The sequence below is a fragment of the Nelumbo nucifera genome, chromosome 3, assembly GCF_055504915.1.
Source record: "Nelumbo nucifera cultivar China Antique chromosome 3, China Antique-T2T, whole genome shotgun sequence".
Classification (NCBI taxonomy): domain Eukaryota; kingdom Viridiplantae; phylum Streptophyta; class Magnoliopsida; order Proteales; family Nelumbonaceae; genus Nelumbo; species Nelumbo nucifera.
Window position 1 is genome coordinate 102,791,933 of NC_142651.1, and position 144,179 is coordinate 102,936,111.

At 39.9% G+C, this 144,179-nt stretch overlaps 5 protein-coding genes across 34 annotated transcripts; 1 reads left to right on the forward strand and 4 right to left on the reverse strand.

Moving 5' to 3' along the window:
* Positions 1-19,962: 19,962 nt before the first annotated feature.
* On the forward strand, positions 19,963-53,469 carry LOC104598959 (E3 ubiquitin-protein ligase IPI1). 2 transcript variants are annotated; one of them, XM_010261278.3, is made up of 6 exons: positions 19,963-20,474; positions 27,128-27,297; positions 44,845-44,903; positions 51,871-51,896; positions 52,014-52,404; positions 52,731-53,469. In XM_010261278.3, the coding sequence occupies exons 1-6, from the start codon at positions 20,318-20,320 to the stop codon at positions 53,251-53,253; spliced, it is 1,326 nt and encodes a 441-aa protein (XP_010259580.1). In that variant the 5' UTR covers positions 19,963-20,317; the 3' UTR covers positions 53,254-53,469. The 2 variants fall into 2 exon arrangements, with proteins under 2 accessions (XP_010259580.1, XP_088755745.1); XM_088899619.1 differs by lacking the exon at positions 19,963-20,474 and adding an exon at positions 28,923-29,043 and having other exon boundaries at positions 27,183-27,297.
* A 1,930-nt stretch (positions 53,470-55,399) lies between these two features.
* LOC104598958 (beta-glucosidase 11-like) lies at positions 55,400-65,189 on the reverse strand. Of its 3 annotated transcripts, XM_010261276.3 has the most exons (13): positions 64,916-65,187; positions 64,676-64,739; positions 58,535-58,593; positions 58,174-58,249; positions 57,985-58,056; positions 57,517-57,604; positions 57,138-57,393; positions 56,939-57,054; positions 56,638-56,858; positions 56,340-56,368; positions 56,173-56,260; positions 55,901-55,991; positions 55,400-55,825 (listed from the first exon to the last, which is right to left on the reverse strand). In XM_010261276.3, exons 1-13 carry the CDS (start codon positions 65,057-65,059, stop codon positions 55,573-55,575), a joined length of 1,557 nt encoding a protein of 518 aa, XP_010259578.1. In that variant the 5' UTR covers positions 65,060-65,187; the 3' UTR covers positions 55,400-55,572. The 3 variants fall into 3 exon arrangements, with proteins under 3 accessions (XP_010259578.1, XP_088758120.1, XP_088758119.1); XM_088901994.1 differs by lacking the exon at positions 58,535-58,593 and having other exon boundaries at positions 64,916-65,142; XM_088901993.1 differs by lacking the exons at positions 56,173-56,260; positions 56,340-56,368 and having other exon boundaries at positions 64,916-65,189.
* A 6,434-nt stretch (positions 65,190-71,623) lies between these two features.
* LOC104598957 (phytochrome A-associated F-box protein) lies at positions 71,624-78,118 on the reverse strand. 3 transcript variants are annotated; one of them, XM_010261275.3, is made up of 3 exons: positions 77,302-78,116; positions 76,699-77,214; positions 71,624-72,001 (listed from the first exon to the last, which is right to left on the reverse strand). In XM_010261275.3, exons 1-2 carry the CDS (start codon positions 78,019-78,021, stop codon positions 76,726-76,728), a joined length of 1,209 nt encoding a protein of 402 aa, XP_010259577.2. In that variant the 5' UTR covers positions 78,022-78,116; the 3' UTR covers positions 71,624-72,001; positions 76,699-76,725. The 3 variants fall into 3 exon arrangements, with proteins under 3 accessions (XP_010259577.2, XP_010259576.2, XP_088755746.1); XM_010261274.2 differs by having other exon boundaries at positions 76,699-78,114; XM_088899620.1 differs by lacking the exon at positions 71,624-72,001 and adding an exon at positions 72,909-72,932 and having other exon boundaries at positions 76,699-78,118.
* A 1,406-nt stretch (positions 78,119-79,524) lies between these two features.
* Positions 79,525-91,601, reverse strand: LOC104598954 (serine/arginine-rich-splicing factor SR34-like). Of its 14 annotated transcripts, none has more exons than XM_088899626.1 (15): positions 91,474-91,601; positions 90,728-90,830; positions 89,824-89,889; positions 89,641-89,715; positions 89,435-89,543; positions 89,297-89,343; positions 89,139-89,196; positions 85,201-85,250; positions 84,982-85,038; positions 84,681-84,802; positions 84,495-84,599; positions 81,714-81,747; positions 81,541-81,635; positions 81,379-81,426; positions 79,525-79,541 (listed from the first exon to the last, which is right to left on the reverse strand). In XM_088899626.1, the coding sequence occupies exons 2-14, from the start codon at positions 90,827-90,829 to the stop codon at positions 81,423-81,425; spliced, it is 924 nt and encodes a 307-aa protein (XP_088755752.1). In that variant the 5' UTR covers position 90,830; positions 91,474-91,601; the 3' UTR covers positions 79,525-79,541; positions 81,379-81,422. The 14 variants fall into 14 exon arrangements, 8 of the variants coding, with proteins under 8 accessions (XP_088755752.1, XP_088755751.1, XP_010259574.2 ...); XM_088899625.1 differs by lacking the exon at positions 79,525-79,541 and adding an exon at positions 80,998-81,070; XR_735451.3 differs by lacking the exon at positions 79,525-79,541 and adding an exon at positions 82,354-82,442 and having other exon boundaries at positions 81,193-81,426; positions 81,714-82,282.
* A 14,480-nt stretch (positions 91,602-106,081) lies between these two features.
* On the reverse strand, positions 106,082-116,140 carry LOC104598953 (serine/arginine-rich splicing factor SR30-like). Of its 12 annotated transcripts, none has more exons than XR_016083445.1 (16): positions 116,052-116,140; positions 115,310-115,401; positions 114,406-114,471; positions 114,226-114,300; positions 114,016-114,124; positions 113,878-113,924; positions 113,720-113,777; positions 110,084-110,133; positions 109,868-109,924; positions 109,561-109,682; positions 109,362-109,466; positions 107,254-107,341; positions 106,991-107,182; positions 106,606-106,639; positions 106,433-106,527; positions 106,082-106,318 (listed from the first exon to the last, which is right to left on the reverse strand). XR_016083445.1 is itself a non-coding variant. In XM_088899622.1 (14 exons), the coding sequence occupies exons 2-14, from the start codon at positions 115,394-115,396 to the stop codon at positions 106,315-106,317; spliced, it is 909 nt and encodes a 302-aa protein (XP_088755748.1). In that variant the 5' UTR covers positions 115,397-115,401; positions 116,052-116,140; the 3' UTR covers positions 106,082-106,314. The 12 variants fall into 12 exon arrangements, 4 of the variants coding, with proteins under 4 accessions (XP_088755748.1, XP_010259571.1, XP_010259572.1 ...); XR_735450.3 differs by having other exon boundaries at positions 115,310-115,412; positions 116,052-116,133; XR_016083444.1 differs by adding an exon at positions 115,715-115,788 and having other exon boundaries at positions 106,606-107,182; positions 116,052-116,116.
* Between the last annotated feature and the right edge of the window lie 28,039 nt (positions 116,141-144,179).

The window sequence follows — 144,179 nt, forward strand, 5'->3', positions numbered from 1 at the left end:
TGATGAAAGCCACCCTCATGCATTCACTTACTCCAAATACTCAAAAAAAAAAAAAAATTTGTTGCCCTGGTTCATTTCCATTTGCTTCTTATTGTCCAATGTAATCAGTTGACCATAGAAGAGGTCCTAAAATTAGTCTCTAAGACATGGAGTTTATTTTATCATCTATCACCAAACTTGTATTGGCATGATTTCCATTGAAACAAAGCATATAGTTAAAAATCACTCTTTAAATTCAATTTGCAAAGGACTCTTACAGTTAGCAAAAAGCTCAAAACTTCTAACACCATATACAGGACACTTGGTTAGTGCATCCAACTTTGAAAGACACCACTCTTCATTTCATGGTTTCATGCCCCGAAGTCCAACAAACTTGGCTGTATATAGACAATTTGCAACCTAAACACCATTCCTCATATCTAAATATAATCTGTATACATGCATTAACTTATATAATTAGTAAAATGTAACTACATCTTCAAGCATGCCATGTGCCAGTTCACAATTTCACAAGTTCATTATAACTTTTTATAATATTACAATATAAAGAGACAATACATTGGTTAACTCATGTAATTTAAACATAGATGATGTGCTAAGACAATAATGTATTATATTTGCTAATGAAATATTAGCATATCTTACAAATAGGGGGTGTATTTACATTACTTATATATTGTCTCACAAATTAATCCCATGCATCGCATGGGTTTCTCGCCAGCTATACATAAGGCAAAAGCTCACCGCCTAGGGCATATCGATGGATCAGTTTCCATTCACAAAACCCACGTGCATTTTTATGGGTGGTGTCTCCTATTCAAATAACCAATAATTACAGAAAAATGGAAACTCAAAATTTTGGATCGGGTTGTTTCCAGTTCTGTTGGATCACTTTTGGTTCGACATATAAATCGATATGAAGTAAAAAGAAAAACTTGACCAAATAAAATGAATCTGGATATCCTACCCACAAAACACTACCTCCGTGCATTGGGAACATCTTCCCATACAAAATAACATGTAAGAGCATGATATGTTTTCCATGTGCAGCTGCGATCTCATATGGGTAGGCATGAAAAGAGTTCCCGACGCCAGTAAAATCATAGCAAGAAACCATTTGCTTGGATCATCAAGATGTTGAACAATGATTTTTCGATGTTTGTATGAATACAACTACAAATGTCTGTGTTGGACCGAATTGAGGGTGTGGTCGGTGTGCTTATTCAAACTCGAGTTATTAATGGTCTAGGTTGAGCAAAAGCTAACAGAAACGTTTATCAAGCAACTATGCAACAAGTTTTGATCTCTTGCCAATAAAAAGCATTCCAACCTCTTACTAACATGATCAAACACTGGTCTTACTTTTACCGTGGGACTCAGTCTCATGGTGAGATGTGCAATGTCAGATTACGTTGATAAGGTGTTGAAACCTATTTTATATACAAGAGATCTCAACTTGAATTCACATCTGCACCCCACTAAGTGTACCCCAAAAATGTAACATCTCCCATATTTGTCATTGGGATAAACTCCCAATACACGATAGAAATGTGTTGTGGGGCGTTTTTTGGATGCAAATGTGAACTTATCTCAACTCGACAATTAGATTGAGAAAACTCATGTTTCTCGGGTTGGGTCTAATGTGCAACCCATTTTGGTGTAGTGGGAATAAAATGAGCCAAAAAAGCACCACAGCCGTGCATGTGAATATTCGTCTAGAAAATAAATAAGATGTCCCTTTCAAAGGCCCATCACTTAAACAGTGAGAGGTGAGAGAGAATAAAATTACTTTGACTAATGAGTGTCGATATGCTCATTCAAATTAGCTGGATTTGTTTTTAGGGTGCATGTACAACGGGCTTGGTGTGGTTGGAACAACTTGGTTCGGATGATAGAAAGCGTTGGGTGCAACTTCAGAGTGGCCCTAGTTAGCATTTTACACTACTCTGGCAGAAAGCATTGGGTTGGCACCTTATCTGAAATCGGTTTTGGGTTTGGGATTTGTGTTGGGCTTGTTCAATCTTATATGAAATCTGAATTTTAGTTCGCCCTTACACCTTATCTGAAATCGGATTTGGTAAAATGGGTCGTGTTGGGTTGGCACAACATGGCTTGTGCAAAAGTGTGGGCCGCCCACAGGCCGTCTTGGGCCATGTCTCCATCCTATGGGGTATTTTGGGAAGTTGGCCTACTATGACCCACAACCCGAGCCCGCGTGGGCCTGTGCCATGCCACGGGCAGGACTGGTCCGTAGGCTGAGCCTTAGGCTAAGTCGGACCATGAACCAATCCAAAGGTATTTATTTAAAAAAATTTGAAAAAAAAATCTTAAAAATTTTATTTTATATGAATTTTGATGTATATAATTTATATAATATATTATATGTCATATATAAATATATTGCATATAACTATATTAATAAAGTATATAAATATATATGGGCCGTGCCAATATGCGGGCCGTGGGCGGCATGGCCCATACAATCGTGCCATGCCCAATATATCCTGTGAATCATCATATTGGGCTGGCTCAAAATCGTGCCAAGCCACAGACGGCACAGGCCAATTTACACCTCTACATAAGACCGTGTTCACACGGATGTCACATTTCTTTGTAGTCTTGCTTTAAGAATATCATCTTATAAAAAAAAGTATACAAGTACATAAATAATTTCAATATACGGCTGTAAAAGGTTGTGCGATCAGCGGTCTTGTGAGCACATAAGCCCATTTTCCCCTATCCAATGTTATTCAGGTGACCGCCTGTAATGGAGTTCCTCCATGATATTAAAAAGTAGTAACCAATCAATTAGTATCATAAAATGATAACAAATGAAGTGGTATTTATCTATGGTATCATGCGTTTTGGAGCATAGATTTTTTTTTTTTTCATTTCTATTTATTGATATGCACACACACAAAGCAGTGTATAGAAAGTGAGGTAGAAAAAATATGTAGATTGAAAAAAAAAAAGTGAATTTTGAGGAGGTCAACTCGTTTGAAATGAGGCTACTTGTGGATAATGAAACACTAAAGTTTTAATTAGACAAAATATGACAATTAGCCCTTGTTTAAGAACACTTAAAATAAGTACTTATTTGGTGGAACCACACAATAAGTAGAAAATAAATATTTATTCATGTTTGATAAATAAGTGTTGAATAAGTGCTTAAATAAGCACTTAAAAAAGAACTTAAAACATAAGACAGAGTTGAGTGGCTTTTGTTAAGTGCTTATAACCCCGTTGTTTTTTTCCATCAAATGTTAATTTGCAACGACTGAAACTATTACTTTCTATCTATCATGTCAATACAATGCTCTACAATGTTCATAAATATCAAATATATGCCTATGATAAGTCAGGGATATAATTGTTTTGCCACAAACATAAGTATTTATGGGATAAGTAGCTTACTAAAGATTGTAAAACAAATCTATACCATCTATAAAAGTATGGATATATGTGATTGGCTTCTGGAATTTTCACTTGACTAAAATACCTCATCTATAAGGTTTGAATGAGGGGAGCAATGGTAAATATGCCATTTTGTTTTCTCATTTAATGCTTATTACAAAGAAGATGCAAAACTCCATTATTTTTGTTCATAATTGTAAACAAGTCAATGGAAAAACTGCTATTTAACATTCCCACTTAATGCTTGTTAGGGAAATATACAAAAATCCCTCTTTTTGTTCAATAATTGGAAAACAAACCATGGTAATTACTCGTACTTAAAGTTTTTGACTGTTGCCCAAATATCCCTTGAAGTTTGGTAATTACAATCACCTTTTGATACAGTTGTAAGTAGACCCCTTTGTAAAATCCTCAAACAAGAGACATGAAAATGTCCTAAATACCCATGTAATTATTGAGGCTGGTTTATACATAAAAAAAAAACAATATAAATGTTATGAACAATAAAAAAGATCTTATAGTTGTAATTTTACCTTTGAGCAATTGGTATGGAGGGCAAATTTGGAAAATACATCAATTCCGAAAAAGAAGATTATAAGGGATTGGGGGAGTGATTGATACAAAGAAAAAAAATAGAAAATAAAAATTTTGGTCAAAAGTAACTATACGAGTATTTTGGACATTTTTATGCTTTTTGTTAAAAGATTCTAACAAAGGGTCTACTTGCAACTGTCAAAAAAGTTCATGGGAGGTGATTGCATTTACCAAACTTTAGGGGGGTTCAGCAATGAAAGTACATCTTTTATTCAATAGCCAATGTTGAACCACATTAACCACCATGAAGAGATTTCTAATTTGCAGGCAAATGAGCAATTTATTCTTTAAATTATTTTATTGTTTTTAAAAATATTTTTAACCTATTTTCATTGGCTCAGTTCTTGATCATTAAGGTAGCATACGGTTTTCTCTTCTTTATTCCCACCATATGGTGGGTTAATTTTTCATTTCCATTACTTTAAAGTCCACATCATTGGATGACAAGATATCTGCAAGAGTAAGCAATATTTTTTATATCAATTCATTGTAAGGTTTTTAGCAATTGAAGGAGCTGAAGTTGAATCTATCATATATATAGGTTAATTCTTGCAAAGGTAATGAGAATTTAAATAAAATTCTGATTAAGATAACTGCTATAAATTATTAATTTTATCAATGAACCATAATAAATAAGAATAATAAGAATTTTATTAATTCTTGTTACCTTTGTAATAAGAATTTTATTTGGATATATCTTTATATTAATGAATCATAATAATTGTGATAAATAAGAATAATTTTTGTAGATGTAGAAAGATAAAAAAAAAAGCAAAAAATAGAAATATATTAACACAAATACTAGTAAATACTTAAAAATAAGTGTAAGTGGGTTAAGAAAATACCTCCTAAATAGTAATAAGCACTTATTGAATAAGTACTTATTCGAACCAACACTACTTTCCCAAACATAGCCCTAATCTGATTACTTTAATTTAGATGTTAAAACCTACATTTGTTTGTTAACTAGATTGGACGTCGAACTCACCAACCAATATCGTAAAATACAAAATTTGTTTATATGTAATTAAATTCAAATCTAAGCAAATTTATGTAGTTGGACCCAATCCGATAGTAGCCTTATGAGATATTCTACGATTTGCTAAATGGAATGAGATGAGAAAATGATTAGAAATATGAATTGGCAGAACAATAGGGTGGATTGATAAAAAATTAAAAGCAAAAAATAAGGGAATCTTCATTTACCCCCACCTCACAAATTTTTTACTTCACCATACAATTGGGAACAATGTGACATTAAGGGGAAATGATGCCAATACAAAGGGGGTATAGTGTTCTATGTGGGGGTGTTGGAAGTTTTAAATTATTGTGAGCGTATAGGGATGCAAGGTTCAAAACTTTGATACAATATTCCCTACAGGGGTTGTATCGAGGTCTAACCTGGTTTAGGGGGTAGACCAACCTTAAACTAACCCTGCTAAACCAGTTTTAAAGAAGAAAAGGGGGAGAGTGAGCTTCGATACAGGCCGATACACCCCTATTGGCATATCGGCTTGTGTCGATATTTTAAACCTTGTGGGGAAGTAAAAAAATGTGAGGTACGGTGGATTTCTCTTTTTTTTTCTTTACAAATTAAGAAAAACTAACACAATATATGAAAGGAGATTGTGGATTTTTAGGATGCAAATAGGGGTGCAATCAAGTCGAGTCAAGTTGAACTTTGGCATGTCTTGGCTTGGTAGCTTGGCTTGGCTTGACTAAAATACTACTAAGTTCGAGTTTGACTCAAACTATACTTTCTGACTCAAGCTTGGTTTGATTAAATATTCAATGAGGTCGAGTTTGGCTCAAAAGCTCAAAAATAAACATATTTGTATATTGTATATTGTATATTATATAGTATATTCTTATATTATATAGAATATAAAAATGTACTTTTATTATAAAATATATTTTTATATTCTATAATATATACCTACGTGCATATGTATGTATGTTTTTGTGTTTAATTGAGCCAAGCTCACAAACTTTCAAGCCTAACTTTTTTTATTAGTCAAGCTCAAGCTCAATTAGAATCAAACTCAAATCAAGCCTAATCGAAATTTGATCATGAACTATTCAATTATAGCTTGGTTCAATTGCAGCCTTAGCAACAAATAAGCAACTTGGGTTTAGTTATGCCGATAAAGCATCTAGATTGGGATGAGTTGAAATTTGGCTAAGGGTTAGGGTTGAAATTTGTGGCCTTTGATTTAACTTTGGATTGATTTAAGGTTGGGCCTCAGGCATATGCACTTAACTAATGTATAAATATGCATGTATGCAACTAGGCACCCATGAATGTGTGCATCCATAGATTTATGTACATGCATGGGTGTTGTGTGCATGGCATTAAACATAATGGAATGGGAAATAAAGATTTATATAGCTTATCCCATGTTGCTATGATAAAATTTAGGGCCATTTAGTAACAACTAAATATGTTGGTGTGGTAGTTGAAAACAAAAACAATTGCCACATCAGCAAAAACAATATAATTTTGCTAATGTGGTAGTTGTTTTTGTTTTCAAAAACGAAATCAACCATATTGTCAAACACCCCCTTAATTAAATGATAAGGAATTATAATTGTGAGGAAACAAGTATTATCTTGTTGTAATAGAAATTGGAGTGTATACCCAATCGACTCTTATTCTCTCCTTTGGTGAATAACTTGTAAAAATGCATTTAAATAAACATCATCATGTTCAAGCATATTCTCAAACAATTGGTGTGAACTACCAACCAACCAACCCTTCATTGATTACCATAGATGAAATTGGCTAGTGTTGAGTGAAGGCTGACTCTTTCTTATGTTTCTCTTGGAACAAGAGAAAAAATCGTTAAAATATCCAAAGTTCAAGCATTGGGTGACCCAATAGGTTGTTATATGAGAAGAATCAACCACTAGACAAATGCTTGTGGGCGGCTAAACTACATGTGAAACAATCTACAAAAAAATGAGTTATTCTAATAACTCATCACTATAGTCTAGAGGCCCTCTCTCTCTAACACACAAATGCAAACCCACATAAGCATTCTTATGTAGAATAGTTTAATTTGTTGTTCTATGCTCAATGAATCAAATTGGAACATGATTCAATGGATTTTGAGTTGAGTAAATTTGTATAGTCCTTTTTTTTTGTAAATAAGAAAATCAATACAAGTCGTTGAGTATAATTCAATCAAACGGGTTCAATTGGCCACTTGTTTTTTTTTTCGTATTTTAATTACATATTTAGTATTTAAAGTTACTAATCAACTTATGAAAGCTTACAAGTTGAAAGAGACATTTCCCTTGACAATGGAAGAATCACATGTTTCCTTTAAACCCTCCATTAGACTTAATGGTTTGATGCATCTAACTATCTAAGAAGGGAGGTCTTAATCCATTTTCAAATGAGAGGGGAGGTTTTAATGTTTAGGAGAAACATCAAGGGAGGTTCAAATATTTTACACTTAATTTCAGTTTCTATGTTCGTATCAACACAACTTTTTAGGTTGTAACAAACTAAAAATATCCATTAATTGCAAGAGAGGTATTAAAAAGGGAACTAGGAATACCAATGTTCAATGTTTTCTTTTACTCTAGTTCTCGTTCCTTTTATATAGATTATACTTTGTTGCACATTCTAAAAAATGTAAAAAGAAAAACAATATTCATAAATAGTTAGCTCATTTTTAATATTATCCATGTGTTGGTAAATTAATTAAACCTCTTAAGTGTTTTTCAAAAAAATGCTTTAACCTCACCTATACTTTGACCTCTCAAAATTTCTATATGGACGTTTCAAATAAATATACACAAAGTAGTCCAAGTCATGGTGCATTGATGAATATTTATGACATCTTAAATCAATATTTCAACCAATCACACTAAAGATTTTACATGGTCTACTTACTTTTCAATGGTTCATGTTTTGCAATGTATACCGCCTGATTGGTGAACACTTGTTGAATGGTTACAAGTTTTCTGGCCAACATCACACTCGAACTATTTAGATGGAATAAATACTTTGAAGATAGACAGGGTGACTAGGATGTCATGGAGGGTGTAGAAACAAAAGAGCCCAACTAGATACTTAAAGGAATTTGACATTAATTGTATGGGGTAGGACGTGATGCCATTTCAACACAACCACCGGGCCACTATCTAGGGCGAACCTCAAGCCCGCTATTAGACTCTCTTTGTACATGCAAGCTCGTCGGCCCGAGGTGAATTCGCCCTCTCACCTATCCTAGGACACCTCAACTCAAACTCGGTGGGAATGGATCAACATGTCCACGACCACTAGTTTATAAGGAACCATTGTGAAGCACTCCCCAAACCTTACAGGGACACCAGTTTCCTCCTCATCTAATATCTCTACTTTGGTCCCATCAGTTTCCTCATCGACCTCGACCCCTTAGCCTCCTCCTAGGCTTCGATCCCCTTGGCCTCAATCAGAGCAGACTTACCACTAGACTTTGCTCCCTCTTCGACATTGGCCTCATTAGCGTTGGTCTCAGGGAATGGCCTCATGCTAAGGCCTTGGATCCTACTCTTCCCCTGGGCTGGAGCGATTGGAACTTGGAGATGACGGTGAAGTAAAAGAAGAAGGCGAGGACAAAGACATCTTACCAAAGAATTGAAGCGCGGAAGCACCAAACGAAGATGAACACTAGGCGAACTCCTAAAGGTATTCTCACTCAAACAACAAAGTTAAATGGATTGCCCCTCACCTTATATAGAGGCAACCAACGATCAAAGATTAAAACCATCAAAAGGCCTAGATCTACCATCACACTTCGCATGCGTGTGAGCTCAGGAATACGAAACGACGTGGCCCTTGGACCATATGATCAATATTCAAATTTTAGGTTTTCTATTTATGAATCGATGTTGTGGATCCTTGACTTGGTTTGACCACATGTTGACCAGCCCAACTAAAAAGTTTTTCTTTAGTCGAGCACGACAGGAGCTCGTCCACTCCACCTTGGTTGAACACCTCTCTCCTTGACATTGAACTAATGAACTAATGTTAAGGCCATACCCTGGCTGGTCAGGTTGCCACGTGGTCATCGTCGTGTTACGGGGTTGATCAATGTCTTCGACCATGTTAAGGACAACCTGTCACACATCGCAACGGCTTCACGCTGCTAATAAGCATCCATGTCGAAGATCATGCGATCGTCCAAAGACCTTGACACCCAGTCTCCTCATTCAAGCATTGGGAATCCCTTAAAGGAACATGATTATGTGCACCACAACGCTCGACTATTTAAATGCATTTTCATCAAGGTATCTTATCCTCTTCAATCCTTCGACTCTCTAGCCCCCTTTTTGTTCTCCCGCTCCCTCTACATCACTCGGCTTGAAACTAGTTTGCATTCAACAACTCTACCTTGCTAGCCTCTTCACCTCTTACTAACATAAGCGTTGGAGTGTCTTCCACAACGATCTCCTTGGCATCTCTGATTGTGTTTGGTTGCAAGTTCTGCTCAGTTCACCACCTCGTCCTTTCACCTTGGCTCGTTTAAGTTGGCAGGACCATATCTACTACTAATCCACTTCAATTCGGATAGCATCATTGTTAATTATTTAAATAATTATGAGCTAAACAATAATATTTTATTACTTAGTAAATTATCATTAATTAATTATTATTAAAAATTAGTTAATTAACTATTAACATTAATTAATATTTTAATTTTATAATGACTATTCTATTTAAGTTAACAGTTAATTATTAAATTATCTATACTTGATTAGTATTTTTATTAATCATTTTATTAATATGTTATTAAATAAATTGATGCGGCACGATCCTGGCACTCCTACCTGGCTGCTGACTGGCTCCTAGCTGGCAACGGATGGCACCTGAGAAGAAGAAGATGAAGGATTCCCGGGGGATTTGCCCGGCGAGAATACTCTAAAGCTTAAGTTAGAATGCTGGGGGAGAAAGTAAAGAGTCTAAAGAGGCTAAGAGTGTAGGTCGCGCTGGATCACTGATTTCTCAAGATTAGCTTGAGAGCAAGTAAATTTTAGATAAGATATCAGATGTTCGAGAGAGAGCTTCCCTTCAACTAGGGAGCTCTTATATAGGTGTTCTTGTCAAATCGGGCGTAACCACCACTGGGCTTCTGTCGCAGCCGTTACCTGCCAGGGCTGCGCAGGTGACCGCTGCTGGGTACTACCCAATTGGATGGGTGACACGTCCCGGGAGGACAAGCACACCACCATCTGTCGAGGGACGTGGGTACAGTCTACCGAATGGACAGGGACTACGCCATCAGTCAAGAGACGTGGCCCAGTCTGACGGGTACGGTCTTGTCAGATAAAAGCTTCCTTGAGAGCGTCACATTGCTTAGTCGCGAGCTCCCAGGGGTACTTCGAGGTGACCCTCATCGGGATTGCCTTTGGGGAAGTCTTTCTGCCTAAGTGTTGGAGCGAGCTGGTTACCCTAGCTCGTGAGTTGGGATAGTCTTGGATTATTCCCTTTCAGTATCTCGGGGGACCTCGAGCTCGCGCTGTAGCGAGCTGTCCTGCAGGCTCGTTACTTAGTCGCAGTCAGGCTGCAGTGCTGAGCTATTGCTCGTGCTAAGTCAGGTCCACGTGTCATTGTTAAGGGGTCGAGTCAAATCATCCTCCATCAATTGCGCCCCACTCCTCGGGCTAAGAGTGTTACCTTAGCGTGAGGAGTTCATGAAGTGGGACAGGTGGATTTGACCGAAGTTCAAACTTAATTGACTGCTCGCATTAAATGCGTGCATAGAAGTCAGGAGATTTCTGATGTTTCGAATGTCGAGAAACGCGCCAAAGCGGCTCTTAACTCTAGATGTCATGCAGCCATCATTACCTCAATCATGGGAGACGTGCAGCCAGTCACATTTCGGTTTCAGAATACGTGCGGTCAGCTTGACTGTGAACCGTCAGATCTGTCTCAATCTGGGCCGTTGGTCTAGGGGCACAGTGGCTATAAATAGGAAGGCCCCCAGGCCTCATTTTCTTTCACGCTAACTTGTTGTCTTCAGATTCTGAGGTCGCACATCCATCTAGTCTGCCCGAGCTCTTCTGTTCACACCGTTTCATCTTTCCATTGAGTTATTCATTCTGTCAATCATGTCTAGGTATCCGTACCACATTTATCCCCGAGACGGTAACCAGGACGACGACGCCCCCTCAAGCTCAGGGGGAGCTTGAGAGCAGGCTCGGGAGGCCTCCGGCAATGTGGCTTCTACCTCTCGGGGCAGAGAGCCCGACACCTTCTGTCCCTCTTCTATGACGATGGGGAGACTCAGATCTCTAGTCTACCATTTTCACCTTCCCGGGGACCTTATCTACGGTCTCCCCTCTGGTAACTTTCCCTGGGAACATGGTCCCAATGATATAGTAATTTTCCAGGAACAACTCGAGGCTGGCCTGCGTCTTCCCTTGCACCCCCTAATAGTGGAGGTGTTAAATCATTTTAACGTCACCATTGACCAGCTCCATCCCAACGCCATCCGGAATGTAGTTGGGACCATTTCCCTGTGCTATGAGTATTGCCTCCCCCTTGATCTCGATATCTTTTCTTCCATTCTCTGTATTAAGAATGCCATTCCCGGAGCGCCTCTGGAAAGGCGTTCGTATAACTTTTATCCCCGTCGCGGCTTTAAGCTTCTACACAATCTGCCGAACAGGGTTCTCGCCTGGAAGCGGGACTATTTTGTGGTCCATAACCTCAAGGTGTGGCCCTTCCCAACTTCTTGGAGGGGCGCCATCCAGGACCCCGGGGCTGAGTTGGACTCTGAAACTCAGAAAACGCTGTTGTCCTGGGCAACTATAGGCTTCTCTGTTCAGATTACTTGACCGAGGAGAAGCTCGCGCAGGCTGGCCTGAGCCCGGGTAGGTTGCCTTTTAGGTCACGTAGTGCCTTGTAAAAATATATCATATGTGTATACATATATTTTCTTTTTTACTGGACTAATACCTTGTGGTTTTTTGGCAGCCATCATGTCTGGTGTTGACGCGCGCCGCCTCCTTTCCAGCAACCAAAAGCATAAGGCTAAGAGGTCACGTCCTGGCCGAACTCCCACTTCTGGGGGCACTGAGTTCAAGTCTGCTGAGCCAAACTTTGTTTCTCCACCGTCTGAAGTTCCACCGGCCCCATCTGAAGGAGGCGCCAGAGAAGGTTGCCTCGAGGAGGGCGAGCTCCCTAGGCAAGGGGTGATTCCTCCTGGTCCCTCCCGCCCATTCCCCTACCCGTAGTTCCCAATAGGGAACAGTGAGGGTGTCAACGACTACATCATGGCTAGCCGAAAGAGCCGAAGGGAAATCTGCCACAAGGAGGTCGCTAGGTGGGGAGAGACGGAGCCCAAGGCGCTTGCTGCGTTTGCCGCCTCCCACTGTATGGTGGTAAGTGGTCTTTTCTTTTTCTTCTCGTTCTTTCCCTTCTTTTGCTGTTCTCTGACCTTAGTCTCTTGTTGGCAGGTGAACACCGCCATCCACGCCATGGCCATCGTCCAGAAGCTCCAGGGTGAGCTCGACAAGGCCCGAGGCGAGATCCTTCAGACTCGCAAGGGGAGCGAGGCCCAGGAGCTGCTCGCCCGTGACCAGGAGGCGCAGATCGACAGACTTTCTGAGGAGAGCATGCGCTACAGGGAGGAGTCGTCGAGGGTTGCAGCGGAGAGGGAGCTCCTTCACCAACAGGTCCGGGAGTTGGAGTCTACACTTCTGGACCGAACTCGGAACTTCGACACCCTGGTGGAGGCCTAGCGAGCTAAGGCAATCTGGGACTTCAAGGACTCCCAAGAATACCACAACCTCCAAGTGGAGTATGGCTCGAGCTCGTACCGCTCTGGATTCAAGCTCTGCCGCTGGTTAGTCCGGAAGAAGTTCTCTGGGCTCAACCTCGACGGCATCACAAGGAAGGGCCTAGCTCCCGAGACGGCGAACCAAGCGGAGGAGGAGGAGCCTGACTCCCCAGAGGATGAGGATGAGGTGGAGGAGGTGGACCCTTGAGGCTGGCGGCTTTGTTTTTCTGCTTTTCTGACTGACTTCTGATGGTTCCCGGGTGCCAGAACCCGGTTTTCGAAAAATCTTCTTCTTGGGCGGTTGTGCCCCTTTTACTTATTGTTGAACTTTCCCGAGCTATTTAGTTCGGTTTTTTATTTATGAAGTAGTAATAGAATTTTTCTTTTTCTTCTAAGTATGGTGTGCTCTTTTATTTTTTGCCAAAGTGATCTCATCACTCGAGCTATTAGAGCTACATACCCGAAATAGGATGTTTTGGTGATTATTACCCCGAGCTATCCCTTAGTGCTTCGAGGCATAGTATACCGCGAAGTAGTTACCGTGCATGTCTGAACTGTATGTTTGTAGGTTGTACCTTATTCGGTCTAACTGTTGTGTTGAGACGAGCTATGCTTCGTAGGGTTCAGCCCCAAACTGCTTATGCCTCTGATACTTCATACTTTACCTTCGCTGGCGAAGCGGCTAAGAATTTCATCGTGCCGAGGTCTTGGTTAACTCGGTGTTTTAGCCCTTAGGCTGAGGGGGTGACTTATAGTCTGCCCTTAGAGTTTGCCCATGCCATGGAGGCGACTGGGTCTCATTGCACCGAGATCGTGTTAGCTCGGCATTTTGGCCTTTGGGCTCTGAGAGTGACACATGGTCTACTTAGTAGTTCGCCCATGCCATGGAGGTGACTGGATTTTATTGCGCCGAGATCGTGTTAGCTCGGCATTTCGGCCCTTAGGCTTTGGGAGTGACTCGTGGTCTACTCAACAGTTACAGGTAATACTGCCTTAAGTTGACAATATTCCATGCCCGAGGTACTTGTTTCCCTCAAAGGGTTTCGAGCTCGTATGTTCATTCCCCGAGCACCCGTTTCACTCGGTAGGGTCCTTCCCAATTCAGTCCGAGCTTGCCAACGCCGGGCTCAGGTACCATAACTTTACGAAGGACCAGGTCACCAACGCGGATGTTCTGCTTCTTGATCCTGGCGTTATAGTACCAAGCTATTCTTTGCTGGTAAGCTGCGGTCCTGATATATGCGGGGTCCCTTACTTCGTCGAGTAGGTCGAGGTTGGTGCATAGCTCATCTTCGTTTGTCTTGTCAAGTCGTAATGAGGGAACCTCGATCTCAGCTGGGATTAGACTTGTTCATGGGTCGGGTGGCCCGACAGGCCGGCCCGGCCCCCGAACGGGCTTGAACAGGCTTTTTGGCCCGCGGGCTTAACCTCGGACCAAAAAGCCCGACCCGCATAAAATTCAAGCCGGGCTTGGGCTTTGCCAAAATAGCCTGACCCGACCCAATCTATAGTTAAACCTAAGTAAAAACCCTATGTGATGTCCATTTAAATAAATTTTTTTATTTAAGAAGGTTGTTGATTCACTTGTAGGCCCATTGTTCATTTAAATAGGGGAAAAAACATCTGAATTAAAATAGATAATGTTCATTTGAATAGGGAAAAAATCGAATTTCTTTTATTAGGTCGGGCTTCGGGCTTGGGCTCGGGCTTTGGGCTTTTTATCAGGGTCAGGCTCGGGCCTAACATTTTTCTATTAATAAAGAGTAAAAGCCCGGCCCGGCCCGGACCATGAACAGGTCTAGCTGGGATGACTGCCTCGGTGCCGTAGGTGAGGTTGAAGGGAGTTTCTCCTGTGGCGGTCTTCTCGGTGGTTCGGTAAGCCCACAGAACACTGGGTAGCTCGTCTGCCCATAGTCCTTTAGCTCGGTCTAACCGTGCCTTTAGTCCGCGAAGGATAGCTCTGTTTGTAACCTTTGCTTGACCGTTTGCTTAAGGGTGTGCGACCGAAATGAAATTCTATCGGATCCCCATGTCTTGGCACCAGTTCCAGAATTTGATGTCCTCGAACTACTTACTGTTATCAGAGATCAATACCTGAGGTAACTCAAAGCGGCACACTATGTTCCTCCAAAAGAAGTTCTGGACGTTTTGGGTTGTGATCGTTACGAGAGGTTCAACTTCTACCCACTTGGTGAAATAATCCACTACTACCACCAAGAACTTCCTTTGGCCTGTCATTGGTGGAAATGGTCTGAGTATATCGATGCCCCATTGTGCGAAAGGCCACAGGCTGGTGAGATACTTGAGATGGGCAGCAGGCTGGAGATGGATGTTGGCATGTTTCTGGCACTTGTCACACTTTCTGACAAGCTCAATAGCATCTGCTTTCATTGTTGGCCAGTAGTATCCCTGTCGTAGTGCTTTTTGGGCAAGGGCCCTACTCCCCAAGTGTCCGCCGCACAGGCCCTCATAAGTGTCGCGGAGTACGAGCTCGGCTTTAGAAGGTCGCAAGCAGTGTAGGTAGGGGAGTGTGTAGGATCTTCGGTACAGCCATTCGTCTATCATGACGTATTTGGCCGCCTGACACTCTACCCTTCTGGTGGCATTGCGACCTGCAGGGAGGGTCCCGTGTAGCAGGAAGCTCGCGAGCGGGTCAATCCATATCGGCTCTGCTTGAACGACAGGAGCGACCTCCTCTACCCCCCCGAGAATGCTAGGCCGAGGCAGGTTCTCTATGTACACGGTTCTCATGGTGTTATCACTGGTGCTGGCTAACCGGGACAGGGTGTCAGCTTCAGCGTTCTCCGACCTCGGGACTTGCCTGATGAAGTGTGACTAGAAGTTGAGCAGAGCCTCTCTTACTTTGGCTAAGTAGGCAATCATAGTCGGTTTGTGAGCTTCGTATTCTCTTGTGACCTAATTGACCACGAGCTGGGAATCGCTGCAGATGATAATGTGCTTGGCTTTCATTTCTTTGGCTAGAGCTAGCTCGGCTATCAACGCTTCGTACTCTGCTTCTTTGTTGGATGCCGCTAACTCGAAGTGTAGTGCGTACTCCAGTTTCGTGCCACTTGGGCCGTGCATAACTATTCTGGCTCCACTGCCCTACTGGTTCAAGGAGCCATCTACGTGAAGGACCCAGGGCTCCTCATCCCAGTTCGCACTTGGCTAACTAGATGAGATGTCGCGCTGGCTACTACTAGTGCTCAGACTCAACCGGCCTGGGAGCTCCGGGCTCGCCCGAACTGGGGGCCCCGTACCCAATCGGCCTACAGACTTCGGAGCTGAAAGTGCACTCTGCGACGAAGTCTACTAAGGCTTGGGCCTTGATAGCAGTTTGTGAGTTGTATTGGAGGTCGTACTCGTTGAGCTCAATGGCCCACTTCGTCAGTCAACCAGAGACCTCGGGTTTGAGTAGGACTTGCCTCTGAGGTTTGTCAGTGAGGATGATAACAATATGAGCCTGAAAGTACGAACGGAGCTTTTGGGCCACAATAACCAGTGCATAGGCCAGTTTTTCTATTTCCGGATATCTTGTCTCTGCTCCCTGCAATACTTTACTAACATAGTAGATAGGTTGTTGGACCCGATCTACTTCTTTTATTAGTACCGAGTTGACCACTTCATCGCTTGCCGAGAGGTACAACTCTAAAACATCGCCCTCTTCGAGCTGGGTTAAGACCGGTATGCTAGCGAGGTACTTTTTGAACTCGTCAAACGCGAGTTGACAATCTTGGGTCCATTCAAACCCTTTGCTTTTAATTGCTTTAAAGAAAAGGTAGGCAGTGATCTGCCAATTTGGACATGAAGCGGCTCAGAGCGACTATTCGGTCATTCAGCCTCTGAACCTCCTTCATTTTTCGGGGTGGTCTCATATCTAGGATGGCCTTTATTTTGTCTGGGTTGGCTTCAATGCTGCGCCGGTTTACGATATATCCCAGAAATTTACCCGAGGTGACACCAAAGACACACTTATTCGGGTTTAGCTTCATATTGAATCTATGCAGGATTTCAAAAACTAAATTCAAGTCTTGTATTAAATCACATGAGGACTGGGTTTTGACGGCCATGTCGTCTACATAACATTTTACTTTTTGGCCAATCAATGGCTCAAACAGTTTATTTACAAGTCTTTGAAAGGTCATCCCGGCATTTTTTAGCCCAAAGGGCATGACCTTGTAGCAGTACAGGCCAAGCTCGATTATGAAGGCAGTATTTTCTTCATCTGCCGGGTCCATCATAATCTGATTGTAGCTCGAATAAGCGTCTAGAAAGCTCAGCAACTCGTGCCCCGAGGTCGCGTCCACCAGACGGTCGATTCTGGGAGTGGGAAGCAGTCCTTTGGGCAAGCTCGGTTCAGGTCGGTGTAGTCGACGCACATGCGCCATTTATCGTTAGCCTTTTTCACCATAACGGGGTTGGCCACCCAGCTCGGGTAGTGGACTTCCCTGATAAATTCGGCTGCAAGGAGCTTCTCGACCTCCTCGTCGACTGCCCTCCATTGCTCTGGGGTTAGGTTGCGTTTCTTCTGTCTAACGGGCCTAACTACAGGATCAATTTTAAGCTTATGAGTTGTGATGCTAGGGTCTATGCTAGGCATTTATGCCGCATACCATGCAAAAACATCTAAATTTTCAAGTAAAAAGCGTACCAGTTCGGCGAGGGGTAGCTTTCACTTCACCTGAACATACCTCCTCTTTTCGTTTGAGCTCGGGAGAGACTCAGGTAGCAGTTCGGCAAGCTCGTCGACGTCTTCGCTGCTGTTTTGCTGGCTCGGCATTGGTGCTTGATGCTTCAGTGTCGCCTAGCTCGATGGGCTTGGACTGCTGGTGGTGGTTCTAAACCGAAGGGCCCTGCCTATAGCCTACGGCTAGGACCTCGAACGGATTCTCTACGAGCGGGAGCTCGAACTGCGAAGGCCGGGGTGATACAAGCTTGGTTGGCTGGGAGGCCCCCGACCTGCCCACGGGTTGCAAGGCGGGAGTGGCTGGCCTCTCCTTCTGGCTATGGGAAGAGGCTAGGCTCTTGGCGAAATCCTGGGCCTGGGAGGCCTCTCCCCGACGAGGTCGTTCACTTTGACGGGAGGGCTTGGTCTGCTTCGTGGCCGGATGCCGAGAGGGAAGCGACGGCTGGGCCTGAGGCAAAGAAGGAAACTGCTGTTGATACTGGTATTGGGAAACCTGGTGCAACACCTGTTGTTGATAGAGTTGGAATTGTTGAAATTGTTGCATTTGAGCTTGCATGGCTCGCATGCACTGCATCAAATCCTCCAACTGGTTCGGGTTGGCCGCTAGGGGCACAATTGAGGGTTTGACAAAGGTTGCTCCAACTGTGGAAAGAAGTAGAGCGACCGCGGGTGCCACTGTGATAGGCACGTTCAAACTGAGAACTCCATCCACGGAGAGGGGGACGGTGAACTGCCCAATACAGATAGTAGGAAGTTGGGGTTGCTCCCCAGAGGTGTTCTAGCTAGCACCACGTTCGGTGTTGCTAGAGGAAGCCATGAATGCTGAGTTTTCAGAAAAGGAAACTGTAAAAGCTTAGAGGAAGGCTTCTTGAAGCGTTTCCCACAGACGGCACCAAATGATGCGGCACGATTCGGGCACTCCTAGCTGGTTGCTGACTGGCTCCTAGCTGGCAACGAATGGCACCTGAGAAGAAGAAGATGAAGGATTCCTGGGGGATTTACCCGGCAGGAATACTTCGAAGCTTAAGTTAGAATGCTGGGGGAGAAAGTAAAGAGTGTAAAGAGGCTAAGAGTGTAGGTTGCGCTGGATCACTGAGTTCTCAATATTAGCTTGAGAGCAAGTAAATTTCAAATAAGATCTCAGATGTTCGAGAGAGAGCTTCCTTCAACTAGGGAGCTCTTATATAGGCGTTCTTGTCAAATCGAGCATAACCGCCACTGGGCTTCTGTCGTAGCCGTTACCTGCTAGGGCTGCGCAGGTGACCGCTGCTGGGTACTACCCAATTGGATGGGTGACACGTCCCGGGAGGACAGGCACACCACCATCTGTCGAAGGACGTGGGTACAGTCTGCCGAATGGACAGGGACTGCACCGTCAGTCAAGAGACGTGGCACAGTCTGATGGGTACGGTCTTGTCAGATAGAAGCTTCCTTGAGAGCGTCGCATTGCTTAGTCGCGAGCTACCTTGTCACGCAGCGAGCTCCCAGGGGTATTTCGAGGTGACCCTCATCGGGATTGCCTTTGAGGCAGTCTTTCTACCTAAGTGTTGGAGCGAGCTGGTTACCCTAGCTCGCGAGTTGGGATAGTCTTGGAGTATCCCCTTTCGGTAGCTCGGGGGACCTCGAGCTACGCTGTAGCGAGCTCCCCCTATAGCGAGCTACGAAGTAGCGAGCTGTCCTACAAGCTCGTTACTTAGTCGCAATCAGGCTGCGATGCTGAGCTATTGCTCATGCTGAATCAGGTCCACGTTACATTGTCTTAAAAGGTCGAGTCAAATCATCCTCCATCATAAATAATAACTTATTGATGGGTCATTGGTCAAATATTAATTCTTAAGAATATAAAAATGAAGATATTTTTCCCCACTAACAAGTTCCCCCCCCCCCAACCACCTTTTTCCCATTTTATCTAATGACATTGATATCTCATAAACCAAACACTCCTTCCTTATCACATAAACCAAGTGGAGGCTAAGGCTGCATTTGTTTTTGACGTAAATATGATTAGTGTAAAACTCCACTCCCCATTGTATTTGTGTATTTGGATGGAGTAGAAATTTTCATTGAAAATCGATATAAACTCCACTCATAGTATAATTTTATATTAATAATTGATATAAATACAATATTAATAAAATTGATGCAAATATTTAGATTAATAAACACACTTTTCAAAGTTACACTTTATTAGTTAAATTGATTGATATTTCATCATCGATAAATATTTACATCGAAAACAAACGCAGCCTGAGGGATTTCGGTGACATGTTAAAAAGATAAACGTGTGGGGCCCATGGGGTTTGCTACGTGAAAATGCATCAAGACAGGATTCGGATGTCCGGCTTGTCTAGTGTCTACCTGGCGGTCCTAACCGACTAAAAAAAATTAGTGTTCACGTTCACGTGAGCAAAGCAGGGGGGTTGTCTTCTGATCTCTTCTTATCTTCATACGTAATCGTATATTTATTCCAATGCCCCATTCATCCACCATTCAATCCCTACCGTATGCCTGGTCTGGGCTGTATCGTGCGACCAGATTTTTATTTCGACACCGACGATTAAAGGACACCAACTACAACGTTAGAGAGAGAGAGGGGACTAGAGAGGGTTTCAGATTTCCCCTCTTTTTGTGAACGATCTTTCTTCTTATTTTATCTGCGATTCCGCGAAGGCTTCGCTCGATTTTCAGGGCTTTTAGGGTTTCTGGTCTCGATAACCCCCTCGTTGTTAATGCAAAGGAAAAAGATTTACTGACTTTCGAGTCTGTACGAGGAATTTAGCTGAGATTTTTTTTTCTTTCTTTCTTGATTGTTTTCGAGCCCCCCAAATTTAGGGTTTTGATCGGAGGTATGGGCTCGGAAGATGCCGATCTTTTGGATGACGGGGGTGGTGGAGGGCCTTCATTGTCTGCGTCGTCGGTTTCATGCTCGATTTGCCTTGAGGCAGTAACTGACAACGGGGACAGATCGAGGGCGAAGCTGCAATGCGGACATGAGTTTCATCTCGGTGAGTAGGAAAATATCGGATTTTCTTTGTTTAAAAAATTATGGTTTTCATCGGAACTGATGAATTGTTGAGATGCATAAGTGGGGCTCCGGATGCACGTTGAAGCAAAATTGGGTTTTTAGTTTTAAGTTTAACTTTAACCGTGATGGCTATCGAGACTTGAAAAGTCAAAATTTCTATAATTCCACATTTTAAGCCACCAATTTGAATTGGTTGACTGAATTTCTATTAAAAATTTCCTCCAGTGCCATATTGCTTGCTGTTTGGTGCCGTGGCCGAGTTGATATTTTTAGGAGGATTGGTTCCATTAAAAAGTATAAAATTGTGATGCTTGGTGCCGCGGGCTTGTTTATAGAATTTAAGGATAGGTATTTAAATGCAATATTAGCTTCCTTATGTCGAATTTGAAGATATTTTTATATTGGAGGCAAACTAATGATGAATTCTTTAAGAAATATATCTGGGGTTTGGGATATGTTTGAAGCTGATGGTGAAGAATTACTAGCAATCAAAATGACACTGGTGTCATGTTCTATGCTTACACTTTTACTCTATATATCATCATTAATGTTAGGGCATCAAAGTGAATATGGATGTCAGAGTAAATTCTCATGGCAGTATTAGCTAGAGCTGGTGCTGAGCCAAATTGGAAACGGCTTGAATTGTAGCAATCTGATTGGAGAGAAAGATCTTGTCATTAATCCCCAAAAGCCATACAAACCTGTCTTTCTTTTATCATGCCAATGCATTTTAACACCAATAATTGCCAGGAGTTTCTGTGATTTGATACTTCATCCTTGTTCAGTTGTGGGCCGGAAATCCCGCTTTACTTGTGCTCCTTTTAAGCACAAATGTCATATGCCCCTATCTTTCTATTTTGGGGGTGGGGTAGTGTTTTCTGGATCCTTGTTTTGAAAGGAAAGGCAGTAGGATTTCTAGACATATGAAGTGTAGGCCCTGGGTGGTGAGACTTGAGTCTTCTTAACCGGCATATCATGGTGACGGGATTTATTTTTTTTGAAATTTTAAGTGAAAGAATTAAAACGTGGAAGTTTAAAAGGAATTAATTTATTGATTATGTTGATTCTGTTGGCACCGAGGCATTGACCTTTTTCAGGGCTCGAGTATCCTTCTGAATGGGATTTGTGGGGACTTTGCTGAAGAGTGACTTATACATCGTGATTATTTGGATGCCTAAGAAGCCATTACATCAGAGAGATGTGAATATGTGATCTTTGTCTTTGGTTACTGATAGGTTAGACAAGGAAGGATGTGAGTAGACTTCTATATTGCAGCTTGTTTTCTTGCTTAGGGGTTGTGGTTTGTTTCATTATTCATGGGGAAGGAAGGCAACAATTGCTTTAGAAAAAATGATGCACCTTTCCTCTTTTTTTGCCTAAATTAATGCATTCTTTTTTATTATTTACTGTTAAATATTTATTGGCAGGGAAACTCTCACTTAGTGTTCTTTCTCACCACTAGAAATCTTCCCAAAGCTTTGTTTTGTTTTACAATTACATCATACCAGATGTGCTGTAAACAAGCAATACTGAAATGGCCTTTCACAAAGAGGCTAATGTAGCTCCAGGCTTCAGAGACCACCCCTACATCCTACATCCCATGGATGCTCACAATTACATTATGCCACAGCTTGTAAGAATCTAAAGAGAACCTCTGTAACCACTTGCCCAACAAAGCATTGTTCTCCTCTACTAATCTCCCCAAATCACCCTCTCTCTTATTCTTACACGTTGTTGCCTGGTTTATTAATTGATCTCTTTTGGTTTCTCTTGGCTGAGTTGGTTCCCACAAAAAATCCCTCATGATCTTATTTAGACTCTTTGCAACTAGAATTTGGAATTTTGAATGCTGATAGGTAATAAAAGAGTGGTTTTGTCTACAATTTATTAGAATGATTATTTCTACCCTATAATGATATATAGTTCTTCTAAGACACTAGCTTTCTGGAAAACCTATCTTCCATTGAACTCCAAAAGTTTCAAGATCTAGGGTTTCTTCTTAAAGGGAGGGTTGGATATTTTATAAGTCACTGGGGCCAGGGGCCTTGTTCATTTTATAAGTCTCCTAAAGTTGCAGAGATCTTCACCAAATGGCCAAAACTCAGAGGAAGCAAGAAAGCTAGAATTCTTTGGAGCTGTGCTCCCTTTGCAGTATGTTGGTCTATATGGAAAGAGAGAAACAGAAGGGTTTTTGAGGACAAGTCTAAAAGTATTGAATGCCTGATAGCAGCAGTGGGCAACCTGATTTCAGTCTGGGCTCTCAGTTCCCAGATTTTGATCAAGTAACCAAAGCTGATCTGTTGGAGAATTTTTGGAGTACTCTTGATTTGCATCCTTGTATATTGATTCTTTTTCAGTTTGATCTCTAGCGTGTGTTTAGTTTGTCAACTTGATAACCGTTGGCATTGAGATGTACTTCATTTTATTAGTTAAATGAAATTTTTATTTATCCTTCATTTTTTTTCCTGGGGAGCTATTTAGCTGGGTAAATTCACTTACTTGGGTAAATGCATCCTGGGAAACATTTACTCTGGTAAGTGTGCTTACTAGTGATCTCTGTTTCCCAGTAAAGTTAAACAACGACCATTTTATCCATAAAAGTGTCATTATTAAAGGGAAAATGTTGTCCCATCATGTGTAGCAATTTTCCCTTCTGACGGGAAAGTTATTTACCCAAGTAGGCAGAGGGTAATACATACACAGGTAATTGCCACACTTGGGAATCGTTCTTTTTTTTGTGGGACCCACTAATGCCAAAAAATGAACGCCAATAAATTGGTTAACTCTCGTGTTGACCAACTTACCCACCCCCATTTACCGAATAAGAAAAGAGGCCAGAGAGGCATCACACCCCAAGGCCATAAACCATCCTATTATCTCTCCCTCATTGTCTCCTTCCTTCTTACCCTCCATCCTCTTGCTAGGTTAAGATCATCAGCCCTTGAGATTAATCTATTGAATATATTTTAATGTTGTATGGACATAGACATGAGATTCAGAATCCAACGCGTGTTCAGGAGTCTGGCTCAGCAAGACAAAAATAACAAGGGTTCATGGTCATGCCTATGGACAAGTGTAAACTATTCAAATAATCCACATTTTGTTGAACTTTAACATTATAATTTTTTTTAAGAGAAACTTTTAACATTATAATCCTATAAAAAATGTTTTTAAAAGCTTACTTTTTGTTACTTAAAAGTGTTTATAGGAAAAGTGGCATTCACTGTGTACATCAACTGTCCATTTCCATTAAAATGAGTGATAGAAAAATATCATGTAGAAGTGTCCCTCAAGAATCCATGGAGTGTTGGTGTCTAATGTGTGCCTGAGATGGACACTTCATCCATTTAGGAGAGTCCATGCAACATTGATATGTCTACTACAGGAGTGAATAAGAAAGCAGAGGTCTCCTTGCCCCAGCCCCTCTTAACTGGGAAGAAGTCCTTTACCACCTTATTTACTAGGACTGAATATTGGAATGATTGAATATAACCCATGATCCATTATCTCCAATTCACTCCAAATCCACACTTGTTCAAGACCTCACACATGAAAGACCAATCCACATAGTCATAGGCCTTTTTCTAAATCCAATTCATATATACCCACCCTTTCTATTCTAATTTTCTTGTCTCTTGACACATTTATTTGCAAGTAGGATTTGATTGGTGATTTATTTTATCTCCCTTGGATGAATATCCCTTGAGAATTTGAAAATAATTGTGGAAAGGCTTCTTTCAACTGGATAGAACTTTTACTATGATTTTGTAAAGATTTCTAATCAAGCTGGCCTTAAATCCTTAGGGTGGCTTGCCATGTCAATGTATTCTTTTGCTTTGTTATGGATAAAAACTTGGGAAAGAAAAGAAATTACGATAATGAAGGACTTAATGTTTTTTGTAGGAGAGATGTTAATCATCTCACATAAAAAATGACAATATAAGAAGTGTTTCAATTGAAATTTACCTTTCTATTTATCTATGTAGTGGAAAGAAATAATGTTTATCATAAATTCTGTGGTCATATAATAAAAATGAGAATGGTGGCATAATCTCCTCAATAAGGTCAAATAGCCTGACCCTCATCCTCTTTTTTTTTTGTTTTTCATACTATATTCGTATGTTAAGTACTTAGCACAATAGATTCACTTTTTTTTTTTTTCCAGAAAGCAAGACTACTCTTATGATATTCTCAACTAGCCAACCAGTCAATTAATCATACTATATGCAATGGCTTTGTAGAACTGCCAATCCCACATTATTAATTTCGTCAATACCTTTGTTTTGATCTCTCAGGTTACTGTAGAACCTTACAATAAAAGACAAGAATACTATACAACATAGATGGTATAATTGATCCAAAAGAACACATACTATTGTAGCTAACTAAAGAAAACAACATACACTGTCGATATTATAACCCATGAAATAATGGCTCAACCATTCAATATTCAATACCAATTAATTTCAAATATGTTTCTTAATTAAGAATGCTTATGATTTAGAGTTCAAAAAAATTAGCTAAGATAGGATGGCTTTGGAATTTTTTTTTCCCAATTTGAGTGGTGAATTGGACAACATATTCCCTATAAAAGGAGCACACTATCATTAATCATGGCTTTTGAATAATGAAAATGTTTACTGGGAGGAATGCAACACAGTGATTTAAAAGGCGCACGCCTGGGCTGATCCTCAGCCTAGGTGTGCGCCTTTTTGAAAATTTGATGCTTTTTTTGCTTTTTTTGAACGTAGCGGCTGGCCGGGGGCTCCGCCCCCGGACCCTCGTGCCACGCCCCTCGAGGCAAGCCCAAACAAGTTCAGGTTAGGTCTTAAATTCTTAGTTTTTGCACAAAAAATGTCTTCTTAAATTCCGAGAACCCTCAATTTGGTAATGTTGCTCATTCATTCATCCTAATAAAATGTTTTCTTAAAAAGCAATTAAAACTATAAAATCATTATTTTTTTGTGTGAAAACTAAGAATTTAAGACCTAACGTGGACTTGTTTGGGCTTGCCTCGAGAGGCGTGGCACAAAGGCAGCTCGTAGAATCAGGAATGTAATATGCTTTACATTACATTAGCTACTTGAAGTAATGCAATTGAGTGAAAAGAGAGATTAGAGGTTTTGCATGCTTGAAAATGTTTTATATGCTTGATTTTATTTTTAAATTCTCATTTGAATATGCTTTACATCTTATGTTTATGTATTTTAATTTTAGATAATAGGTTTTTTAAAACATTTATTTTAAAATTTAAGTTTATATTTTTTATTAATATTATCTTTAATATATATTTTTTTAATTTTTAGCATTTTTTTTTGTATTTTTGCGCCTTGCTTCAGAAAGGCGCGCGCCTTGCTTCAAAAAGGCACATGCCTCGCCTTGCGCCTCAGGCGCAAATTGGCCCCTGCGCCTTTTTTGCGCCTTGCGCTTTTAAAGACTGATGCAACAGAAGGATCTTTGCGTGCAAAGAATCTTCACTAGAAAGCTAAAAAAACGAATCCTGAACTCCATTCACTCTTGGATGTTAGCAACAGATATTTTACTGGTGTGAGCATGGGGGATTTGCAAAGATGCTGGTTAGAAGTGATGCAGTCTTTCTCAAAAAAAAAAAAGTGATTCAGTCTTCTCTGACAGGCCTGTCACTGGCTCCCCCTTCCTCCAGAGGCCAGAGAGAAGAAACCAAGATGATCTTGCTGCTGTAGGTATGGGGGCATCATTAGTAAAGGTGATGGGGGCCTGGTTTGAGCATTCAGTGGTCCTACAAGTGCCTCAGATACAGCTACTGCTGACACCTGTGCCCTTTTAGAGGGGCCCCACATTGATAATCAGCAGCAGTTCAGTGACTTGGTGATTAAAGGAGACTCAATGCTATAAAATGGGCCAAGTATAGGGACTCCACCCCTTGGAAGCTATCTCACCTTCTTAAAATCCACGATATCTCCTCCGCTTCGAATTGCAGCTTCAGATGGATTCCAAGAGAGCTGAATCAGTTAGCCAGATAGTTTAGCTAAATCTGGTTCGGGAAGGGATATTTTGCATAGTGCAATTTTGTGTTGCTGATAAAAAAAGGATATTTTGCATAGTGCAAATATAATGCCATTTTAATTTTTTGAGCTTTTAGCTTTTTGTTTACATGGCCCTTTCTTGTATATCTTGTCATGTACATTCTTCCCTTTTTTGAAATGTGAATGCAAGTTACCTTTTCTCGAAAAAAAGTAGACTGTAAAAGCAAAATAGTAATGATGTGAGGTTATGGCCACCAAGGAAGGGTGAAGGGTCTTCCATCTTCTGTCTGATGGGAAAGATTCACCACACAATTAATCTAGGATGTCCAATTGATCTGGGCCATTAAACTGGTATTCTAAATCTAATTATTGATTTGGATTGGAGAAGTGATTCAAGTATTGTTCATAGATGTAACTATTGATCTGGACCATCCAGATGATGCATCAAGATCAACCAATGTGATCCAGCCAAATTTGGTGATGATTTAAATGGTGTTCTGCATGTAGTACACAAACAATTAATAGTGGTAGTCACCAAATTTAAAGTTGTTACTTCATATTCTTTTGGAGAATGAATATCTTCCATGATATCATGTTTCTCACTTATCCATGTCATGATTTGATTCAGATTGCATTGGTTCTGCATTCAATGCAAAGGGAGTTATGCAGTGCCCTAATTGCAGAAAAATTGAGAAAGGTCAATGGCTTTATGCAAATGGTTCTCGTTCATTTCCCGAATTTAGCATGGATGACTGGGTGCATGATGAGGATCTATATGACTTAGGTTATTCTGAAATGGTAAACACAATTCCTTTTGTTGGTTTATTTTTTTTCATTTCATTGTCTTTTAATGGTGGTTGTAAATGTTATTTAATCATATCTATCATTTTTGTTGTCAATTGCATTTTTTTTTCTCAAGCATTAATCAAAGGTTTTTTCCCCATCATAATATTCCTTATTTTTGGTACTAATGTTGAAGGCGAATTATATTAATCCTTAAGCATTCTTGGTCTATGTTGGAATAATTTAGTCAATTTAGTTTCTTTATTCTGTCTGGTTTATTTCTGCTTTGTTCTGTTAGAAAACTTAGTCTTTTTATTCTGTTTATAAGCTGTAAGTGTTACAAGGGCATAAGGGTCTTTTCCCTTATTTTTAAGTGTCGCCCTATATATAATAACATATTCTGGCGCCGCCAGAACTGATTCTTCTCCCAAACTCTTTCTCTTTTCTTCTCCCCTCTCTCCTCTCTATCTTCTCTCTTCTTCCTCCTTGGTTCTTCTATTTCTTCTCTGCTAATAATTTATTTTTATAATAGTTGAAGTTCCATAAAGAAAGGGAAAAGGAATGCTTAACTAAAAACAAGTATAAAGTGTTTTCTCATAATACTTCCTAAAAAAAAAAATCATTATCTTTTGAGGAATGCTAGCAAGTCTATGCAATTGTTTGTTTAAGGAGGAACTCATGAAAAGATATTTCCAATTTTGGTCTCTACAGAGTTCAACAAGTGGTGTTTAGGTGTGGACAGGATAAATTTGTTTGGAGGTTAGGGGTGTGAGGTTGGTGATTCACTGATTTTAAGTGCTTTCATCTACAGAGTGAAAATTTCATTGTATTTTTTAAATGAAGTTGGTAAGGGAGGCTTTACAGATGTCTTTCTGGTATAGTGATGGCCTGTTCATAAGGTTTTGGAGTGGGGGAATTTGTATGTGGGTTGGGTGATGCATCATCACCTCTATTTGTATTTCCTTTTTCAATGAACTTGCCTTTTTGTTTACCATAAAAAGCATATAATTAGGTGTTTACCTTTCCCTTTCCTTGCCTAAGAAGGTTACGAAAGTTTGTGCAAAAGGGGTATCATCTTTATTACTGTTGGATTAATGTTTGGCAACAGGTTTTTTACACGCAGTACCGCACATGAGATAGTTGGGTAGTAGTAAGAGACATGTGGCAGAGGTAGTTTTTTTCCTCCCTCTAGTAAATAAAAAAACTTTTAAAATAGAGAAAGTGTGAATTACACCATTAGATACCCAGATATCACTGAGAAAATAAGATCCACACACACCTAACAGAACCCCCTTCTCTTAATAGTCTGTTGGATGACGCTTTTCTTCCTCGGCGCATCAAAAACTTGATTGCAGATTGCAACTACTTCTGGCAGGATTCCCTTACAGCTCAGTTTGTTGGGTTCCTAGTTCGGGTAACAAAGCAGTCCATTCTGTGGTTAAACATGCTCTTTTGATTTCTCATACAGTTACTTGGTCGATGACTCTAGCTTTCGTAGATGTAATTATTCATTTGATTATAATGTTAGCTGATTGCTGAATGATTTGGGCTTGTTGGCACACTGCCACAGCCCTTCAAAAAAAAAAAAAAACCAGAACCCCCTTCCCTAAGCTCTCTATGTTCTTCCCAATATGAAACAGCAATAAACCACCACCAGTGTTGCATGGACATGGACACAAGAATCAGTATCCGATGCATGTCCAGGAGTCCAACTTCTGGCAAGATTTTCTTACGGCTCAGTTCACTGGGTTCCTAGATCAGGTAACAAAGCAGCCCATGCTGTGGCTAAACATGCTCTTTTGATTTCTCATACAGTTACTTGGTCGATGACTACAGATTTCGTAGATGTTTATTCATTCTGATTATAATGCTGAACTGATTGATAAATGATTTGGGCTTGTTGGAACACTGCCATAGCTCTTAAAAAAACAGAACCCCCTTCCCTAAGCTCTCTATGTCCTCCCAATATGAAACAACAACAAACCACTACCAGTGTTGGATTGACATGGACACAAGAATCAGTATCCGATGCATGTCCAAGAGTCCAACTTGGCAATATGAAGAAACAAGGACTCACATACATGTTTATAGGAAAGCATAAACTATTAAAATAGTGCTGAAATTTACATTATTAGCCTTTACAAAAAGACCTAATAGATTATTCTTGTTACATTTATAAAAAAATAGATTATTCTTGTTACTTAATATCATTTTATAGGAAAACATTCATTGTGTTTATTAGCTGTTCATTTATGTTGGTTAAGCAAGGAGAAAAAGAAAAATGCTGCATAAAAGTGTCCTTAAAGTGTGGATGGAGCTTCAGGGTCTAACATGGACACTTCATCCTGCAAGGCAGTGGTGATGATGGTCTAGGCTCTAAAGTTGAGATGGAGAAGGAAATAAGGATTAGGGTTTGGTCAGAGGAAGGCTTCAACAAGGGGAAGGATGAAATTATCAAAAAAAAAACAAGGGGAAGGATGAAAGCTAATGGTGAAGGGAATGAAGGAATGAATGAGTCTCTTCTCCATCAAAAGAGCTGCTATTTATAGAAGTGGAGAAGGGCTCATTCATGCATGGTGTTTGTAAAGAGACTGGGCTGAATGGGCCCTAGTATCTTTTCTTATAATATGTTTTATTTATTTGTTAACTAATGGGCCTGTTATTTCTTTTGCTAGTTCTTTTTATGTTACTGCCTAGCTGGCCGCCCACTTAAGGGTATACTTGTAATTATGTTCAGATTGAAGTTTAGTAAAAGGATTAGAGAAGGGAGGGAAGAGATATTTGAACTCTTCTTCTTCTTCCTCCTCTTTTCTCCATCTTCCTTCTCTTGCACTGCTGTTCTATTCTTTCCTTCCTCCTTTCCCTCTATTTTTCCCAAGTTTACATCAGATTTTAGAGGACTGATTTACATCTTGGTATCAGAGCAGGTTTCTTTCTTCCTTCTTTTATTCTTTCTCTTTTCCCATACACCCTTCGATTAAGAGAGTGTATGGAGAGATAGGTTCTCTATAGTTCAGAGGATCTTTGGCCTAGTTGGTAGAGGGTTTGGAGAGTGTAAATCTGGTTGGATATTGCCAAGAAGTGGTGCTGTACTGTTTCTACCCAAAACCCTAGCCAATTTGAGATTTTCAAAGTTACAAGTAAAAATGAAGCTTTGGGTGTGGTGCTCTATGCTTGGGAGGTGTCTTTTGACTTCTAAAAGAGGGCGGTTAAGGTTTGGAAGAGATTGGAAAGCTCTGGTAGGAGCGGTTGCATCTTCTCTTTCTCCCCAATAGTCGAACACAGTGAAACCCTAGTTTTCAAGCATCTGGGTACTAGTTTGACTTCAAGTAAGTTTATAAGGACCAAATTTCTGGTTTTTTGATTTTCATTTGATTAATGGAGCAATACAGAAGTGAGTTCAAGCAGGTGCCGGTTTCTGGGCTTGGCTCGGTAGATTCCGTTTTGATTGGTATGACCACAATCAAGCTAGATGGGACAAATTATCTTGCTTGGGCACAGTCTATAAGGATTTATGTCTGTAGTAGATGAAAATTAGGGTACCTCACAGGCAGTAAAGTGAAACCTGAAGAGACAGACCCTGAATATGAGAAATGGATGCAGGAAAACTATATTGTTATAGGATGGTTAGTCAATTCTATGCAGCCTCATATAAGTCAGCACTATCTTTGGATGTCCTCTGCCAAGGAGATTTGGGATAGTGTTATTGAAACTTATTCACAGAAGTTGAATGTGGCTAGAGTCTACAAGCTGAAAAGTGATGTGAAGAACCTAAGACAGGGGGAGAGGAGTGTGGGAATCTACTATTCTATAATGAAATCCTTATGGTAGGAAATTGATGTTATGGAGACAGTTGCATGGGAGACTAAGAATGATTCAAAAATGTTTAGGAAGTTGGTGGAAAAAAACAGGGTGCTTGAATTTCTTACTGGACTCAACCCTGAGTTTGACATCATTAGGCAGAATATTCTAGCCAAAGATGATGTTACTCTTGCCCAGGCATATGCTATGGTGAGAGTAGGCGGCAAGTTCAGTTATAGAGTCCACCTACGGAACACTTTGCACACGCAGGAATAAAGCCGAAGGGTCCAACTGAGAAGAAGGAGCAGGTATGTGAATATTGTAAGAAACCGAGACATACGAAGGACACTTACTGGAAGCTTCATCCTGATCTTCTTCCTAACCGATTTAAGAATAACAAGAATTTTAAGAAGGGTAGTCAGACAGGAAAGCCAAAGACAACTAATGTTGCCACGGTACCGGAAGGAGGAAGGAGAGTGAAGAGAAGTCCATCATTGAATAGTTGACAACAATGAAGGCATATTTTGAAAAGTATGGTACTGTTAAGTCACTTGGAGGCTATTTCTACATCTCACTCTTCAGGCAACACATCATCATCATCAGCATTTGCTCACTCAGGTATTCGTGCTTCTGCAAACCATGCTTTAGTTTCGGGTAATCATAAAATACCTTGGATCATTGATTCTGGTGCATCAGACCATATGACCAGCTTGTCTAACCTTTTCTATTCATACCACATTCTCTCTGGTAAAGAGAAAATATCCTTTGCTGATGGGTCCCTTGCTCCCATTTTTGGCAAAGGGGATATAAAATCCTTTGACACCCTTTATTTATCCTTTGTCCTTCATGTCCCTAAATTTAATACAAATCTTTTATCTGTTAGTAGCTTGACTAAATCCATGAATTGTAGCATAACCTTCTTTCCCACTCATTGTGTTTTTCAGGACCTACAGTCTCAGAGGATGATTGGGAGTGGCCATGGGGCGAACGGAATATACTTGCTGGACACACCTGATTGTGCTCTTGGACCACCTCATGGAGTTGCCTTGAAATCAGTCTTGTTAGAGTCTGTTGACAAAGTCATGTTATGTCACTTTCGGTTTGGTCATTTGTCTTATTCTGCTTTGAGTCATTTATTTCCAGATATGTTTAAGGGAGTGTCTTTATCAAGTCTTCATTGTAAGTTGTGTGAACTGGCAAAGCGTTGTAGACAATCTTATTCAGTAAGCAATAAAAGATCTATTTCTCCTTTTCATATTGTTCACTCTGATGTGTAGGGGCTATATCATTTGCCTATTATGGGGGGTTGCAGGTACTTTATTCTTTTTATTGATGATTACTCTCGTTACACTTGGATTTATCTCATGAAATCCTGGGATGAAGTACCAACTATTGTGCAAAAATTTCATGAACTCATTTTTACCCAGTCTAACACCCGAATCAAAATATTCCGTTCCGATAATGCTAAGGAGCATTTTGAGAAAACCACTCAACCTATCTTGAAGCTTTTGGGGTTCTTCATCAAAGTTCTTATTCCTACACTCCACAAAAGAATGGAGTGGCGGAAAGGAAGAACCGATATGTGGTTGAAGTTGCTAGATCCCTCCTTTTTGCATCCTGTGTTCCTATAAAATTTTGGGGAGATGTTGTCCTTACTGCTACCTTTTTGATTAATTGTATGCTTTCCCGGGTTCTTGACTTCAAAACCCCCTTTAGCCTTCTCTTTCCGAATGATCTATTCTCTCTTCCTCTCCGTGTTTTTGGGTGCACTTGCTATGTGCATGTTCACAGCCATCAAAGGCACAAATTTGAACCTAAGGCTCGTAAATGTTTTTTTTTTTTTTGGGATATGCCCCCATGCAGAAGGGATATTGCTGTTTTGATCCAGTTAATGACACTCGTTTTGTATCTCGTGATGTCACATTTGCTAAGTCTACTCCTTTCTTTAGTATTGCTCTTGAGGGGGAGAAATATGAGGAACTCATTGCTATGTCTCCAACAATTCATCTTCCTGTTCTTTTTGAGTCATCTCATGAGGTGTCCACTTCTCCCACTGGGCCTATCTCCAATATTCCTGTTCCTCCTCCTCCACCTCATCCTCCTGTAGTTCCTCCTCATCTTGTTATTCAAAGGTGGTACCAAAGGTACAGATTCAGACATGGGCAAGTTGTTTCCACTCCTACAGAAGAGCCTCTTGGTCCTCCCTTCATTACTGAGGTAATAGGTCAGCCTTCCTCTGACCCATCTACATCTTTCTCAGACCTTGATCTTCCTATTGCTCTCTGCGAGGGCAAGCGGAAGTGTACAACCCATTGTATCTCCAAACACCTATCTTATAGTCTTTTATCTCCTACCTACTACTCTTTTCTTGTTTCTGTTTCTTCCCATGTGATACCTAGGTCTGTACCAGAGGGATGCTACAATGGCTGAACTGGATGCTTTCCATAAGAACCATACTTGGGATATTGTTGACTTGCTTGAAGGGAAGGAACCGGTGGATTGTAAATGGGTATTTGCCATTAAATATCACTTTGATGGCTCTGTTGAGAGGTTTAAGGCCAGGTTGGTTGCTAAAGGCTATACTCAGATGTATGGTATTGACTATCTTGAGACATTTGCTCCTGTGGCTAAGATGACCTTAGTCCGGGTTTTGTTATCTCTAGCTGCTACTTTTGATTGGCCTCTCCACCAGTTTGATGTTAAAAATGCCTTCTTGAATGGCGATCTACATGAAGAGGTCTATATGTCTTTGCTTTTGGGGGTGTATGGAAAGGAAATGCAGGGGAAGGTGTGAAAACTACAGAAATTTCTTTACGGTTTCAAACAGTCTCCTCGGGCTTGGTTTGAGAGGTTCAGGGCTGCTCTTGTCTCATTTGGTTACACACAAACTCAATCGGATCATACCTTGTTCTTGAAAAGAAGTGGCTCTCTGGTGACCTTTTTGATAGTCTATGTTGATGATATGGTCACGGGTAATGACACCCAAGAGGTTAGTAAACTCACGATTTCTTAACTCTAAATTTGAGATCAAGGATTTAGGAGATCTCTGATATTTTTTGGGCATTGAAGTTGCTAGATCTAAAGATGGTATCTTCATTTCTCAGCGCAAATATGTTCTTGACCTCCTTGCTGAGACTGGAAAACTTGGTGTTAAACCAGCCTTCACTCCTGTTGATCCCAATCACAAGCTTTTTGCTACAGATGGTGAACTTTTATCTGATAAGGGAGTGTTTCAGAGATTGCTTGGGAAGTTGTTATACCTTTGCATGACTCGGTCGAACATTTCCTATGTAGTGAGTGTTATTAGTCAATTTATGCATTCTCCTAGAGATACTCATTTAGTTACTGCAGAAAGAGTTCTATGTTACTTGAAAGGTACTCCAGGGAAATGTATTCTATTTGCCAAACATGGACACATGAAGCTGGAAGCATACACTGATGTTGATTGGGCAGGATGTAGTTGCTAGATCCTCTACCGAAGGCGAATATAGGGCTATGGCACATGGTGTGTCAGAATTACTATGGCTACGATCCCTTTTAGAAGAATTGGGATCAACAGGATAGTGTGAGTTGGCTACGATCCTTATCGAAAGTTGGTCAACTCACACATCTAGGCTGATTCGATAGGGACACATGCTAGATTCTATGGTGGGACCAGTTACCAGCCTGCACAGATTGTAACTGCCTTCACCTCTATTATCCTACCACGTGTTGCGTTCGATGAGCTTTTGCATTACTTGCACACTCGTATGACACTTTTGTCGTTTGCAGGCCATACTTTTGTACCACATTTTGGTAATTTGCTTGTCTCATGGCCTGGTGTCTCTTTAAGTCTTGCGTGTGAGGGGCATGGTCTGCAATGCGTGAGCAGGACGCCTGCGGTTCTCTGTTTATGCAAGAGGTATTTGTGGTCAACCACTGGTTTGCAACCACAGTTATTTTATATGCCATAATAGTCCATGGCTATAACGCACATTGTAATATGTCCACGATTATTCTTACTACTATGACTGCAGTATATTAAATCCATCCCCTTAGATTGCTCAATAACGGACCTGCTTGTTATTGAGCAATAAATTGGGCCTAGTATTATTACCTTTGTATAAACATATTAACCCCCAAAATTCCGAGGAAAACACAGCAGGTGACTCATTTATACTTGAAGATTTATGAGTTGTCCTGTGAGCAACTCATGAATTTTTGTTTAGTAATGCTGAAGTATCCCTCATATGCTGGCTCTCTACACACATGGGCTGTGGAGACTAGTAGATTGTATGGTTTCTTTTAGTAGTAATAGGTATCTTGATTTTGTAAGTGTCCTCTGTTCCCAGTGGTGTCCTTCTCATGTATTTGTCATTACTAGGGGAGAATTTATATTACTTTTGGAGGATGTGGTCACTTTGTTGGATCTTTCTATTTTTGGAGTTGGGAAGATTTCAGTCATCATCAGCACCACCTTCAATGTAGGTGAAAGAAGTTTACAAAGAGCTGCTGGCTGAGGATGAGAGGTTGCAGCAGATACTTTCTCAAGCTCAAAAGGGGAAACAATCATCACTAATGAACTGGTCAGAGCAATGGCGCAACAATCACTAAACACTCTCTGGCTCTACTACTTTTTCTATCACCCTATCAAAATGTCAAATTTCTTATCAATCCTGTTGACCTTGTCCATAACTATTTTTCTTTTTTTTTTTGATAAATAACAAAGAAATTTCATTCAGCAAGAACCACCAAACTTCTCACCAAGGTGAACAGCAGCCCGAATAATTCAATTACAGCTCCAAAAGATCCCAATACAAGACACAATTGAAGTTACAAATTATCACCAGGTCCTGGACACACTCAAACAAAGTGATCCCTTGTTACACCCACCCTTGGAAGAGAATCAGCCAAGGTGGCCTCCCTAGGAATCCAACTGAATTAGTTGCAAGTTGGAACTTGGAACCTGTGCCAGCCTTACTATCGGCTTAAACTTCCAAGGGATCTCACCATGGGAGCTCATTGAACAGATTATGGTTTTACAATCTCCTTCTACCTCCACGTTCCTCATTCCCTGCATATTAGCCTTGAATTGAAGCTTGCAGTTCAGGCCTCAAGGAATTACTGTACCCAATTTAACCACACAAACTGAAAACTATTATTGCCATGGTGGACTCTAACAACATCCCAAGTACCAGACTCCCCTGGGTGATCAAGGTAACATCTGTCAAAGTTGAGCTTCAACCTGCCTGGGGCTGGAGCAATCCAATCAACTGTCCTTTGTTGTCATGTGGTCTGAAAATCAGACATAGCTTGCCACCTCCTTAGCATGTTCTTAGCTTAAATATCCTTGATGGCTTGAACTCATTGCAAATCAAAGCCCAATGAGCTATTCTTATTTTTATCATCTCAGCCAGTTCCTCAGTCATCCTTGCCTTTTTTAAGGACTCTTGCATTTCTTTTGCTCCACAGGCCCTATAGGACAGCTCCATGCACACATTGCCAAAGTTTTTTTTTTGATTTTTTTCTTTGGGTTATACAACTTGTCATGCTTGAAGTAAACAAGTCTGATACATCATTTTGAGCCACCCAATTACTTTCAACCGAGGATTTATTTTATTTTGTTTTATTTTTTATCAGTAATGGAAATCAATCAGGGAAAAATGATCCAGCACCTGAACAGCATAAGAGCAATGCAACAAAAGATTGTTGGAGATTACCCCACTTCTCTGGCAGAGAATGCTCACATGATGGGAGAGACCGGTTTTCCACTTCCCTGGAGCCAATCATCTTGTCAAGAGTCTCAAGACCCTCATCCAACTTGCCCATTGTATCTTCAATCTCTAACTGTCACATCCATAAAACTCATCAGTTGGTTTAGTCCTATACTTCAGTACTTGAAAGACATCTCCCTCTTGCTCTTTGAGAGTGAATCTCTTGGAGTCTTTAGTTGCTCCACCCTCCTCTTCGTTACTAGAATCTGTTTCTTTTTTTCTTTTTTTTGATAAATGAGTAAAATTTTATTAAACCAGCAAATATGAGTTACATGCAACCCATAGAAAGGCACGAGATGCGACATTTCCTTTAAAGTTAGTTACAGAGTTATAAGTATAAAAGAAATTACACAGAAGCCCAAAATAAAGTATCCTGGATAACCCCTTGTTTTGCAAGTGAACCAGCCATTGAGTTTGCTGATCTGCCTACGCACTGAACTCTGATTGTTATATTCCTTGTTAACTATTTAACCTTTTTGAGAAGATCTCTAAAACCCCAAATACAGTGTTCAGATCCTTCAGCCAACCCACTATCACCTGGGAATCCCCTTCAATGATTAGATGCTCTATGCTTAGCTGATTTGCAAGCTGGATTCCTTGTACAGCAGCAAGTTACTAGAATCTGTTTCCTTGTACAGCCAACCCACTATCACCTGGGGATCAGCAAGTTACTGATCCCCAACTGTATCCCGTTCAACCTGATGCATGAATCTCCCTTTCTAACACCATTCTTCTCATTTCCCATCTTCTATGACATTCTGAGATTGCTAGAATTTGAAATATAATTTTTGAAGCAGCTATCAATTTCTTCAAGTTATGATCTGAACTTTTAGAGCCCATGGATATATTGTCCTTCACCTGCCTTTTGTCTTGACTAATTACTTTTATAGAACTACAAAGTTGACTTTATTTTCTTATTGTTGACTATTTATTATAGAAGGGCGATATATGTCATATAAAGTTTCAGTTTGGCTTCATATACAGACCTGCCCCATAAAGTGAGATATCTGCACTTGTCATAGGTAAATCTAATTATGCCTGATGTTTCCTTAGGACCAAGGCATTACCGACATATATAAGAAAAGCAAGTTTCATTGGGCATTCAAGAACAAGTTTGTCTCTTACCTTAGGGTCGGTGCTTAGCAAACAGGCTAGCTGATGAGCTAGCACAGAGTACAAAAGGAATGGTTACATGGGGAGCATACCCAGGACTATCATGATATGGACATGTAAAAAGCTTTCTAAGTGATGAATTAATGGGATTGGCCACAGGGTCTGGCCTAAACTTCATGGGGTGCTAGGCACATGCTTTTGTGTTTCATTTTTTTTTTTTCTGAAATTAGTAAAAGTCAACAGTTTTCCATATAAAAATTGAAAGTTTGGCTGAGTTAGGTCTAAGCATTGTTTAGGATGTAATTATCCTTTTATTTTACTAAAAGTTTTTCTTTCTTTTACTACCAGGAAACTCAGGTATTGGTGTCTTTAGAAATTTTGCAGGTGAAATTCTTATTGTTAGAGTCGGCTGTTGAGGGGTTGTATAGTCAATTTACATTGTTGTATATGCTGATGTAGTTACAAGTAGATCATAAGTTAAGTGATGTGTCCCACACTTAAGTGAGGACACAATAGACATTGTGCAATGTTTTTAGAAAGCTATAAATAGAACTGGCTGACTAGAGAGAACTCTCTTGTTCGAACCAGACTTTGTTTTATCTTCTCCAGTATTTATTTCTATTCATTATTTCGAACCTAAGAATATTACAGGTCTGAACTTTATTATGGTATCAGAGCCAATATAATCCAGTTCAGACCAACCCAGTTTTCTCCTTTTCAATGCCTATCCTCCTAGGTTTTTGCTGGTTTCTCACTAACCGATAGGAGATTCACAGAGAGGCTAAAAAGGATTGATCGTTTCTTTGTTATGGAGGTTTCCATGCCTCCAGTGGGTGGTGTTGGGCTGTTTTTGTGTGGTTGGTAGAAAACCCTCCATTTGATTCGAAGAGGGCTGGTTTCAGTGGTGTAGTCGAATGACAACACAAGTCTGATTTTGTGGGGGGTTCAAATAGGTAGGTTGCATGAGTGTTATAGGGAGGAATAGATTTCGATGTGTTGCAGAACCTAATACTATGTATATGAGGTGTATTTTGGTGGTTTATGGTGCTGAAAGTGGGAGACAGCAGTGGTGTTGTTGCTGAAACTTGTGACAGTAGATACTCTAACAATAATAAGCTGTTGAGGTGTAGGGTTGTGACTCTTTAGTGAAGTGGAGTGACAGGCTAGTGTTTTTTTTTTGCAGCCATGGGAGATAGCAGTGAAGGCAAGTCTAGTGTAATGGTTCCCTCTGATTATCTGAATGCGCAGGTGACATCTATCAAACTAAATGGTGAGAATTATGTGCCTTGGGCTAAATCTGTTGAAGTTTTTCTGAAAGCTTAGAAGAAAGTGAAGCATATGAAGGAAGGTAAACCCTCAGATGACTCTTAGGGGTACGATGAGTGGGAGCAAGAGGATGCATAGATTATGACATGGTTATGGAATAGTATGGAACCCAAGATTAGAGTGAACTTTATGTTCTTAGATTCAACCAAGGAGGTTTGAAATCATGCAAAGAAGCTTTATTTTGGACAAGACAACACAACTAGGGTTTACCAACTGTACAAAGAGTATTTTAATGTACAACAAGGTAGTCAAAAATATTATGCTAGTATGAGAAATCTTTGGAATGAGTTGAATGTGTATCACCCCCTTATATTTGATATCAAGATCCAACAACAACAGAGAGAGCAGTTGGATGTCACTAGATTCTTAGTAGGGTTAAAGTTTGAATATGAACCGGTGAAAGCACAAATACTAGGTTGGTCTACTCTTCCCTCTCTTGAAGTGGTGTTTGCCCGTCTCCGGGGGATCTCGGTTGGACCTACGGAGAACTCCACTATATCAGATAGGTTTACGTTTGCAGTCACAAGAGGGGGAGGCCGTTGAGGTAGAGGAGGAGCCCAAGAGGTTCATCCTGGCCGTGGCGGTGGTCGTATTGGAGGTCGAGATTCAGGGGGAGCCCGGCGTAGTAATGGTTCGAGGAGGTGTACACATTGTGGTATGGAGGGACATACTCAACTATTGTTATGATCTACATTGCCCACCTTCAACTTGGGCAAATCATGCAGTGACTACTGGTGGTGATTTGAGATAGGAAACCTAACAAATTGATCAGATACCCCCTACATCTATGGATGCCTCCAGAAAGGAGATGTTGAGTGTCCCACGTGATGAGTATGAGCGGTTCATTCAAGCTATATCTCAACAAAACACGACTACCCTTGCACACTCAGGTATGACTTGTTTGGCATCTAAACCTTTCCATTGGATTATCGATTATGGAGCCTCTGATCATATGACTAGGACTCCAAATGTGTTTTCCTCCCTTTCTCAGTCCTCTACATCACATTCTGTTACTCTTGCTAATGGTTCCACATCTTCCATGTGGTGTTGGTAATGTTGACATAGATTCATTATCCCTATCATCAATTTGTATGTTCTCAAGTTTTCTTTTAGTCTTATGTTTGTTAGTAAATTGACCAAGTCTCTTAATTACTCCATCATTTTTTACCCTTCATCTTGTGTTTTTCAAGTTCTCAAGACGGGGATGAAGATTGTTGGGGGGCATGGAGCTGCTGGACTGTATTATCTTGATGGAGGTGGTTCGACAACAACCCTTTGGCATTATAGACTTGGTCATCTATCCCTCAAAGCACTTAAGTTACTTGTTCTGTCGTTGAGTCGTCTTTCTACTTTGGATTGTGAGTCTTGTCAGTTCGGGAAACATCATCATGTTCCCTTTAGTCCTAGGGTTAATAGTCGTGTGTTGAGTGCTTTTTCTTTAGTCCATTTGGACATCCGGGGTCCGAATAGAGTAGTGTCATATAATGGTTACAAGTACTTTGTAATTTTTGTTGATGATTATTCAAGGATGACATGGCTTTACCTTATGAAAGAAAAGGGTGGATTGTTTACCATTTTTCAAAAATTTTATGGTGATATTTGCAATCAATTTGGTTTACACATTAAGATTCTTTGTTCTAATAATGGTTGAGAATACTTTTATACACCGTTTCAGGAATATTTGGAACAACATGGCATTATCCATCAAATCTCGTGTACCTACACCCCTCAACAAAATGGGGTGGTTGAAAGAAAGAACCACCACCTTTTGGAAACTGCTCGGTCCCTTTTGCACCATATGAATGTTCCCAAACACTTGGAGTGATGCTGTACTTACATCTTGTTTCCTTATTAACCGCATGCCCATGTCTATCCTTGAAGGTCATTCTCCATTTTCTATTTAGTTTCCTGCTTTGTCCCCTTTCTTTCTTACCCCCAGGGTTTTTGGGTGTGTGTGTTTTGTCCATAATCTTGGGGCCTGCGATGAATAAATTAGATGCTCGATCCACTCAGTGCATCTAGGGCTGCAAGTCAGGCTGGGTTAGGTCGGGTTGAGGCCAACCCTAACCCTAACCCTAACCCAACCCTAACTAAATTCCTTCAACCCTAACCGAACCCAACCCAACCCAACCTTCTTCCCATCCCTTAAAATCTTGTAGAACTTCTTAATCTTATTTCTTAACTTTCATTACATATATTAATCCTATGTTTTATTAGTATTTGTTTGTTGATGTTTTTATTGGTTCTTTAAGTACAAATTTCAGGAAAAAGTGTTTGAAATGACTATAGTTTATTATGATGACTTATAATAGATCTTTTATGGGCATGAAGCTATGGGTGGCAAACAACAGAGAGGAGATAAAGAATAAAATATTCAGAAAACATAAAAATATGTTATCAAGGTTTTAGTATTTCCAATTAGATTAAGTGAAGTGATTCTCTTAAATGAAATAAATGATAGTATGTGGTAGTGGCTATACAATTATCATGCATCTAAACAAATCAATGCATGATCGTATATGTAACATATCTTTATATATTGGGAAAATCTATGGTGTGGGAAAGACATGGTATGGAAAGAGTTTTGACCAATCAAAACCCATGCATGAATTTTGATAAATAACACTTGATTGGCTACCATGTTTATAATTCTAGTTGAATGGTCAAAGGCTATTTAGATATCATATCTTTTCCATATTATAGTTGAACCCTTATATATAATATGTACTATAGAGTTGGGTTCAGGCTGGGTCGGGTTGCCCAAGGGGTCAACCTTAACCCAACCCAAAGTAAAGTCGGGTTCATAAATTTCAACCCTAACCCGAGCATCAACTCAACCCAACCCAACCCGGCTTTTTTGGGTTGGGTTCGGGCTAACCCGACCCAAGTTGTAGCCTTAAGTGCATCTTTCTTGCCTATTCTAGGACTCTCAGAAAGGGTACAACACAACCCCAATTCCCGATGTTCTTTTGTGTGTCCCAATGTTATGTTCTTTGAGTCCGTTCCTTTTTTTTTGGGCTAGACGCCTCTATTCTTCCTCCACCTCCACTTCCGGTTCCTGTGGACCCCATTCCTCTTGTTCCAGTTGTGGCCAAGTCTTCGCATCCAGTGCCACTTCCTGTTGAATGACCACCAATCCGACAAGTGTATACGCATCGTCATGTATCCTCCTACAACTTCATTGTCATCGATAGATCCGCCAACCTCAACCCTGTTTCTGACCTTGATCTCCCTATCCCTTTGCGGAAAGGTAAACATAGTTGCACTCTTCACCCCATTTCTAATTATGTTTTTGTATCTCACCTTTCTGCTTCCCATCGCCAATTTGTTTCCCTATCATCCTCTATTTTTGTTTAAATGTCTAGGAAGCACTTACTTCTCTTGGGTGGCACCAAGCAATGAAGGAAGAACTCTTGGCCCTAGCTCATAATCATACGTGGGAACTTACCACCATTCTGCCTAGTAAGCATGTTGTGGTTGTAAGTGGGTGTACACTATTAAGCTTTTACTTGATGGGAGTGTTGAGTGGTTGAAAGCCCGATTTGTTGCTAAAGGTTATTCACATGTGTATGGTGTAGATTATACAAACACCTTCTCCCCAGTTGTCAAGATTGACTCTGTACGTGTTTTGATCTCCCTTGTTGCTATGTATGATTGGCCTTTGTTTCATCTTGGCATCAAGAATGTATTTTTACATTGACTCTGTATGTTTAGATTCAAGAAGGTTATTTATGGGCTTAAACAGTCTCCTTGTGCATGGTTTGGCAGATTTAGTGAGGTGGTGAAGAAATTTGCATGAAACAGTGTCAGTGACAGGTTGGAAAGATTTTATTGGTGGTATATGTAGATGATATTGTTATCATTGGTAGCAACAGGTTGGGGATTGATAGGTAAAGACCTTGTTGCATGATCACTTCCAAATAAATGACCTTGGAAAATTAAGATACTTCTTAGGGATAGAGGTAGCAAGATCCAAACATGGTATTAATCTGTGTCAGAGGAAATATGTTCTTGATCTGCTAGAGGAAACTGAGCTGTTGGGTGCCAGACCAGCTGAAACACCCATGGATCCGAATGTCAAGTTGAGTAGTGATGGGGTACTCGATTAACACACCTATAAAGCTGTATTGTGATAACCAAGCTGCAGTTCATATTTCTTCCAATCCTGTGTTTCATGAAAGAACGAAGCATATATAAGTTGATTGTCACTTTGTAAGAGAGAAGGTGCTTAGTGGAGTGATGAGCACAACATATGTAAATTCAGGAAATCAATGGGCAGACTTGTTTACTAAAGGGTTGAGTCGGGGAAGAGTGGATTACATATGTAATAAGCTGGGACTATATGACATTTACTCACCAGCTTGAGGGGGAGTGTTAGAGTCAGCTGTTGAGGGGTAGTATAGTCAATTTTCATTGTTTTATATGCTGATGTAGTTACCAGTAGATCATACGTTAAGTGATGTGTCCCAAACTTATGTGAGGGCACAATAGACTTTGTGCAATGTTTTTAGAAAGCTATAAGTAGAACTGGCTGACTAGAGGGAACTCTCTTGTTCGAACCAGACTTTGTTTTCTCTTCTCTTCTCTTTCTCCTGTATTTATTTCAAACCTAAGAATATCACAAGTCTGAACTTTATCACTTATGATTTACACTAGTCCAATTGGAATTGGTAGTTCTGTTCATGCTGAATTAGACGTTGTCTTACAAGTACTAAGATTGGCTGTGTTTGGGTTATATAGAGATTCAGGTAGAAGGGAATTTAACCATTTTAATTAGGAGGTTAAGGGGTGAAAGCCAACTCCTTGGATCTATAACTGTAATATGAGGGAGGTTCCTTTTGGTATCCAGCTTGAAGATCTTGTTTAAATGGATATCTCGTGCCAACTTTTCTGCTCTTTCTAATGCCAAGGAAGTAGCTATCAGGAGAAATTTGAATTGGGGACCCGTTTTGAAGGGGGGGGGGCACCTGTAATACAATTATATGGATTGTTGTATAAACTCTCAATTTGCTAGCTGATTTTAAGATTTGCTTGTCAACTTTTTCATTTTGCAATAAAATTTTTATCAGTTACCATCACAAATTCACAATAAATATAACAAGTTCAGAATCTTACACTATAAGCTTGATCAAATAGAAAAGCCATCCAATCAGGAAAATTATACTTATAGAGAAGAAAGAGCTCCAAATTGATTGTATTGTTCTGTTTCTTGATTTTTCCAACTATATGTTAATTATTGTGTTTGTGTAAGCAGAAAAATAAAGGTTGCTATTTATGGTGAGGCATGGTGCTAGAACTGCTTCCCATTTTCATCTTTGAGCTGTAATATGCTCCATGCAGCCAATTTTGGGGTGTATTTATACTTGCAAAAATTTACAAGAAATGGAATCATAGTTTCTTCTCTATTCAGTTGTGCATCTGGTTGTCTGATCAGTACATGTCTACTAAATTGGGCTTGTTTTACTGTATTTGTCTATTACAGATTATTTGTGCATAAATGCATTCATTATTGCTATGGTTTTACCATCTTCCTGATATCTTTCCTTGGTTAATGAGTGTCCGTTTGCAGCCATTTGGAGTTCATTGGTGTCCATTCGGTGGATTGGCTCGAGTTACTTCATCTTTTGAGTAAGCATGATCTGCGAATTATAAGCTTACATAAGCTATTCTTCTGCTAGAATTCTTAATATGAGCCTTTGCTAATAACCCTAACTGCCTGCTTCATGATCAATTTCTTGTGTTATTTTCCCTTCACCTCCACCAAATGCTTCTCCAGATCTCATGTTATATGTCTGTTCTCTTCATGATGGCCTGACCATGATTCTGCCAATACTGCCAATATTCAGCTTGAGTATTTGCTTTAATATTCTATTTTCTCCACTAACATTTGATGCCTTATTTCTTCCACATTTGGGGCTCGAGGCTTTTCCGATAATCCTGATGTCTTTCAAAACTAAAAACGTACATAGCTTCTGCATATGCAAATTGAACATCTTTCTCAGCTTTCTTGTATTCTCTGCGCAGAGTATGTTTCTAAACCGATTATTGATGATGCTTAGCTTTGGGAACTGTGGATGAATATAAAAATTGAGAACTTCTCCATCATTTTAGAAAGGGTCATTTTGAACAGTCAAAAGTTTCTAATATGGTTAGACTTTTAACATACTTGGGCCAGTTTGGTTCACCTTCAGAAGGTTTAATGCCATCTATTATCCTACTACAAAGTTGAATGTCTTCAATTTTATTCTTCCATTTAAAAGTAATACCACTTGGTTAAGTTAGTGCTGTTATCATAGTTGACATTTGGTATGTCATATTGAACCATTTGACTTGTGATGGCATGACTTAAAAAATAAGGTGCCAATTGACTTACACCTTGGTTATACTGGAAATTTAAAACAAAAAGGCGGGTAATTTTTCACTTTAAAGTTGAGCAACCTTTTTGAGGCAAATTAAAAAAAAATGTCTTGCATCTTGGTGTTTGTCAAAATTGTTGAGAGGTTCCAGGATTCCATCATAATTTTAATGTTAGGGAAGCTGATTATTACCTTTTTTGCTTCATTGTCTCCACAAGGCACTAAAATTGTGGTTGAATCTGAGGATAGGAGGGTTTGATGTCATTTCTCATTGGAAGTTGGAAGTATCTTTTGTCTCTGCATATTCCTTATAAGATGTGCTTTGTGGACTGTTTATCTGAGCAGAATATTGGCAATTGAAATATACTGATTAAAATCAATGACAATTGATAATCTTGTCTTTAGGAGCAAAATGTTGGATAAACAGTGTGTATTGTCTACCTCACTTTATAAAAGCGGAACTGCCAGCTGCTCTACAGGGCCTAAGAATGACCAGAGCATTGAACTATTTGAGCCTGGTTGTGGAAGGGAATTCTAGGGTGTCTATAGGCTGGATGAAGAATGAGCATCCAGGAATATGGGATGGGCAATTCAGGAATATTGAGAGGGAGATAAAATATTTGGTGAATGCAATAGATGCCACCTTCTCTTGCACTCAATGTCAGCAAAGGGAATAGCTGATGCATTGACAAAGCAAGGGGTGAATAGGGGATAGTTATTTTGGGGTAATCTATCAAAAAAAAGTTATTTTGGGGTAACTTAATAATGCAACTTCTAAAAATAGGCTAGGTGGCTTTATTCTGGTCTAGTACTTTGGGTTGGTCAGCATTTCATTCTCTATTCTTTTCTATGATCAATAAAATTTTACTGTTAACATTAAAAAAAGAATCTGCTGATAAAAAAATGATAAAAAAGAACCTTAGTCTCTTTGGTGTCCATTTTGAAAGTGTTGGAAAGGCTCCGATCTTCTAATTTCTGTAATGGATGGGTATCTATCATTTTTTATTGCAACGAGGTGATAGATATGTAATCTGATTCGCTGTTCAGCCATCTGCCTTTTTTTTTTGATAAAATATTTTAATTAGTTAAAAAATGGATCGGAATGTTTGAGATTTGAACTTTTTACTTAGCTTTCTTTTAAAAGGTAACTTTTCAAAAAATATTTTGCTGGACTGGCGGTTTCTTCTGGCTTTTCATTACCAAATTGATGTTATAATTCATAATATCCCCCATATATTACTCTTCTTATCAAGTTGCAAGAATGTTAACTGGTTGATTGAATTATTTTTACTGTGTAAATATCTTGTTATAGCTTGCCTATTCACCTTTTTGGAAATATTATATTGACATTGTCTCTCCATTTATCAAAACAAAAAGGAATGTTAATTGACTGGTTTTCCTATTTCTTGTGCTATCATCATACAAATTGCTAGTACTGTCAGATCAGTTCAATTGTATGGTTTTGGGGTTTTTGTATGACATTCCTTGCAGTACACCTAAATTGATGTAAAGTCCTGATTGACAGGATTTTTAATGCCATATCAAAGGTATTTGATTGTATCTCAACTGCAGGTTGAATATGATGGCTTAAGAGAAGAGGAAATTTTGTTGGCTGGATGGAGGGTTTTAAAGTCTTTGAATCTGATGGATTTACAATGACCTTTTATACGTTATGGGAAATTATGATGGTATATGTGAGGACAGCAGATCCCCCACCCAATGATTTTCAATGTAGAGCAGCCTTAGTGTACAAACTACATATAGTGCTAGCTAAAGTTCTTGCCTCCAGGCTAAAGAAGGTGATGGGCTTGAAATTACAGTCATTCCAAGGTGCATTTGTAAATGATAGTAGAGGAAGCACTGATTGCAATGAATCCACCAACTCTAGGTCTTGTGATGGGAATTAAGGAATTGTTTGTAAGGTACAAGTACAAAGAATGGTTGTGAGAGTAGTAGGTATCTGAAACATCTGGTGTATAACTGTATATTGGCGGGTGTTGATGTCAAATGGAGAAATTGGATTGAAGTAATTGTTTGCACAGACTCACCTTTTGCCTTGGTTGATGGGAGAAGTTGACCAATAGGATTTCACAAAGGTAAGTAGGCATTTGTGAAGGAAATGCTCTTATCTTATTATTAGTTATCTTGGTTACTGAACCTTTCAGTACGATGAAAGGTAGGGTTAAGATGATTTAAGGCTTTTTGGAGGTTACAAATTCCACTTTATTTCAGCTCTCGTTTGCTTTGTGTAGTCTACACGAAGTGTTTAGATACCAAAAATGTACCCATTCTGAGTTTGGGACCTTGGGTTCTGTTTCAGGACTAAGTATAGGTGAGCATGCAAATCAGCTATTGCTCTTAGGCTAGGCCCCTTCAAACTTTATCAAATGCTCAACCCAGCCTGCTAGGTTGTATCCCTATCTAAAGACAGCAAAGCTGAAGTTTTCCTTTTCTGAGGTCTGGCATGGGAATGTATTAGAAGAGTTGATTTGCTCATTATGCTGCATCACAAGAAAATCAGCATAATTGCCTGTTAGAATGTGGAAAGTTTACTTTAATCTCGGAACTCTCTGAATTGCTGGTGTATTTCTTGCACCAATTGCAAATTTGTGATATCTATGACCATTTCTACAAAGAGCAAATGACTTCAAAAGGGCAATGGGGATTTAATAAATTGTGTAAGGAGTGGTTTTCAATAAGATTGTGAGCTTATTTCAGTTCAAGGCTGTTAAAGTAATAAATCAATCTGCCATTGGATAGTGGCTTGGTAGCAGATGGAGGGAGTGTGAAGGCCATGGGAATTGGTTTACCATACTATGGTTATTGACCTTAGGACTATGATCCTTCAGAGGTTGTGGGCTCTTTTGGCATGAGAATTTGGAAGAGTATTGCAGATCTTCTTTTTGATTTCTCTAAATTTGTGGTTTTGAGCTGATTGGAGGGGACGAACAAATTTCAAGAGGAAGATAACATAGCATGGGATTTCCCTTTATATTACCACTATCCTTTTATCTAATGGATGGCTTCTCAGAAAGGAGTGCTGTTACAAGTGGGAAAATGCATTCTAATTGACACCCAAGTAGTTTGGTTTTGAAGTTTTGAAGAAGGCTCAATGACTTGGAAATGTATACTTTCATTTTACATTCTTGCTATTTGAGATCATATTCTCAAGAACTAAGGTATAAACACTTACAAAGGGGTACATCATATCACATGTATCAATTGCACCAGGTGCTTGCCTAGATGCACCAGGCGTGTTTCTTTTCTAAGGGGCTGTGCCTGTGTTCAGGCATGGCAGATGCCTTGAAACGTGCCTTGCCTCTGGCATGCCTTTTAAAACACTGTTACTATTCAAAGTCATCAGAATTAAGATTCCTAAATGCACTCTTATTGACAGGACACTCTGGAGATAACTTGACTTCTGTCTGGAGCATCTTTGGATATCATTGTAGAAGCCTACTGCACTAGCTTCCTCACTTCACAAGTTGTCTGTTTCCAAGAACTCTTAATAAGAGATCATTCCTTCTTAAGTTAGGATCTGGTTCAAACCTTGATTCAATCTGGAATTCTTAGTCACTTGATCATAAATCAATCGCAAGAAACACTAAATTAAAACATTTCAGTTAGAGGGGTAAATTGGGTACAAGTGAAAACTCTATATGAACTTTATCTGTGGATGATAATAATTAGGGGATGACAGACACGGCAGACATTGCTTCTTCAGCCTCATCAAGTAGCAGAATATCATGTTCTTGGTGCCTACCACCTTTATGTCACATAAAACTAAGTGTCCATTTGGGAGGGATTTCACGCAGCAGCTTTTGGCTTTGTGAGATGGGCCCCACCTGGACAGCCTATAATCTGTTTGGTCAAAACCCAGAAAGCCCAAATTTACTGTCCTTAGCCCCCTTCCCAACAAAAAAATACAGCTATTTGTTCAAGCTTCTTTTAACGATTTCTCCAAAGAAGTTCAGTGAAAGTAAGTAGCCCAGCCAAAGCTTCAACCCTACCAAGCAGGCCCTAAATTGTGATGGGTGTAGCATGAATAATTCAGGGATGTCAGGAGTGGGATAGTATTCACTGTTCAGAAATTATGAAGGGCATGTGTGAGATGGAGCAAGGGAGATGAGAGCCACTTTACATGGATTGTTTGATCTGCAAACAGGCAGATACACTAGCAGGACTAGCAAGATAAGGGATAAACAGGGAGTGGGTTGAGAACAATTTTTCTGGGCACAATTGTAAGAAATATGTCACGTAAGAATATATGGGGGTGATGATTTTTCATTCTCTCTGACCTATGATTATATAATATGTATATTTCTTTTCTATCTAATGAAGTAAAGTGTTATTGATCAGAAGAAGACGAGGGGTAAACAGGACTCAATGCGGGTTTCCACCTAGAGGGAAGCATAACATTTTAAATATACATAAATATACCAAGTTAATGAATTCTCTGTAAGTTACTAATCCAAAAAAAAGGAAGAAAGAAAGAAAAAAAAAACTGAAACCAGCATATATCTCTTTTTCTTCGCCAATTGATGTGACTGGGCACAAGAAGTCTTCACTTAACTACTTGGCCTTTGGATGCACATGACAATCTTATTCAACCTTCTCTTGAGCACCTCATGAGCTTGCCACTAGGTTCCTATAATGCATTATTTTCATATGTGGTATTTTCTTGTTCCACTTCCTGGTTTATCTTATCCTATGGGGATATTGTTTCTTATTTTCTTGACACTCTTTTTCATAAAGTTGCCCATATTTGCACTCGTCTTCTTTCATGTTGTTTTTTTGTCTGGTATGCAACATTCCAAAGCATTCTTCTATTTTCTGCTTTAGTTTTATGATCAAAATCTTTGTTTAGTCCATCTCATTCAAACTTAGAAATGGTTGCTTCTTGGTGTTTTTTGTTAACCACTTTTGACTATCCCTAATTTCCAGTGTTTCATGGATTCTCCGAATCTCCTAAATGGTTGACTGTCTGTATTGGAGTGCCACACTCCACAGATTCTTGAGGGTACTCTGTATGTATTTTTATCTCCTAGCTTTTTTGACCTAAATGAATAGCTTATGTAAAAGATGAATGCCATCTTTGTAATAAAGACAACATTCTAAACCCCCAGTTTGCATGTGTTTTTATGTTAGAATATAAAAATACATGAATTATTCTGATATACTTTTTTGATAGAGGTATCCATGAATATGTGTTTTTCTCATCTTTTCCAGTCAAGACTCTTGGGCAGACATCTGATTCCAACTTGTGTCCATGTCCATGCAACATTGCTAATCTAAATCTGCTCATGTTTTCTCTTAAAATTATATTTTTATGTCTCTTAGTTCAGCTAAAATTTTAACCTAATACATGAGGTGACCAGTTACTTGGTTCTCTTTCATGTTCTCAATTTGACCGATATATACAGGCACTTGTGCCGATGATGCAATGCCATTTTGTTACGATCATTCCATTCCCTGTTCTGTCATGCAATAAGAGTACTTGCTCTAAAAAAGGAACCTAAAGTTATCAGCAACCCTTTCTTGAGAACCTGATTTGATGAAGATGGGTGGGGGTTGACATTGCAAACTGACTGGCTGCCACTTTCCACAAGTTGTTCTGAGTTGGACTACTGGACATTAAAAAGGAAGCCTCTCACTTAGTAAATGGGACCTTATTTAGATGCTTAGGGAAGTACCCTTGGCTGATGAAGTCATCATTCTCCGGCAGTTGGAGTCCCTGCGGTTGAAAAATCTAGGAGGCTTAAGGATTAAATTCTATATTATATAATCCATGGCAGTGAGATTGGAACTTAGAAAATGTAAAATTAAGAACATCAAGATGCACTTTGAGAAAGAAGGAAATATTCCCTCAAAATAAACTTTGGGGATTGATGCACTATAGATTTTTTTTGGACTCGCCCCTAGTTTAATTGGAAAATAATAGTTCAGCAATTTTGGGGGTAATTTATAAACTTCGCTGTTGAATGTACCATAAGACTCGCCCCTATTGGTAGGAATATTGATTTAAACTCCTGGTATCATACAAAGTGTTAATGTCTTTTAGCTAGTCACTTTCTTCTTGGTAATTTGTGGACATCCAAAGATAATAAACCTTATTCTTAATTTTAACATTCTGGTTTGGAGGAAGCTTGAGCTGGAAACAACTTTGCAAAAAATTCATGAATTAAATATTTCTCCTTGTGTTTTTTCTGACATTTTGATGTGTATTTTAAACTTTGCAGGGAGGGGGAATCTCCATCCACAGCATGTAAGTTATTTGATCTTTTCTTGGAGCAGTACTTCAGTTATTTATTTTTATTTTTACAACCTCACTGGAGGCCTCCTGACCGAGTACTATGATGTGTTTGAATACCTTTTGATGCAGATCATGACCTATTGGGACACCATGCTATATTTGCTGAACATACAGCTGCATCATCTGCTGCCCATTCTTGCCCATATGTTGCATACTTCCAACCACTTCAGCCCTCTGCCTCAAGCTCCAATGAAGGTATGGCTGAGGGTCCTAACTTCAGTCATCATTGGAATAGTCTCTCTGGACCAAGCGACATATCTACTTCTCATGGTTTTCCCGGTTTGGATCTCCATTATCACAGTTGGGATCACCATTCCCCTCCATTCTCTCCAACTGGCAGTCGCATAGCTGGAGCTGATCAAGCTACGATTCCTTCTTCAACCCTGAGATCGACAAGGGGTGACACTGAACCTCTTCCAAGATCAGGATCTTTTGTGCACCCATACCTTCTTGGTCATGGGTAAGTCTTGATAATCAAGAAAGTTATCTTTGGATATAAAGCTTTTGCCCTTTTGGAAGTAGAAGCACAATAACCAGATGGTGGAAGAAAGCTTTCTTTAGTGATGCAAATTTATATTAATAACAACGAATAGCACAAAATTTGCCTTTTTCTTTTCTAAAAGCAATATTTTGTTTCACAAAGAAGGGGCAAAAACAAGTGGCTATTATGACTTGTGGCATGAAATTTCTTTCCAAGCGCTTATTCATGCACCCCCTCCCCCTCTTGGATTAATTATTGTCCACTTTATGCATTAAAATTGACAGTTTAGACATCCATCATTGCAGGTCAGGTCCCAGGGCTGGAAGTTCGGTTGTTTCCTCGATGGTCCCTCCTTATCCCAGCAGCAGTGCAAGAACCCATGACAGGATACAGGGTCTTCATGCTTATCATCAACAGCAGCCAGGCAATTCGCCAGGCATGCGTGCACCCATTTTTTCGGGCATCAGGAGATCCAGCGCTCTGCGGCCTGTGGGTCCTGTGGCCTCATCCTCTGATCATACGGGTACCTTTTATATGTTTCCATCTTCAGGTTCATCTGGCCGGAACCTCCAAGATGCAGATAATCCATTACGGAATCGTTTTTATGCATGGGAAAGAGATCGCTTTGCTCCCTTCCCATTGATCCCAGTGGACAGAGAGTCGAGTTGGTGGGGGCCATTCCATCAAGCTGCTGGTGGGTCAGATTCCGGCGGCAGGACTAGTAGCTTTTGGCAGAGGCATGGATCTGAGAGGTCGTCACAAGGTCGGGCAGAGAATTCTTCCTATCAGCCGGTTCATCCTTCTGGTCGGATGTTTCCTTTCATATGAAAAGCACATCACTCCAATGACTGAGGACCAAAATCTATATGAGAAATGATATAATGGCTTGCTCCCGAGTCTGTAAATCGCAACAGACTTAACTTTGCCGTGTGGTCCCTAAAACAGAAAACAATCTTTTGGTTGTCACACGGCTGTGTGATGACTTTTCGGCTTCAAACTTCTGCCCGGAGGATATGAAATAAAATATCTTTGTGGAGTGGCAAATGAATGGCCCCGTCCTTTACTGACTGTATTTGCTGTCTTACAAGAGTTTATTATCCCCCATAAGCTGTTCTTAAGTTGGTTATCTGGAAAAGCATTATTGCCACGGAGAGCTACCCTGTTCCCGACTGGTCATAGCTAAGCTCGCCCACGGTTTTAGTGCTAACTGCTAGCCTCAATAGAGGCAATAGCAGCTGGACTTGAAGTATATGGGCAGTGTGCTTAAGGCGTATAGAGGGCTATTTGGGGGAATTTCAATATAGTGTGGTGAACTGACGGGTAATCCTTAGCTGACGACGTAGTCCTTTTGTTTGATGACCTGCCAATTAGATCATGCCATCTTGATTAAATTGGGTATTTGGTTTTAAAGGGAAAAACATGAATTATTCTACCGAAAAAAAGGAAGAAAATGAACTATTGATGTGGATAAGAATATGCATAAGAATATGAATTATTCTGCCAATTAGATCATGCCATGGGTTATCGGGTATTTATCTACTTGACTTTTATATTGGCTCATAATATGCATAAGAATATGAAAAGGTAAGGTTCGTGGAGATGGTAGCGGGTCTGACGAGTGGCGACCGAGGAAAAACTGCATTTCCTCGTTCATTCTTATGTCCACAATTTTCTAAATATTTTTATTTGGACGGCAGGTCGACTGCTTTACAATTCCAGTTTCTAAATTTTGATTCAATATAATTTAGCAAATTTGAAATTATCGGGTAAAAAAATTACTTCAACAAAAAAAATCAAGGGGTTTTTGTAGATTTCTCTACAGGAGGTTTTAAGTTGGGAAAAGTGATAGGTGGGGAAATCTATCACAAAAACATGGGGTAATCTAGCATAGGTATGGGATTTGAAATAATACGTTCAGAAAATCAATAAAAATTTTTTAGGGGGGTAAATCATAAATTTTTCGAAAATATTTCAATGACATTTATTTATTGTAAAATTTTAGAATAAGTTATTTATATTTTTGCTAGCAAAATTAATACCATGGAGGTACTAGATTAAAATTATGATGGTGGGTTAACAATTTTTTTGGCAGCAACTATTACTTCTAAATCCTATCAAGGAGAAATTTGGATCAAAGAATCTGGTTGTTATTGCTTATCCACTTCAACCGAATGGAGTAAAACATAACTAGTTGTATTAGCAGAAAGTAATGCCAAAACAGGATCTCTCTAAAAGAATGGCTGATTTCAGGATGGGAAGTTGAATGAGTGGGATCACAAGAAAAAAACGCAGGATAAGATGTGTCCATTTGGGCAAAAATTTAGGCTGTTGGGGGCCAACAGCCTATGCTATTGAGAACATTCTTAGGAATGTCAGATACATGAGAGTGGGGTAAAATAGTAATTGCCTCATATTTTCTTTTGACCAAAAAGATGAATTCACATCTGCACCCCACAGCACATCTCCGCCATGTATCGGGAACATCTCCCGATGATGACATCATCGATTCTGATACTATCATCGGGAGATGTTCCCAGTACATGGCGGGGATGTGATGTGGGACATTGTGGTGCACCCCCTTGTGGGGTGCAGATGTAAACTCCAAAAAGATAGACATGGGCATGAATGGGTTAACGTGTCCAGCCCCAAAACACTCTCAACAGTATAAGCTCTTGGCTCCCAACAGCCAAGGTTATCTCCCGTTTGGGAGGGCTCAGTTAACGTAGTTCCCCCAAACGCTGAAACTGTCGCAAACAGAGCCTTACAGGAGTGTTTCCTCAGCAGGAAATTGAAAAAAAAAAGTTTACTAGAGGGGAAACCGGGGAAACATGATCTCAAACTTAACTCCAAATTGGAATCATTGACAAAATAGACACTTAAAAGAAGCCCCAAATAAACGCCTAGGTACATTGGGAAAGCACTTGAAAGTGTGTAAACTTCATTTTGTTTCTTCCCCACAAACGAGAGAGAGAGAGATCCTCATAATCGTCAGAATTAAAATTTGAAAAGGTGTTGCTGATGAGCTTGTTCAAATAATCAAACCGTATAACTTATTTGGCTTTGCACTATTGCCCTAACAAATAGGCCACATAAAACTCCCTAGTTTCTTTTCTTTTCAGTTACCTACCCCAAGAATTAAGAGCCTAATTACTGAGAAATATGGGGAGTTGGAGATTGAGAAGAGGAGTAATTGCCATCTAGCTCAACAATCCTATTAGTATTGATGCTTCTTCCCTTGAGAAAATTGGAGTACCAGTGTGCAGAGAGCTTAGGATATCTCTTCAAATCTTGATCTTTCAGATTCACATAATAGAGGCCATAGCTCGACTCATAGCCGTCCATCAGTTCAAATAAGTCCAAGAAAGACCACACAAAGTATCCCCTGGTATTTGATCCATCTCTGTCAAAAAGTTGAGAGAGAAAGATAACCACGTCAGAGTTGAAATTATATTGAGCTAATAATAAGACTACATACCTCACTGCCTGTAGCAAACAGCCAAGGAAACTGTCCAAGTATTTCACCCTTGATGTATCATTCAATGATGCATTATGAAACGTCCTTTGACCTGGGAACACAGTGTGATCGCATGTCATGTCATCAATCACATGAGGGTCAGTACTCAGTATGGTCTGTAATTTTCAGAAATAGTATTAGAGATTGCAATTGCTTCAATTTTCAGTTAATGAAAGTTCCATATGACCCTTCTCTGATATAATTGAATAAAAGGGGAGGAAGATATCATGCACCATTTTCATGAATGTAGATAGGAGGGTTGTCATAAACTTGCTTGAAATACTCCAGCACACCTTGTAGACCGGATGGATCAATGGGGAACTAAGCTCACCAATATCAGATAACAAGGTTTAGTTCAGATAGAATGTCTGTGAAGTCATATAAATTTTATAGTAATTACCTCGCCCGGGGGAACTCCATCAAAGTTAGCTGCAGAATATGCAAGGTTTCAGTAAGTTCCATGGTTTCAATTAGAACCCACTAAACAAACACCACAGTTTGAATAGTCAGGTGACTACTACACCCAAGGATAGCCAACAAAAGGATGACGGTCAAAGCAGTCAATCTGTTTTAATCGAGTTTCAGTTAAAAGTCAAGTTTTGTGTTTAAATTGCACTCAAATTGAAGTTTACTTGAATGAGTTTGAGTCGACTCTGACATGTATTTGCACCATGTTCATCTGAATTAAGTCAGCTTACCTTTAAGCTTCACGGCCATGTCTTTTATAACATCTCTTTGATCAACATTGAAGCTTTCTGAGTCATCCTTGACATACAATGTGTTGTAGTGATTCAGTCCAATGAAGTCATATGATCCCTTAATTTGTTTCGATTGATTTGGAGTGAAAGAAGGGATCCTCGAGCCAGCAATCTTCTTCACGGTTGCTGGGTAGTCTCCAAAAAATAAGGGGTCAATGTACCTGCAATTAGCTGGACAGTTTTAATAGGAAATGTGAGGAATCTCATTTTGTGAACACATGGTGGGCAGAGACTTAATTACCACCCAACATAGAAGTCATTAGCCCTTTGGGTTGCAGCTTTATCTTCAGTTGTGTTTGTAAAAGGAATAAACCAGTAAACAAAGACATTCAAGCCTATAAGTCCATGTTGCTTGCCCTGCATCACCATCACTTTCACTCTTTCAACAATTTGAAACCCGAGTCATTAGAAGGTTTGTTAGGAAGGGACTATCGATTTACCTGATACTTATCTTTATATAATCTTGCAGCTGATGCATGTGCAAGCAAGATGTTATGTGTAACAATGTATGGCTCTGTAGTTGAATTGCCAATTGTGCAGTTAAATCCAAAAGGTGAAGAACAACGCCCAGGTGCAAACATTCCAATGTCATAACCTCCCAAGACAAAGACATTGGGCTCATTCAAAGTAGTCCAATGAGACACTCTATCGCCAAACTCTCTGAAGCACACATCTGCATAAGCAGTGAAGTCATTCCTGCATCCATATACAAATTGGCATCATCATACATTCATACTCATTATTTTATATTCAATTTTACATTTGATGAATTATTAATCTAGTATCAGTGAGATGAGGTATGAAGGTGAGAAAAACTACACAATCTTTTGGCTAAGCCATCCACCATACTCATCTTCAAGCGTCTGAGGGAGATCATAATGGAACAGTGTAACATGTGGCTGAATTCCTGCTTAAATATAAAAAATCAGGAAATAAATGCAAAATGCATATATCATATGTATTCAGGCTGGCAATTGAGACCAATGACTCATGGAGAAAATTCAAGTTGATCTCTTGGGCTAAGGTATGACATGATGCAATGATCCTAAGCATTTAATCTGTTTTTATCTACAAATTGATTTTGGATCATTTGAGGGTGGGTCTTGGCGCAACGGTTGGATTGCCCCATTGCGACCTGGGTGACCAGGGTTCATATCTTGGAAATAGTATGTGTGGGAGTAAGGATGAATACAATTGTCGCTCCCCACATTGATGGGAGCCTCGTGCACTGGACCGCCCTTTAAATTCTCTTACTCTATTATATTCATGTTGGGATTTAGCTCTTACCGTTTCTGATAAGTTCATTTATGAGACTGTTGTAATATTGTAAACCCCTTGGATTGACAATTCCTCTTCCATCTGATGAAAATTAAAATAAGAGAAAAGAAAGGAAAGGAAGAATGTGCTAGTAAGAATTGTAACTTTACTATATTTTTGGATAATCAGGGATGAATTCTTTATATGTATAGATCATACTTGGAATAAGCCTTGACCATGAGATGGAGAACCTATAAGCATCCAAGCCAGTATCTACCATGAGTTGGACATCTTCCTGCAATATAAAAAAAGGAAAAAAAAAAACAAGAGAATTATCAACTAAAGGCTGTTAGTTATAATCAGGTATTATCTGGTCAAACCTGATAAACCTAATTAATAGTAGAGTCGGTTCTTGGTCTATCACTTGAAGGGTATTTTCTTATTGTTCTGGAGTTGGATTTAGGCCGACCCAGATCTGATCTGAGTTTAATTGCCAGATGCATTAGATTGAAACTTTCATCGTACTGCTCAAGTAGGGAAAGGTTAAATAGTAGTGATAGGGGCTAAAAGGTTAGCATACCTTGTATTTGTGGTAACCATCACAAGCTATATCCCCATTGTTTTTGTCCTTCATCTTCCCTAAAATTAATTTTCAAGGAGAATGATTTAGGTACATCCCATTCATAAAGGAGCATTGTCCCTTGTCTTTAATATAAAAAGTATATGCATTAAAAAACAGAAACACCGATGCTTTTACTTTTGTCATAATCAACAGTGGTTCTTTGGCTTTCCTAAATCATTTCCCAATGGAAAACTAAGGCCCCGTTTGATTTGTGGGAATTGGGGTCTGGAATCGGAATCAGAATGGGTTATTCCGATTCCAACTGTTTAATTGGGTGAAGTTCGGAATCACATTTACATTCCTGCTAGAATGGTATTCCCCCATTTGATTTTGAGGGAATGGTCATTCCCTGCCCCTCCCTTGGGAATGAAATCTCATTCTTACTGATTTTAATTTCCACTATCATTTATTTCTGAATGAAACAGATTATAGGAATAGACCATTTCAATTCCGATTTCGGCTGCAAACCAAACAGACCCTAAAGAAATTTTGATTAATTTGGTATCATTATTAATTATAGCGCTCATAACCTATATTACTTGAAACCATTGTACATCACTTGGATTTTCAATATTGGTTGATTGATCTTAAGGAATGACGTTAATGGTCTAGAATTAATTATGACTAGAGTTCTAGAAATATCTCTTTAATATTAAATGGGCATAATTGATAAAAAAATATTAATTGCAATGGATATAGAGCAAATTATCTTCCAAAGTAAATAAGGGCATTTTAGGATTTTGAAAAGTAAAAAAAAAAAAGTGACAAAAGGGGTTATTTGTTATGACATTAAAGTACAGGGGGTTAAGTGTGACAAACATAGGGGGGGAGGTCTATTAATTTAACGTTTTCAATCCTTACAAATTCACCATACACCACATTTATGCAATAAAATATTGTGTCACCACGGTGGTTCCTAACGAAATATCTAAATTTATCGTATAAGATTAAGGCTGCAACTTGGGCCTGGTTAACCCAAACTCCACCCAAAATGGTCGGATCGATTTAAAGTTTAGGTTAGAGTTAGAGTAAAAAAGTATGAAACCGATTTAACTTCGGATTGGGTCAGTGTTGAGGCCCTCCCAACCAGACATTTAGATAATTTAGGATAACTTACTATTGTTACCCTATATTTGTGCCCTTGAAGTTCTAGAGTTCAGCACCTTTCTGTCTACGCAGTTAATGGGGTTGATTAGGAAGATATAATTGCTCCATAGTCCATTCAAGATTCGATAGGCTGAAATATTGGGCCAAGCCCAGTCTGGAAATTTGTCGACCTGATGCAGGGCCCAGGGCCAGGCTGAAAATGATCACTCCTAGTTGTGCTTCCAAACCCTTGCCTGAGAAGATTCTGTGCTTTAGCATTATCCATTTTTTATATTTATGAGCAATTGAGTAGTTTACCTATTCCTTCAACCAATCAACCCCATATAACTATTTAAGAGAACAGGGGTCGCAGTGCTGAAATCCAAAAGTTTAGGGGCTAAATGTCACCACCCACCAATTGCAGGGTGGTAGTCTGTAATTTACCCAATATCTTTAAATCTAGGGAAATTATTTAAAACCCACCATCACTTTTCATGAATTCTCTTAAACTCATCATAATTTTTCAAAACTCTAAGACTCACCATGTCAGTGAGATAACGGTAACTTGACCGACATACCTCGATCCATTTTACTATTTAACTTAAATGTTCGATCCATCACGCATGAGTGTAAATATTAAAATATCAGGACCGACGTATTGGCATCCTTCTTGTATAAGAAACCATATCTGAGCTACATTGAGAACTTAAAGGTCAGCGAGGTTGAAAATCTCTGGCGGAAGACGACAGGAGAATGAATTGTACTGCAAGAAGAGGGTGCGAAGACGGGAGCATCATTCTTGTGTCAAGAACGGAATTAGACGCCCGTTCTTGTACAAGTGAAATTTAGACACCTGTACAAGAACCGGAGGAGGGCGCTAAGACGGGAGCATCGTTCTTGTGTCAAGAACGGAATCAGACACTCATTCTTGTATAAGTGAAATTTAGACACCCGAACAGATCTGGTTTCTCTTGGCATCGTTCTTGTGTCAAGAATGAAAGAAATCTACAATGTACAAGACAGCGAAATTAAAACGACTAATAGTAAATAATGAGGGAAAATGGGTAATACTTCTTCCCAGTTCCCAGTATCATTTGTAGCCATGGTCCTTTCTCAAACTCAAATCTTTACATAATCGAACAGGCGTTGGGATTTTCGTCGCTGAAGGTCTGAGGAGGGTATACGTATTTGGGATGGTGGGCGTAGTAGTAGTAGTAAAATTCATTCTTCTTTACCTCCACTTTCGTCTCCTCTTCAGTCCCCGGTTTCGCTTCTTCACCTTCTTCTTCTCCCCTTCTCCCGTTCCTCCGCCTCCTCCCTCCCCTTCTTTCTCTTTCTCTCCACCCTCCTCTTTCTTTTCTTCTTTCTCTTCCTTACTCTCCTCCTCTGGTTCTTGCTTCACGATCACTGCGTGTTTCCCTGTTCTCTTGTACACGTACTCCACCAGCTTTTGGGGATCGAATATGCCTTTCACCCTCACTTGTGAGCTATGCATCTTGCACTCCTGAAATTTAGACACCTTTACTTGTAAAAATGACGAAAATCCCATTTTAGATCTGGTTTCTGTTGGAGTGAGATTCAAATTTACAAGAATCTCTCTCTTCCCTCTGTTGTTTTAGAATGATTCATTGTCCTACATTGCTTGGGAAATGAGTGGAAGTGGAATATATTTGTAGTTTTGCTCCCTTTATGGTTAGGGACTCATAGGAGGAGAGGATTATAGATATTCCATGCATGTGAGGGGAATTGGGGGTGTGTGTGTTAAGCGAGTGCATGCCTATTAGCGGCTTGTGGGTTGTTTTATCTTGACAACCGATTTGCGATCACCCGGCTACACCATAGGGGGCAAATACGATTTTAAAGGCAGTGACTAAGTGGCACGGCTCAGCCCTCCATCTTCCTACAACTTCACACCACTACAATTTCGGTTTGGAAAGCAATTACCGATAAGTTCCATCTGCTCTCTTTACTATTATTACAACAGTTTCTCTTGTACATGTACCCTTTATTATGTTCGATCCATCACGCATGGTTGTTGTCCGGCCAAAAGGAGTCTTTCTTCAAGAGAGAGAGAGAGGGAGAGAGCAGCAACAACAGCTGAGAGCAGTGGAGAGGAGCCATATGTTATCAGAGGTGGTGACTGGTGAGTGAATGGCTCTGAGTAGCGTCTTTCTCCGTTTCCTAGGTTTCCACTTCCCTAGAAATCTTTGAAATATGATTGGACGCTTAAGGGCATTTCGATCAAAAAAAAATATTTAATAAGCTGATTCATCATTCAAGGGCAATTTGGTCATGAAACTTGCATTTAGGTTGACGTGGACAACTTGGGTCAAGGAATTTTAACGGTGTTCTAACGGATGGTGAGTTTTAGAAAATAAAATCTCATTGAGATGGTGAATTTTAGACGTTTAGAAAAGTTATGGTGAATTTAAGAGAATTCAAGTGATGTTGGGGGTTTTAGAAGTGAATGCATTTAAAAATACAATAAAAATGTTTAACGTCTTTTTATAACCCGAGTCCAAGCCTTAAATTGGAATTGGGATAGGCTAAGGTTTAAGGTTTTGGGGGTTCAACCAATGTTTTTAACCCATTTGTTGACCCAAAAGGTTGTACTATTTGAATTGTCACTCATTCCTTTTTTGGGACTAATTTTTCTAAATTTTGCAAAATGTCAAAAACTCTTTACTTGTCCAAATACATGACAAGACTTATTCGACCCAGCCACAGGTTAGTACTAAATCTATTCATGGGCTAGGTTTGAGTTTGGCTTTTGCTAAAATTTGAAAAGGCCTGGCCTGAAATCCAAGCTTGAAACAATGTAAAGTTGGGCTTCAAGCCTGGCCCCTAAACAGGTATGGTCAAGAGTTATAAACTAAAACGCATTGAAACTTTGAGAGGCCATAACTTTACATATTGATGAACTCTTTTTTTCTGTTTTTAGTAATTTTTTGAGATCTAGCATTCCAAGTTCAAAAGGCGCCTTAATTTTTGGAAAAAAAATTGTTTGGTCTCGACTTTAAATTTGTTTATAGAAAACTGAAAATATAAATTAAACCTAATATAAACCATACGTATACATACCACTAACTTACAGAAGCAAAAATGGTTCACCATCAGGGTTGGTTTTTAGAACATTAGGTTCAAAATCTTATGTTGGGTTGAGGTAATCTAACTAGTTCTGGAACCGGGATTGCTTTAATGCAAAAATCGTACAAAGCACGATATATGTCGATGGGCTGTCAATAGTATTCAAAATTCCTAAGGTTTTTAAAATCAGACCGATAGGGAACCGTTCTAGGTCTAGTTCCTGGGTTGAACAGTCCAACCATATGATCCAAATGAATGACCCGATCTGATAAAAAACAACCAAAAACCATTGTCTGAATCAACGGCAATGGTTTAAGTCAAGAAAAAGTCCAAAAGCCTTAGAGATCTATTGCCATTTCTTATAAATTTTAAGTAAATTGTTATTCATCTACAAATCAACATATAGCTCTAAGTGTCTAGAGTAGTTATTTGTCCAACTAAATACTCCATGCAATATCAATTACAACTCATTAAGTGTTGTGATTTATAGATGTTTATTTAGACACGCTGTGAGTTATCAAAAAAATTAGACATGTTATGTAGTTATTTAAGATGTATAAAAGAATTCCATTTCTGTCATCTTATACAATTCAGCAAGAAGTTAATAATGGACGGCTCAATTTGTCCTATTTTGATCTCATTAAACAATCAACAAAATAATTGATTTGTCCTCAAATTCAAATTCGAAATCATTAATACAAATGGGAAAAATACTTCTTATAGATTTTCTAAAAACTCCAGGGGTTCTTAATGATTTTTCCAAAAAATAAAAGTCACTAATTTGTAAAGCATTTTCTAACTTGTCCAACAATTGCTCATTTGCCTTCTCTTGGGCCTCAAAAGAATTAACTTTGAATTTTATCAATCTTTTTTAAGGTATGCTCATTTGAAATAGCGGAATCACTTTTTTTTTTGCTCCATGGGGCTACACAATGATAGTAACCCATCCCCCAAACCCATAACCCCCTAACCTAGGTGCAAGTTAGATTTTATTCCAAATCTCTCAACTACAACCACCAAGAGACCTTATCAACTAGCTAGTTGGCACCTTGTAAATAAAAAACCACATTCATAACTTATTTGATAAGAATAGTTCTTTCATCTTTAAAAAGAGTTTTCAATTTCTAATCTTAAATTTTTTTCTTAATTATGCTTTGAATAATTGGAACACCCAAGTATTTTTCTTTATTTGTTGATATTGGGATGTTCATAATCTTAGAAATCAGTTTTTAAAGCTTATCTGGCAATTTTTTTAGAAAAAAAAATGACTTTTTGTAATGGATATTTTGGATGAAACCCCCTCCAACATCTTGAAATTGGACAAAAACTATTTACAAACCAATGGAAAAGGTAACCCAAAATTAAACCATAATCAAAATTACGGAGCTACACTCAAAATTCACATGTTAAACTCATTAAATAGTGATACTCAAAATCCCCCATTCAATTTCCTCCAATTCAAGGAAGGACACCTATCCAATTTGAAAAGCCAATTGTCTTATCCAGCTGTGAGAGGCAATTTATGTAAAAATTTAAAAAAAAAAAGTGAATAACTTTATATACATGCTTCATGCTTAAGTTTACCTAATAGCTTTGAAATTCAAAATTAGCACAAGTAATTTTGTTGCATATTTTAATTTGACAGGTAAATTGTTTCAGGTAAATTGGACAGGAAAAGAGACCTTGAGTTGAAGGATTGCTGCCAGGAAAGATAACAACTCAGAGAGAGAGAGGATAGTTTGTTCATATGGAGAAAGAGACTGAGATTCAACATTCATTTTCTCTTTATTAATAAGGAGTTGACAGACGCTACACTCCATCAAATTTTAAAACAATCAACAAAATATTCAAATTATCCTAAATTCAAATCTGAAAACATTAACACAAAAGTACAAACAGCGAATAATGGGAGGAATAGTAACTGACCAGAGTGTGCGAATGTATCCCAAATGCTCGGAGTTCTTCCCTCCTCAAGTGCGGCGCCTTCAACCTTCACGCATTTGATATCGTTGCAATTATGGACGAAAAATTCCTTTGTTGCTTTTTACTACTACTTATTTTATTTCTTTTTCTTTAACAACACAACTGACACGAAGAGAACGAAAATAAAAGACAGAAGAAAAAAGAAGAAAGAAATGAAATCAAAGGTTATAGAAAGAAAGTAACCTGATAAGCAGATGTTCCAGCACCGAAAACAAAGTGAGATGGGAAATCATCTCTGCTAAATCTGGCGGAGGTTTGGTCCGATAGGGAAGCCACCGCTAACGCTAAATTTAGCAAAAGAAATAGAGATGAAGAGAGGATTCTCATCGCTGCTCTGTTCTTCTTACTCTTCTTTCTTATTGTAATACTCTCTCTCTCTCAGTCTCAGCACCAGACGTGGATAAATGGAATTCAATGCAGTACAAATCGCCTATCTAGATGTAGGGGCGTTAGCTCCATACATTGACACTTCGCTTTTTGAAAAGGTTGCTTGCTTATCCGTTTTGTCCCGATACAAATGAAAGGTTGTCTGCTTCTTCTCCGTTTTGTCCCGATACAAATGAATTTTTGAGCACACATACATCCGTACATGGGACGGAATGGGATCTGCTCCTCACATATGGGCGCTTCACACGCACATCCACCGTGCATTGGGAACATCTCCCATGAATAACAATTTATAAGTATGGGAGATGATCCCAACACATGGTAGGATGTGTATATAAGGTCGGTGTGTGGTGATGATACACAATCCGGCCGATCTTAGCTGTCAACGATCTTGCCTCTGAATTGAGTGGTAGGGACCTGAAACGGAAGGAGAAGAGAGCTCAGGGGAGAACCCAACGTAAGGGCTCCGAAGCTCAAGTTAGAATCTTTCAAAGACAAGATAGACTAGATAGCGCAAAAGTTAGCATACCTCGTTCCTGGGGGGTAGGAGCCTTTTATAACCACCTCGCGCACTCACTTCCAGGCTTCCGTCAGATCGGGCATGATTACTTCTGAACCCCTGCCAGTTCGGATGTCATTTCCTCTGGCCGGACAGAACCGCCACTGCTCCTTTTGTCGAAGCCGTCTCTGCGGCTAGTAACGACGGTTGCAGGTGGCGGTAGCAGGAGGCCGTTTGAAGTGCGGCTGTCAGGCGTCAGATCCCAAATCAGTCAGGTGCGTCGCCCTTGGATACGGACGTCCTTGGTGTCAGGTACGTTTGGTCAGCCTGGTGTTTCGGAAGCGAAGTGTTGGAGCGGCGAGCGAGGTGTCTTGAGTTCGGTTTGGGGAGTGTTCCTAGCTGCCATGGGCCAGCTCGGGTCACAGCTTTGTGAGGCTTGGGGCCCAGTATAGTTCGTGCTCCTTGCAGGGAGCTCGGGTTCTCAGTAGGGAGCTCGCTCTTAATAGGGAGCTCGGACTCCCAGTAGGGAGCTCGCTCTAAATAGGGAGCTTGGACTCCTATTAGGGAGCTCGCTCTTAATAGGGAGCTCGGGCTCCCAGTAGGGAGATCGGGTTCTTATTAGGGAGCTCGGACCCTTAATAGGGAGCTTGCTCTTAATAGGGAGCTCGGACTCCCAGTAGGGAGCTCGGACTCTTGGTAGGGAGCTCGGACTCCTAGTAGAGTGGTCTGGAGTTCGGGCTCGGTAGTGAGCTTGGACTTGCTTCCGATGTTCGCTTCGGGCGCTTTACTGTCCTGAGTTGTTTGCCTTTGCCACGTGTCGGGCGATTGCGAGGTCGGGCCAAATTTCCCTTCATCATGTGGCACCCTGTATGAGGAGCAGATCCAGTCTCACATGTGACACTGTGAGTGGGCTCTCTCATTGAATCAGGATTTGCTCTTCACAAGACCGCACCTCACTCACAGCATACATCCCACCTTATACTGAAAACATCTCCCATAAGGCAATGAATAAAAACAAATCAGGATTTGCTCCTCACATAGCGCAACTCACTTCTGATCTCACAGCATCATACCATGTACAGGGAGAATGACTGACCAGTCTAGGTCAGAATTTTATAGCCCCACCATACCGGGGGCATTAATCCTGACTGTGAATTGATGCCAAATTCACAGATAGGATGTAGTTTATAGGGGAGGGGGCTACTAATAGACTATGGGGGACTGACATTCAGAATTCTGCATTGGATTGCAGAATGATTAACCCAAACATCTATCCATTATTAACACAAAGTACAGGCTATATTCCTGTCCTGATGTGTGGCTGGGACACATTGTGAGGTTAGTGCGAGAAGTGCTTTCTGAGGAGCATATCCGGAACCAGATTCCCTTCTATCAACGCATTAACTATCCGAAATATTAAAGTTATAGCTACACCCATGTTACAAACAATGAACACCATTAAAATTACAACTTATAACCATTTCCCAATGATCAACTCATTTTGTGGGTCATTATAGTACGGGTGATTAGGGTTGGTTCGATTTGGTTAGAAAGCAGAAGTTGGAATCCATCTTGTTGGATCAGTTTCCAATTTTTTGGAACTGAAACCTATCTGTTGCGGCCTTGCACTGAAACAACAACATCAAAGCCTTTGATGTTTTGTTGTAGCCCACTTTGAATTAGATGAAGTAATGTCTTGATTGGGCCACTGCAATGTATCAAAGGCTTTGATTCTCGTTTTAGCCCTGTGCTATGATAATTTTGTAGCAAAAGTGGACTCCTTTATCATAATAACATTAATAACAACAATGATCAAAATCACTCAAACGATTCAATGGTCAAGTGAAACCACAGTCTTTGCAACCATGAGTATTTGGGATTAAATCTTTACATCTTCAAAATATTTTGAAAAAAAATTTCAGGCAAATTTGATTCTTCGGGTCAGTTTGAATAGGATTAACCACTAGACCTTGAAATCGGTGTAGGTGGGGATAAGTTTAAAGAATTTGGATAAGTAATATGTTAGATGAAGTGATAAGTAATATGTTAGATGAAATCGGTGTAGGTGGGGATAAGTAATATGTTAGATGAAATCGGTGTAGGTGGGGATAAGTAATATGTTAGATGAAGTGATCATCTAACATATTACTTAAAGGTCTATCAGCTTTCAAACAAAAAAATAAAATAAAATAAAGGTCTATCAAGCAAACCTTGTCAACACTTTAATGATTTAATAATTGAAACAAAAAAGAGGACAATGACAGGTGGCAAAACGACTTGTAAGGGCTTGGAAAAGTCACTAAATTTGCTGAGTGCAGATTTCTTGCACTTTCACAATTATGGCAATGTATGGCTGCAGTTCAAAACGGGTAGTGTGGGTAGAGAGTTGTGAGCAAAACAGGTGGGCTTGGATTGAGAACTTTGGTTAAACCATAAATCAACTTGCTTGCCATATCGGAAAGGTGTTCCAAGTCGAAATGAGAACTTGAGAAGGCCTGTCCAGTGTCCACATACCAGAGAACAGCAGTATAGCACACTGCGTTTCCAACAAATCATGCATATACACTCTCCAAAAAAGTTAGGAACGTCACCACTGGGGATCACCACTGACTCCGAATCACCTGCCCATGCCTACTCACAATACACCACCCCCGGTGAAGTGGGAACATCTCCCCCTGTATAATACTATGCAGAGGATGAGATGTGCTCCATGTATGATAGTGATAAACGTGAACAGGATTCTCGTGGGCAGAAAATCTGAACTCATTTCCTACTCACTTTTCTTACCCACTAACTACGCGCTCTTAAAGACTTAAACAGATATTAACCAAGGGGAGGCTCGTTATATTAGCTGATTCGCTCTAGCATCTATTCCTGTAACCACCGACTTTATATGGACTGGGATTAGTGTGTTGCATGATCGTCAAATTGCAAATACCCAAAAAAGAGAAGAAAAAAAAACAGATATTAGAATATAGCAGCAAGTCTAGGTGATAATGCCAGTGTTTGGAATCAATGCTGTTTCTTTAAAAACTATGCCACATTAGTGTCATGTCTGAAATCCGTTTTTTCAGGCAACACCTAATGTCTGGTTTTTCCAAAAAGTATTTTCTCATACCATATCTTAAAAATCGAGAAATATGTGGTCTGAAAAAACATCCTTTTTGATATTTGTTTGCCTTTTTACTGTTTCTAACAATAATATGCTGACATGACATTGAAAAACACTTACGTGGCAGCAACTGCTAGGGTTGCAGATGGATCAGATAGAATGGGATATGCTGCATATCTGAATTTGATTTATTAACATTTGAATCCAAATCGGATCATATCTATCAAATATCTAGCAGATTATAATCAGATATTAAATAATATAATTAAATTGACTAAAAATAACCAAAATATTAAATATTATTAATAAGATAAACTAAAAATGACTTTAATAATTTGAATATATGACTTTAATAATATATATATAAATCAAATCGAATCGAATTATATTAAATCGTATAGGATAGATCCATAGTTGATCCAATTATAAACGGATCAAGTTCGGATTGGATACCATTTGCAGCCCTAACAACAGCAATGGTACCAAATAAAAAAATATATATATTTTATGAGAAAACGGCATGCCAATGCAACACCGTTTTCTAAAAAAACACCTCTCAAAAAACTGCATCGGTTCCAAACACCACCATGTCTCCTCTTGGTTGTAGGAGGGAACTGTAATTGAATCCAACCTTCATCAGGGTTGAGGGTATGGGGTATGTTGTTCCTTTGCCTAGCAAAAGAAATGTCTAAATCCCCTATCAGCACCCAATTTTTGCTCGAACCATCGCCCGAACCTCCAATTCACCCCAAACACACAATCAGACCCTTATGATCCCTCCAAAACACCCAAAAACCCAAAAGTCCCAACTTTCACCCTGGAATCCCTCAGATCCACCATTAAACTTACCTGATACCTATCCAATGGCCCTGATCGACCTCCACCTACACCTCAACCATTGGATCAGACACAACCATCAGACCTAGTACCTCCCAAAACACCCACCTGTGAAATCTCAGCCCAAAATACCTCTGTTTATCCTTCAATCGCACCAAGATTCCATTTCTAGATTCTAGATTGACCAGATTACGAATCTACCCGATCCAGGCCCAATTGGCTCAATCTAACCTTATTGATCATCTCAAACTGTCCAAAGAACCCAAATCTCAAAATCCACTATTGATCTCATCTAATTTCCCAAAATACCCCTAACCAAATTCCCAAATTACCCCCCTTGCACCAAATTACCAAAATACCCTTCTCCAAATTACCACAATACCCTTTCCTCATTGCCAAGTTACCAAAATATCCCTTGAACTAATTACCAAAATACCCCCCCCTCAGACCAAATTACCAAAATACCCTTCTATAAATTTCCAACTTACCTTTAACAAAATTACCAAAATACCCTCAGACCAAACTACCAGAATATCCTTCGAACAAGATTACCAAAATTTCCTCCTTCCAAATTACCAAAATACCCCATTGACCAAATGCCCTTCATACCCAAAATTCCAAAATTACCCCTTCATTTTAAATTCCCAAAATACCTTCATTGTGTCCAAATTCTCAAGATACCCCTCATTCCTTAAATCTCCAAAATACCCTTTAAACCTAAAATTACCAAAATGCCCTTCACCCCAAATTACCATAAATTACCCTTTGGACCCCAAATATTGAACCCTCCTATCCCTTTAAACCCTAACTTACCGAAACCCCCCTTTCATTTTTTGAAAATTGACAAAACCTCCCCTTGCCCTCCATTATAAAATAGAAACCATTCCCAAGAGAAAGAGGAGTTTTTGAAGATAGTAGGGGTCGAGAGGGGGTCTCTTCAGATAGAGAACAGGGAGCTCTCGGTGGTTCTCCTAGAGAGAGGTTGTCAGGTGAGAACAGAAGTTTCAAGAGAGAGAAAACTGAAGAAGAAGAAGAAGAAGAGAGAGTTCTGAGAGGAGAGAAAAACACGCGAGAGGGTTATGAGAGAGGAGTCAAGAGACGAGAGAGGGTTTGAGAGAGAAACGTCTGCTCACAAGAGAAGGGGAGTTCTGAAATTGGTTCAAAGTACAGTGATTCATTGTTCAAGATAGGGTTGTTCACGGGTCGGGTTGGGTCGGTTTACTGAAGTTTTTCCAACCGACCCGACCTGATTGGGTTACCTGAGATGGAAATCGAAACCGACCCAGTGTTAAGCAAAACCGACCTGGCCAGTTTGAGTCGGGTTGGGTCGGTTTGGATCAGTTTCGGTTCTAAGTTCATCCATGCCCCCCATGGCCCATGTGCCTGTGTGGTGCAAGTTTGGGTTGTCAGATATTTCAGTTTTTATGTAAAACTGAAATATCTTTATTTAATAGTTTTAAATATAAAATATATTTAAATTAAAATCAAAATATATATTTAAATAAATTAGATCGATTTAATTTAAAATCAAAATATATATTTAAATAGTTAAATAAGAACGAAGTCAGTTTGGTTCAGGTCGATTTCGATTTTCACACAAAAAAACCGAAACCAACCCGAACCATCGGTTTATGAATTTGTACAACCCAAAACCGACCGATGCTAATAAAAACCCGACCGACTCAGATTGAGTCAGTCCGGATTAGTCGGTTTGATCGGGTTGAGCCTTCTTATGAATAGCCCTAGTTCAAGAACTCGGTTCTCTCCTCTTACATCAAAACTTAGAAAATATCATGGCATTCACATGATAAGAAAGGGAGAGGGTGCCTAACACCTTCCCTCTCTCTCCCTTTGGTACCTAGAATCATGTCTTTGTCTTGGATTAAAGCCATCCCTAGTGAGCTTCCTAAATAAAATGAAAAAAAGAAAAAAAAAATCTCCGTATTTCGCAGATAATGCCGAGTTTGTAATAGTGGACCGAATCACCTACTCTTGGAAATAATGAACAGGATTATCAAAGATAAATTCAACAGAAATTATCAAAAGAAAATGATAAATTCAACAGAGCCCAATTTGTATCAGAATTGGAAGATAGAAGTTTCAGACATAGAAATAGTGCCTTCACTCTTTCATAGCATAATTGATAAGCCAGTAACATTTCACGTCACTAATCATCTCCTACTCTGAAGACTGAGGACTTCTGTCTCGTTTTCCTGGATAATACGATCTAAAGCATACTGGGATAAAAATAGTTCATGTGCAGAAACATAATATTTTCTATGGATGAATTTATTCATACAACTTGAATACAACTACAGAAAGACAGATAAACGGATAGGAACTCCAGTAAGGCAGCTAAATAATCATCTGACTGGCTGTAAGCAGACAATTGGATGGATATAGCCAAATAGTTCACCCATCAATTGGTGGTTTCCTGCACGTGCACCATTCTATCAATAGACTTAACATGGTAATTAATCAAGTAATTACTTTATGTGTTGGAATGGGGGGAATAGTCCATAAAATTTATCTCTGTCTATGTCTGCTTTAACCTACCCAGCTACCTCCAACAGCTAAAAATGATAAATATGGAAGATAGAAAATATAGCATGGAACCAGCATAGATGACATGTAAACATGAAGCTGATCACGAAAAAATGAACATATGAAAGAGCAAAGTATGAAAAACAGAGGAAATTCTTAACCATCATCACAGCACAAATGTTATTTACCCATGCAAAAAACAGAAGATTCCATAATTGAAGGTGACACTGACAACAAAGCCTATCTTCCTAATATGAACACTACCTTGTTTTAAACTAATTTGGGTTCTTTCTGTATCTCTTTTTCCTTTTTTTGTGGGGGTGTGGGGAGGAGGATATGATTGTTGTAATGGTATAATCTCATACATTGACCCTTAATTATGTAAAGTAGCAATGACTAAATAATTGTCCAGAGAACAAATGAAGTGCATGCCAAAATTATCCATTTATATTACTTAATAATTATGTCAGATTTTCTAACTTTAACCCTGATCAAATAACAAACAAGATGTATCAAATAAGAAGGAATGGTGATACAGCAAGATTAATCATAAAAGAGACGGGCTGGAGACATCCACCAAAACCCACAAAGAGGATAATCACATATACAAGATGCATAAGATATATAAATCAATTCAATAGAGAAGCTTCAGAAAACAATTCATTCCTCACAAAGTGACTTCTATGAACCCACCTGAATTCAAGTTTGCAACTTTGCATACCTTGGGATCTAATTGATCTAGATGTTCTTTCTGTAAACCAAAGATACAGCCTCTATATGAGGTGAATCAATCTTCAAGGCCCAATAGAACATCATCCTATCTGCCCAATAATAGACTTCATTCAATCCTCTCACCGCCTAAGGAGAACAGAAATATAAGCCCTTGATGCAGGGCCCAAAAACTTGGCTGTAGATGAATCGCCTATAATAGCTTTATCAAAAAAAATAGCCTATAATTGTCAAACCAGAGAAAGATTATAAAGAGACACCTTCAATGACATGCTAATCAAAGCAATGTCCACCTTATTTGAGCAAGCATTGTCTCAGACAGGACCCTACTAACCTTTTTGACTTGAATACCATGACCTATATACAGGGGACATTACCCAATGTTGACCCCCACTATATTTCTGCTAAGCATCAAGTAGAGACTTCCAGAAACTAAGTAATGGATTACAAGCTCAACTGTAACCAGTTAAAATGGACATAAGAAACTTTTTTCATGAAAAAGGCATTTTCCCTTTTATGATACAATATGTCTGATATGGGGAATATCGTAACAAAAATTTGAACCTTGGTCACAAGTCAGGCATTAAATTTCCTTTTCTTTTCGGTTTTGTTTGTATTTTTAGCCATTTCCATCTTTATCCATTAATAGCAATAATTCTCATTCATAACACTTGAATATGAAGAAGATAATATCAAAGGCATGCTCAACCTTTACTGCAGTTTTATGTGATTTTCTTTATTTTTCTACATGTTTATCTATATTTTTTTTTTTATTACCTGATTTATGATGTCATGGGTTGACAAACCTGGAGGGGAAAACGGTTCCATTTTCGGGTCATTTTTTAAAACACTGCTTTCATGAAATACCTGATTGACGTAACGGTTTCAAAACATTTTTTAAAACCTGATTTATGATCTCAGAAACACAATAACCCTCACCAAATTGATGTAACGTTTCATGAAATACCTGCCTACTTTACATTTTTTTTTTCTTTGGATACCCCCTGAAACCATGCTTTTGGATGAAAAGACCAGGTTTTGTAGATAAAATTCCAGATTTTGATGGGGGAGAACACAAAAGAAAAAGGTTCAACTATCTATCAATAACATGCTACACATGAAAAATCAAAGCACTTCCTAAAGAAAGAAAGTTCCCAAAGACAAAAGGCAAATATAGCTTCATTAATAGGCTTTCAATGTTCTTTTTGTTAGACAGTGTATGCCCTTAGCTCCAATCAGAATGATGTACCTTATGGCATTTATTGTAAATTAATAAAGTACATATTTGATTCATGTTATTGTGATGTGTTTCTGTGTAATACCCTTAAACTGGACACATGTGAGACTCGTGTTAGTTTAGAATCTTCACAATCGTTGGATAGATCTAAGGAGATTTATCCTGCCAAGGCTGACACTGATGTCCCGCCAAGTTGGTTGGGGTGGCTTGTCTCAGCTGCTAGGGTGAGACCTGAGGTACATGCAGTGTGGGTTTTCTTGAAACCCTGAACCGGACCAGAATTCCAGTATTGCCCTGGACCTTAGAGATTGATGGGCAAAACTGGAATATTACACCTGACCCCTAGACTCGATTATGATACTACACTAGGTGTCAGATTGGGCTGTCTTTAATATGCCAATCAGTGAGATCATTAGAGGGGGTCAAAACCTGGGTATGTTGGGACAGTCCGAGAATTCATCTGAGTGGGTGATCATAATGACAGGATCAGCCCCTTTGTCGGACAAAGTGAATGATCGGAGGTGCACTCTCTCTAATGGAAACCAAAGTTGCCAATAGCCGATTTCAACCGTTGAAATTTGTTTTGCAAAATATATTTATATAGAGATATACATATATATATTATGGTTTCAAAATGTTTGCAAAATGTTTAATTCTCAGGATCCATGTGAGTAGAGAGTGTAGCACTGTTCCTTGCAGTCGAGGGAGAGGTCCTCTCTTGTCGGGCAATGTTTGATCATTATGGGCTGAGAGGTTAAGTGTAAGACCATTAAGGGTAATACCTGATGGCCTAATCTTGCATCTGCCCATAGTCCTTGGGTTTTTATAAGGTGGCTTGACCCAATGACCATTTAGTGTAAATGTTGGGCCCATTAAGAGCCCATGGTGATGGGCTCAAGGGTTCCCTGTCACCTATAGTGAATTCAGCCAAGCCTTGTAACAGAGGTTGGGCTGAACCCATGTGGCTGATGTGTAGATCAATGTTTGGGTCCCATGCCATACAAGGATACCCAACTGGGCAACAGTTTGGAGGATAAGTGAGCACATGGACTTAATGGGCCTAAAGCCCAAATCGAACTGGTTTAATATGATTAATTAAAGAAAGGCAGTTCTGGGATTTAGATCAACAGATAGGATAAGGGATTATCCTTCTATTTGGATTAGGAAACTCCTAATAAGATTATGAGGGTTGATCTTTATCTACAGATAAGATAAGGGATTATCCTTATCTCTTAAAGAGAGTCCAGATCCAAATACAAGATTTGGATTAGGAAACTCCTAATGATATTAGGAGAACTTCTCTTTAAGGCTATAAATAGAGGAGGAGGGCGAACCCTAGTTCATGTTCAGTTTTACTGATACAAGAGAGAAGACAGCTACAGTTGGACTGACGCCATCTTTTGCTCTTGCCTCCTCCTGTTGCTGCTGCCATTGCCAGTTCGATCTCCACCTGTAGGAGCGATCAATAAAGGTTCTTGATATCAGTTTTCGGTGAAAAACTTATCTGAAGTCGTGCTCACACATCCTCCATCGAATTCTTGCTGAAGAGTTTGGTTCTTGCTGAAGAACCACCTGTTGATTCTGCTCCACCCTACGATGTGTCATCTTTAGTGGGAACAATCTTTGGCGTTTTCCTTGGGCGTGAACACCTTCGTTGGGAGTTACTGCTACTCCGTATCAGGTATATCCCTCTCGTACCTTTTGGTTTCAGATCTGGTTTGGTTTAGGGTTCAAGATTGATCCTTGAAAATGTAGTTTCTAAAATAGGGAATGTGATTCCCACATGGGAGAGAGAAATTTTTGAAATTTCGCCCAACCTACCTACAGGGTTCGACTATCCATATGATGGATCTCTCATCCCTTTACTTTTCTGGTGCCTAGTTTGTGGAGTGTGATAGCTAAGTATCGACATGTTCAGAATTATCAACTTCAGTGAGAATTATGAAGCAAGCTCTCAAAGAAATGAAATTCAATGGGAAACGACTTAGAAAGACTGGGAGTAGGAAAAGTTTTTTGGTGATCAATTTAGGGACTTCTTTGTGGACGGATATCATGTCCACTTGAGTTTTTGCTTAAGGATTGGGCTTCTAGTGGACATTTTGTATATCATTGTACACCCGTTCATGTACACATTTTGCTAAAAAAACATGATTAAATTTGTGTGGGGGTCCAGAGATTATTTTTAAGTTCAGGTCACTTGTGGAGAGTTGACAGCTTTCAGGGTCTTCAGTTATATTTTCTGTTTTTGGTTGTTATATTTTTCCTTAATACCTCACTATATATGACTAACACTGTCTAAGTATTAGACAAGAATGAAGATCTCATTTTTTTCCTATATGGCTCGGTTTGGAAGGAGTACAAATACAAATATGTACAGTGCGAAAACATATAAAATACATGGTTTTGCACTCCACAAATTTGTGTTTGTACTCTTTCCAAACTGAGCCATATGCACGAAACAAAGAAATGCAAATAGATCGGGGATGACATGATATCCAAGCCGTTAAAATGTAGATAGGCCAGAGGTAAATCATGTCAGATAGTTTTCCTCTGAGTTCTCGAATCATCTACTCATACGCACAATAAGATAAAAGAAGGAATTGATTAATGAATATGAATACCTGCGAGTCAAAGAAGATTTTACGCTGCTAAGTAAACATCGGTCGATCAGTCCACGCCCCAGAGACGTGCCCATTTTCACAAACATATGCTCGAACAACTGGCTCACCGTCGTCATGGTACCCAAAAACCCGCCTCAAACAGAACGCTGAATGCAGATCCCAAGTCTCCCTACAAGAGCAAAACGCGCAATCTAATGGAATCTTATTCCGATTCCCGTCGTTTATCGTCCTCCAAACCCTAGACCGCCTGAAATTCTTGAAGACTCCTCTGAAAAGCATGTAATTACGTTTCTCTTCAGTGTGAACGCAACCGGGCCAATCACAAATGTAGAGGGAATCCCCTCTAAACCGACTCGCTAACAGCTTGTTTCCTTGCTCCCGACTCAAATTCCAAACCCCAGCCGCTAAATGAGATCCGACTGGTCTGCATTTCTTCTTCCTCTTCTTGCTAATGGAGAGGTCACGACCAACCTTGACGACAACACTCTCGGCCACTTCCGCTGAGCCAGATCCATCCTGTGATTCAGATGCAGCATAGATGGTATCACAATAGAGATCATCGAAGAGTGACCAAGAGTCATCAGAATGGGCGGTAGCGCTTACTGAAGCATCATCTGGGCAGCTCAAAGGAGGAGCTAGAGATGGATCGAGGGTGGGAACTGAAACTGAACCATTTTCCTGATAATTCTCGTCGGGGCCGAGCTCACGCTCGAGGCCGAAGTCCGAATTCTCCAAAAGGACACCAGCATGCAGAAGCCCCGGGCAGCAAACCGAGAGCTTATAGAGAGCTGTCCACCAGCCTGGGAGATCACAGGGGACGGGCGAGGCAGATAGAAGGTCTGTGACCACTGAAGGGATGGTTTGAGAGCATTTGTTCTTCCAACAGACGTTGCGAACCAGAGCCGAGAATTTAGTGCAGACGCAGGCAAGTCTTGCCCAGTTCCTGGGGTCGTCTTCGAGCCTCAACAATATGTTGAGGACGATATCGTCGGAGAGATTGAAGAAGGCGGTTTCAGTCATGGAGAGAGTGGAAGAGTTCTGGTCTGGTTTTCTCTCGTGGAATCTTCTCATCTTTTTCTCCTTGTTTCCGTGACGGCCTTTTCCTCTATGCTTTGTCTTCTTTCGCGGAGTTTGGATCTGCCGGCAATGTGTTGTGATCCGGAGATCCGGATTGGGGAATCCTGATCCTCTGATATCAATCCCTCTTATTACTTTCTCATGCAACCGTGAGGATGAAGACACGTAGGCCCTCCTTGAATTAGTGGAGAGGATCAAATTCAAATGACCATGATGAAACATGTCAGAGAGACCGCATGTTTTCATCGAACAACGACATCATGTACAGGTCTCAGTTTGGGAACGGACAACGGGACAAGGACAATAGTGTTAGTGTGTCAAGAGTTACGAGTTAGGAATAAGGAGACCGGATCTGCTCCTCACACAGGGCGCTTCACACCGATCTCACGTGCACATCTTACATGCATTGAGAACATCTCTCAATTATTTCACGGGAGATATTCCCAATGCACGGTGGATGTGCTGTGAGGCGTCCAAGTGTGAGGAGCAGATCCCGTCCCAGGAATAAGATATGGGCATGGAGCCATGGACAATCCACCTTTTTGGTCGTCGGGTGTTTACCGTACCCACTTCTAACAGCAACCTCCAACCGGTAGTTCGGAACTTCGAATCCGAATTCAAACTCCCATTTAGTTAAAGTGCTTTCGGATCTCAAATAAATTTGCCATTTTAAATCTGGATCTGGGTTTATCCAATTAAAATCCGAGTCACACAACATTATGCTTTTAGTTAGGTTGTTCATAACAAGATTCAAACCGTCCAACCTGGCTGATTCAACCTGAGTCGGCCAGTTTTTCTTTAGCATTGGTCGGTTTTGCGTTACAAAAAAATATAAACTGAACTGATCCGAACCAACTTAGATATATATTATATATATAATATATTTCAGATATTATATATATATATATATATATATATATATATTTCTGTTTTAATATATATTTCAGCTTTATTGAGGAAATATACATATTACATATAAAATTTCAACTTTAATCCATCAAATCATTTTTAATTTCCAAGCATCTAGCCTTCGCTTCTTAGACTTGAATCCTTTACCGTTCACTCCGAGAGAATCATTCACAAAACCGGCTCAAACCGACCAGATCGATTTTACTTAATACAGGGTCGGTTTCAGTTTCATCTTGGTAAACCGACTAGGTCGGGTCACTTGGAAAAACGCTAATAAACCGACCCAACCCGACCCATGAACAGCCTACTTTTAGTGGCAACGTATTACAAAATCTCAACCTCTCATTTCAGTTAAGGAGGTGAGGTCGGGTCATAAGGGGTAGTGTGGTATGCATATCAATATAAGGGAGTTGTGTGGTCACAATTTTTTTTATGAAAATGTACAATTAATTATTGTAGTAAAGGTTAAAGTGCTTTTCATGTATTTGGCCCAAGTTTTAATGTGAAATTATTTTTAACTCATCTATACTATTATAAAATAAATCCACAAATGCTTGTCTTGTTAAATTATAATGATATAATGTTAAACCTTTAGGTTGCGTTTGATTGTGGTATAAATAAATTTTATTAATAGTAAAATTATGATATTATAAATGATTTGGACGAAAATTTTGATTAATGATAATGAGCTTTTAGTAAGTGAGATTATGGATAGAGAAAGAAATGTTTAAAGGGAGAGCAAAATAAGGAGCTTGGTCTCTGCAAATTTGTGGGAGAAAATTAGAACCATTTCCATTCCTACGGACTCAAGAGATGATGAATTAATCTGGAGATGGAAAATTCAGTATCAAATCGGCCTACAAAATAAAATGTAGTTTGATTAATAATGGAAATAATGATCTAAATTGGAATGCTTTGATTTAGAATCTAAACTGTATCCCAAAACTGAAACATTCATGTACCTTTTTCTCAAAAGGTTTCAATAATACCAGTACCACCCCTCAAATGACCATGGAGAAAGCATTTAAATGCCCATAAGGAATATAAAAGCTTTCGAAAAGAATCTCATCCCGTGTGTTTAAATAAAGGAATATAAAGGCTCCAAAAAACTTAATACCATCAAAATTAATTTTGACGCCTCTCGTTCAAATAATGGGAGATCCTCCATTGCAGCTATTGCAAGGAATCACAATGGTGAGATCGTGTGTTTCGAATTATATACTTAAGGGGATACTACCATCAATATGGTAGAGGCGTGGGAGGCTCATAACTTGGCAGTGAGCTTCTCCGACAGCCCCATCATCATTGAGGGCGATTCAAAGTTAGTTACCTCTTCCCACAAATTCCTCTCCAATCAATCGTGGCAACTGAGAAACATTGTTCGGGAATGCTCTACATACATTGAAGATGCGGCGGAACGAGGACTTTCTTTATAAGCATGTTTATAGAGAGGCTAAGGATTTGATAGCAAATGCGGATTTATAATAGGCTCATGGGTGGGTGGACTTTACCCTTAACAATATTCTTCATAATTTAGTTTGCATTTGCTCTAGTGACTTTAGGGGGAGTGCTACCCCACGCATAGCAAGGTTTTATCAAAAAGAAAATTGATATAATTTTGTTTTAAATTTTACTTTCTTTTGTTTGATTACAATACAAATGAACAAAGTAGGACAAAATTAAAGTGTCGACTAAAGATGCGTTATAGCAACCCACAGAACAGGTTTGGAAAAAAAAAAAAAAAACTAAGATGATGGTTGGCATCAATGCCGATTTCCCAACAATCAGCGCCACATCAGAGATACATGAAATAAAGAAATAGTGGTGATTTTCAATCTGTTTGGTTGGTTGATTTTTGCAATTTTTGGAAAATCAACAATAAAACAATTCTTAAAATAAGCCCATCAGTGATTCCAATTTTTGGAAGATGACATGGCATCCGACATGTCTCCAAGAAAAGGATAATTCAAAAGAAAAAAATCACCCTTGAAAATCAATACCAAACAAACTGCAAATTTTAGTAATTTTTCAAAGATGACCACTTCCAAAAACCAGTAATAATCGGCAAGAAAGAATCATCTACAATGCCAAACATCACCTAGAAAAGTCCGATACACCACATCCGGCGTATCAGACCCTATTGACATTTGAAAACTTGGTCGTATCCACTATCCAGGTCAAGTTGTAAAAACGGCCTAAGCTATACATCCCACTTTACCGGAACAAATTTGGAAACGATGGAGAACATAGCTGCCGTTTGCCAACCTGAGAGCCCAACCTATATACGAATCCGATTGAGACTTGGGAGGTCCTTCCGAAGAAGTTGGCTGGGAATAGCCGAATAGGAAGAGAGAGAGAAGGATTCCTAAGCGTGGTCACAGATTAGCTGGTTTATGTCAAAAATACGAAATTAGGTGCACAATACACTATACATTTGTAGCTTATTTTCCTACCAATAACTAGTAACCTCCAATCAAGATGAAAAATTAGACAGAAACAAAGCAAGAGTTCTAAGGTCCAAACCAACAAAATTTCAAGTCACTGTTTTAATAGGACATGCATTTTTATCTTTTTAGTATCTTAGAAGCATAATAAATCACTGTTTAATTCCAACCTCTAAATTTGTCCGAGTACAACTCTTCCATTGTTTAGTTTATCAAGAATGTTTTATCCAGCATAGTAGCAAATACCAACCACACTAGAAGACCTCGAGTTGTCAGATCATCTGCAGCCAGATCTTACCTGTAAATAATAGATAGATGCTATCAGAACCCATAAACAATTAGGCAATCAAGAAAAGGGAAAGGAAACATCATTAACTAACAGAGAAATGACTATGCAGATGGAGATCAAGACCGAGATAAGCTGCGGCTACGACTCTTGCTTGGGCTCCGGCTATGACTAAGGCTCTTCTGCTTCTTTGGGCTTTTGCTCACACGTTTGCTACGAGACTGCACATTGCAGGTTGAGTAAAGAAATACATGAAGTAACCAATTGAAAGAGTTTTCAAGTCACAAATTTTAACTTACAGAGGGTAATGGAGATTTCGATCTTGATGGAGATCTGCAAAAGTTCCAGAAATAACCCAATTCAATATCCACAACGTTCTTTTAACACCTTTGATCCAAAAGCCAGGACGCCTCTTCCACGTCAGAGCAACCATATTCAAAAGGAAAAAGAAGAAAAAAAAACCCATAAAACTTTAGCATGGTTCAACAAAGAGAGCACAAGTCATCAAGACTCCCTTCCCACCAAAGAGGAACCCGGCAAGTCACTGATAATCATTGACCCAATGAAGAAACATGTCGAAATAGAAAGCACAATGATATATTGGCAATCTGGATAATGGCACAATAACATAGTTAAGATATAGAGGTTAGGATAGGAACATCATTCCCATTTGTACCACCAAAATCCAAAGAGGACTCTGAGCGCAACTCCTACAAGCATGGCGATGTTGGACCACAAAGTGATTTTGGATTTGTTTCTACCGCTGATTGGTGGTTGGTCCCAATAGCATTTAGTTCACGGTAATCCAGCTTTAATATCGCAGCTCATCCTCTCCTTCCCCACTCTAGCTCTAGCTCCCATGGGCGTGCTATGCATAATTTGTAAAGAATTAATATATAATCCAGGTTTATAAAGCTGCTCATCCATGAAACAGCATACCTCCACAACCAAAAGAGTTACAGGCATTTGCACCAATATCCAATCAAGTTCCTAATATGCAATCCCCAAATCGCCGCATAAAGCCATATCTAGAAAACAAACAAGGCAACCTTTATGAACAAGGGATGATAATTCGGCAACCTTGGTGTGCGTTTTCTCAGCAATCCCCCATCCACTTTGGAACAATAAGTGGAAAAAGTGCATGAAACAGTGAAAAGGAGAAAATAAGAGCAACAAAGAAATTGTAGCAAGACAACTCCGAGTCTTACCTGGACAGTTCTACATACTGTGTATACCATTATGGAGAGTAGAGGGATACAATCCATGACTAGCCATGAAAAAAAACTAGGGTGCCATCAAACAATTGCATGTTACAAAAGCTGTCATCTCTAACGAGAGAAAACTCCATCAAATGCCTTTCCATTAAAAAAAAAAATCTTTTTCTTTTCCTTGTGTACCATAATTTTACCACCAGCAACAAGGCCCATATAGGAGAAACAGTCAGTTCCATCAATTTGTCTTTTCAGTAGGTTTCTATTCTTGGGAATGATTTGTACTTCAAAGGAATCCAGTAATGATCATTGCGGCCTGTGATGGTAAAATCTTAGGCTAACAAACGTGAGAATGCAGCATCAAGTATGGATGTGACCGCTATGTGCTGAAATGTCAGAATTTAGGTCCATATCCAGTTCACCCCTCCCAAGGGCCAAGAGCCCAAGATGCATTGGACAATGGCTTTACATTAAAACTGATTATAATTGACAAATCACAAATTACTATTTTCAGGGGGTCTTGAGCCAAGGTCAGGATTCTTGATAGCTCTATTGGAATCAGCCAGGGGATATTGAAAGCATATATATCCTTTTGGCCGGCTGCTTTCATTTTTGTTTCCATCCATTTCTTTGTTTTATAATTATTACAAATTAACTAATAAATTACACAAGATCCATGTGTTAAAATCATAAGAGGTTGATACACTGGCTATATACATAAGACACCCCAGTCTATAAAATGAGGCCATGCCAACTCGCCAAGCAAAATGTCATATTATCCTGCTAACATCTATACATTAGACCACAGTTGAATCATCATCTATCTCTTGTTTCTGTCTATCAACGGCATACCAGTGATATGCTTTACAATGTACTTAGCATACCTTATCCCGATGCAAACTTAAAAAGCATATACAAAGATACAACTGAAGTAGATGGGTAAACACAAAATCTTGCAATTATTTAAAATGTAAGAACAATTGCACATCCTAACAGAAGGTCGGCAAGGACTCAAAAGATAATAAAGGTCAACATAGGACTTCACAAAATTAGGTTTTGAGTCTTTTGACTGAAGATCAGAAATCACTGGAAAACAATGCAATTGGACTCTGAATATGAGTACCCTTACTGATGCATGTACATGCATTTCATTAGTAGCCAAAAAAATCAAAACGCAACAGTCTAAGGATGCATTAAATCTGGCAAAATAATGAGAAAAATAAAAACAAGCACATATCATTAAGTGTGAAAACCATAGAGAAAAGATCTAGCTGGTGGTTGGTGTAGAATGGTTGTTTGAAAGCTCATTTGAAAGCTAATACAACCAAAACACCACAAGGGAAGGAACAATTGTGCGAGCAATATGTATTACTGGAAGGCAAATGATGGATATATACAAAGACTTCTCTCAATACAACAAATAATTGAAAACTACCTATGTTGCACAGAAGTTCACAAAAAGGGGAGGGAGGCCGATATAGGAACCAAAAATGCAAAGTCAAAACCAAAAACTAGGCAACAAAAAGAGGAAATCAAGAACTCTTAGGGTCTTTTTTTATTGAAGGATAAAAAGAAATTTCATTAAACTGAAAAAAAGCAGTACATCTCAAAATGCTGGTTGACTAGTTGGCAAACCAACTTCTAATCAGAAGTTACACAAACTCTTACAAGGGTCTACATGGAAGGTTCTGCAAATAATAACAACCCATGGAACAAGACATCTTAACAGACAACAGGAATGTACTGAAAGAAAGCAATGCTTCCACCTAAGCAGAGAAATGCAAACTCTTATAAAAGAATGTAGTTAACAACAAGAAAAAAAAATTATAATGTATGTTAAAACGACCATGTGGAAACAGAAATACATACCTTGACAAAGAGCGTGGTCTTGACCCTGAATGGGAGCGAGAAGAAACAGACCTTGATCGAGATCTAGACAAAGAACGACGAGAAGACTTGGTCTTTAAGGATTTACTGCATAAGAATTATCTTAGTTTAGTTAAGAATCATATAATCAACATTCATAACTGAATTGCAAAATGACCAAAAACAAACCTTTGGCTCCGGCTTCTGCTATAACTGCGACTGCGACTAGGGCTTTTACTTTTACTTCTTGAGTGGGACCGGCTACGACTACGGCTCCTAGATAAGCTCCGCCTTGAATCGTACTCTTTCACCTAAAGTAGGCAAATACAAGCATAAAAGCCGTGCAAAGAACAAAAGAAAGGGTTCAGAGTGACAAGCTATTAAATCATCATCATCATCATCATCCAAGCTACAGGAATCCTGTTTTGCCATTCCGTTCCATTTCATGCCATATCCATCATAAAACTATTGACAAGTTATTAAATCATACTCGTATATATGCCCGGGAAAATGCATTCCGAAACTCAGAGTCGTCTAGCTTCCTAATCTGCAGATAAAGAAAAGGTAGAATATCATTTTTATTGTTTAAAAAGTAAAATACTGTCAATAGAACGAAATCAGATATTTAGATCAGAAAGTAGTCATAATTAAAATTAAAAAAATTAATAAAAATAAAAAACAGTAAAAGAGTAAAAGATTAATAACTCACAGCATATTTCATGTCTTCATAGTTTGTGTAATCCACAACCCCAGTCGTACCTACAGAAAAATCAAAACAAAAAATATATATTTCAGAACTCCCAAACAAGCAATCAAATGAATAAAAGAAGAATATGGGAAAATAGATAAATTGGTTTCATTTCTCCAAATTGTTAATACTTATGCCTAAAACCACCTTTAAATTCAGATATTATGCAGCTTAGCAACAAGTATGATTCTATCCTTTTTATGATTAACAGCTATTTATATTAATTGGAAAATATCGAGTACTTAAGTAGATATTTAAGACGTAAATAGATGTGAAGCATCCCTTTGGTTAGGTAGCTGAGGAGGAGACCTACATCACTTTATTTGCTTCACACTTAAAGTTACATGACCATTCCACTTAAAGTATATGGTGTGTGTTGTGAATCTTTTTGTAGGAAGCTTAAATTTCTCAAAAACAATATTAAACAATGGTGCAAGGAAGATGTGGGGTGCATTCTTGGGAGGAATAAGATCACATGAGCTCAAACCAAAGGCTTGGACTTAAAAGAGGAATCCAATTCACTATCAGCTGAAGAGAGGCAGCAAAGGGAGGTAGCCAGGGATGAATTGGAAGACTATGGCCAAAATATTGTAGATGCAGAAGTCTAGAATCTTATGGCTCAAAGCTGGTGATAAAAACAATAGATTTTTCACAAGGGTTTTTTTATAGGAAACGGTAACTTTTCATTAAGATTTTTCACAAGTCTGCCTGGCCAGATCCAGTCCTACCTCAGTCATTGCATCCCAAGTTCTCAACTACACCCAATCATAGCCTTCTGGAACATATCGGTGCCATTTGGCAAATCTTTTTAAAGATCTTCCGGCAGACCTAACAGCCAAAAGTCGATGTGAGATTTTGCACTAGGATCTTAGCAGCTTGAACACCGTTTGGTTAAGGCGTGTCTTCCCGCGCGAAGTCGTGATGAATAAGGCAAAAAGCTCCATTTGGAGCTTCCCAAAAATAGCCCAAAACAGGCTTCATGCGTCATTTCAGGAAGACATCTTTTGGTGGATAGATCTTTTCCCAACCAAACAGGAAAAGACCAAAATGCAGGCTGCCGGGCTTCTAAACAGCCGACAGCCCACATGGAAAGACACGCCAAACAGTCATTGTTTGTTGACTGTCCAACATTGTAGCAATGTCCAATTAATAATTGTCTAATAGACTTCAGTCAACCTGTTCTCCAATTTGATAGCACTATTGATCCACCTCCCCAGTAGCACAAAACAACGTTATGAAAATCATAACCATATTATAAATAATAGATAAAGTTGAATCAAATCAAATCATGTATCATATCGTAGACAATAAGATTATTTATATTTTTTACAAAATTGTCAAAAAATTAAATATATACATAATCAAAGGCTTAGATGATGATGACAACGACGATGACGGTAACAATATATATATATATATATATATAAAAGTATACCTTTTTTGAGAAAAAGTAACTATTCATTCAAAGGGAGGCAATTTTGCCCTATTTTTAATCCATGTCTACTATATATGTAGTTATGTACCTAATACAATATAATTTACCACTTGTACAATAAAAGACTAAGGTGATACAATTAAGTCTGACTTAAAAGGAAAATAATCCATTTACAATGGCTCCTTAAATTACATATGATGGAAAATAAACTTAATGCAAATAAACCAGTTTCTGGCAAGGGCCTTAAAACAAGTCTCCCTTGAAAAAACTAAAAAAAAAAAAGACAAAGTACAGAACTAACACCTAATTGAATTTACTTGAATCACAGGAATCATAAAAAATGTAAGATTTACGAATCAAATCGTATGATGGAAAATAAACTTAATGCAAATAAACCAGTTTCTGGCTAGGGCATTAAAACAAGTCTCCCTTGAAAAAACTAAAAAAAAAAAGACAAAGTACAGAACTAACACCTAATTGAATTTACTTGAATCACAGGAATCATATAAAATGTAAGATTTATGAATCAAATCGTAGGATTCAAAAAAAAAAAAGTCCAAAGATTTTTGCAGAAAAGGTTTATATACAAGATTCAAATCAAAACCCCTCAGGATTTATGATTCAAATTGTGCAGTTTTGACAACATTAGCATGACACCCTAGAATGGAGTGCAATATTATCATTCTAGCAATCAAAAATTCAAGCAGAAATTCCACAACTAACATCAGTTATTGCAAAGTCATAATAAATACAACTTGTTTATCTCGGAAATGCACTGATTATGAACTTCAGCTAGAGAGCACTTCCAAGTTCACAACAAAAAAGGAAAGGCAAATAAGAAGTCAAATTAGAGGTGCAACTCGGACAAGCTCAGGTTGAAGATATGTCAAATTTTGAAAGGTCCCAACCCAAGGGCCTAGGCCCAATGCTGTGTAAACTGTTCAAATCAAGTACCCCACTTTTTTTAATTCTTCAAATCAAATGCCCCCATATTTCTGAAAAAAAACAAAGGAGTCAGAAAGGTCTCCAAGTTGTAGGCAATAAACCCTTTGGTTCAAGTCTCTCTCACAACAAGTATACATACAGAGATAGAATCTTTTTTTTTTTTACTTTACAAGTACCTTATCCTTTTCGATAAGCAAACAGATGCACATTAAACAAATTGAAAGTAACAAGAGAGGAGAAAACAGTCCCCCTGCAAAATTTAAATCACAACTTGCAATCTTTAACAACCACTTGCAGCTTAAATGTCGGATTAAATTTTAGCCAGTTATGAAAAAACAAAAACTGAAGAAGAAAATAAGAGAGGAAGAACCGTTTACAGAGAAAACAAATGAAACATGAATGGAATTATATAATATGTATTTATTCAGTATTCATAAAATGCAAGCCAAACAGTTTTCATTAAGAAAAAAAAATGCATGCCAGACACCACCATAAAGGCATAAACAATAAGGTAAAAAATGAAGATAAAATACATTCACCACATACACAAAGAAATATCACAAAGTTATGAAAAGAAATTACTTATCAAAAAAAAGGTATAAAAAGAAATCTCATCAACCAAAACTTATGAGAATGCACAGCCCCCAAACAGTCAGACAAGGAAATCTTTATCATCATCATTTTAAGTATTCTCCAAAGCCCAAGATTATCCAGAGTAATAAGCAACCATGATCTAGGGTCATGATACCATTGATCCATATTTTACAAAATCCCTGCCTCAATGAACATGAATTCTAACCAACCCATCTGCCTTTACAGCCAGCATCCCAGTCAAGTAAATTCATCAATGATCATCATCCATGAACATGCAAAAAAAAAATATAAAAAAACTACACTTCGTCTGGTCATAATTAAGTTTTCTCTGATAGATTAACCATTAATTATATCTTTCCAAGACTTGCCACCACCAGATCCCTAATCATCTCCCCTCCATGTACTATTATCTAATTGTCCAGTTCTTTGCTCCAAAATGGACAAAGAGGCATATTGCAATCTTATAATATATTTCATGTAATGTTTTAATGTCTTTGGGTTGGTCAGAAAATACTGCAAAGAAACATCAGCCACCCATCTCAAATCCTATGTGAATTTTTTCATAACCTTTTCTGCATCAATATACAACAAGAGTGGAGAGACCAAAAATGAGCCAAATAACAAATACAAATACAACCACCAACTCCTATGGTAATGTTTGATAACTTCTGAAATGGGGTATAAAAGAGGAATACAGAAAAGTTTCCAATTTAGAATGTCTCATTCAGCATTTCACCAACTCAAGACTTAATTTCCAAATGATGAAGTACAGGCATTAGGGTGATTAATTTACCCCTAATAATTTTATCATATACCAAAAAGATTACAGGATTTATCCATTTAGGCCATTTTTATGTTTGGAATCTTCTCTACATTCTGCTTTCAGCACCACCTAAATAAAAAACTGAAGCTCAATGTAACCTACCACCACCATCACGGAACACTTGAGAGAAGCAAACGTCCCCAGCTCGACGCATGTGATCCTGCATACAAAATACTTGTAATGAGAGAGGGAGAGAGACAGAGACCAGGACATAGAAAAAAGATGTCTATGAAACAAGGTATACAAGGTATCATGGTTACCTTTAGGTCTTGCCATGAAGCAGAAGAAGGTAAACCTGTGACTAACACTGCACGAGAGAGAAATTAAGAACAGTTTGATAAAAGAAACACAGCCAGCCTATAGATGAATATCAGAGTTATGATGGTTGGGACACACACCACGATATTCAGAACGCCTAGAGACTCCTCCACGGCTTCCACCGCTGCCATAACTACTACGACGATCTATTGATGAAGAATGGCCACGCCCACCATGTGCCAGTTCTACCTATATTGATATAAATAGGTGAAATGGGTAAGAAATGAAGAAGTGTTAACTAATAAATGAGCACAGGTGAAACCAGAAAATTACAAACTTTACTAACCCTTAACCGATGCCCATCAAAGTTATACCCGTCACGACTACGAATGGCATCTTCAGCATCTCGAGAATCTTCAAACTAATAACAAATATGAGGTCAGGGAAAACCAATATAAAATGGGCAACAGGATGATTTCACACTTAAAAATGGATTTAAAAAAAAAAACTAAATAGAATATCATAATACCTCAACAAAGGCATAACCTGGTGGCCTTGGCGGGATCTTCAAGTCAATATCAACAATAGGCCCATACTGTGACATGAAGCCAATGACAACCACAAAACAAAAAGATTAAGATTCAGCAAATAAGGCACATTAAAGTGCCATGACCACGTTAAAATAAAACTTCTATCCATCAGACAATACACCTTGTACATGAACAAATTAACATGATGTTATTCTAGCACTTGTAGGTTGGATAAGTATTAGATGCAGAAAACGGTCATTTGCAATCAAGAGATTCTTCCAGCACATAGATTCTGGCTTTAGTTAAGGGCCTTGGACTGATAAATTCTATGGGTTTTAACCACATTGATGTGAAAAATTATTCTTGGGACTCAGGTTAGTATTGGATGAACAGGCATCGGATCTGACAGTCCTTGGGTTTTGCATCATCACACTGGGGATATCTCATTTAGATGCATGCATCCCTACATCTCTACACCATTCAATACAAGATGGCCTTTTCATTGGAAGGTTAAGAGGAATGGTCCTTTTTTTCTGTAAGGTAAAGTAATCTATTGTATAAGTATCATTATAAACACCCCTGTACAACAAGATTCTGTACATCAGTTTTAATTGTCAATAGAAAAAAGAAATACAGTTTCCTCATAAACTAATGCAAAATTTTTCTCCTTATTTTGATAGGAAGATTATATACAATTTTACATGCTGACATTTGTCCTATTGTGTATTCATAACTATATTTTATCAATAATAACTATGCTTAATCAGATGTAAGACTAAGTAGATAAATTGTAACACTACATTACTGGAGAAGATATAAAACATAACCATATCGAAATGAGAAAAAAAAATAGTATAAATCAATAAGTAGGAACCAAAAGGTGCCGTATAAATCTAAATTTACCTTATAAAAAAGATCTTCTATTTCTCTCTCACGAATATCTCCAGGGAGGTTGCCAACGTAAATGGTTCTACTCAAATGACCACTCATTCTACCTGAGACCATTCTAAAGTAAACATGAATAAATTTATAATCAAACACCGATGACAAAAAATGACCAAAAAAAATTACGACATACAAAAAGTATCGAGGACCAAAATTATGTTTTAATATGTATGGGTTGCTACGAAAGTAGCTACATAACTCATAAAACGCCTAATTACAGAATTACTCAAATAGATATAAACAATTACGAATAGAAATTATGTTTAAAAACAATAACAATAATAATCGAACGAACCCCCTACGGGATTAAAATCTTGCTAAAAAATATATCATAAATTTGCAAAATGAGAAGAGAGACACAACGGGGCAAATCAGATTATTCCAACTTGGATGAACAATAGCAATCTATTTTGCCGTGGCACCTGTTATCAAAAACCCTGCAGGAGTAATCGAGAATTTGGGGAAAAAAGGACAAACCCATATACATGTCAAACCCTAGTCCAGTAATATATCATTCAGCAAATAGATACAAAGCTCTAAAAGAGAACGAAAGATAAAATCTTGAATCCTGGGTTGACTGATATAAAAAGCAAACAAATATGCATGGATAGAGAAGAAACTGAAACAAAAATCCAAGCATAAGCACGGAAGATGAAGAGATAAGGCCTCTCTCGGGTTTCTAGGGTTTGAGAGTTGAGACTCACCTTTAGCGGGAGACAACGCTTACAGAGACGAGGAACACCGGTTGGACGGATAGAATCGATGGTCTCGACAAGAACGCCCCTAACCGTGAGCACGCAATTATAAACATGTTTTTGTTCACGTGCGTTGCATGTGACAATTTCAAAATAATAATAAGGATAAATTGCATGTTACCACCCTTTATATTGGTGGTAGTGATGTTTAGTCCTCGAAGTTTTATTTGCACACTTACATTAACCTCGTTCGTTTAGCACTATCATACTTACCTCGGTAAATTCACTTATCCGGGTTTTACCCAGGAAATTTTATTTACCCATATTCTTTTAGTTGAAACTTATTAAGGTAAATTTTACATTCTAATTTACCTATGTTCTTTTATTTTACCAACTTTTCTACGTAAGAGATTAATTTATTATACTATTGCCAAAATTACCTTATTGGCCTAAATGAATATTTTTTGTCAAGGTTTTGTTTTATAAACTTGTGTAATAGGTTAATGCCATATCAAAAGGAACCCAATCAATCACTATTGCCAACATTACCCTTTTTGAAGGTTTTCTTAATACCACTAATCATAGAAAGATCTGAATTAAAACAAACTAGAGGTTCATCCTATCAAATCAATAATTTGAACTTGCTATGTTAAAACAAAAAAAAAAGAAGAAAAAGAGGTAACGTGTTTTTGTTTTCTATTCAGTAACTACATGTTTTCTGATAATCAAAATACAAAAAAAAAAACAAAAGATAACTATTGTTCTATTGAGTTGCTAATCAACTAATCAGAGAGGATGTAAGAGAAAATGTATGCATTTCTAAAGTCAAGTGGTAGGCTAAAAAAGTATTCAACCTCTCCCATGTCACTAGTTAACTTTTAACTCACTTTGATCATCTCATCTAAAGTTAAACGAAGGGTCTTCCTTATCTCTTCAAACATTTTCATTCTCATCTCCCTATCTCTTCAACCCTATCATTGTATTCAACAAACTGTTGTTCAACCCTATCATTGTATTCAACAAACTGTTGTTCAACCCTATCTATATTTTCTAAAATCACCTTAACTAATGAGTCATCATCCACGTAGCTCCTTGACCTCTTACTTGCTCTATGCGGACAAGAGGTTGATGAGGTACCTATTGGAGGTTGAGTGGATGGTGGTTGTGTGGCAAATTGTAGAGTCATGTTATCTTCTTGAAAAAACTCTAACACAACTTGTTGAGCTTCTCCTTCATTAATTGATTCATCTTTCCATGGGTCGGTAACTTGATTGTTCTTCCTTATCAACAACTTCTGTAGCATCAGAAGGGATTTCTACAAGCTCCCTAGTGGCTCTGTCTCTTCCAAAGATGATAGAAAGTTCATCGAGAAATAAAAAATGCTTGTTCCTTAATCCTTTGGCATATGGATGGCCCTACATTTATCAAAGCAAAAATATATTAATAAATTGGATGTCATTTAAAACAGATGTATACATTTGTCTAAAATATAAAATAAAATAATCCGCAATTACTTTAACCCACCCGTTTAAGACTTCTTCCTCACATGTAATGCATTTCTTGATGTCATCCCACCCAAATCCTGAACAATTAGGGCCTAACATCTCACATATGGCCCACATTGTCTCTTCATATGCTTCACCCGAGATTCCATATAAGGTGTTGCCTTCAATCCACATCGAGGGAGATTTTCTTCCATGTATTTTTCTAATTGTACCAAATACCCTGCCTAGAATGTCCAGTTATCTACTCTCCACATTCCAGTTTGAGCCAACATCATTAAGCCCCAACCAAATTTTCATCCTCTGCCTTTGTCCAAACTCTATTTTGCCTATTTGGTTGTTTCTTCTCCTTATCTTTCCCAACCATTTATAATAATAAGTAATGGATAGACACAGTGAAGGCATAGGAAAACAAGTAAACAGTTGTTACAAATAACTCACATGTTATCTATTTCTAATAACAATTAATAGATGAATACAAGGAATGCAAACATAAATAAGTGAACAATTGTTACAAACAATTCAAGTTTGATTGAACAACACATAAAGATCTAGTACATTTGATACAATAGCCTAAATAAGAAATTGCATTACTAAATGTCTAAATTGTTGCCGCGTTTGATTTGCCAAGTTGTCTCTGAATGCAGCCCATTCACTGCTACTCTCTAGACATGTGATTTGTTCATCAACCTCTGCTACACTGTGTGAACCTCCTTTAGTGGCTAAAAAATTTTCAATTTTTGCTTCCATGGGACCAATTGACATATTTTTCCTTATATAATTGTGTAAGAGGCAACATGCACTAATGATCCTACACTGGGTCTTTATTGGGTACCAAGTCGAGGTCCTAAATATTGCCCACCTTATTTTTAAGAGGCCAAATGTCCTCTTAATTACATTCCTAGTTATACAATGCCTCATGTTGAATATCTCATATGGGGGGGCTTGGTTGGTGTCCTTGCCTCCACTCATATAGGTGATATCTTTGACCCCTATAAGGTGTTACGAATCCCTCACTGTTGGGGTACCTAACCTAGCATCACACAAGTAATAATGACCTAAACAAATGTATGACAATACATATTAGTTTCTTAAACATTAATATTAGAATTTTTGCTCTAGTGTCCTAATTCTCGTGGTTCAATTATTACCTTGTGGTAATTTTAAGCCATTTCTCCTTCAAATGGCATCACAAATGACTCTAGTGTCATGAGCAGATCCCTCCCAGCCAGGTAATATGTAAATGAACTACATATCTGGAGAGCAAACACCCAATACATTTGTTGCAATTTCATTCTTCATTCAATATCTAGGCTTATCCTTTTCAAACACTTGGACCCTAATATATATTCCATCTAAAGCCCCTAAACAACCCTATACAATAAAATAGGAGAGATAAAATTAAAAATTCTAACCTTTAAAGGTTTGTTATTTGTAATGAAAAAAAATAAATAAATAATGGGCACACCTTGAACCACTTCCATTTCTCATCATGGGCATGGAACCATTTCTTGGTGCATGCTTGCAGTTTATCCAAGGGTCTCTTAGAAAAGCTTTTAAGCTTTTGATACCTGAAGCACAACAGTAAAATAATACAATTAATTTTATGAAATAACTTGATTTTTGCTTAGTAAGAAAAGGAATAAGAAATCTAATTGGATGATCCCTGTATATACTAGCTTGCTCTCTAGGATTGTATAATTGTCAAACTGTAAAAGGTGAATTTTGTAGGGATCTTCCATGGATGTAATCTGTAGGTACAAAATGTTGAACCACATGAATATTCTTGTGTATGTCATTATCTGTTTGCATTCTCTTCTTTCATTTCTTTAGATTTCCCTTCACAATATAGGCTTTGATGGAAAGAAGTGGTCAATCGGTAGCTAGACTGCAAAACATAGGTTGCAATTCTTCTACAACGACATATAACTGGAGTAACATTTAATCATGGTGGATAGGGTTGAGAACCCAAAAGGTGTGTAGACCCCACTAGACAAGAGACCACAATGTAGTGGAAGTTGATTAGAATTTTGTCATTGTTGAGTGAGTAGGAGAATTCAACATTCTCACATAAAATATTAGATCATATAACATATAAAAATCTTCAGACAGAGATAACAAATGATTCAAAACTACCAAACCCGGCATAACAGATCAGTGTATATATATTTTAATAATATAAGAGAAGATTGAACACATGAGGTTCTAATCTTGTTGGACAATGATACAGAACATTCAGAAGCCATGCAACTAATTATCATCCTATCAATCTTCTGTTCAGTGAATCTGTTAGTTTCTGTATGTTTCTCTCATCCTTTCTTTTTCAAGGGAAACAAGCAAAGATCATTGCCCATAAACCGGCAAGTTCGGATTCTACCTTTCTCTATCTATGCTAGTCGTCTGTGTGAGTCTGTGCTTATTTGCTTGCTTCGAGGATGGAGAATCGTCACTTCCCGAGGGGGGGAGAGGAGACTAGAGAATGGAAAATGGCAGGAACAAGACTAGAGAAACTTGAGAAATTAACGGAAGGCGGTTCTAAACTTAATTCTACATTTTCTTTAATTAAACAATTTGAAAACTGCATTGGGTGTCAAACCAATGTGAGTTATAATAAAAATTATAGTGTGTTTCTTGCTCCACTTTATCCTTCGACCACTACTTCTTGAACACTTTGATAATAATAAAAAGAAAAGAAAAAAGTCTAACAACTTGATAAAGAATCGAGCTATTCTGCAATGAGAAGGGATGATCAAATATCATTTGGAGAATAAGCTTGTTCTATGATTGCCTTGAGAAGCTTGTCTACGTCCCCTATCTCACCCTCAACCCCTGTTTTGGGTAGCTACCTTGGACCAAGGCAAGAGGTAGAATGGTGGCTAGGAAATAAGGCTATCTTGGACCAAACACAGTGTAAGAGAATTTGGCAAGAGAGTATGCTGGACAGTTTTGTAAATTGGGTTTTGATGATGCACGATCCGGTCGGTCCTAGCTGCCGGTAACCTTGCCTCTGACGGAGTAGGAGATGCCTGAAACAGGGAGGAAGCAAAAGATTCCCGAGGGAGGAACCCGGTGGGAATGCTCCGATGCTCAAGTTAGTACTCTTGAGAAAGCAAAGAGGATGACAGATTCTGAGACCAGAAGGTGCAAAGTGTCACTTACCTTTACTCTAGGGGAAGAGGGCCTTTTATAACCACCCTGGTGCACTCACTCCCAAGCCTTTGCCAGATCAGGTGTAACTGCCTCTGTGGGGGGCAGACATAACCGCCACTAACTTCTCTGTCAAGGTCGTCTCTGCAACAACTGAGATGGTGGTAGCAGGTGGCCGTTGGAGGGCGGCTGTCATTTGTCAAATCCCTGATCAGTCAGGTGCGTTGCCTCAGAGTACGGACTTCTTTGTCAGGTACGGTTATTCAGTCATGCAACCTGGAGCCAAAGTGTCGGGGTGGTGCCCAAGGTGAAGTATTGAGTTCGGATAGGAGTGTGGCCCGGACTGACCCGAGGTGGGTCAGTCCGGGCTTCGCCCTTCGCGCGGTTCCTTGTAAGGCTCGGGATTGATAGGGAAAGCTTGAGTTCTACCTTATAGGAAGCGTGGGTTCCTTTTGGGGAGCTCGGGGCCTCTTCTTGAGATATGGCTAGGTCGTTGTGCCGAGCTGACGCTCCTGTCAGGTCATACTCGGTTGCTTCCACGTGTCGCATAGCCAAGGGGTCGGGCCAAATCTACCTCCATCAATTGCCCCCCACTCCCCATGCCCGGTGTGTCTTGACCCGACGTGGAGAATTCACGGACTAACGGGTGGATTTGCCCCGTGGCGTGCTTCGTCCAGTTCGGAGATCCTCCGGTCTGACCCGCCTATGCTCTTGGCTCGACTAGGGTCGACTCAGCTCGACCAGGGTCGGCTCGACTCGACCAAAGGTCAACCCGGGTCGCATACAACTCATGCGCGGACGTCAAACAATTATCATATTTTGGACGTCAAAAACTCGCGCTAAACTGATTTCACCTCGAGGGTCGTGCAGCCGGTTTTCCTGAGAGCCGTTGGATGGCTTTGATCTTGACCGTTGATGCGTGGGTATAGCGGATATAAATAGTGGGGGCCCTGGTCACTTTTCCTTCGCCAGTCTTCAGTACTTGTTTCTTGAGCTCGCGTCCAAGGTCTTCAGCTCGCGTCACCTTTCTTAGTTCGGTAGCTTTTCCTTGGTGAGTCCCCTTAGCTTCTTTCAATTTCCTTTCCTTTCAATGTCTAGTTCGGGTAGCTCGGGTAGCTTAGGTAGTCTTTTAGGAGAGCCTGAGGCGGAGACCTCGGGTCGGGCTGCTTCTTTCGACAGCCTTCTGGATGAGCCGAAGGTAGGGCCTTTAGTCCGGGTCACCTATGGCAGCTTGGCATCCACTTCTCGTCGAGTTCGGATGCCAGATAAGTTCGAACCCTCCACCATGACGTCTGAGAGACTTCGGTCTCTTGTTTGTCAGTTCAACCTGCCCAGGGAGAATACTTATAGCTTACCTACGGGCAACTTCCCTTGGGAGCACGGTCCAAACGAGATCGTGATTTTCCGGGAGCAGCTCATCGTCGAGCTGCGCCTTCTTTTTCATCCCCTAATCGTCGAAGTCTTGAATCACTTCAGCATCACCGTTGGTCAACTCCACCTGAACTCCATCTGCAACGTTGTTGGGACCATCTCCCTATGCTGTGAATACGTCCTTCCTTTAGACTTAGAAATTTTCTCCGCCCTCCTCATGCTTAAGAAGCAAGCGAGCTTCCTCCCCGAGCACAGGCGGGCCTATTACCTGTCTCCCCACCCGGGATTTAAACTTTTACACAAGCTTCCAAGTAAGGTCCCGGCGTGGAAGCGAGACTACTTTGTGGTCCGAAGTGCTACGGGGTGGCCGTTTCCCACTCATTGGAGGGCGGCTATTCCCGACCACGGTGTCATGTTGGATAAAGACACGGCGGAGACCTTCCAGTCTTTGGCCCAACTCGGGTTCGAGTGCCAAGATTACCTTACAGAGGCTAAGCTTATACAGGTCGGTCTGAGTCCGGGTAGGTTTCTTACTCATTTTTTTTTTTACTGATGTCGAGCTCTTTTCGCAGGTGTCACGGAGGCGGAGAAGACCCGTGGTGTCAACTTGCTCGATGGGATGAAGAGAAGAAAGCGGGTTACTAAGCGGGCTCGCATCGAGTCTCCTCTGGCTGTGGAGCCCGAAGTCCCAAGCCATCCTCCAGTCATCAACCTGGAGTCTCCTAGGGAGCTCGAGGTGGCCGGGCCTATCCCGGAGGTTGCGGCGGAGCCCGAGGTCGCAGAGGCTCGGGATGTCGATACTATGGAAGCTTTCCATACACAAACAGTATTCTCCAGTTCGGGGAGCCAAGAGGGGGCTGGTAGCGTGCTGTCGCTGAGTTGTGCTCTCCGCAAGAGCAAGAAGGCTGTCTACCCTGGAGAGGTTGCGGAATGGGCTGACCTTCCTCCAGGTCACATTGGCGCACGTGCTGCGTCTCATGCCATGGTGGTAAGTCGAAGTGGTTTCCCTTTTGTGTTTTTCCTGTGCTATTATTCTCTTCTTGTCGGACTGACTTGTTCTTGCTTGGCAGGTAAACTCCTCCATCCACGCCCTAACTATCCAATCAGAGAGGAACATGAAGCGGGCACAAGCTGCCGAAGAGGCTTCCCATGCAGCGCACACCGAGCTGAGGGTAGCTCGGGAGCGGATCCATCGCCTTGAGGGCGACGCCTTGGCTCAGAAGAACGAGTTGGGGAGGCTTCGGAGGGAGAACGGGGCCTTGAGACTTGTGGTAAAGCATCTCGCGGACTCGAAAGGGGTATTGGAGCATGAGGTCGAATATCTTAAGGCTTATATCAAGGAGAAGTCCGAGATCTTCTTCCAGGCCCTCAAGGACACTAAAGTGAAGGTCGTTGACGAGTATATCGCGTCAGAGCGCTTTGACAACCTAATGGTGGGCTCGTACTGGAGGAGTTTCAAATTGAGCCGGTCGATGATAAGGCATGCGTACCCCGGACTCGACACCCGTGCCATAACCACCTCGCGCATTACTCTGGAGATGGCTCTTGCAGCTGACGACGACCTGGACTCTGAAGATGAAGCAGACCCCCCGAATGCTGTCGAAGTTCCTTCTGAGGGCAAGGGAGGTGTGACTCCGAAGTGATATGCACCGAACCTGCGAGCTTGAAGTGATATGCATCGAGCCTGCGAGCTCTTTTTTTTTTTGAATAGATTGTAAATGAAACATTGGTAATGAAATACCTTTTTTGTTTAAGTGTTGTGCAGTCATTCTTTCCTTTTGCTGAAATGACAATATTATCGAACTGTTCTCCGCCTGGGTCAAAGTTTATCGGTTTGTCTTCAATAGGCCTGACTCGGAGCGGGCTATGCACCTCGGGTTTCATACCCGTGTTGCCTGCTCTTTCGACACTAACACTTGGTCTACGTTGATGAGGTGTCGAGGTCATCATCAGCTCGGCGCTTTAGCCCTTTGGCTAGGATACTTTCCTAGGCTTTGCCCATGCCAAAGAGGCGACTGGGTCTTATAGTGCCGAGGTCCTTGTTAGCTCGGCATTCTATCCCTTAGGCTCTGGGAGCGGCTCATAGTCCACTTAGTTCGGTAATTTACAGGTAATATCGCCTTAAGTTGACGATGTTCCATGCCCGGGGTATTTGTCAACCCTCCGGGGTTTCGAGCTCGTACATTCCTCCGAATACTCTCTTTACTCGGAAGGGTCCTTCCCAGTTCGGTCCGAGTTTGCCAACGCCGGGCTTAGGTACCATGACCTTGCTGGTACGTTGACTCTGGCATTGTAGTACCGAGTTTGCCTACTCGACGCGGAAGTTTCGCTTCTTGACTCTGGCATTGTAGTACCGAGCTACCCTTTGCTGGTACGTTGCGGTCCTGATGTAGGCAAGGTCCCTCACCTCGTCGAGTAGGTCGAGGTTGGTACGTAGCTCGTCGTCATTGGTCTTGTCGCCATACGCTTCCAGTCATAATGAGGGATTTCAATTTCGGCTGGGATGACTGCCTCTGTGCCGTAGGTGAGGTTGAAGGGAGTTTCTCCGAAGGCGGTCTTCTTTGTAGTTCGGTAGGCCCATAGGATGTTGGGTAGCTCGTCTGCCCATAGTCCTTTAGCTTGGTCTAGCCTGGCCTTCAATCCGCGGAGGATTGCTCTGTTCATGACTTCTACCTGACCGTTTGCTTGCAGGTGCGCGACCGACGTGAAGTTCTACCGAATCCCCATGTCTTGGCACCATTCCTAGAATTTGATATCCTCGAACTGCTTGCCATTGTTGGAAATTAGTACCCGAGGTAACCCTAAGCGACACACTATGTTCTTCCAAAAGAAGTTTTGGACGTTTCGAGCTGTGATTGTCACGAGAGGTTCAGCTTCTACTCACTTTGTGAAATAATCTATCGCCTCTACTAGGAACTTCCTACCGCCTGTTGCTGGCGGGAATGGTTCAAGTAAGTCGATGCCCCATTGCACAAAGAGCAATGGACTGGTGAGATACTTGACGTCAGCGGTGGGCCGATGGTGGATATTGGCATGCTTCTGGCACTTATCACATTTTCTGACCAACTCAACGGCGTCTGTTTTCATTGTTGGCCAATAGTACCCTTGTCATAGTGCTTTTTGAGCGAGGGCCCTGCCCCCCAGGTGTACGCTGCACAGGCCTTCATGAATGTCGTGGAGTACAAGCTCGACTTCGGGAGGTCGCAAGCAGTGCAGGTAGGGGAGCGTGTAGGATCTTCGGTACAACCGTCCGTCTATTATGACGTATTTGGCTGCCTGGCGCTCTACCCTCCTGGCGGCATTGCGATCTGCGGGGAGGGTCCCATGTAGTAGGAAGCTCGCGAGTGGATCGATCCAGCTCCGCTCTGCTTGGACGACAAGAGCTACCTCCTCTGCCCCCCCGAGAATGCTAAGCCGAGGTAAGTCTTCTATGTACACGGCTCTCATGGTGTTATCACTAGTGCTGGCTAACCAGGACAGGGCATCGGCCTTAGCATTCTCCAACCTCGGGATTTGCCTAATGAAGTGTGACCGGAAGTCAAGTAGAGCCTCATTTAATTTAGCTAAGTAAGCGATCATAGTCGGTTCACGGGCTTCGTATTCGCCTGTAACCTGATTGACCACGAGCTGGGAATCGCTACAGATGACGATGTGTTTTGCTCTTACCTCTTGGGTCAGGGCTAGCCCGGCTATCAATGCTTCGTACTCCACCTCATTGTTGGATGCCACGAACTCGAAACATAGAGGGTACTCCAATTTTGTGTCACTCGGATCGTGAAGAACTACTCAGGCTCCGCTGGCCGGATGATTTGAGGAGCCATCTACGTGAAGAATCCAAGGCTCTTCATCCCAGTTCGCGCTTGGCCTAACCAGGAGAGATACCGAACTGGGTGCGACCTCACGGGGCTCAGACTCAACCGACCTGGAAGCACCGACCTCGCCCGGATTGGGGGCTTCGTGCTCAACCAAGCTAGGGTCTTCGAAGCTGAATGTGCTTTCCGCAACAAAATCTGCCAAGGCTTGGGCCTTGATAGCAGTTCGCGGCTTGTACTGGAGATCATACTCACTGAGCTCGATGGCCCACTTCGTCAATCGACCAGAGACCTCGGGCCTGAGTAACACTTGCCTCAGGGGTTTGTCGGTGAGGACGATAACGGTATGGGCTTGGAAGTATGGGAGGAGCTTGCGGGCTGCAATGATCAATGCATAGGCTAGTTTTTCTATCTCCGGATATCTCGTCTCCGCTCCTTGCAACACTTTACTAACATAGTAGATGGGTCGTTGGACCCGATCTACTACCTTTTTTAGTACCGAGTTGACCACTTCGTCACTTGCTGAGAGATACAGCTCTAGGACATCGCCCTCTTCGGGCCAGGTCAAAACTGGGATACTGGCGAGGTATCTTTTGAGCTCGTAAAACGCGAGCTGGCAACCTAGGTTCCATTCAAACCCTTTGCTTTTCATTGCCTTAAAGAAAGGCAGGCAACGGTCTGCCAATTTGGACATAAAATGACTCAGAGCGGCTATTCTGCCGTTCAACCTAATCCCTGATCAGTCAGGTGCGCTGCCTCAGAGTACAGACTTCTTTGTCAGGTACGGTTATTCAGTCATGCGACCTAGAGCTAAAGTGTCGGGGTGGTGCCCAAGGTGAAGTATTGAGTTCGGATAGGAGTGTGGCCCGGACTGACCCGAGGTGGGTCAATTCGGGCTTCGCCCTTCGCGCGGTTCCTTGTAAGGCTCGGGATTGATAGGGAAAGCTCGAGTTCTACCTTATAGGAAGCGTGGGTTCCTTTTGGGGAGCTCGGGGCCTCTCCTCTGGGGGAGCTCGGGCCTCTTCTTGAGATATGGCTAGGTCGTTGTGCCGAGCTGACGCTCCTGTCAGGTCATACGCGATTGCTTCCTTGTGTCGCACAGCCAAGGGGTCGGGCTAAATCTCCCTCCATCAGGTTTCAAGTGAAAATCATACCTCCTCTACTTCGACTACAATCAACCAAATAAAACTGTGGATGTTCTAGATCGATTCCAAGTTGTAAAAACCACAACAAGTTCGCATTAAATATGAACATAGATTGCTAGCAATGCGAATGAACCAACTTCAAAGAAAATCGAGAAAAAGACAAGGATTGATTCAGGCAACCCATGACTCACCTTCAAGGGTGGCAAATCTGTTGACAATCCTCTCTGTTCATCGAAACAACCCAAGATTCAGAACCCGAATCATAGAGAAAAAGGCATGGATCTCTAGTTGTAATTTTATGATCGAAAAGCAAAAAGAGAAGAAGACTTATCGATCAACTCTGTAGAGGACTCTTCCACGAATCGACAATGGATACTCTTCCTGAATATGAGCTTGGGGAAGAAGCTTTGCCCTAAGCTTGTTAAAAATACATGGGTATTTTCGACTTGGGAAAGTAAACTTACCCACCTCTGAGGTGGGTAAGTTTTTCCCAGGGTAAGTAGCCTTAAACCTACCTAGGGGAAACTTTAATTTCCGTGAGCCCAACGTGTTATGGAAAAAGAACATGGGAAAATTGGTCTACTTTCCCACCTCAACTTACCGCTAAACAAAAGAGGACTAAAGGATAAATTACAAAGACCCTATACTATGGGGTATGTGACAAATACCCCATGTACTTTGTTCTGCGACAAAGACCCCTATACTATAACCGCGAGACGAAGACCCCCTTTCATTAGCCTTCCATTAAAATCCGCTGTTGCAATATTTTTAATCCCCATATCTCACGATACACGAAAAGCAGTGGCGGTTCCTGCAAGTCCTATTCCTCCTCCCAAAGCCCTGTGTTAATAAACCCTTGTCATTAACAATTTTTATACATTTGTTTTTTCCTCCATCTAAAACAAAACACTTCTGAAACATTCACCTACTGCTATTGTAAGACAAAAACTAACACACTAATCAAAGCAAACCCAGATTCTTTAATCCGCAGCACGTCTAGAAATTGCGCACGTGTGACGCAAGTCCAAATAAAAATTCAGGCATTATATTGTCTAATGTATCCTTCCCAATTCTCAATCATCTGCAAAGTCAGACTACATAACACTAGGACTTTGGTTAGGGGAAGAAGCAGCCCAGGCCCAGCACGCACGACATCACTAGCAGGGGCATAGTGAATTATATATTTACAGATGAACACCACTTTTCTTGGCCGTAGTTATCATCCTCAAAACGAACGTTAAATATCGTGCTCGAGTCGAACCAAGTTCGAGCTTATAATTTTTTACTCGAGTCAAGTTCGAGTTCAAGGTTATGGCTCGAACCGAGTTTGAGCCTTGTAGAACAGTCTCGAGCCGAGCCGAGGTTTGAACTATTTGGCTCAGCTCGAATCCACCCCTAGTTTTAAGGAATCTCTCTTTGATTAATCTGTTTTATAAAAATGTATTTTTCTATTTAAGAATAAAAAATGGGTTTTTAATGTATAGTCCACCCAAACAAATCTTAGTTCTACTGTACAATTGGGGTAGATGCCAACTCGGAATTGATGCCAATACACAGGCAGGTATTGGTGTTATAGGTAGAGCTATTTTAAATTTTGAATTGTTATAGGTCTACAATGAAATTCAGAATTTTGAGCTGGAGTGCAGTCTAAAATCCCAATAAAAAATTCATTTAAAGTACATTTGAATAACAATAATTGTTAAAATTTTATTATTAATGACAATAAGTAATTCATAAACTAAAAATAATAACTATATATTAGTAATTACTTAAATACATTATTTACATAAAATAATAAAATTTATTAAATGATAAAAAGAATTATTAATTATTATTATTGATAAAAAATTATAATTATAATTGTAATTTTTTAAAACTGGATATAAAATTGTTAATTAATAATTTTAACCCTTTTGCTTCAACTTCTCTTTAACAAAGACCGTACATCACACGGGTCCCAACTAGTTATGAACGGTTGGCCTATTTGATCAAGTAAATGGTCATGGATAAAATATTTATTTTATCTTTTTCTTATTTAGCCATTTCTCTCATTAACAACATTTCTTTCCATTTTTACACATTTTTTAATGTACAATGTGATAAAAAGAATATTTTAATATTATATAAATTATAATGTTTTATATTTTACATTATATTGATTTATTTATTACACCACAAGTTAACTCGTCTGACTAGCAAGGAAATGAACTCGTCTGACTAGGGGGAGTGCTACCCCTTGGCTTGTGTAGAACAGCAAGGTTTTATATAAAAAAAAATGATATAATTTTGTTTTAAATTTTACTTTCTTTTGTTTGATTACAATACAAATAAACAAAGTAAGACAAAACGTGAAACAAAATGAAATAAAAGCGAAAACAAAATTAAACTAGAATTTGCATTATTTTCATTTGCACTCTACTAGTGCAAATAGTATTTACTATTTACTACTGATGTATGATACTAAAGTAATTTCAACCTGGTTATATATAATATTTTTTGTTAATCATTTTAAGATATTCTAAACCCAATTTCAACCGGAACCGGATGTAAACAAATAATCCAATGTTGTTGGTAAGAGGGACGAGTCTTCATGATCCAATGGTCTTCCTACATATTTGTGGGTGTGGAGATCGGCTGATTTCTTGACAGAGCTCAGCCTGGTGCCACTCTATGCATATACTGATATAAACAACATTGCTTTTACAACCGGACCGGCCCAGAAGAACCAGAACCAGTTCCATTTTGCCCCAAAACCGTTGATTTTGGTCGGCAAACCGCTGAATTCACCGATTAATCATTCGAATGGTTTTGAAACCATTTTCCAATTTTTTGTCAGAATGGCCCGGCCATTCGAGTCAAACAGTCAGAACGTTCAAACCAATAACCAGACCCTGACAGGTTCAGTCACCGGTTAGTTTTAAAAAAACAATGATACACCACCAGTTTACGTCCAATCATTCCCTTATAAGGATTCTGAGTTGGGTTGCAGCCAAAGATCAAAACTTTGCAACGTATTAGTCCATACCGGTCAACATCACATGTATCGAAACTGTGGTTCATCAATAGGCAAAATACTTTGTTACCAAAAAAATATGCAAAATAGATTCCAAAAAAAATAATCACCCTTGAAAATAAGTACCAAACAAACTGCAATTTTTAGTAATTTTTCAAAGATGACCACTTCAAAAAAGCAGTAATAATCGGCAAGAAAGAATCATCTACAATGCCAAACATCACCTAGAAAAGTCCGATACACCACATCCGGCGTATCAGACCCTACTGACATTTGAAAATTTGGTCGTATCCACTATCCAGGTCAAGCTGTAAAAACGGCCTAAGCTATACATACCACTTCACAAGAACCAATTTGGAAACGTTGGAGAACATAAACATAGTTGCCGTTTGCCATCCCGAGAGCCCAACCGATTTACGAATCCGATTGAGACTTGGGAATTGGGACTAGGGAGGTCCTTCCGAAGAATTGGCTGGGAATAGACGAATAGGAAGAGAGAGAAGGATTCCTAAGCGTGATCATACAAAATTAGGTGCGCAATACACTATGCATTTGTTGCTTATTTTCCTACCAATAACTAGTAATCTCCAATCAAGATGAACAAATTAGACAGAAACAAAGCAAGAGTTCTAAGGTCCAAACCAACAAAATTTCAAGTCATTGTTTTAATAGGACATGCATTTTTATCTTTTTAGTATCATAGGAGAAGCATAATAAATCACTGTTTAATTCCAACATCTAAATTTGTCCCAGTACAACTCTTCCATTGTTTAGTTTATCAAGAATGTTTTATCCAGCATAGTAGCAAACACCAACCTCACTAGAAGACCATGAGTTGTCAGATCATCTGCAGCCAGATCTTACCTGTAAATAATAGAAAGATGCTATCAGAACCAATAAACAATTAGGCAATCAAGGCAAGGGAAAGGAAACATCATTAACTAACAGAGAAATGACTATGCAGATGGAGATCGAGACCGAGATAAGCTGCGGCTACGACTCTTGCTTGGGCTCCGGCTATGACTAAGGCTCTTCTGCTTCTTTGGGCTTTTGCTCACACGTTTGCTACGAGGCTGCACATTGCAGGTTGAGTAAAGAAATACATGAAGTACCCAATTGAAAGAGTTTTCAAGTCACAAATTTTAACTTACAGAGGGTAATGGAGATTTCGATCTTGATGGAGATCTGCAAAAGTTCCAGAAATAACCCAATTCAATATCCACAACGTTCTTTTAACACCTTTGATCCAAAAGCCAGGACGCCTCTTCCACGTCAGAGCAACCATATTCAAAAGGCAAAAGAAGGAAAAAAAAAAAAAAACACCATAAAACTTTAGCATGGTTCAACACAGAGAGCACAAGTCATTAAGACTCCCTTCCCAACAAAGAGGAACCCGGCAAGTCGCTGATAATCATTGACCCAATGAAGAAACATGTCTAAATAGAAAGCACAATGATATATTGGCAATCTGGATAATGGCACAGTAACATAGTTAAGATATAGAGGTTAGGATAGGAACATCATTCCCATTTGTACCACCAAAATCCAAAGAGGACTCTGAGCGCAACTCCTACAAGCATGGCGATGTTGGACCACAAAGTGATTTTGGATTTGTTTCTACCGCTGATTGGTGGTTGGTCCCAATAGCATTTAGTACACAGTAATCCAGCTTTAATATCGCAGCTCATCCTCTCCTTCCCCACTCTAGCTCTAGCTCCCATGGGCGTGCTATGCATAATTTGTAAAGAATTAATATATAATCCAGGTTTATAAAGCTGCTCATCCATGAAACAGCATACCTCCACAACCAAAAGAGTTGCAGGCATTTGCACCATATCCAATCAAGTTCCTAATATGCAATCCCCAAATCGCCGCATAATGCCATATCTAGAAAACAAACAAGGCAACCTTTATGAACAAGGGATGATAATTCGGCAACCTTGGTGTGCGTTTTCTCAGCTATCCCCCATCCACTTTGGAACAATAAGTGGAAAAAGTGCAAGAAACAATGAAAAGGAGAAAATAAGAGCAACAAAGAAATTGTAGCAAGACAACTCCGAGTCTTACCAGGACAGTTCTACATACTGTGTATACCATTATGGAGAGTAGAGGAATACAATCCATGACTAGCCAAGAAAAAAAAAACTACAGTGCCATCAAACAATTGCATGCTACAAAAGCTGTCATCTCTAACGAGAGAAGACTCTATCAAATGCCTTTCCATTAAAAAAAAAAAATCTTTTTCTTTTCCTTGTGTACCATAATTTTACCACCAGCAACAAGGCCCATATAGGAGAAACAGTCAGTTTCATCAATTTGTCTTTTCAATAGGTTTCTATTCTTGGGAATGATTTGTACTTCAAAGGAATCCAGTAATGATCATTGCGGCCTGTGATGGTAAAATCTTAGGCTAACAAACGGGAGAATGCAGCATCAAGTATGGATGCGACCGCTATGTGCTGAAATGTCAGAATTTAGGTCCATATCCAGTTCACCCCTCCCAAGGGCCAAGGGCCCAAGACGCATTGGGCAATGGCTTTACATTAAAACTGATTATAATTGACAAATCACAAATTACTATTTTCTGGTTTTTATTGGCTATAAGTACCAGGGGGGGATCTTGAGCAAAGGTAAGGATTCTTGATAGCTCTATTGGAATCAGCCAGGGGATATTCAAAGCATATATATCCTTTTGGCAGGCTGCTTTCATTTTTGTTTCCATCCATTTCTTTGTTTTGTAATTATTACAAATTAACTAATAAATTACACAAGATCCATGTGTTAAAATCATAAGAGGTTGATACACTGGCTATGTACATAAGACACCCCAGTCTATAAAATGAGGTCATGCCAACTCGCCAAGCAACATGTCATATTATCCTGCTAACATCTATACATTAGACCAGAGTCAAATCATCATCTATCTCTTGTTTCTGTCTATCAACGGCATACCAGTGATATGCTTTACAATGTACTTGGCATACCTTACCCCGATGCAAACATAAAAAGCATATACAAAGATACAACTGAAGTAGATGGATAAACACAAAATCTTGCAATTATTTCAAATGTTAGAACAATTGCACATCCTAAAAGAAGGTCGTCAAGGACTCAAAAGATAATAAAGGTCAACATAGGACTTCACAAAATAAGGTTTTGAGTCTTTTGACTGAAGATCAGAAATCACTGGAAAACAATGCAATTGGACTCTGAATATGAGTACCCTTACTGATGCATGTACATGCATTTCATTAGTAGCCAAAAAAATCAAACGGCAACAGTCTGAGGATGCAATAAATCTGGTAAATAATGAGAAAAATAAAAACAAGCACATATCATCAAGTGTGAAAACCATAGAGAAAAGATCTAGATGGTGGATGGTGTAGAATGGTTGTTTGAAAGCACATTTGAAAGCTAATACAACCAAAACACCACAAGGGAAGGTACAATTGTGCGAGCAATATCAACAAATATTTGAAAACTACCTATGTTGCACAGAAATTTAGAAAAGGGTGAAGGAGGCCAATATAGGAACAAAAAATGCATAGTCAAAACCAAAAACTAGGCAATAAAAATAGGAAATCAAGAACTCCTACAAGGATCTTTTTATATTGAAGGATAAAAGGAATTTTCATTAAACTGAAAAAAGCAGTACATCTCAAAATGAAGGTAGTGTTGACAAACCAACTTCTAATCAGAAGTTACACAAGGGTCTAAATGGAAGGTTCTGCAAATAATAATAACCCGTGGAACAAGACATCTTACCAGACAACAGGAATGTACTGAAAGAAAGCAATGCTTCCACCAAAGCAGAAAAATACAAACTCTTGTAAAAGAATGTAGTTAACAACATGAAAAAAAAAATTATAATGTATGTTAAAACAACCATGCAAACAGAATTGCATACCTTGACAAAGAGCGTGGTCTTGACCCTGAATGGGAGCGAGAAGAAACAGACCTTGATCGAGATCTAGACAAAGAACGACGAGAAGACTTGGCCTTTGGGGATTTACTGCATAAGAATTAACTTAGTTTAGTTAAGAATCATATAATCAACATTCATAACTGAATTGCAAAATGACCAAAAACAAACCACTGAAACAAACCTTTGGCTCCGGCTTCTGCTATAACTGCGACTGCGACTAGGGCTTTTACTTTTAGTTCTTGAGTGGGACCGGCTACGACTATGGCTCCTAGATAAGCTCCGCCTTGAGTCGTACTCCTTCACCTAAAGTAGGCAAATACAAGCGTAAAAGCCGTGCAAAGAACAAAAGAAAGGGTTCAGAGTGACAAGTTATTAAATTATAATAATCATCATCATCATCATCCAAGTTACATGAATGCTGTTTTGTCATTCCGTTCCATTTCATGCCATATCCATCATAAAACTATTGACAAGTTATTAAATCATACTCGTATATATGCACGGGAAAATGCATTCCGAAACTCAGAGTCATCTAGCTTCCTAATCTGCAGATAAAGAAAAGGTATAATATCATTTTTATTGTAAAAAAAGTAAAATACTGTCAATAGAAAGAAATCAGATATTTAGAACAGAAAGTAATAATAATTAAAATTAAAAAAAAAATAAAAATAAAAAGCAGTAAAAGAGTAAAAGATTTAACTCACAGCATATTTCATGTCTTCATAGTTTGTGTAATCCACAATCCCAGTCGTACCTACAGAAAAATCAAAACAAAAAACATATACTTCAAAACCACCAAACAAGAAAACAAATGAATAAAAGAAGAATATGGGAAAATAGATAAATTGGTTTCATTTCTCCAAATCGTTAATACTTATGCCTAAAACAACCTCTAAATTCAGATATTATGCAGCTTAGCAACAACTATGATTATATCCTTTTTTTGATTAACAGCTATTTATATTAATTGGAAAATAACGATTACTTAAATAGACGTTTAAGACATAAATAGAAGTGAAGCATCCCTTTGGTAAGGTAGCTGAGGAGGAGACCTACATCACTTTATTTGCTTCACACTTAAAGTTACATGACCATTCCACTTAAAGTATATGGTGTGTGTTGTGAATCTTTTCGTAGGAAGCTTAAATTCCTCAAAAACAATATTAAACAATAGTGCAAGGAGTATGTAGGGTGCATTCTTGGGAGGAATAAGATCACATGAGCTCAGACCAAAGGCTTGGACGTAAAAGAGGAATCCAATTCACTATCAGCTGAAGAGAGGCAGCAAAGGAAGGTAGCCAGGGATGAATTTGGAAGGCTATGGCCAAAATATTGTAGATGCAGAAGTCTAGAATCTTATGGTTCAAAGCTGGTGATAAAAACACTCGATTTTCCACAAGAGTTTTTTTATAGGAAACGGTAAATTTTAATTAAGATTTTTCACAAGTTTGCTTCGCCAGATCGAGTCCTACCTCAGTCATTGCATCTCAAGTTCTCAACTACACCCAATCATAGCCTTCTGGAACATATTGGTGCCATTTGGCAAGTCTTTTTAAAGATCTTAGCAGCCTGAACACTGGTTAAGGCAATCTTCCCGCGTGAAGACGTGATGAAGAAGGCAAAAAGCCCCATTTGGAGCTTCCCGAAAATAGCCCAAAACAGGCTTCATGCGTCATTTCAGGAAGACATCTTTTGGTGGATAGATCTTTTCCCAACCAAACAGGAAAAGACCAAAATGCAGGCTGCCGGGCTTCTAAACAGCCGACAACCCACATGGAAAGGCGCGCCAAACAGAGGCATTGTTTGTTGACTGTCCATCATTGTAGCAATGCCGAATTAATAATTGTCTAATAGACTTCAGTCAACCTGTTCTCCAATTTGATAGCACTATTGATCCACCTCCCCAGTAGCACAAAACAACGTTATGAAAATCATAACCATATTATAAATAATAGATAAAGTTGAATCAGATCAAATCATGAATCATATCATACACAATAAGATTATTTATATTTTTTACAAAATTGTCAAAAAATTAAATATATACATACTAAAAGGCTTCGATGATGATGACAATGACGATGACGGTAACGATATACTAAAAGGATATATATATATATAAAAGTTTACCTTTTTGAGAAAAAGCAACTATTCATTCAAAGGAAGGCAATTTTACCCTATTTTTAATCCATGTCTACTATACATGTAGCTATGTACCTAATACAACATAATTTACCACTTCTACAATAAAAGACTAAGGTGATATAATTAAGTCTAACTTGAAAGTCAAATAGTCCACTTACAATGGCTCCTTAAATTACATATGATGGAAAATAAACTTAATGCAAATAAACCAGTTTCTGGCAAGGACCTTAAAACAAGTTTCCCTTGAAAAAACTAAAAAAAAAAAAAACAACAAAGTAGAGAAGTTACACCTAATTGAATTTACTAGAATCACAGGAGTCATAAAAAATGTAAGATTTACGAATCAAATCGTAGGATTCAAAAAAAAAATCTGAGATTTTTGCAGAAAAGGATTATATATAAGATTCAAATCAAAACCCCTCAGGATTTATGATTCAAATTGTGCAGTTTTGACAACATTAGCATGACACCCTAGAATGGAGTGCAATATTATCATTCTAGCAATCAAAAATTCAAGCAGAAATTCCACAACTAACATCAGTTATTGCAAAGTCATAATAAATACAACTTGTTTATCTCTGAAATGCACTGATTATGAACTTCAGCTAGAGAGCACTTCCAAGTTCACATCAAAAAAGGAAAGGCAAATAAGAAGTCAAATTAGAGGTGCAACTCGGACAAGCTCAGGTTGAAGATATGTCAAATTTTGAAAGGTCCCAACCCAAGGGCCTAAGCCCAATGCAGTGTAAACTCTTCAAATCAAGTACCCCACTTTTTTTAATTCTTCAAATCAAATGCCCCCATATTTCTGAAAAAAACAAAGGAATCAGAAAGGTCTCCAAGTTGTAGGCATTAAACCCTTTGGTTCAAGTCTCCCTCACAAGTATACATACAGAGATAGAATCTTTTTTTTTTTTTTACTTTACAAGTACCATATCCCTTTTGATAAGCAAACAGATGCACATTAAACAAATTGAAAGTAACAAGAAGAGAGAGGGGAAAACAGTCCCCCTGCAAAATTTCAATCACAACTTGCAATCTTTAACAACCACTTGCAGCTTAAATGTTGGATTAAATTTTAGCCAGTTATGAAAAAACAAGAACCAAAGAAGAAATAAGGGAGGAAGAACCGTTTACAGACAATACAAATGAAACCTGAATGGAATTATATAATATGTATTTATTCAGTGTTCATAAAATGCATGCCAAACAGTTTTCATTAAGAAAAAAAAATGCATGCCAGACACCACCATGAAAACATAAAGAATAAGGTAAAAAATGAAGATAAAATACATTCACCACATACACAAAAAAATATCACAAAGTCATGAAAAGAAATTACTTTTCAAAAAAAAGATATAAAAAGAAATCTCATCAACCAAAACTTACGAGTATGCACAGCCCCCAAACAGTCAGACAAGGGTCATGATACCATGATCTATATTTTACAAAAACCCGGCCTCAATGACCATGAATTCTAACCAACCCATCTGCCTTTACAGCCAGCATCCCAGTCAAGTAAATTCATCAATGATCATCATCCATGATCATGCAAAAAAAAAAAAACTCTTCTTCGTCTGGTCATAATTAAGTTTTCTCTGATAGATTAACCATTAATTAAATCTTCCCACGACTTGCAACCGCCAGATCCCCAATCATCTCCCCTCCATGTACTATTATCTATTTGTCCAGTTCTTTGCTCCAAAATGCACAAAGAGTCATATTGCAATCATATAATATATTTCAAGTAATCTTTTAATGTCTTTGGGTTGGTCAGAAAATACTGCAAAGAAACATCAGCCACCCATCTCAAATCCTATGTGAAATTTTTCATAACCTTTTCTGCATCAATATACAACAAGAGTGGAGAGACCAAAAATGAGCCAAATAATAAATACAAATACAACCACCAACTCCTAAGGTAATGTTTGATAACTTCTGAAACGGGGTATAAAAGAGGAATACAGAAAAGATTCCAATTTAGAATGTCTCATTTAGCATTTCACCAACTCAAGACTTAATTTCTAAATGATGAAGTACAGGCATTAGGGTGATTAATTTACCCCTAACAGTTTTATCATATACCAAAAAGATTACAGGATTTATCCATTTAGGCCATTTTATGTTTGGAATCTTCTCTACATTCTGCTTTCAGCACCACCTAAATAAAAAAACTGAAGCTCAATGTAACCTACCACCACCATCACGGAACACTTGAGAGAAGCAAACGTCCCCAGCTCGACGCATGTGATCCTGCATACAAAATACTTGTAATGAGAGAGGGAGAGAGACAGAGACCAGTACATAGAAAAAAGATGTCTATGAAACAAGGTATACAAGGTATCATGGTTACCTTTAAGTCTTGCCATGAAGCAGAAGAAGGTAAACCTGTGACTAACACTGCACGAGAGAGAAATTAAGAGCAGTTTGATAAAAGAAATACAACCAGCCTATAGATGAATATCAGAGTTATGATGGTTGGGACACACACCACGGTATTCAGAACGCCTAGAGACTCCTCCACGGCTGCCACCGCTGCCATGACTACTACGACGATCTATTGTTGAAGAATGGCCACGCCCACCATGTGCCAGTTCTACCTATATTGATATAAAACAATAGATGAAATGGGTAAGAAATGAAGAAGTATTAACTAATAAATGAGCACAGGTGAAACCAGAAAATTACAAACTATACTAACCCTTAACCGATGCCCATCAAAGTTATACCCGTCACGACTACGAATGGCATCTTCAGCATCTCGAGAATCTTCAAACTAATAACAAATATGAGGTCAGGGAAAAAAATATAAAATGGGCAACAGGATGGTTTCACACTTAAAAATGGATTAAAAAAAAAACTAAGTAGAATACCATATTACCTCAACAAAGGCATAACCTGGTGGCCTTGGCGGGATCTTCAAGTCAATATCAACAATAGGCCCATACTGTGACATGAAGCCAATGACAACCACAAAACGAAAAGATTAACATTCAGCAAATAAGGCACATTAAAGTGCCATGACCACATTAAAATAAAACTTCTATCCATCAGACAATACACCTTGTACATGAACAAATTAACATGATGTTATTCTAGCACTTGTAGGTTGGATAAGTATTAGGTGCAGAAAATGGTCTTCTGCAATAAAGAGATTCTTCCAGCACATAGATTATGGCTTTAGTTAAGGACCTTGGACTGATAAATTCTATGGGTTTTAACCACATTGATGTGAAAAATTATTCTTGGGACTCAGGTTAGTATTGGATGAACTGGCATCGGATCTGACAGTCCTGTGATTTTGCATCATCACACTGGGGATATCTCATTTAGATGCATGCATCCCTACATCTCTACACCATTCAATACAAGATGGCCTTTTCATTGGAAGGTTAAGAGGAATGGTCCTTTTTTCTGTAAGGTAAAGTAATCTATTTTATAAGTATCATTATAAACACCCCTGTACAACAAGATTCTGTACATCAGTTTTAATTGTCACTAGAAAAAAGAAACACAGTTTCCTCATAATCTAATGCAAAATTTTTCTCCTTATTTTGATAGGAAGATTATATACAATTTTACATGCTGACCTTTGTCCTACTGTGTATTCATAACTATATTTTATCAGTAATAACTATGCTTAATTAGATGTAAGACTAAGTAGATAAATTGTAACACTACATTTCTGGAGAAGATATAAAACATAATCATATAGAGATGAGAAAAAAAAAATAGTATAAATCAATAAGTAGGAACCAAAAGGTGCCGTATAAATCTAAATTTACCTTATAAAAAAGATCTTCTATTTCTCTCTCACGAATATCTCCAGGGAGGTTGCCAACGTAAATGGTTCTACTCGAATGACCACTCATTCTTCCTGAGACCATTCTAAAGTAAACATGAATAAATTTATAATGAAACACCGATGACATAAAATGACCAAAAAAAATTACGACATACAAAAAGTATCGTGGACCAAAATTATGTTTTAATATGTATGGATTGCTACGAAAGTAGCTACATAATTCATAAAACGCCTAATTACAGAATTACTCAAATAGATATAAACAATTACGAATAGAAATGATGTTTAAAAACAATAACAATAATAATCGAATGAACCCCCTACGGGATTAAAATCTAGCTAAAAAATATATCATAAATTTGCAAAATGAGAAGAGAGACACAACGGGGCAAATCGGATTATTCCAACTCGGATGAACAATAGCAGTCTATTTTGCTGCGGCACCTGTTATCAAAAACCCTGCAAGAGTAATCGAGAATTTGGGGAAAAAAAGGACAAACCCATATACATGTCAAACCCTAGTCCAGTAATATATTCAGCTAATAGATACAAAGTTCTAAAAGAGAACGAAAGATAAAATCTTGAATCCTGGGTAGACTGATATAAAAAGCAAACAAATATGCATGGATAGAGAAGAAACTGACAAAAATCCAAGCATACGCACGGAAGATGAAGAGCTAAGGCCTCTCTCGCGTTTTTAGGGTTTGAGAGTTGAGACTCACCTTTAGCAGGAGGGAACGCTCACAGAGACGACGAACACAGGTTGGACGGATAGAATCGATTGTCTAGACTAAAAGGCCCCTAACCTTCAGTACGCATTTATAAACATTTTTTGTTCACGTGCGTTGCATGTGACAATTTCAAAATAATAATAAGGATAAATTGCATGTTACCACCCTTTATTTTGCTGGTAGTGATATTTAGTCCTCGAGGTTTTATTTGCACACTTACATTGAAGCCTTACCTAGTTAAATTCACTTACCCACGTTTTACGAAGCAAAGTTTATTTACCCATGTTCTTTTAGTTCAAACTTACCAAGGTAAATTTCACGTTCCAATTTACTTATGATCTTTTGTCTCACCAACTTTATTTGGTAAGAGGCTAATTTGTTTTTCTATTGCCAAAATTACCCTTTTGCCCAAATGAATTTTTTTGCCGGTGTTTTGTTTTATATACCTGTGTAATAGGTCCATGCCATATAAAAAAGAATCCAATCAATCATTATTGCTAATATTACCCTTTTTGAAGGTTTTCTTAATACCACACTAATCATAGAAAGATCTAAATTAAAAACAAACTACAGGTTTATCCTATCAAATCAATAAGTTGAACTTGCTATGTTAAAAACAAAAAAAAAAGAAAAAAATATAACATATGTTTGTTTTCTATTCATTAATTACATTTCTCTGATAATCAAAATACAAAAACAAAAAAAAAAAGATAACTATTGTTCTATTGAGTTATTAATCAACTAATCAAAGAGGGTATAAGAGAAATTGTATGCATTTCTAAAGTCAGGTTGGCTAAAAAAGTATTCAACCTCTCTATGTCACTAGTTAACTTTTTACTCACTTTGATCATCTCAATTAAAATTAAACTTGGGATTTTCCTTATTTCTTCAAACATTTTCATTCTCATCTCCCAACCCTCCTTATCCACATTCAACGCATCTATCAGTTGTGCAACCTTATCATTGTATTCGACAAATCATTGTTTAACCCTATCTATATTTTCTAAAATCACCTTAACCAACGGGTCATCATCCACGCAGCTCTTTGAGCTCTTACTCGCTCTATGCGGACAAGAAGTTGATGAGGTACCTATTGGAGGTTGAGTGGATGGTGGTTGTGTGGCAAATTGTGAAGTCATGTTATCATCTTGAAAAAACTCTAATCCAACTTGTTGAACTTCTCCTTCATTAATTGGTTCATCTTCCATGGGTTGGTAACTTGATTTTTCTTCCCTATCAACAACTTCTACAGCATCACAATGGGTTTTTGCATGCTCCCCAGTGGCTCAGTCTCTTCCAAAGATGATAGAAAGTTCATCGAGAAATGGAAAATGCATGTTCCTTAATCATTTGGCATATGGATGGCTCTACATTTATCAAAACAAAAATATACTAATAAATTGGACGCCATGTAAAATAGATATATATACATTTGTGTAAAATATAAAATACAATAATCCACAATTACCTTAACCCAGACTTATTCCTTACATGTAATGCATTTGTTGATGTCATCCCACTCAAATCCTGAACAATTAGGGCCCTACATTGTTTTTTCATATGCTTCACCCGAGATTCAGTGTAATCTCTTTCAAGATTGAAAAACAGAGGTAGTCGATGATTTCTAATGTCACGGACAAGAAGAGGGGGCAAAAGAAAATGAAGAAAAAAAAAAGAAGAGGAAGAAGAAGGAACAGAGGGAGAGAATAAGCCAAAGGAGGGGGGCATGCCCAAATTAGCCGTTGCAACGAGTTGTGGCGGCTATGACCGAGAGGAACAGAAAACAGAGGAAAGCGGGAGGAAGAAAGGCGAGGAGAGAAACGGGAAGTGGAAGGGGAAGAAGAGAGATTGGGGTAGGGGTGGGGGGGAGAGAGAGAGAGAGAAACGTGAAGGAATTTGAGGTAGAGGGGATTACCACCGATGTTGTTCGTGAGGTCAATGAAGATGAACAGTGTTTTTCTCCTAATTGTCCGAATAGTTATTACAAGGGTAGTATGGGGATTAAAAAATATTGCAACGGCAGACTTCAACGAAAGGCTAACGGAATGGGGTCTTTGTCTTACGGTTATAGTATAGGGGTGTCTTTGTCACAAAACAAAGTACAGGGGGGTCTTTGTAATTTACCCTACATTAAATACCCCTGAGCCCTAAACTTTCATATTCCAACATTTTGCCCATTCCTATTAATTAGGGGCCTGTTTGGCAAGTCTTTTTGGAAGGATATTCTGGTAGCTCTAACAATCAAAAGACGCATTTGAGATTTTGCATGAATATCTGAGCAGACCGAATCTAGTTTGGTAGATACATGCCTTTCCGTGTCTTTTTGTGCGAGAATAAAATGTGAAATACATGAAAAGCTTCATTTGGAGCTTCCCAAAATGGGTTTCTCGCGTCTTTTTGGCAGTCCGGTTTTGGCGGCTAGATTTTCCGCGAACCAAACGATAATAGACCAAAAATCAGTTTGCCTAACTTGTAAACAACCAAAAGACTGCGCGAAAAGACACGCCAAATGGGATTGATGAAAGAAATTAATTTACTAAAATATACATTCAAAATTCATATATAGGTGAAAAATAGTTTCAAAATAGCAAAAATAGGTAAGGCAAACCACATTATTTCTTCCTCACCGACTTTGGATGACAAATAAGCGGAACTTTAGCAAACACAAGGTTTTATACAATTATGCAAGAGAATGAGCAAAATAGCCCGATAAATTAAGGAAGGTGTAATTTGGGAATTCATAAAGTTTAACAAGGACATGACAATCATGTGATAACGTTTTTTCTTTTGGGTAAATTAGAAAGACTCTCCTTGTATTATAGGGTCCGTGGTGAAGACTCCCCTATACTTTAATTTGCAACAAAGACTTCCCTAAACTTTTACATTATGACAAATACCCTGTCAGTCGTTAAGTAAGATGATAAAACTGTTAAATTACCAAAATACCCCATTAAACTTTCTCTATTTTCTTTTTTATTGCAACTCTCTCTTAAAACCTAATTGGTATTGAATCAATGCATCAACCATAACTAGCCATCTTAAAAATGCGTCTTTGGAGTACTAACTTACTTTCCTCTATCGAGGCTTTATTCCGTGTTGAGGTCCAGATGTTGAACTTCTATAAAACTTTTACCAAAAGAACTAAAAGTAGCAAGGGACAGTTTCTTGCCCTAAATGAAATGAGATTTATGTACCACATTAGAAGATTACAGTCTCACGGAAGTAGCAAATGGGTTGCAGAGAATAGATAGTCGAAGCACATGAAAAAGACTACGGTACCTGACGTGCATGCGTGTGTCCGAAATGTGTGCCTTCGAGAGGTACCTTTCATTATTCTATAGAGAATTACTGACTTGGCTCTATGAGCTGTAGAGATAGTCCAAAATCTGCAATGTGGTGGAATGCCTCCACTGTTTACCAATTGAATGGCTGATTAATAATCTAAGCTTCTCAGTAGACTGAATCAAGACAATGTATTAACCATTCCATGGAAGATCGACCCAATGATCAAGGACACTTGAGAAATGGCAAGGGACATTAACATCTTGCTATTGATAGAAGTCATCAATCCAGAGAAGGTACACAAATTGAAGAGAAAACCTAATAGTTAATCATTGATGTCAAGAAATTAAGGGAGATGTGGAGGGATTAATGTGCATCATATGCAAGGACAAATTTATGGGTACGTTTCAACTCAAAACCCTTTGTTGAAAACATGGGAAAAAGCTTGGTCAACAAACAAATAACATCTATATCTATATACTTAAACGTAATGGTGTGATGAGGCACCATTCTTTTTTTTGTCCTTTTTGAGATTTTGTATTTTATAATTTCTACATAATTCCACGTAGCTTCTTTTACCGCTTTGAAACACCTCTTAGACTCCCAAGAAAGCACTAACCCCTACTAATACTGTGCAAGCTAATACCTTTAGGCTATGTTTGGTTTAGAGGAAAAAGTAGGGAAAATAAGAAAAAGGTAAGGAAATCTTTACAAACTTTGTATAAATTTCCCTACATTTCTCTACTTTTTCCTTCAAACCAAACACAACCTAAACGTTTGATCGTTTGGGAAACCAAGTTTCTTAAACAAGCATAACTTTTTTGTTGAAATATGTGAAACTTTTACCGGGGTTGTGCGTGCATGCGAAGCCTATCTAGAAGTGCTAAGAGAGGAATACGGCCTCATCAGTCACAAAATACAAAGAGGATATGCAAATTGAGAGGTTCTTTGTCATTCGTCTCTCTATGACCATTCACACATCTCTTTGTTTCATTCACATCCTCCTCCCTCTTCCCTGCTTTCATCACATTCTACATAGAACATTGTATCTCTATATGGAATCATGGAATCAATCAACCCCTGCTCACTATGATTCCTTTCTGATATCATCATATGTTGGTTCATGCCTGCTTTCCCATCCTCTACTCTCCCTTTTTAAGTATGGCAGTGGTGGAGCTCCATGATCACATCTTCACCATCCTAAGCCGAGATCACATCTCATCCCCACAATGTCTGATAGCACATCCTCGCCATGTATTGAGAACATCTCCCAATGATGACATCATCGGTTTTAGTATTATCATCAGGAGATGTTCCCAATACATGGCGGGGATGTGTTGTGGGGCGGCCCCTTGTGGGGAGGAGATGTGAACTCTCCTAAGCCTACCTTTGTTTGATTCACAGTGTCGCACTCTTTCAATGAAAACCCAAAAACAAAAAAAAAGGAAGCACGCAATCAAATCAGCCCTGCAAACCAACAATGCATCCCAACACCATCCAACTGACATCCTATGGTAGCTCCTCCAATGGCACCCTCGGTTGCCGCCTCGTCTTTGAATTGGTGCCCATGACGTGTTCTTTGTGTCGATTGACTTCAACCTGATGCTATTGGGGTTCAACTTGATCGACAGCTACAATAGATCAACGCAAGATACGCTACAGATGGGTACACCCGTGCCAAGGGGGTTAGAGATTGCGCTGTCACCTTTGTTGTTGGTGGGCTTAGCATCGTATTAATTATGGACGTGAAAACGGGGCTCAACCCCACTCTCTCACTCTCTCTCTCTCTCATTTAAAAGTTTTGTTCCTTTAACAGTTTAGAAGCAATTGGTTTTAAGTAGGGGTGGCAACGAGCCAAGCTCGAGCCTACTAGAGCTCGGCTCGTGAGACTCGCGAGCCAGCTCAAATATATATATATATAATAAAAATATTATAATTCTTAATTTTTTATATATCAAACAAAAAATATTTATATATATAATTTTTTATTTTTATAAAACATTTTTTCTCAAAATCGAGCTCATGCTCAAGTCGAACCAAGCTCGAGCTTATGATTTTTTACTCGAGTCAAGCTCGAGCTCAAGGTTATGGCTCGAACCGAGCTTGAGCCTTGTAGAACAGTCTCGAGCCGAGCCGAGCCGAGCCTCGAACTATTTGGCTCGGCTCGAATCCACCCCTAGTTTTAAGGAACCTCCCTCTCTCTCTCTCTCTCTTTGATTAATCTGTTTTGTAAGAATGTATTTTTCTATTTAAGAATTAAAAAGGTCCACCCGAACAAATCTTAGCTCCACTGTACAATTGGGGTAGATGCCAACTCGGAATTGAGTCCAATACACAGGCGGGTATTGGTGTTATAGGTAGAGCTATTTTAAAATTTGAATTGTTATAGGTCTGCAATGAAATTCATAATTTTGAGGTGGAGTGCAATCTAAAATCCCAATAAAAATTTCATTTAAAGTACATTTGAATAACAATAATTGTTAAAATTTTATTATTAATGCCAATAAGTAATTCATAAACTAAAAATAATAAGTATATATTAGTAATTATTTAATTACATTATTTACATAAAATAATAAAATTTATTAAATGATAAAAAGAATTATTAATTATTATTATTAATAAAAAATTATAATTATAATTGTAATTTTTTAAAACTGGATATAAAATTGTTAATTAATAATTTTAACCCTTTTGCTTCAACTTCTCTTTAACAAAGATCGTACATCGCACAGGTCCCAACTAGTTATGAGCGGTTTGCCTATTTGATCAAGTGAATGGTCATGGATAAAACATTTATATTATCTTTTTCTTATTTAGCCATTTCTCTCATTAACAACATTTCTTTCCATTTTTACACATTTTTTAATGTACAATGTGATGAAATGAATATTTTAATATTTATATTTTACATTATATTGTTTTATTTATTACACCACAAGTTGACTCATTTGAATATCAATGAAATGAACTCTAATCTATTTTTAAAACATTACTTTTTTAGCATTTTTTCTTTAGCCAAATCAATTGGCGGATTTTGATGACCCATCTAGGACTTTAGGTCCATCTATCACCATTTTGTTTGATTGTATGGCCTTGAAAAATAATAATTCCCAAGTGTGGTAATTACCTAGGTAAGTATTATTCTCTACCCACTTGGGTTAATGACTTTTCACTTAAGGGGAAAATTATTAATACATGATGGGACAATGTTGTCCCTTCAACAATGACACTTTTATAGATAAAACAGTCATTATTTAACTTTACATGGGAAACAAAGGAATGCAAGTAAGGGCACTTACTTGAATAAGTGTTTTCTATGAAACATTTACCCAAGGTAAGTGTATTTACCTAGCTAAATGGATTCATGAAAATTAACAGAGCCTGAAAAATCATTTACTTAGATAACAATATGGTAACCTTACTACTTGAGTTATTAAGGCTTTCAAGAAAAAAAAATACTAATCGAATTATTACACTACTTGAAGCAATAGTGGGGTTATGGGTTAGTCAATAATTCCACTTTCTTTTTTTTTTTAGTTTTGTTTTCCATCAATAATTGAGGTTTTGTCTTGATTTATACACGTGTCAAGATCTGAGAGGCCAGTTTGAACCATGGCGTAATTTGCTAATTTGGGTCATTTTCTATGGGAGCAATATACTCAATTGGATGTCCTTCTTGATATAAGACCAAGGTTTAGAGGTTAGCGAGCTTCTTTTGTATTTATGGTTGTATGTATACAATCAAGATTGAATTTAGCTACCTAGTTAGGCTTGGGCCCAACCCAATAAGTAAATAAGCCCAAACTTCTAAACTTAGGCATAGGCCCAAGTCAATGACAAAAATAATCAAATACAACCTGTCTAAAATTACAAATTAGATCAATTCGAGTTCAAGTTAAGCCCATTTAATTTGCCTCCCTATAGACATGAACCATTAGTTAGATACAAAAACATTTTTTCTTTCTTAGTTAGTTTATTTTAATTCTATTTCTTTCATTAATAAAAATAGCACTTTTGTATCACACTTATTTTCTTTTAATATAGATACATATATTAAAGATGTACCAAAATGTTTTTAATAATTCTTGTGTCTCCATCTTTTAAAAATTTTATTATTTATTTATGAAATAATGGATTAATCCATTTGACCAAAATGGTTGAATCATTGACCCACCACTTGAATAGACAATGATTTCGTTTTGGGGTTAGTTTAAATATTGTATTTCATTTCCATTGAATAAAAATACTTTTATTTAGCATGCTTAATGTTGTTTAATATGATAAATAAATAATATTAGAGATGTGCCTAAATTTTTTATAATTTTTGTAGTATTTGTATTTATATTTGTTTTTAAATTTTTATTATTTAACTACGAGAACATTGATTGGCCCATTTGACACCGATGGTTGAATTATTTACTTGCCACTTAGACAAAAAAGATGTTTATTTAATTATTTTTCGTGTTGGTTTTGAACATAGGTTTTACATTATTAAAAATATTAGATATAGAATTATTAGTGAGAAACAAAAAATACTTCAAAGAAGAATGAGAGAAAATTTAATGAAGTGAAAAGTAAGTAATATATAGTAATTTAATTTACATATTTTGTACGTAGTTAAAGAGGGATTAAATTAATAAATATAGGTGTTTTAAATTTTTTTTTGTTAATCACCCATAACTTTTACCCTTTTTTCCCCCGAAAGTCAACAAAGCTCATTTATTTAATGTACCTTAAATATAGGATTTATTGGTGAGGAATGTAATGAATTTAATAAAAGTAGTAGTTTAAATTATGTATTTTCCCTCGTAAATATACGGGGACCAAATTCAAAGAGTAACGACATTTACACTTTCAATAGTAGTAGTATATATATAATATAAAGTGATCTCCAATTAGGAAAATAATTTCATCTTTAGTTCGTGTTAGCACCAAGTTTTTGCTCACTCCCTTTACCCTACTTCTTTGTACCCTCTTCTTAGACCCCAAAATCTTAGAAACACAACCAGATCAACTTATGACTTTCCAAAACTCGATACCCTCCTCTGACACAATCCACAAGACAAAACAACTTTGAGGTAAACATCAACTTCCAATCAAACATCATCCCCAGACTTGGAAAATTATAACTTAGTTACACGTCAATTTCATGACTTAATTCCAAAGATCCACCATTCATCATGCCAACTTCCTTTCTAACGGCACCAATCTATGCGACATTCAAACTCCAACTTCTCAAAATCAAATCTAACACACCCATCACCTTAAGACAACTAGGAAGCAATCAACTAGTAAATCCCACCACATATCTACGATGATCAACCGCAAAAAAAAAGTCAAGATCCCATTTTGATGGTCATGAATGATTACCAAGATCAACCATATATTTCTCAAATCAGAACCATCCACTTGACTCCATGCCCTAATCCATGCCTACTTACTAAACGGTAGCTCAAAATTCCTCCATCTGATCCATCATCAAGCATAGATCATATTTCAGCAAATCTCATTAATTGGAGCTTACCATCTGTCGTCCCAGCCTCGTAAGACCAATCAAACCTTACCATTGTAGTCGAAGACCCAAAAAAAAAGCCTAGCACATCAAATTTCACGACCAAACACCTTCGTTTGGCCGTTGGAAAAGTAAGATTCCATTTTGGACACTTCCGTTTATTAGAAAACCATAAGCCAAGACCATGATCTGAACTAAAACAGTCAATATACACCTCTGATCAAAGATCCATCACTTCATTAGATTCAGGACGTTCAAAAGTGCAAATCCACCAAATTGCATCCCAAAATTCCCACGTTTGACCCTTCATCAAATAAAAATTTCATTTCAACAAATATCATCGATTCAAACTTGTCAGCCATAAATCTCAATCATCCTAATCCTATTTGACCAATCAGGCATCACCACTGTGTTCAGGGACCCAAAAAAAACCCCAACACGCCAAACTTCATGACCATACTCATCCGTTTGACCGTTAAACTAGAAAGATACCATTTTGACGCACCAGATTAAATTACCACATCATCTGGGCCAAACTGAAGCCTTAAAAGGGTGATGAATGATGTCAGAACCATTCTTAACCCATTAGAACACACAAACCAATGAAATAGAGCCTAATAGGCTTAAAAATCCCAAAATACCAAATATACCCTACTTGAGACCAAAGAAAGACGAAATAAATTTTAAAATTTCATCAAATTTATGTCTTTTGCCATAATCAGCCCCAAATATGCGGTTGCAACGTCTAGCACGCTCCAAGCTCCCATTAGACCCACAAAACCCATGAAATCCACCCCCAAAATCAAAGAAAATGTTTCACTAAATATGAAAGCTTTACTGGACACCTATTTCTTTGAAGAATCTTTACCTATTTGTGGAATCATAGGCACTGTAGCTGAGCGAATTCAGACTTGACCCCCTCCCATTCTCTATAAATATTGATCTAATTCGAGCTCAATGGAGGAGGGACTAAAGGGAGGGAACCTGAGAGAGGTCCTTAGAGAACTAAAGAGATGAACAGCTCCCCAACTTCTGTGATACACCCATTCTGCTTATAATCCCGAAATCCTTGAGGCCAAACTCAAGCCTCATCCCCTGTCTTCCAAACTTAACACTAGAAACGCCCAGCCCAACTATTGCTTTGCTCAAGTTTCGTTTGAAGTCATTAGCTGCTGGAAAACTTTTGACAAAATACATACGAAAGGTAATTTTTTTTTTAGTTTTATGGGTTGCTTGAGGTTCTTAGATGTTAGAGAACTATTGCTTGCAATTTCTTCTTGACTAAGAACAGAGGTAGAAAGGTGAGGGTCTTAGGGAAATTGATGAAGGGGAATTTGGCCCGACCACGCAATCACCCGACACGTGGCAAAAACAAGCAGCTCGGGACAGTAGAGCGCCCGAAGCAAACACCGAAAGCAAGTCCAAGCTCACTACCGAGCCCGAACTCCAGACCGCTCTACTAGGAGCCCGAGCTCCCCACCAAGAGCCCGAGCTCCTTACTGGGAGTTCGAGCTCCCAATTAAGAACGAGCTCCCTATTAAGAACCCGAGCTCCCTACTGAGAACCCGAGCTCCCTGCAAGGAGCACAAACTATATTGGGCCCAAGCCTCACAAAGCTGTGACCCGAGCTGGCCCATGGCAGCTCGGAACACTCCCCAAACCGAACTCAAGACATCTCACTCACTCCAACACTTCGTTTCCGAAACACCAGGCTGACCAAACGTACCTGACGCCAAGGACGTCCGTATCCAAGGGCGACGCACCTGACTGATTTGGGATCTGACGCCTGATAGCCGCACTTCAAACAGCCTCCTGCTACCGCCACCTGCCACCGTTACTAGCCGCAGAGACGGCTCTGACAAAAGGAGTAGTGGCGGTTCTGTCCGGCCAGAGCAAATGACATCCGAACTGGCAGGAGTTCAGAACTAATCATGCCCGATCTGACGGAAGCCTGGAAGCGAGTGTGCGAGGTGGTTATAAAAGGCTCCTACCCCCCAGGAACGAGGTATGCTAACTTTTGCGCCATCTGGTCTATCTTGCCTTTGAAAGACTCTAACTTGAGCATCGGAGCCCTTACGCCGGGTTCTCCCCGGAGCTTATCTTCTCCCTCCGTTTCAGGTCCCTGCCACCCAGTTCAGAGGCAAGATCGTTGACAGCTAAGATCGGCCGGATTGTGCATCATCAATTGGCGCCGTCTGTGGGAACACTTCAAAAGGCCTCCCTCCAAAACTCTCATACCCCTTTCTTCTTCTTTGAAAAACTCAATACTCATGGCCTCTTCCAGCAACACCGGACGCGGCACAGAGACAAACACCACCGGGGAACAGCCTCAAGTTCCCGTGGTGTGTGTTGGGCAGTTCACCATCCCCCTCTCGGTGGACGGAATTCCCAATCTGAATACGCCACAAGCAGTGGCGCCTGTAAACCTACCTGCCACAAACGTCCCCTTTCCTCTCCCCATCGAGACTACCTTCACTAAACCAACCGCCGTCCCCTTGGCAGCTAGCCAAAATCGGTTGGACGACCTAATGCAGTGCATGCGGGCAATGCAAGGCCAGATGCAACAATTCCAGCAACACCAGCTTCACCAGCACCAAGTGTTGCACAACCTCTCCCAATATCACTATCAACAGCAGTTCTCCCAATTGCCACTGAACCAACCACTACTTCCACCTCGCCACCCTGCTCCAAAGCCGATCAAGGCCTCTCCGGAGGATGGGCGCCTCCACCAAGGAAAGGCCTCCAGGCCCCAGAACCCCCCAAACAGCCAGGCCTCGACCCCAGGCCGGAGAGAAAGGAAAGTCATCCCCGCCTCGCAGCTCACAGGCGGGTCGGGAACCTCGCCCGCGAGATCGGCACCTCGGGGCTCCGAACTCGAGTTCCCACTCGTGGAAAACCGATTCGGCGCACTGGCAGCAGCGGAGTACCAGCACTTTGGGCCCATCGAGCTCGGCAACACGGAGGCCAGCAGCGCCAGTACAAGGCCCACTCAGCAGCGAAGGCGCCGTCGAGGTCGATGAGCCGCCACCCGCGTCCTGTCAGAGCTTAGAGGCAAAGGCAAGATGAGCTCGAACGAGGTAGGAATTGCCCCGATTCTCTCAGTCCCTTCCCCCCTCGCGTCAGAACTCCTGGCCGTCCCCTTCCCAGAGATTTCAAGCTCTCGCCTCTAGACAAGTATGACGGGTCCTTCGACCCCAACGACCACGTTAACGCTTTCCAGTCCCAAATGCACATCGCTAGAGCCAGCGAATCATGCATGTGTGTGGCTTTCACCACCACCCTCAAGGGGGTAGCCCGCACTTGGTACAGGAACCTGGCCCCCGGGTCGATAAAGTGTTGGGCTCAGTTCGTGCAGGTCTTCACCGCACACTTTGTCACCAGCAAACGGTGCCCCATAGCGGAGGAAAGCATCTTCGGGGTAGTCCAAAGGGAAGGAGAACCCATACGGGAATACATCAAACGATTCAATGAAGCCTGCTTACAGATACCGCGGTTAGACCCCGCGGTGCAGCTCGCCGCAGCAAAAAGAGGGGAAACGCACAAAGAATTCAAATGGCACATGGTAGCTAACCAGCCCGCGACCGTGGCCGAGTTCCTCAAGCTCGCGGACAAGTTCATGAGGACGGAGGAGGAAATCAACCAACAAACCGAGGGCGGAAACGAGAAAAGAAAGAGGGATGGCGAGCCCTCTAACTTAGCCGACCGAAAAAACCCAGCCCGGGACCCAAAACCGAACCAGTCGTTCCGAGCTCCCCTGCCAGTTCAGACGGATTACACGCCACTGAACACGAGGCGGACCGAGATCTTAATGACGATCAAGAACGCCCCGTACGTGAAATGGCCACCTCGCCTAAAGGGAAATCCGAACGAAAGAAACAAGAATTTGTATTGTAGTTCCCATAGGGACCATGGTCACAGTACCGAGCAGTGCAATAACCTCCGAGACGAAATAGAGGGGCTCATCCATCGCGGATACTTAAGAAACTTTGTACAACACGACAATAATAGCAATAAAGCGGATCGACCGGGCGAGCACGAAAAGGACACCCCTGAAACTAGCAGCAGGCCTGTCGAACCGTTGCAGCGACAGCCTCCGGTAGAGAGGCCAATTCGGGGAACCATCCATGTAATTGTGGGAGGTTCGGTGGTAGCGGGGTGTACATCGGCGGCGGCCCGGACTTAAGTTCGCGAAGCGGTCCTCGAGGAGCGGAACCCTCCAAAAAGGCCAAAGACCGAAGAGCCAATCCTCTTCACGGAAGACGACGCGCGAGGAGTTCGCTACCCCCACGATGACGCATTTGTCATTAAATTAAGGATCTGCGACTTCGAGGTTAGACGCGTACTCGTAGATTTGGGCAGCTCGGCGGACATCCTCTTCAAATCAGCGTTTGATCGGCTATAGCTGCCGAGGAGCGAACTAAAGCCCGCAAACACTCCCCTGGTGGGCTTCAGCGGAGAGGAAGTCAGGCCCCTTGGAAAAATAACGGTGCCTGTGGAAGTCGGCACGTGGCCTTGTGCGGTCAGATTCAACCACGATTTCCTGGTGGTCGCGACCCCCTCCCCATACAATGCCATAATAGGGCGGCCAATCACGCATATCCTGCGGGCGGTGGTCTCCACCTACTATTTGGCCATGAAGTTCCCTACGGACTTCGGTGTGGGGGTAGCGCGGGGCGACCAGCTCGAGTCCCGCAAGTGCTACGTTGCCGCCCTAAAGGGAAAGACCAACGGCAACCTCGATCTGGAGCGGCCCGCGGAACAAGGCGAAGAACGAGCCTCGCCCACTGAAGAAACAGTCGCGATCCCAACCTCGCCTACGGACCCAGCTCGCGCACTCTAGATTGGCGCTTCCGTCAAAGAACCCTACGGACCGAACTGGTAAGTTTTTTACTCCAAAATTTAGATATTTTTGCATGGTCCGCGGCCGATATGCCCGGTATTGACCCTAGTCTTATAACTCACAAACTTAACACTGACCCTTTAGTCAGACACGTTAGACAGAAGAAACGGAACTTAGCCCCAGAGCGCTGGAAGGCGGTCGACGAGGAAGTCGAGAAGCTCCTCGCGGCAGACTTCATAAGGGAAGTCCATTACCCGAGCTGGGTGGCCAACCCTGTGCTGGTGAAAAAGGCGAACGGCAAGTGGCGCATGTGCGTCGACTACACCAACCTGAACCGAGCTTGCTCGAAAGACTGCTTCCCCCTTCCTAGGATCGACCGCCTAGTGGACGCGACCTCGGGACATGAATTGCTAAGCTTCCTGGATGCCTACTCAGGCTACAACCAAATCCGGATGGACCAGTCCGACGAGGAAAAAACCAGCTTCATAACCAAGTTCGGTCTATACTGTTACAAGGTCATGCCCTTCGGGTTAAAAAATGTCAGGGTGACCTTCCAAAGACTTGTAAATAGGCTGTTTCGGCCCCTGATCGGCACATAGATAGAGTGTTATGTAGACGACATGGTCGTCAAGACACAGTTTTCACAAGAACTAATAAAAGACTTGGACTCTGTCTTCCAAATCCTGCGTCAGTTTAGCATGAAATTGAACCCCAACAAATGTGTCTTTGGTGTCACATCGGGCAAATTCCTAGGCTACATTGTCAATCGACGCGGTATTGAGGCCAACCCGGACAAGATAAAAGCCATCCTATATATGAGACCACCTCGGAAAATAAAAGAAGTCCAGAGGCTAAACGACCGCATAGCCGCTCTAAGCCGCTTCATGTCCAAGTCGGCAGATCGCTGCGTACCCTTCTTCAAAGTAATCAAAGGCAAAGGGTTCGAATGGACCCAAGACTGTCAGCTCGCGCTTGACGAGCTAAAAGGTTACCTCGCCAGTGTGCCAACCTTAGCTCCGCCCGAGGAAGGCGAAGTCTTAGAACTGTACCTCTCGGCTAGCGATGAGGTGGTCAGTTCGGTACTAGTAAAGGAAGCAGACCGGGTCCAACGACCCAGATATTATGTTAGTAAAATCTTGCAGGGAGCAGAGACAAAGTACCCGCAGATAGAAAAGCTAGCGTATGCACTGGTGGTAGCAGCACGGAAACTCCACCCGTACTTCCAAGCTCACACCGTCATCGTCCTGACCGACAAACCTCTGAGACAAGTTTTACTCAAACCCGAGGTTTCCGGCCGGCTGACGAAGTGGGCCATCGAACTCAGCGAGTACGATGTCCAGTACAAGCCAAGAACTGCCATTAAGGCCCAAGCCTTGGCATATTTTATCGCAGAATGCACGTTTAGCCTCGAAGCCCCTGAGCTAGTCGAGCCCGAGATCCCCAGTTCGGGCGAACTCGGAGCTCCCAAGCCAAACGAGTCTGAACCCCGTGAAGTAGCAGCCAGTGTGGCATCCCTCCTGGTTAGACCAAGCGCGAGCTGGGATGAGGAGCCCTGAATCCTTCACGTAAATGGCTCCTCGAACCAACAAGGCAGGGGGGCTGGAATAGTGCTACACGGCCCGAGCGGAACAAAGCTAGAATACGCACTACGCTTTGAGTTTGCGGCATCCAACAACGAGGCGGAGTACGAAGCACTGATAGCCGGGCTAAACCTAGCGCACAAGGTTGGAGCAAAGCACATGGTTATCTGCAGTGATTCCCAGCTCGTGGTCAACCAAGTTACAGACGAATACGAAGCGCGCGAGCTCACAATGATTGCATATTTGGCAAAAGTAAAGGAGGCTCTGCCAACTTCCAGTCACACTTCATCAAGCAAATCCCGAGGTCAGAGAACGTTGAGGCCGATGCCCTGTCCCGACTAGCTAGCACGAACCACAACGCTAGGAGAACCGTGTACGTAGAGGACTTACCTCGGCCCAGCATTCTCGGTGGGGCAGAAGAGGTCGCTCCTGTCACTGAAGCAGACGCGAGCTGGATCGACCCACTCGCGAGCTTCCTGCTAGACGGAACCCTCCCTACGGACCGCAACGCAGCCAAGAGGGTGCAGCGCCAAACAGCCAAATACGTCATGATAGACGAACGGTTATACCGACATTTCTACACGCTCCCCTACCTGCGATGCTTGCGCCCAGCCGAAGCCGAGCTGGTACTCCGCGACACCCATGAAGGCTTGTGCGGCGGACACCTAGGGGGCAGAGCCCTCGCCCAAAAAGCACTTCGACAAGGATACTACTGGCCAACGATGAAGACAGAGGCAATTGAGCTCGTCAGAAAATGCGACAAGTGTCAGAAGCATGCCAGCATCCACCATCAGCCCGCTGTCGACCTCAAATACCTCACCAGCCCATGGCCCTTCGCCCAATGGGGCATCGACCTCCTGGGGCCATTCCCACCAGCGACAGGTGGGAGAAAATTCCTAGTGGTGGCAGTAGATTACTTCACAAAGTGGATAGAAGCTGAACCCCTGGCAATAGTTACAGCCCGGAACATACAGAACTTCTTTTGGAAGAACATTGTATGTCGCTTCGGGCTACCTCGGGTACTGATCTCCGACAACGACAAACAGTTCGAAGATATCAAGTTCCAAGAATGGTGCCAAAGTATGGGAATTAGTCAGAACTTCACGTGGTCGCACACCCGCAGGCAAATGGCCAAACAGAAGTAATGAACAGAGCCATCCTCCGCGGACTGAAAGCACGATTGGACCGAGCCAAAGGTTTGTCGGCAGACGAACTACCAAGTGTCCTATGGGCTCACTGAACCACAGAAAAAAACCGCCACAAGAGAGACCCCCTTTAACCTCACCTACGGCACCGAGGCGGTGATCTCGGCGGAAATCGAAGTGCCTACGTTGCGACTAGAAGCGTACGACGAACAGACAAACGAGGGCAAGTTACGCACGAACCTCGACCTACTGGACGAAGTGAGTGACCTCGCGCACATCCGAACTGCGGCCTACCAACAAAAGGTAGCTCGGTATTATAACACGCGAGTAAAGAAGAGGAACTTCCGCGTCGGCGACCTGGTTCTCCGTAAGGTCATGGTGCCCGAACCCGGCGTAGGGAAAGTTGGACCAAACTGGGAAGGACCCTATAGAGTAAAGAAAGCACTCGGTGGGGAAGCATACGAGCTCGGAACCCTAGAAGGAAAACAAGTACCCCGAGCATGGAACGTCGTCAACTTAAGAAGATACTACCTATAGACCACCAAGGCAAGTACCCCGAAGCCTAGGTAGAAAACGAACTGAAGGACCGAAATGATCTGTTCGGCAAAAAATGCAGCTCGAAGACAGGACAACCAGCACTTGAACAAAAAGCCATTTCATTTAAGATAGAGGTGTACATTCAAAAAAAAAACAAGCCATTTTACAAGCCAGGGGCTACTTCATCATTATCAGAAGCCACTTCGACAACACCCGAAGGACCTGCCTCCCCCTCGGAGTCCGGTTCAGCATCCGCAGCAGTAGCCATCTCTTGAGTAATGCGCGAAGTGGATATGGCGCTGGTATCGAGCTCGGGGTACGTATTCCGGATCATCCACCGGCTTAGATTGAAACCCCTCTTGTAGGAGTCCACCATCAGATCATCGAAATCCGGCGAAGCAATATAATCACTGACAGCTTTTTTCTTCGCGTCTTCGATCCCTTAAGAGAAGATCTGAGTCCTCTCCCTGATATCCTCCTGAAGATACTCGACCTGGTGCTCCAGGTCCAGCTTCAATTCCGCCATATGCTTCACCACCACTCCCATGGCCTCGGCATCTCTCTGAGATCTCGCCTGCCTAGACCGCGCGAGGCGAGCAGCAGCCTCAGCAGCACGAGCAGCTACCTCGGCAGTTCGAGTAGCCTCCTCGGCAGCTCGCGCCTGCCTCGAGCATTTCTCCGCCTAGTTCGCTAAAGCGTGAATAGAAGAGTTCACCTATCAAAGGAAAACGAGGTCAAAGGAACAAATAGAAGGATAAAAGCCGAAGAACTCTAAAGAAAGGAGCACTTACCACCATAGCATGAGTAACGGCACGGCAGGCCACTTGGTGCAGAGGGAGCTCGGTCCCCGCCGCAACTTCCTCGGGAAACATCGCCTCCTTACTCCGTTGAAGAGCATGAACAGGCGAAAGCACGCTCCTGAAGTCCCCCGGGGCCTCCGAGCCCGACGGCCCAGCTCGCGTATGGGTGGACTCAGAGTAAGCGGGAGCCCCTGTGTGTGTGGTTTCGGCATAAGGAGCCCCCACCGGCTCCTGCATAGGAGGAACCATCTCGGGCTCCATAGGCTGATCCTCTGCCGGATAGTCCGGCACCTCGGGCTCCGCACCCTGGGGTGGTTCGGCGCGAGCTCGCTTAGCCACCCGTTTTCTCCTCTTCATGCCCTGGAACAACTGCCCACCTCGGGTCCCTCGAGAGTCCATCGTACCTGCGAAAAGGAGTTCGGCATCAATAAGACACGTAAAAGAAGAGCAAGACAGGATCACTAGGGAAAGAACCTACCCGAACTCAGGCCCGCAGCAATAAGCTTGGCCTCCGTCAGATACCGTTGACCCTCCAGCCCAAGCCGCGCCCATTGCTGGAGGCCCTTCGCCGTCTCCTTATCGAGTGTGATGCCGGAGTCGGGAGCGGCCATCCCCCAGCCGGTCTGAAACGGCCACCCTAGCGCACTTCGCACCCCGAAATAGTCCCGCTTCCACGCCGGGACCTTATTAGGGAGTCCGTGTAAGAGCTTGAAGCCTGGGCGAGGAGACAGGTAGTATGCCCGCCTACGCCCAGGAAGGGGACCCGCTTGCTTTTTCAGCATTAAAACAGAGGAGAAAATCTCAAGATCCAAAGGAAAGTTCTCGTCACAAAATAAGGAGATCGTCCCCACTAAATTCCTAATGGAGTTCGGGTGAAGCTGGCCGACCGTCACACCGAAGTGGTTTAGCACCTCGACGAGAAGAGGATGAAAAGGCAGTCACAGCCCCGCAGCAAGCTGTTCCCGGAAAATCACGATCTCATCAGGACCGTGTTCCCAAGGGAAGCTACCCGTAGGGATGAAGTAGGCATGCTCCCCGGGCAAGTCGTAATAGTCTATAAGGGATTGAAGTCCCTCAGGCGTCATAGTCGAAGGGCCGAACTGATCTAAAGCCCGGCCACGATGGGAGGTGGACGCCGACCTACCCGAAGCACCTCGGCCTGTAGGCTCAACCCCTTCGTCAGGACCTACACCGGGCTCACTTGAACTACCGGGGGACGCAAATCGGTTCGTAGAACCTACATCAGACCCGCTTGAACAGTCTGAACCTTCCGAACTAGACATCAGAGAATGGAACGGGATTCCAAAAGCACTCACCCGGGAATAAGACTGACGTAGACCACGAAAGCTCGAACAAGCAAGGAACCTGGGACGTGAGCTGAAGAGCCTGGACGCGAACTGAAACTTAGGCGCGAGCTCAAGAGGTACAACAGTAGCAAGGATGCCCCCCCCACAAGCTATTTATATCCACAGCGGCCGGAAAGCGACGGCCCAGATCGAAGCCAATCCAACGGCCCACAGTCGCGCTAAACCGCACGTCTTCCGAGGCCAATCAGCGCACGTATTTCCGAAACTAACGAGGCGTCGCGCACGTCCTGTCAGAGGACGGGTGTCAGCACGCACCTTCTCAAAACTAACGGGGTGTCGGCACACGTCTCCTCACAATAAAAGCATCTGCAACACGACTCCCGAACGACTACCATCACGTCTCCCAAACGTGCGCCCTTTTTTGAAAATCAAATTAAAGCGAGCGCCCTCAGCACGGACCAAAACCCTCCTGTTACCTTACGAGCTCCCCGCGCCAAGACAAGACCCTTTGTCGCAGGGAGTGGGGGGCAATTGATGAAGGGGAATTTGGCCCGACCTCGCAATCACCCGACACGTGGCAAAAACAAGCAGCTCGGGACAGTAGAACGCCCGAAGCAAACACCGAAAGCAAGTCCAAGATCACTACCGAGCCCGAACTCCAGACCGCTCTACTAGGAGCCCGAGCTCCCTGCAAGGAGCACAAACTATATTGGGCCCCAAGCCTCGCAAAGCTGTTACCCGAGCTGGCCCATGGCAGCTCGGAACACTCCCCAAATGAACTCAAGACATCTCGCTCACTCCAACACTTCATTTCCGAAACACCAGGCTGACCAAACGTACCTGACGCCAAGGACGTCCGTATCCAAGGGCGACGCACCTGACTGATTTGGGATCTGACGCCTGACAGCCGCACTTCAAACGGCCTCCTGCTACCGCCACCTGCCACCGCCACCTGCCACCGTTACTAACCGTAGAGACGGCTCTGACAAAAGGAGCAGTGGCGGTTCTGTCCGGCCCAAGGAAATGACATCCGAACTGGCAGGAGTTCAGAAGTAATCATGCCCAATCTGACGGAAGCCTGGAAGTGAGTGCGCGAGGTGGTTATAAAAGGGTCCTACCCCCCAGGAACGAGGTATGCTAACTTTTGCGCCATCTGGTCTATCTTGCCATTGAAAGACTCTAACTTGAGCTTCGGAGCCCTTACGCCGGGTTCTCCCCGGAGTTTCTCTTCTCCCTCCGTTTCAGGTCCCTGCCACCCAGTTTAGAGGCAAGATCGTTGACAGCTAAGATCGGCCGGATTGTGCATCATCAGAAATCATTTCCTAAGACTCGATAACATCACTTCAAAATCGGTCTTAGGAGAAGTTGAAAGCATGTTTCTCCGGATTTAAGAAATTCTTGCAACTATTTTTGTTTTTCCCCGAAAGAAACTAAGCTAGAAGAGACGAGTGCCTAATACCTTCCCTCTCTTAATTATTAGGACCCGAAATCTTTTGGTTGTGTGACTTTCCCATGGTGGACGGAAACGCTATCAAAGACTTAAATCGACTTTTTCAAATCTGAAAATGAGGGCTCATTTCCTCTAAAAAATGGGTGGTGATTCCATCTCTTTGAGCCGGTTATGAGCTTCTCGGAGCTCACAATTAGTTTTAGATTATGTATTTAATTTTCATCATTAATAAAACATTTATTGTTTATAACTCTTATTATTTTTAATTTTATTAAATAAAAATATCACAAATGTGTAATTTTTATACCTTTTTTGTATTGTTCTATAGTTATTTATATTTAAAAGTTTTATTATCTAACTATGATTTCATGGGTTAACCAATTTAATTTGAATGGTTGAATTGCTTAGTCATCACTTTGATAAATAATGGTTTTGTTTTTTCAGTTAGTATGGTAAATTGCTAAAACGTCCATTGATATTTGATAATTGCAATCACCTCCCCTAAACTTTCTGATACAGTTGTAAGTAAACCTTATGTTAGAATCTTCTAAAAAGAGGCACAAAATGTCCAGAATACCCATGCAATTATCGTTGATGTTGGGTTATACATAAAAAGCAATACAAATTTTATCAACAACAAAAAAATAAAGAATTTAAAGTTGTAGCTTTGTCCTTAAATGACTAATGTAAATGGAAAGTTTGGAAAATAAATCAATTTCAAAAAGGATATTGGAAAGATTTGAGCGAATGACTCATATGAGGAGAAAATTTGGAAAATAAACATTTTGGTCAAAACTAATTGCATTGGCATTTTGTCATTTTTATGCTTATGTTTAAAAGATTCTACCAAAGGGGATCTACATGAAACTATATTAAATAATTCATAGGAGGTAATTGCAATTACTAAACTTCCGAATAGGTTTCATCAACAACCAAAAACTTCTAAGGGGTTTTTAGCATTTTATTGAAGTTTTAAAATATATGGGTTTATAGTGTTAAAAGTATTGGAGATAGATATAATTAATTAATAGCATTTATTAGTGAAATAAATTTAAATATAAGATTTAATAAGAGAGAATGAGAGTTAATAACTTAAATATAAGACTTAATGAGAGGGGATTAGATGAAGTGAAAAGCATTAATTGAAATTAGTATTTTGACCCTCATAATTAGAGATGGACTAAATGCATAAATATGGTCATTTTAGTCAACAAAAGTTCCATACCTCATTCACGCTTTTTCTAATAGTATAGATATATATATATATACATTGATGATATTATTATAATTTATTATTAGGGAAAATTCCACTTTAGTACCTTGAACTTTGGGGGTAGTGTCAAGTTAGTACCCGAACTTTCAAACGTGTCATTGCGGAAGGGATGAGAGATCCATCATATGGAAGGCCAAACCCTGCAGGAAGGTAGGGCAAAATTTCAAAAAATTATCTCTCTCCCATTTGAGAATCACATTCCTTGTTTAAAAAAAAAATTGCATTTTTCAATGATCAATCTTGAACCAATAACCAAACTAAATCTAAACCAAAACAGTAGGAGAGGAATATACCTGATACGAATATGCAATATCTCCCAACGAAGGTGTTCACGCCCAAAGAAAGACTCCAAAGACTGCTCCCATTGAAGATGACACAATGAATGGTGGAGCAGAATCAGCAGGGTCCATCCAACGAACCGAATTCTTCAACAAGAATTCGATGGAGGCAGTGAGCCCGACTTCTGATAAGCCTTTTCTCCAAAGGCTTATATCAAGACACCTCTTGATCACTCCTACAAAGGAAGGAGATCAAACTGACGGTATGGCGACAACTGGAGGAAACGCAGGGAGAAGATGGTGCAGTCACACTGTTGTTGTATTCTCTCTGGGTGTTCTAAAGATATGATCTCTGGATGCTTGGGATGTTGAGGATGATCTGAATGGTTCGCCCCCTCCTCCTTTTATAGCCTTAAAGAGAGCTCCTAATCTCATTAGGAGTTTCTTAATCCAAATCTGTATTTTGATAAGGAGTTATCTTTAAGAGATAAGGATAAGCCCTTATCTTATCTGTATATTAGATCAGCTCTCTCCTAATCTCATTTGGAGGTTTTCAGATCTATACTCTCTGAATGGATAGGGTAAGACCCTATTCTATCTGTTGATTAAATTCCAAATCCGCCCCCTTATTTAACTAGTCAAACTAGGCCAGTTCGAAATTGGCTTTAGGCCTAGCAAGTCTAAGTGCTCAAACTGCTTCCAACCTACTGCCTAGTTGGGTTTCTTTGTATGGCGTGCGACCCAAACATTGATATACACATCAACCACATGGGTTCAGCCCAGCTTTTATTTCAGATCTGTACTCTTTGAGTGGATAGGGTAAGACCCTATCCTATCTGTTGATTTAATCCCAATTCCGCCCCCTTATTTAACTAGTCAAACTAGGCCAGTTCGAAATTGGCTTTAGGCCTAGCAAGTCTAAGTGCTCAAACTGCTTCCAACCTACTGCCCAGTTGGATTTCTTTGTATGGCGTGGGACCCAAACATTGATATACACATAAACCATATGGGTTCAGCCCAGCTTTTATTACAAGGACTGGCTGAATTCACTGAAAATACAGTGAACTCCTTGAAGCCCATCACATGGACTCCTAATGGGCCCAACACTTACACTAAGTGGTCCCTGGGTCAAACCACCTTATAAAAACCCAAGGACTGTGGGCAGATGCAAGATTCGCCCATCAGGTATTACCCTCAATGGTCTTACACTTAACCTCTCAGCCCATAATGATTAAATACTGTCCGACAAGAGAGGACCTCTCCCTCGACTGCAATGAACAATGTTGCACTCTCTACTCACATGGATTACGGAAATTAAAACCTTTTGCAAACATTTTGAAACCATAATATATATATTTATATCCATAATATAAAATATATTTTGCAAAACAAATTTAAACGGTTGAAATCGGCTGCCGACAGTCTTGGTTTCCATCAGAGAGAGTGCATCCCCGATCATTACCTTTGTCCAACAAAGGGGTTGATCCTATCACTATGATCACCCACTCAGATAAATTCTTGGACTATCCCAACATACCCAAGTTTTGACCCCCGCTAAGGATCTCATTGATTGAAATATCAAAGACAACCCAATCCGACACCTAGTGTAGTATCATAATCGAGTCTATGGGTCTGGTGTAACTTTCCAGATTTGCCCACTAATCACCAAGGTCTAGGGCAATACTGGAAATCTGGTCCGGTTCGGGGTTTCAAGTAAACATACACTGCATGTACCTCGGGTCTCACCTTGGCAGCTAAGACAGGCCACCCCAACACCTGGCAGCACATCAGTGTCAGCCTTAGCAGGATAAATCTCCCCAAACTTATCCAATGGCTGTGAACATTCTAAGCTAACACGAGTCTCATAAGTGTCTAGTTTAAGGGTATTACACAGAAACACACCACTATAACATGAATCAAATATGTACTTTATTCATTTAATGTCATAATATACATCAATCTGATTGGAGCTAAGGGCATACACTGTCTAACAATTGCAGTACCCAAACTTTCAAAAAGTGTCAAGTTGGTCCTTATCGTTAACCGACCATCAGTTATCTAGTCATGTGATGACATGTGCAACTTAAATTTTTTGAAAATGTCAAACTACCCTTCAAAATAATACACTATTTTTGTCTTCTACCTTGAGGTTGAACTGTTGAGGTGTTTCAGATTATGGACTAATGAAGACACCATTCATTGTCTTCTACCTTTAGATGGTAGGCCCACCTCTAACCAGAATGGGAAGGAAGAGAGAACTAGGCCAAGCCAAACGACACTCTCCTCCTTCCCCACCTCCAACCCAGAAGATCCCCTATAGGCCCACAAATCATTAAAAAAAAAACTAGGTTACATTATCTCATTAGAAACATCTAACTAAGCGGCATTCACATATTTTTTTAGTTCCTCCATCTTCATCAGTTTGCTAGTTTTGTAGTTTTAGTTTGTAGAGTGATGGCTACCATCGGGCATTAGCTAGAATTATAGGATCTGTAACAACTGTTTCGAATTAAAAATGATTGATGCAACAACAACACACACACACTGAAATTTGTAAAATTAAATTGAGTTGTAGTTTGTTTTATTCACTCACATTTGTCTGCAACTAGACCTGTTCATGGGCTGGGTAGCCCGACGGCCTGGCCCGATCTAAGTCAGGCTTGGACAAGATTCCAGGCCCGTGGCTCGGTCCTAAAATATCGGGATTGGCATTTTTCAAGCCGAGCTTGGGCTTTCTCAAAAAAGCGCGGCCCAAGCCTGAGCCCGACTTGATAATGTATTATATTAATAAAAATATATTTTATATAATAAAAAAACATATATATATAATATGTTTTTCTTCTCTTTTTTAAGTAATAGTGAGACTTTTCATTAGTATAAATAAAACAATTTTTAATTGAATTAAAAAGGAAAAATATTTTTTTCCAAATTTCTAGTCGGGCTCGGGCTCGGGCCTGGGCTTTATAATCGGGCCGGGCTCGGGCTCAAGACCTAGGCCTAATGGTGGGGCCCGGCTCGAGCTCGGGACTGAACATTTTCTGTTAAGGTAAAGGCAAAGCCAACCCGGCCTGGCCAGGCCGTGAACAGGTCTATCTACAATAGAGGATGGCCAGAGGATGGAGACTTCTACCAAGGCCAAAGGTGATGATGCAAAGGTGGGTTGCATTCCTAGTCAACCGTCATGGTATTATTAAAATGTTCGTCTCCCGATCGAACCTCTCCCTTAGTAGCGACATCCCTCAGTGACCATTCCTTCTCCACCTCCATTATCGTCACCTGCTCTCTTGCACCATGATACTTTTTATCAACGCCATCAGTGATTTCTATCTTCAGTGTATGAGATTCTCTTCGTGGTTGCTAATAAAAATTATTTTGTTCATTTTTGTATTTCCAACATTGATGTTAATACCTGAATCCATAACTAGTTTGATATCGAAGGTGGTTATGGTTTAGAGATCGAATACCAATCATAAGAAAATTATATGATAGATGATGGGCATTTTTGTTACTTTACATGATACTTAACGTCCGTTAATGGTTTTATACCAACTTGACACTTTTTGAAAGTTTAGGTACTACAATGACACATTTGAAAGTTCAAGTACTAACTCGACACTACCACCAAAGTTTAGGGCAAGGATTATGGTATGGATACAATACTCCCAATACGGGGCGTATTATATCCGTATCCATGATCATGGATACAGGATATGCTACAACTATGATATGTATCCATGATCATGGATACATATCGATACAACACGCATATACGTATGCGTATCAGTACGATACGCCTCCGTATCGGGTTGTATCGCACCATATTAATGGATACGGTCCGATACACATCGATATGGAGGTGTATCCGTGTCTAGTTTGGCAAAATTATACATTGAGTACTTTATATTGCTTTTCATCTTAAATACAAGTTAAAAGATAGTGTTATGAAAACTAAAATAAATAATTTAAGATTTAATTTTCCCAAAAACTAAAAATTATATAAACAATATATTTCATCTACCAACATAGTTATTATTTGAAAAATAGAGTTATTATATAAAAATAATAAATAATAAGTTTGCCCAACAAAATTAATGGAAAACAAAAAATTGTACCTATAAAACTAAAAAGAATAATTTATGATTTAATTTTCCCATAAAAATTAATAAAAGCTGAAAATTAAAAATAATTGATTTTATCTACCTTAAATGATTTGTTTGTTTTATTCTACAATTACGTGTAAAATAAAAACACTATACGTTAAAAATAAAGCATATTTATTATTTAAAAGTGGTTGTTATTTAAATAAAATACTAAATCAATAAATATTACCAAGAATTAATAAAAAATGAAATTTATAATTATAAAATTGTAAAAGAGATAATTATTGTACAATGTTTGAATGTTCTAAAGTCCCGGTATTATTTATTGTAATATTTTTCTTCATATAACCTATTGAAGTATGCATTTCTCATGTGTTTATATATTATTCATAGATAATTCAGCTTTTGGTTTAGTATGATTTTTTTAAAACTTATTTGCCAAAAGAAAAAGGGATAAAGGGATTATAGTTGATAAGGGCAACTTTTGGGCCCTAATATCAAGAAAAGTAGTATTTTTAATATAATTTATAAAATAGGTTAACTCTTTAAAAAAATATCAAAAAGGGCAAAACTACTGTTCATTTTCTTCCTCTTGCAACCATTCATCAGCGCCACTGCCTTCGGCAACTCCTTCGCCTACCTCTGTCGCCTCCGCCCACCTCCGCCTCTGCCTCTACCCAATGTCACCGTCTCCGCCTACCTCCACCTGCGCCCACCTCCGGCAACATTCAAGTGTCACATTTCTAGGTCTACACACTACACCTCTTGAAGCAAAAAGCATTGCAAAACCTTTTGAAAGAATAACTTGACATGATATAGAACCTTTTGATGATAGATGAGGCTTTTGAGCTTCATCTTGCCTTGTTACACATTGAAAAAACTCCTCGTTCACACATTGCTCATGACATTACTGGTCTGGCGTGTGGGACTTCTGTTTTCTGTTTTTCAAAATGTCACTGCCCCTGGGGTTGTGATTCAAAGTGCACTCCAGCAAAGATGCAACTAAAATCATTCTGTAAATCTGCAACTTGCTGGTGTGGGTGCATTATCTGTGGCATTTGCTTTGAATTATTTGACACCGATAGATAGAAATCTGTTGGCCAATAAGGATGAGAGACCATTTGAGTGCATCTAGAATGGTTTTCAAAAGCACTCTACTGGAACTAATCCTGCAAATCACTTGGAACTATTCAGGAACTTGTGAGTGCAAAGAACTTCATTATGAGATTCCATTACATGCTCGACCATTGCTTGACCACCTAGATTGGATGACAGTTGGGGCTACCTGAACACATCACTCTTTGATAAAAGGTTCAGGTGCTGCCGACTTTGTTGCTTTTGTTGATATTGATGTTGAAACTGAAGAGGCTATGATTGAAGCTTTTGTAGTTGTTGTTGTGACAAATGCTCTTGGTTCAAATTGGACGATTGAAAATTCATCTTTGGTGACTCATCAATAGTTTGGACCTTTATATATGGTGTTTGTTGAATAGCCTACAAGTTTGTTTGGTTGGCTATCAAGGGAGAGTCGGTTTTTGACTTACACTGCAAGCTCATGGTGTTAATATTTTGGTTATTAATCATAGGTGCAACAGATGTAGGTCCATAAAGGTTTCCTGGCCCAGATAGATCAACAACACTAATCCCATTGCCAAAGGCGGAGGCGAAGGTGGGCAGAGACAGCGGTGATGGGTAGAGGCGAAGGCGGCAGAGGTAAGCGGAGGCATTGCTGGAGGTTGCCGGCGACGCTGATGAATGGCTGCAAGAGGAAGAAGATGAACATTACTTTTGCCCTTTTTGATATTTTTTTAAAGTTAACCTATTTTAGAAATTATATTATAAATATTACTTTTATTGATATTAGGGCCCAAAAGTTTCCCTTATGAACTATAATCCCAAAGAAAAATAATATAAGTTTTTCAACTCAACGTCTTCAACTTCGTCAAACCGTCGCTTAACAGGATTGGCCCCAAAGTCTCCGCCACTTGTAGGTTAGGAATGGCAATGGGGCA

Excerpts from the sequence above, each read along its gene's own strand:
- LOC104598958 (XM_010261276.3), bottom strand. The coding sequence starts at position 65,059 with ATGAGAATCCTCTCTTCATCTCTATTTCTTTTGCTAAATTTAGCGTTA. Across the intron at positions 55,992-56,172 it reads TATCTACATTCATGAAAATG|GTCAAAGGACGTTTCATAAT; the intron begins GTGCATGATATC and ends CTGTGTTCCCAG. Across the intron at positions 55,826-55,900 it reads TGTTTGCTACAGGCAGTGAG|AGATGGATCAAATACCAGGG; the intron begins GTATGTAGTCTT and ends ACTTTTTGACAG.
- LOC104598959 (XM_010261278.3), top strand. The coding sequence starts at position 20,318 with ATGGGCTCGGAAGATGCCGATCTTTTGGATGACGGGGGTGGTGGAGGG. Across the intron at positions 20,475-27,127 it reads CGGACATGAGTTTCATCTCG|ATTGCATTGGTTCTGCATTC; the intron begins GTGAGTAGGAAA and ends GATTTGATTCAG. Across the intron at positions 51,897-52,013 it reads GGAATCTCCATCCACAGCAT|ATCATGACCTATTGGGACAC; the intron begins GTAAGTTATTTG and ends CTTTTGATGCAG.
- LOC104598957 (XM_010261274.2), bottom strand. The coding sequence starts at position 78,021 with ATGAAAACATGCGGTCTCTCTGACATGTTTCATCATGGTCATTTGAAT.
- LOC104598953 (XM_010261268.3), bottom strand. The coding sequence starts at position 115,411 with ATGGTCTCAGGAAGAATGAGTGGTCATTCGAGTAGAACCATTTACGTT. Across the intron at positions 113,925-114,015 it reads TAGGCGTTCTGAATACCGTG|TGTTAGTCACAGGTTTACCT; the intron begins GTGTGTGTCCCA and ends TCTCTCGTGCAG. Across the intron at positions 109,467-109,560 it reads AGCAGAAGCCGGAGCCAAAG|TAAATCCCCAAAGGCCAAGT; the intron begins GTTTGTTTCAGT and ends ATTCTTATGCAG.
- LOC104598954 (XM_010261271.3), bottom strand. The coding sequence starts at position 90,829 with ATGGTCTCAGGTAGAATGAGTGGTCATTTGAGTAGAACCATTTACGTT. Across the intron at positions 89,890-90,727 it reads TAGAAGATCTTTTTTATAAG|TATGGGCCTATTGTTGATAT; the intron begins GTAAATTTAGAT and ends TTCATGTCACAG. Across the intron at positions 89,716-89,823 it reads CAGGTTATGCCTTTGTTGAG|TTTGAAGATTCTCGAGATGC; the intron begins GTATTATGATAT and ends ATTTGTTATTAG.